General features: G+C 40.6%; 1 protein-coding gene, 1 long non-coding RNA gene and 1 pseudogene across 2 annotated transcripts; all 3 read right to left on the reverse strand.

Annotated features, from left to right (window-relative positions):
- Positions 1-10,355: 10,355 nt before the first annotated feature.
- On the reverse strand, positions 10,356-61,640 carry LOC148029753 (3-oxoacyl-[acyl-carrier-protein] synthase II, chloroplastic-like). The gene is made up of 13 exons (XM_087686066.1): positions 60,912-61,640; positions 60,507-60,712; positions 60,191-60,394; positions 59,964-60,074; positions 59,775-59,870; positions 59,605-59,650; positions 21,939-22,018; positions 21,748-21,816; positions 21,569-21,653; positions 21,251-21,405; positions 21,096-21,176; positions 10,740-10,799; positions 10,356-10,652 (listed from the first exon to the last, which is right to left on the reverse strand). Exons 1-13 carry the CDS (start codon positions 61,330-61,332, stop codon positions 10,533-10,535), a joined length of 1,734 nt encoding a protein of 577 aa, XP_087542192.1. The 5' UTR covers positions 61,333-61,640; the 3' UTR covers positions 10,356-10,532.
- A 14,535-nt stretch (positions 61,641-76,175) lies between these two features.
- On the reverse strand, positions 76,176-76,294 carry LOC148029754 (5S ribosomal RNA; annotated as a pseudogene).
- A 30,405-nt stretch (positions 76,295-106,699) lies between these two features.
- LOC148029755 (uncharacterized) lies at positions 106,700-126,265 on the reverse strand. Its single transcript, XR_015692095.1, has 3 exons — positions 124,821-126,265; positions 124,408-124,609; positions 106,700-108,086 (listed from the first exon to the last, which is right to left on the reverse strand). It is a non-coding gene; the product is annotated as an uncharacterized LOC148029755 (long non-coding RNA).
- Positions 126,266-144,179: the final 17,914 nt, after the last annotated feature.

Below are 144,179 nucleotides of genomic sequence, written 5' to 3' on the forward strand. Positions count from 1 at the left end.
AGATAAACAAGGTTACCAAATTCGACATACACTGACCTTGAATATACTTGTTCTGAGTGACTCTACTGACTACCATTCCACACTTGTTGATAGAAACACATATATACAAACTGCTCAAACTTAGTCTATACGCTCAATGAAACAATTTAAGATAAAATTAAAAAACACACCAAATGGTTAACTTCCTTGAAAGATAAATTGTGTTACATTACAATGAGGTGGAAAGTGTTGCTACATGGAAGATGCAAGTGACGAACCTTTGTAGTATACACATATTGAATGTTTACAATATCATTTTTAGTCATGTAACTTAAACACTAGAGTTTGTCCCTTCCATAGAAATCTTGCATTTTCTCTTTTTCATTTGTAATCTCGTGAGTACCTTTACAGAGGAAAGCATCGTTATGCAATCGTGGAGCTTATAGGCTATTGGATGCCATACATCATCCTCTCTTGTATTGTAGCATGTACACACCTCTATAAAGTTATATGGCCACCTAGAAGAAGCCATGGAAGAAGAATTTTGAGGTATTGATGAAGAGAAATGATTTTGGCATATAATAAAGGTAATGCAAAAATGAGTTTAGAGGAGATGAGGCACCAAAATAATGAGAACTCTGAGATGAATGTACACAAAAACAACATAAACTACAAAAACTTTTAAAATATCCCTTACTTTTGAGATCAGTTTTTATTTTTAGGTGACCTTAAAGGACTCCACTTTTCAAAACTCACATAAAGGCACTGAAAGCAATAAAAATAACAAAAAAATCATAATCAAGGACAAGTCCTTCGATTGGAATTGCCTCATGAGGATAAGTTTGGAGGCCCCTTTTCTCCTTTTTGCTAGTGTTAACAAAAAGTTTGGCTAAATTAATAGAGTCAAATGCTGCATTGGACCACACATGGCAGGGTCCCATTGGCATAATCATTAATATTGTCATTAGAAAACACTAAATAAATGGCCCATTTTCCCTCAAAATTGACCCTAATACTTGCGTACTTTATGATGTTCCAGTTCAAGACCTATACCACTCCCCTTGAACTTAAGACTAATACATTGTAGTGTTTTCATAGATAAGAGAGTGAGATGTATAACATGGAGGTTAAAGAATGGGATAGCTCCTGGTCATGATGGCTTAGTGGCACAACACTTTGCACATGCTTGTGATACCATGGCACAAGTATTGGATCATGTTCTTAATAGAGCAATTTGTGAGGGATTCCCTATTGGATCATCAAACCATACAATTATACCACCCTTTATTAAGAGGAAAGAACCTAGGATACCCAACAATAATAAGTCTGTTATGATCGGCTACATGCTAGCTAAGTTATATGGGTCTATTGTCGAGAAAGCCTTAAGTGAGTGGGATGAGATGCATGGCATGAGATTGGTGGGTGTAATTTCTCTCTATTTAAAACAAGTCCAATGTTTAGAAGTCAATTTGACCATCAAAACTTGTTACATATGCAAACATGAGGTACATGAGACAATGACATGACTTATGACTAAGGTGGCATGTACCAATGTGACTAACATGGCTTATGCAACTTGTGATTAGGGTGACTTATCTTACATGGAAAAAAATTAAGGTGGTAGTCTGGTACTTAGCAGCAATTAAGTTCAGATTTTGAACCATGTTTCATCATCCTTTGAAGCCTTTGCTACAAGTTAGTGAGTTTCCTAGAGTAGCCATATAGTACATCTAAAAGGAGGTTATCTAAGAGACTTGGAGTGCTGATAAATTGTTGCAAATATAGAGGAACTCCCCTACTACAATTTAAGTTTGTCCACAAGTTGTGATAGTTGAGAGAGGGTGGCAACAACTCCTAGAAAAGATACATCTTTAATGGTAGGACAATTTGGCCCTACTTTGGCTAGGGGATCCATCACATAAGTTTCAAATTTTTTGGAAACTCGTGAGGATGAGTCCTTGATGCTAAGAGCAAAAATGTCCACTTTCATAGAGGCAAAATATTTTTGTGTGTGAATTGGGGTGTGCATCCTATTTTAGGCTATCTGTAGAGATTGTATGGGATGAGTCTAAGAGTAGAGACCCACTAATATGTTTAGGAGGCTACTTCAATACATTTTTATCACCTAAATAAGGATATTTCACAAATCATTTCCCGATACTATTGTACAATGGCAACACTGGATTTTTGTACTAATAAAGTGGATTTGGCCACTTACTATACAATCATGTCCAAGAGTGATCATTTAGATATTTGTTCTTTCAATGACATTATTAACATTGTTCACATGTGTTAGAGGAGGATACCCCTAGAATATATCACTCTTATTTTCAAAATTCCTAATATATCCTTAAACTACACCCACAGAAATCCCCAAAACACCCCTTAACTTTCAACAAATTTCAATGTACCTCTAAAGTTTTCAAAATTCACAACATGTTCTTAAATTACATGAAGGAATTCTCAAAACATCAAATTTTGACAATTTTCCATGATGTTTGAGAGCATACAATTGAAATAATCTCACCAAGAGTCTTCCCATATGTGTGTGAAATCATCTTTTCAATTTTATCACAAAAATTGAAGGAAATAAGAAATCATAGAAAATTCAATTTGCAATAATAACAATTTTGCAATTGCATATTTTATGCCTTCACACTTCTTATTAAGTCCTCAATTGATCTGGCCTACAATGGAGTCATAAATCCCATTAGGAATTAAATAAGAAGGTTGTTGATGGATTCATATGACCTATAACACATTGACATCCTAGATATAGACTTCTTATTTGAATCAAAGACTAACTCCATTTTAGCTCATCTAGGACAAAATTACTAATAGTTGCAAGCTCCTACGTGGATTGAATTTGTATCTTTGGTGTGTTATGATTTGTTGCCTCCTTTATCTTATTTTTGCAATAAAATTGGTGAGTTTTGATTTTCATTTTGAAAGCAATACATTTTGGCAAGATTAAGTTAATTGTACAACCCTTGGGTATCCTAGGAATTTCTTGAAAATCCGAGGGTGCATTGGAATTTTATTCATCAACTTTAAGATACATAAAGAATTCCAAAAGTATCAAGGATATAGTAGGAAACTAGTTGAACTTTAAGTGCATTTTGAGGATATATTTATGTAGTTTAAGGGAATTTTGAGAATATACTTATTGTAGTTCAAGGATAGATTGTGAAAATCTCAGAATCCCATGGATATTTTGAAAATTTGGCCAAATCTTTGCTTGGTAATTTTCTCATTAGAAATTTATGATTAGCCACACGTAGGCCCCAAAAATTCTAACATGTCAACCTATGTGTGTGTGTGAAAGGAGAAGTCAATGATGTATGTTTTGTCACCAGCAAATAAATGTCCTACATGAACAATATAGCATAGAATCCTCTAAGATCCAATGAGAATAGCAAGCTAGAATAACTCCCAGAAATGTGCATCCTCTTAAGTTGACGAAAGACAAATAAAATCTTAATTTATAGCAAGGGTAAATATCATAGAAATCAATCAAAGTTCCATGAATAATGTTAGATGCTAGACAGACAATCGAGTAACCTTGGAAAGAAAAAATAGTGACAATGAGAGAAGCATAAAATACAGCTACCTTGGCCAAGATAGACATCATTACATAATGTTAGGAAGCAAGCTATGGATATACCAAAGCACAATGATAAATGTGGAGTTATGTGAGCACAAGTCTTGTGGGGATGATCTACAAAGGCCAATGCAACAAAAAGACAACTAGAGAATGAAGTGTGTGCAAAAACACAAGTAAACAAGGCAACCATGTGAACAAAGGGTAGCAAGAATCACAAAGACAAAATTGCTACAATGAATGAATAAGTACTAATCCTTTGCAACACTGTGCCACATCACTACCCATACCACTTCATCCATTGCCATATGCAAAGGAAAAAGTGCCTAGAGAAACACCTAACAATTATGACAACCAATTGAGGGACCAATGTACATGTGGTCAAAATGTAAATAGTCATACAATAATCACTCAACAATGAGTAGTCAAAAATTCAACTAGTAAAAAGGACCTCTTAACAATGACATGAGCCATTATGAAGGCAACCTCTAATTTCGCTAAAAAACCAAAGCCTAAGAACCATGTGGAGGGACATGCAATCATGAACATATCCTCAACATTGCTTAAACTACGTGAAAGAACAAGAAAAAAGCCAAATGTGTATCAACAACACAACCTATATGTCTCATACCATGCCAGACCTAAACAATGCAAAAGCAAAGGAACAAGACCAGTGAGCAAAGAGAAAAAACATCACCTTAAAAGCATAACCACAAAGAATACCAAATACATAAAACTGAAGTCATTATTATGCAACATGATAAGATACAATAGGCATCACCACAGTAAAGAGGAAATGATGGTAGCCTCCCATCCATGGCAATGACAATAACTCTCACATCCAAGTTCTCCACAACAATCCAAAAGTGCAAAGCAACCTAAGACACGTATATATAGGCAAAAACCTATATGGACACCCCCCACAAAAATCGAAAGTTGTCCAACTATTGTGAGGACATGAGGCACCAAAATAAACTCTTATGACACCAAAAGGGACCATCTATTTGCTAGTCCTTGAGGGGGCCATCCTAGTCCCACATTAGGCTCCCTCAATTTTGGCAAAGTATACTCTCACTACATTTTGTGGATTCCGATTATATCTTGTGTATGAACGACTACATCTTTCTAGAGGAGCTATTCAGATTCAAGAGTTTCAAATCAAAATCAACTCAAAACTTTAAATTCTAGGTCCCAAGGTCAATACCAAATTTCTTTGATACTTAGTTAGCATGGGCACATAAAGTTACCACATTGTTTGAGAAGGGATGCTTATTCTTTCTCTTCATGCTCTATTTTCTTGGAGCACTTCATGATAGCGCTTCAACAATTTGACGTAGAAGGCCACTTATTACCCCTCTTTCACTTTGTATTTGGAAATGTTTTCCTCCAACTTCAATTTGTTTTCCCATACTCCATTTTGTTTCCACAATGTCACTGGGAGGAGAAGTGAGATAGTGTCCAATTCAATTTTGGCACACCCTACTTTTGTCCCGCTTGCCATGGTACGCATGTTCGTGCATATTTAAAGCACCTTGAATGGCACCAATCATCCTCTAATTGTGCCACTTAGTTGCAAGTTGCACACAAGCACATAGATGCACTTCATTAATTGAGATGAGTTGAAACTTGATTGTGCATATTCATTTTTCTCTATCCTTGTGAGTTGAAAGTGAGTGTTCTTTGTAATGAATGACAAGCTAAGAACCACCATAACATGACACTAGTTGACCTTAATAGAACAAACTCCATGCAATGCAAGCACACCTTCCTGAACTAGAATCAAGATACTATCAGTATCTACAATTTCAATCAATTCAGAGGACAAGCTTTGATAACCTCTTTTACCCACTTGCATCATGTGGTGAATCCTCACTCACTCGATATATATGTTATTGATGCATTAAAGAATGTCCTGTGTGGGTAGGAATTTTAGAGTTACCTGCATACTTATGGAATTTATCGCTTGAAATTGCGAAAGGGCTGGGCAAGCCTTTGTACATTCCTCCATTGGCAAACCCATTCAGAAACAGAAGCTTCTTACTCTGGAACACTGAAGAAAGCCAGCCCGAGTTGTTGGATATGGATGTCCCGTATGCAGGTCATCTTAGACTCAAGCTGTCGTGGGGCAAGTTAGCAGGAACTTGCTATAGCTGCAGGATGTGGAGGTACGAGTTTAAGGAGTGCTCCAGGGCAACAAACGAGGATGGAGCTAGAAAAGTCGAAGAAAGGAAGGACTCCTGGGCGACAGTGGTCAAGGAACGGGATCAAGCGGAGGCAGAAACCAATGAGACACAGAAAGACCGTGCCGACCAAAATCATGATTTTGGCATATCAGAAAGGGGAAGGCATCCCAACCAACCAAAAGATGGCGATGCCCGAGAGCACCTGGGCAAATCCACCTCAGATGAAGGATTATCGGTAGAGAGCCTCCATACTTACCTACAGCAGGCGAAGAGAAAATTCATTCACCCAAATTAATAGGTTTTCAGTGGAGCACCTTGGCAATGAGCACCCCGGGATTGATGCGAAGTTACAAAAGTTGCTTCAGGGTTCAGAGGACCGAGTCTAGCGGGAATGGTAAGTCAAAGATGGCTCGTTGCACAAATCGGCTCTGAAAGAGTTGCAGGACTGATGTGAGGAAATATATAGCATTGGAATCCGGAGACAAAGGCTCTGAGAAGACTCGGCAACCTACAAACGATGGAGAAAATAAGGAGAGACCAACGTAAGTTTGCAACAATAGACGCAAAGGGGCTCGATGGCATTGTTAAAGAGAGCCTCGTATGGAGATGGATTGCCAAATGGGACCTGGATGTTGTCTTGGTCCAAGAGCACAAGCTGCATGATTGGAGTGGCAGGCATGGAGTTCCAATACTTGGAATTTACATGTATAGTAGGTGGAGAGAGCATGAATGAAGCGGGCTTCCTTACCATTGTGGAAACAAGCAGGAAACCAACTCTAGATTCAGTGGGCAGTAAGGAAGGATCCTAGTCATCTCAGTGGCATGGGAGGATGAGAGGATTGAACTTTGTCAATATATATGGGCATAATGACTGCAGGCAGGGGAAGGAGCTATTGTGTGAACTGGTAAGCTTGCGATTGATCAGGGCGTTGGTTGGAGGAGATTTTAACATGTGGTAGACAAGTGAGATGCCTCTACTTCGTCCTTTCTCTTGCAAAGGTGTGGAATCTCGCCTGTGAAAATCTTGATGGGATCGATTTTAAGGAATCCCTGCAATTGGATAATCTACAGCTAATATTAAGCTCCCTCAATCAACCTAGCTAGTAGGCACAATTGGACTGATGGTATTGCACTGAAAAAAAGGAAACTGGCTACCACTAATCGTCAAGGTGGTGACGGATTTTGATTGTGCATATTATCAGACCACATGCCGATAGTGCTGAAATAAAGTCGCAGGAGCCCAAAAGGATTAAAGGCATGATGCGTAAGTGGTTGGTAGCCAATCCAAGACGCCTCAAACAGATTACCTTTAACGATTTGGTCATGGGAGCTGTGTGTATAATGGGAGAGGAGATTAATCACATGGAAAAAGAGTATCATTAGGCTCATCCCCAAGCAGAGGCATTGTTTGAAGCTCAGCCAGTAGGCATCATATATAAGATATCCACAAAGGCATTGGCAAAACATACTACCTTCCATTTTGCAAAAATGCATAAATGAGCATCAATATGGCATCATTAGAGGCAGGTCATTGGTTGACAATGTACTAAATGCAATAGTGGGCATTTATTGGACTAAAGCTTCAATCAAAAACTTGTTTTCTTACAGCTAGACGTAGAAAAGGCATGTGACAGGGTCAAATTGAGTGTAGGTGAGGAAGGTCATGCTTAGGATGGGGTTTGATAATAATATTGCTGACTTACCATTTCTACTTACAACGAGGGTAGCTGCTCAAATCTCTCTATAAATGGAAGATCATAAGGCCCTTTTAAAGGACAAAGGGGAGTCAGACAGTGATGTCCCTGAGCCCATTTCTCTTTGTAATAACATCACATCCTGTCTTTGCTCTTTTCGATGCAATGGCAGAGAGCAGCAAACTGAATGGAATAAAACATAGAGGAATGCAATCGGTGGGTTAGGGGTTTGTTGATGACCTTCTAATGATAGCAATCATGGAGAATGAAGATATGGCAATGGTCTTGACAGGATTATGGGAAAGCAATGGGTTTCACTATTAACTCGCAGAAATCAACACTGATTAGCATAATTGAGGATGGCTTAGCATTCATCATCTATCCAACTCTAGCTTTTTATATGCCTATGATTGTATGGAATATTAGGTCCCAGAAGAAAGGAGACTCAACAATTAAAATTGTCAGAAAAAGCATACAAGTTTGCTTACATATTTCAGCGGGTAAATTTTGTGCCACTGCATTTAGTGCATGTTATATCCTCTCCCAGTTAACTACAGTCCTTTTCCTCCCATTTAATTTTTAAATTAATTCTAACATCTACTTTGACTCCAAACACTATATCCTCCCATTTAACTACAATCCTTTTTAACTCGAAAACTAGCCTAAATTTGGCCTCCCAAATGGCTTGACATGTAAGGAGCTTGACAACCTGAAAGCTGAGGTTACTTCTCCTGTTGCCCTGCTTTTACCAAAAAATGACTCTTGGTCAAATAGATGTTTTACAGCCTCCACATTTGCAATTAGTGTTGTCCATGTCTCTCTTTCTCATCTTCATTCCATACATTATAGCTCATCTCATGATTGTCCACAGAAACACTCTGAAATCCCTAAGCCCAATTTTGATCTAAGAGGAGAGTTAGCCTATCCTCCTCAACTGGAAGTCCTTGTGCGCCCTTTCTACTCACATTCTTCTAGTTGGTCTTAGCAACCTTATTCCCTTAGTACTCTAAAATCTCTGCCATGCCCTTCACTTTCCAAGCTTCCCTTTCCAAGCTCAAAAGGGTATTCTCTCATCTCCAGGTCTCATCATCAAACAGTTGGAACGTGCTACACTTGTGGCCTATGATCTCCCATCAGAGCAACTTAGTAAGGTCTCAATGAGCCTTGGCTTCCGCGAAGGTTGATAAAACATTTGGATGCTTAATCCATTGGTCTACTTATTAAAGCCCACTTTTTGCCACAAACATCCCTCTTTTGCCAAGAGTCTGAACAAGAGGGGGCTCAAAGGCTATTAATATTTTTATTTCCTCTATCCCATTTGCCATTTTAATTGACAGCTGCCCATGGCCTTAGATGGTTGGCTATTAATCCTTGCGCCTTAAGATATTCCATTGTTTGGGTATTCACTAGTCCCATCACATCTAATCTCCAATGCAAAACTTTTCCTTGGAGATCCAAAGGGTTTCAATGATCATGATTGAAAAAGGTATTATAATGTCAAACTTTGTGGGAGATACAATTTTCCCCAAGATCCCAATATGCAAGCTATCAAGCCTAAAAAGATCCATGTCTTCCATCCTTGGATGGGTCTTCCATCCTTGGGACCTCAAGCCCTCTTTCCACAATTTTGCCAAGAAGTTAAATAACTGCTCAGATGCACCCATTCATCACTATGCAATTACCTACAACTCCTAATAAAGCTTTTGCAAGAGACACCCACACCATATGAGGATGGCGTGCCACCCCTCTCCTTCGACATTATTGCCTGCATATCTATTCATGTCTAATATGGACCCTTAAATATCTTGGCCAAATCTCTTCAAAAGAGCTCACGGTTGTGTATTGGCAGCTCTCTCTACTCCTTGCTATGATACCTATTTCAATGTCTCATCACAGTGCTGTCCAAGAAAGGAATCAAACAATTGATATAGTGAAGCACAACATATTTGAGTGATACATCCGACAAGGTGTATGTCCTTTTCGACAAAAATATCACAAGCACTTTCTTACACTTTAAACCAATGAAGACAAATTAATTTGACACCTACCCTAGAATGTTTAGACTCTAGATCTCAGTGTCTCAATCTAGGGTGCTGATTATGGTATGCACCTTGATTACTTGTAATAAAGCTACTGGTGCTAGCTTGTTACAGTATGCATCGTTTAATATTGCCAAAACTGCTGTGTGTCTACATTGGAAGGTGATGGTCTCATGCATTTTGGCTATATTTTTAGATTTGCCTTCAACATCATCTTTCATACAATTAATTTTGACATTGGCTACACATGCTCCATTATTCTCATAATAAACAAGAACAAAAAATAGGACTAAGATTAGATCATTGCACTTTGGAACAACCACATGAAGTCACAATGAGAACACAGCATTCAAAAGCTACAATTCTTATTATGAGGTTGTCGAAAGATCGAAGAATATGGTGAAGCTGCCCCTTACCAGCATTAGGCTCAAGAAACAACCTATACTATGGAAGCAGCATCCAAAGTCAAAGAACTGGTTGGTACAACATTTGCTTTCCCAAGCAACATTCTTATGGTGAGGTTGCCCTTACCAGCACAACATGGAATTATTGGAAATCAGTCCAACTGTATACCAATAAAGTGAGCATTTTCAGGAGTGGGCTTTCATCAAAACTTCATAGCAGGCACATTTATGAACAAGTTACATTTTAGGCATTAAAACTTTTATGAATTTTAGCAGTCTCCTTCACACTTAATTGGATGTAAAACACCCATTTTCTCAGATAAGGTGTGCTTGCTTTGACAATGCACAGGCAAGAAACAGTCAGATATGGAGTCAGAACACAAGTGCATCATGCATCAAACACAGTAAAAGTGAAAAAGAAAAATATCAGACCTGAAGTGCATCATGGAGAAATACAGGAGGTAAAAATCATGAATTTTATTACTGCATGATGCAAAATGCACTGAATACAAGAGAGCTCCTTATACATTATGCACATTGTATGCAGTTTGATTCACGAGCTCTCGATAAACTATAAGGATTCAGTACGCAAAAGCATTGCAATTTTTTCGAAGCAGGTTGCTCGACTCCGACTAATCATGAAAAGGAGCAAGGACAATGGAGGAATTGTGGCCCCCAAAACCAAATGAATTGGACAATGCCACTTTGATATCCAGTTTTTGCTTCTTTCCACTGACAACAACATCCATGTCCTGATTTCAACACACATTTTCCCAGCATAAGGTCATCATTTGATCTGTTTCATTAAAAGGAGAAACAAAACTTAAGGAAAAACTTACTATCTCTTTTTCAGGATTTTCAAGATTGATGGTCGGATGAACCCACCCAGTTCTGATAGCCTGAAACATAAATCACAAAGGAGCACACATCAATATATATATATATATATATATAGAGAGAGAGAGAGAGAGAGAGAGTTGTAACTTGTAAGATAGGGGATAAAAGGTTTCAAACAAAGTCAGTCCAAACCAATTACATTGATGACCAATGACTCCACAAGCTTGAACACGACCATAGTTTTCTACCACGAAAGACCAAACTGGTGCTAGATTGCACCACAATTTGCACAAATACTTTAGTTGAGAGGGCTTCAACGTGAAATCAGATAAAAGATGAGATGCCGTGACACATAGGACATCCACATTGGACATTTGACATAAGCATAGTTGACAAGGGTTTCTGAAACCGGAGGTATGAAACGGGTAGGTTTCATAGGAGTCTCCTAAAACATTAGAAACAAGTTTCATTAGATATGGAAGAAAACTATCATGAGACTTTATACGTATAGAGTATGATACATAAAATGTCCTTCCAAAAAAGTCATAAAGATCTGTCATCACTACCTAGGGTTGCTTGTTACACCCCCAATCTTAAATCATAGAGATGTTGCAACAACAATGTTAAACCCTACACACTGGGCAAGATATTCATTACACGAATCTACACTATTGTTCCCAAATTGCCTTTTCATGTCACGGCCAACCCTAACCTTGTGTGGTAAAGAATAATTCCTCCGATATGGTGTAAGACCTACAAAGGATCTTGCATGTACAAGTATTTTACCTTGTGTCATGAAGAATAAATGCCTTAGAGAATGTGGTTGAAGACCTATAAAGTAAGATTGAAGTTTGAGCAGAAGTACATTACCTTGTATGTTGGACTAGGAGGTGGTACACTGCATTTAAGCCTCACATGAGGGTATTGATGAGGTGGAGCATGCTCCTAGTTTTGAGGATCTAATACCGCATGTGAATAGTGGTTACAATGACCATCAAGAAGAATGAACTTGTCATTAGAATTGGTCAATTCTATGGACTCTGCCCAATATTTAGTGTGTAGTGTGGACACAACTAAGTTGTGTTACTACTTTTAGAGTAAATTTAACTCTAGTTAAGTTAGGGATAGATCTAACTTACTTTAGACCTTTCGTACTTTCATCCTATCATTCTAGTACTTGCATCTTTTGAGTGTGGGACTGCTGCCCACTCTAGCTCACTATCCATGTCCATTCTCTTTGAATCCACCCTCTGTCCCAAGGAGGGAGGAGATTCGATAAACATCATAAATAGATCATATGGCACTTACTAGACCAAATGAGAAAAAAATGTAGATTTCAAAGCTGAATTACACTACTTTTGATATGTTAAATATGGGGCTGCTTCATTGTTTTTTGGGGATTCCATTCACCCAAATCCAGCATGGTATTGTTATGTCTTTATAAAGACACATATGTTCCAAAGTTGCTAGTCAGATTTAACATGCAAGCTTGTAAAACTATTGTTGGGAATAAAGGCTTATTGTGCCTTTTTCAATGTTCAAGTGTGAACACACCCTTACACTCTTGTACTTTACATACTATCTAAACCTAAAAAGTGGTGCATTCATCATTGTACCGTATACCCATTGTGTCATGCTTACACTCCTGTGACTTACTCTTTTCTACTGCTCCCTGCACAAAATTTGGGACTCAATCTCAACTCACTCAATCTCGATCCAGCAGCTCCACAACTCCAACAAATAGGTATCAGAGCAGGTGACTAGCATGAGGTTACTGGCCTGAGGTGACAGGCGACAGACTGGTGTGAGCAGCTGGACGTGTCAAGACAGGCTCCATGTTGTCACAGACCTGCAACAGTCAGGGCGAGTCGGGCAAAGACGTTGCAAGGACTACTGTCATCTTCTCACAAGAAACAAAAGCCAAACTCCAAAAGTATCAAAGCTTCCTTACAATCCTCAAATTGAAAACAGTGTGAAAGCTGTCTAATATACTTCAACCTGGCTCATCATAATGCCCCCTGAATGTGAACAATTGTACGCCAAGATAATAGTGCAACAGTCCCATATCTGTCATGGCAAGGGGTTCCAGCAAATCTGCCTTAAAATCAGTAATCTACTGAGTAGAACTGCCAGCTACAAGCATGTCATCCACATGTAGAACTAAGAGAGTAAATCTGCCCCATTCTAAAGAATATGAAACCCAATGTTGAGCAAACTAGCAAGTATCTTTGCATACATGCATGGAGTGTTAGAGAGTAACATTCCCTGGACAGGAGGCAATCCATGTGGCAGGAGTGCAGGCAGCAAGGCAGATGACACGTGGCAAGTCGGCCAGGCACAGGTGACACATAGCAGGCAGTCGAACAGCAGCAATCAGACAGCAGCCTGCATTACTTTTTGTGTTTTTCCCAGCCTATTTACAAGCCCTGATTTCAGTAGTCTCTATCAATTGTTTTCACAGATTTCAGGCTGCAGACCGTGGAGACTGCTCTCGGGGCTGACAAAGACTAAGACCTTCGAGGTGGAGACATATGCAGATATTCTCTCTGCACCTGTGTATATATCTGCATCTTTTTACAGCATTCTTCACTGCAAATTTTCCGTGTTTCACTCTCTCTCTCTCTCTCTCTCTCTCTCTCTCTCTCTCTCTCTCTCTCATTCGCTTCTGCATTGCTTCACTCTGACATGGTATCAGAGCATTGAAGGACTGGACCCATTTGAAGAGGAGATTTCAGTGCGACACAAGGCTGTCTTTTCAACATTCAAGTGTGAGCAAGCGGGCTGCACATCAAAACAAGGCTGAGGTGAGCATGGGCATGTGAGAAAGGAGAAGATTTGCTTAAGTTGCTGCTGGTTTTTGCTGTTAGAGAAGGAAGAAGGCTGCTATTTTGGGCCTTCAAGTGCAGATTTTGCCTTTTCATCACCTCCAATGGGTGAAGAAGGAGTGGGACGAGCGAATCAGAGCCCTAACACGCTGTATTCTCACAATCAAAGGAGGCTGCTTTTTGTGTTTTGTGCATGCATTGTAGGTGAAGATGTCTTTTGAGGCTGAGACAAAGTTTCAAGCGATCATGGACCGGAAGGTGCCCGTCTCACCGGCTCTTCTATCATATCAAAAGCTCGATGGCAAGAATTGCCGCATCCAATAGGTCATGATGCTTGCCAATCTGGAGCCCTATGATTTGGCAGAGCTTGTTACGGAGGCTATTCATCGTCCTTCTTCGTGAGACGAGCCCCGACTCACTTCCAGTAATAAGGTGGAGTTAGCAAAGGCTCAGGCACATTGGGATAAACTCAATGCTCGCATTCACCCGTTTTTATCTCTCTCATGTACTACAGCTGTTATCTCTCATATTGAGCACTTGACGGTGGCTCGGGAGATATGGCTAGAGCTTGATCAGATGTACAATCGAATGACTGTCATGAAGCGAGTTTCTTTGGAAGTGCAGATGCAAACCATGAGTGTCAACAAGTCATCTTCTATGCAAAAGCATATCAACAAGCTGAGACAACTTCAGATGCAGGTTCAAAACGTAGGGAAGGCAATCATTCTAAAGACATGGCGATAACTCTTCTTTCACAGTTACCACCCCACTTCAGCAGTTTTTATTCCACCTTGATTGCTTCATGACAGTCTAAGACTTTTCGGTGGGAAGAGTTAGTTCCTATGGTCTTGGACCAAGAGGAGCACCTGAAAGGAACCAATGCTTCAAAATCTAAGGCCTTGGTTGGTCAATCCTCTCAAAAGAAAGAGAATGACCAAAAGAAGAAAAAGGACGACAAATCTAAGGACAAAGAAAAGGAGTCTACTTGTCACATTTAAGGCAAACCAGGTCACAGAAGAAGGATTGCCCCAACAACGAGAAGAAAGAGAATGAGAATGAGAAATCTTTAAAGGATTCCAGAGCGGTGGGTGCTCCCTCATCAACTGCTTTCCTCCACTTGGAGGTGGTTGAGGATTTGCCTCTGACGGCTTCTAAGGCTACGTTGACAATCCCATACACTCAAGAATGGATTCTGGACAGTGGTGCCTCAAGGCACATGACTCCTTCAACATGTTGCTCATTTGCAGCCTTCACACAGCTAGATTCTCATCGGTGACAGTTTGTCTATTCCTATAGAGGGACGAGGAAACATGCATATTATTCCAAATGGATGTGGTGGTGCCCATACATCCGAGATACTTTATGTGCTAGCTTTGGGATACCATCTCCTTTCGGTGCACAAGATTTGTGCCCTCAACCTTCTTTTGGTCGAATTTGATGAGGATTCTTTTCAGATTCTTGATCATGGATCGAAACAGGTTCTTTCTTCAGGTTATGAGGAGAATGGAGTCAACAAGTTGTGGTCTTCTTCTACCTTGACTTCTCTTCTTCTTACCTCTCAAACTCAATCCGAGCTTTGGCATGCTTGGTTTGGCCACCTCAATTATGATCATCTTCGGAAGGCATCCAAGGGACAGTTTGTTCGAGGTTTGTCGGATATTGTGGTGAGCCAACAACCTTGTGTATCCTACATTCGTGGGAAATACACTCGTGACACTGTTCCCAACAAGGCTTCGAGGCGGTCTTTAGCACCCTTGGAGTTTGTCTCTACCGATCTTTGTGGACCGATGAGAACAAAGTCCCTTAGAGGGAGCTTGTATTTTATGCTAATTGTGGATGATTACAACAACATGACATGGGCTATTTCTTGAAGTTGAAGTCGGAGGCTTTCTCCAACTTTAAGGATTGGTTGTGGTTTGAGGAGAACCGATCGGGCCGGAAGCTGAAGACCTTACGATCGGACAAGGACAGAGAATTCGTTTCTAATGAGCTTGCTCGTTTTTGTGCAAATCATGGTATTCAGCAAGAGTTTGCAAATACAAACGCCCCTCAAGAAAATGGCATCTTGGAGCAGAAGAATCGCAATGTGATCGAGATGGCCCATACCATGATGGAGCACTGTCACACACCTCAGTGTCTATGGGATGAGGCTGTGGCTATCGCACTTCACATCCTTAATCGTTCCCCTACTTTTGCTATTGTTGATATGACTTCATATGAAGCGTACTTTGGGTCTAGGCCAAATGCTTCTTATTTCAGGGTTTTTAGGTGTAATGCCTATGTTCACATCCCGAAGACACAATGCGAAAATTTTGAAGCAAATTCCAAAAGACAAGTGTTTGGGGGCTATAGCTCGCAGTCTCAAGGCTACCAATTGTTGATCCTGTTAAGCGAGATGCCCATGCGAGCCGAGTTGTTAGGTTCGTGGAAGTTCCAACCTCAGAGGGATGTGAGGAACACCTTGTTCTTAGAGATCCCGATGATAGCTGAGCACTAGCGACTATTCCTCTGGAGCTTGTGCCTCTTGAGGACTCTTCTTCGAATGAGGAGCTTAGTTCTCAACCACCGGATTCACTGATTGCTTCCCCGCCGTCGATGAACCTTCCAAGAACTTTAGCAGATGGAGGGCGACAAGGGGAGATCCGACCTCCTCCTCGTTGGACTCGTGACACTATTCATAATGCAAGGATTAAGGGGATCCCTAAGGAGTGGCAGCCGTAGGCTGGCCCACGGCGTTCTCGGAGGAACCAAGCTTGTTTACACCAAGCTTGTTTACACTAATTATCATTTGATGACTCGTGTCATGCAAGATCGGGAGCCCACTTCCATGAAGGAGACTTTACAGCATGATCATTGGCGGAAAGATATTGAGCAAGAGCTCAAGTCGATTGAGAGGAATGGCACTTAGTATCTGGTCTATTGCAAGACAAAGGACAATCTTGCAAACTTGTTTACTAAAGAGCTTTCCCACGCTTTACTTCGACAGCACTCCAAATCCCTTAGCCTTGTGCTGTGTCCAAGATTTAAGAGGGGGTGTTACAGAGTGGCACTTCCTAGACAAGCAGGTGCAATTTTCACCTGGCAGTCCATGTGGCGAGAGTGCAAGTGGCAAGGCGGATGACACGTGGCAGGTGGGCCAGGCACGAGGGACATGTGGTAGGTGAGCCACGCGCAAGTGACACGTGGCAAGCAATCGAACAGCAATCATTTGCATTTAATGCAACCAACTTGCATTATTTTTTGTGTTTTTTCAGTCTACTTATAGGCCCCGATTTCAACAATCTCTATCAGTTGTTTTCACAAATGTCAGGTTGCAGACCGTGGAGACTACTCTCGGGACTAACGGAAACTGAGATCTACGAGGTGGAGACATACGCAAATATTCCCTCTGCACCCATGTGTATTTCTGCATCTATATACAACATTCTTCATTGCAGATTTTTTGTGTTTCATTGTCTCTTTCTCTCTCTCTCTCTGTTCACAACCAATCTTCTCTATCAATATGAGGAATCCATTGTGCAGCTCTATAACTCCATTTGCAACATGGTCCATTGTTGTTTTTCACCTGAATTTCATCAAAACAAGTTATTACAGCAAACTAGGTTGGGATCCACTCCTCCTTTAACATTGCAAGCCTTGTGTACTTTCTACACAACTTAGTCGCAAAGAAAGTAACTTTCTTATATTTTCATTGCAAGAAAATCCTCTATTTGTGAGAGGAACAACGTGGGATTGCATGAGGACTATGCAAGACAATTGTCAAAGCAAATGCTCCATGAAATTGGGCTCAAATGTTGACTATCATTTTTAGAGTTTCGCAAGCTTGAGTGTTAATGTGCATTTTTGAAGACCTTAAAGCTAGTGGGAGACCACATTGAAGGTGACAAGATCATTGAGCACCTTTGGATCAGTCAAGTCAAGTGAAATCGCTACAAATACAACCATTTGTAACTAATTTGGAGCATATAAAAGTGAGATTATATCTCATGTTGTAAGAAAGGCATTGAAAAATTAGAGAAATGCAAGTCAAGGCCTAACAGAATATATATTGCAAGGATCATGTCAAAGCTTCCCTCTGGTTTCATGCATGAATTGAATGCTAGTTTGGTGTGATAACGATGCAAGTCCAAATTTAATCAATCTAACTGTGAATTAGATGTGTTAAGGTTAGGGAAAAGTATTGGGATTGATGCATGAACAAAGCTGAGGCTTCATACAACAGATCAAATCAATTTGAAACTAAGATTTGCATGTATTGCACGTTACTTGCAGACTTGAAGTGCACAGCAATGTAGGACCAAGTTTGCACCTTCAATGTCACTTTTGCAAATTGGATTGAGAGTGTAAATGGACTGATTTGTTATGCATTTAGTCAAGGTTGATGAGAGTGACTAAGAACACCGTGCTAGAGACAAGCCTAAGCTGATTTAAGGGCAAGCACATCTCAATCATTGGCGTTGAGAGTGTTGGTTTGTGACAACAAGTTACTTGTGGCCCTCATCAGTTTGAGGCATATACAATTGAGCACAATAGTCAATTATAGATTGAAAAGTGTTTCCTCTTGAAGTACTTTGCACTCCCCAATTGTTGATCTAAATCTACAGCTGATTGAAGAAGGGCAAGAATGAATCAAAGACATCAAAGGCATCAATACACGGCTGTTTTTGATAGTCTATCCAAGGTGATGTTGCATACTTAGCAGTCGATGCATGGCTTAGGTATGGCATGGCCCCAATGGCATGTGCATGATGTGCTGAGTTAAAGGAGACACATAGGCATTGTCTATGGGACTATCCCGGAGCTTGAGAGGTACAAAGAAAATGTCTCAGGATACCCTTCACACCACAGCACAGACTATGGTTGCAACTTTGAGTATAGTAGCTTGGGTCATATACAAAGGTCCAAGGTCCAACATACAATTGTCAAGATCTTCAAGGGAGCCACACTTTTCTCATCATTGGCCAGCATTTGAGCAACTTCTCCCCTCCAAACTGAGTTGATGGACTACCAGTCCACCTATGCTATAGACCTCCAAGATGTTCCTACTACAAAGACTCTTTCAAGGATTTGGACAAAGATCATCCATACTCACCACAATAGATAGAAGAGGTTGTAGGGTGGTTCTAAGAGGAAGAGAGATGTTTTCGTGCAAACTTGGGACTCCAGTCTAGCACTATAGCCCACCAAGTCAGTCATTCACACAACCATTGTATTTAGGATGTACTTTGTGTTCTTTGTACTTCCTGTTTTACCTCAAGAGGGATTTCCTCTAAGGTTCTCTCTTAGAAAAAATGACAGTTCTTGTTCGAGTTCGATACCTATAGACTTCGCTTTGTGAAGTGTAGCCAATAAACATGTGTTTCATTGCCTTGTCCTGACTTATGTCTTGACTGAGAGAGTATATATGCATACACCAAAGAACCAAAGATCTGTATTGTCCAAAGCTCTAGCTTACAACCTATCCATCTCTATGAACCACGTGTAACTTACAGGATACACAACAACACTTTCATCCCAGGAATCCTCCCAGCAAGCAGCCCAGACAAAAATGTTTAGTCAAGTTGTTTTTGAAAAATCTGCCACTGTCATGTGAATGCGTTTGAACCAAGCTACCATAATTTATAGATGCCCCAATCTCCCATGCCAAAGGTGAGCATCAACAAAGAACCAAATCAGCCACTGTATTGGCTTCAATAGCACCAGCCCCTTTGTCATAATTTCTCATAAAAATCAAAAACTGCATAATATCATAGACCAAGCAACAATGACCATCAAAAGTAACTCTACAATCAGCTTTGGTAGTGGCGGTAACTGAAAGTAAATTCTGTTTAGTCCCTGGAACATAAAGGACATCCAAAAGAGGGACTGCATCAACTGAGACTGATGCAAGCCCAATCATGCCAATGCCTTGCATTGCATGTGAAGCATTGTGGGCACAAGAACAGCATTCCCCATTGGTGCATCACACAAGGAAACAACTAAAGGCATGATGTGATGTGCTTAGAAGCATTCAAGCACCACTAGTAAAGTACCATGAAGACATAGCATCAATAGCAAATGTAAGAGTGTCAAGCTTGGACGGGTCGTACTGAAATGCAACCAAATTAGCTGGCACACTACGAGATAAAATGTGGTAGAATGCATGCCAACTGCAGAAGAAGCTGGAACCAAGCTGAAGGCTCAAAGCAAAAGGTGGTAGCATCGCACACAAGGGTCAAGAACACTCGAGGAGGAGGTTCCAGCTCCATGACACACAGGGGTCAAGGACACTCAAAGAAGCAGCTCATGCTGTTGAAGGTAGGACGGGCTGAAGATGTTATGATTTGCTGGTTTAGTAGACTTTTAGTTTGATGGTGGTAAGCATTTCGAGTTGTATACTGACAATTGAATATGTGTAGAACATTGCAATAAAAAACCCACACACAACTGAAGGCACACATAATTGCCACTTTTGCCCCCAGTTTAACCTAATTTCCATACTAGGAAACATCTACAAACTGATCACTTAGTTGTAAAACTTACCCAATTTTTGTAAAATCTTGGATTCTTCAGCAAAAATTAAAAAGCTACAACCAATTTACAATGTCAATTTTCTACCTTGCCTGCATTGCTGGGCTCACTGTTTTTTTGAAGATCATTTCAACACTATAGACTCTTCCAATGGTTCATGAGGATCACAGGCCTTCAATGGGGCGTGGAACTTAAAATAGTAACGAGTAAGTACCAGCCAAAACAAAGCAAAAAGTTGAGGCCCTATAAATGTGATTGGCAGCCTATAGGACTCTGATCTGCAGTACTGAATCATTTAACATCAACACATGGATTTGGAGTAAATGGAGCATTCTTGTGCTCTCTTATAAGAGAAAGTTAAGATATCAGAAAAATCTTGTGTAGGTATTGATACATGTTGCATGGTATGTAAAGCACTTAAAGCACTGTACAGCCTCATGAAATGCAGCCTTACAGCATACATGCAAACAGACAAAGGAAAAATGGACAGTACTGCCAAACTGGTAGTAATCTAAAACCAGTCAGATCTGATGGAAGTGGTAGTCAGACACTCCAAAACACTTGAAAAACTTCAATCTATTCCATCAAGTCTGCTACAAGCAAAAGACATATCTGTGTTTATCTGACAGGACATGATCACTTGCTAATGACAATACTATTTTGCGGGCTTGTGAAATTTCAGCAATATCCAAGCAAACCGATCTGTGGAAGCTGAGACGAGATTTTTTAGCATCCACCTGGTTGCGTAGGAGCAGAAAAGCACTCTTAAGTAACTCAAGAAACACTTCGGTGAATAAGATCAATCACTTTGCTGCATCTTAAGTGACATGCTTGCTACATAGTGATATAACAGCACATTGCTGCTTAGTGAAATGCAAGCAAACATTTGCATATTAACTGAAAGCAAATGCTACATGGACAAAGATGCAGACAGTCATGACAAAATAGCTTAGGTGAATGGAGCACAAACCACTAATGATAGCTACATCTAAAGTAACTCAGGCTACTAAATCCAAAACATACCTGTACAGTTGCAATAGCTTCAACTGCACCAGAAGCTCCCAAAAGATGGCCAATCATCGACTTTGTGGAGTTCATTTTCAGCTACATGGAAAATACAGAGTTTTTAACTGTCAATTTGCATGTGGACAGCTAAATGCTAGAGAGAGGAAGTATACCTCTGGGTTTCTACCAAAAGTACGCATCAGAGCCCTATATTCCTGAAGATCACCAGCAAGAGTTGAAGTCGCATGGGCATTTACATAGTTAACATCCTCTTTACGAACTCCAGCCTGAGCCAAAGCCTTTTCTATACAAAGCATAACGCCAGTCCCTACAGGAAAGAAGAGTTCACTCAGTGAGAAAAACTCTCTCCCCCTCCTTCAGAGCATGAAGACTTTTGCGATCGATCCAGGACCTAAATCTGCAAACTGAAATTCTATGGCAATTAAACAACATTCTTCTACAAACCCCCCTCCCCCTTTCACATTAACTACCTTCAGGGTGAGGTTCAGTCATGTGATAGGCGTCGCAAGTAACACTACCGCCAAGGAACTCTGCATAAATAGTTGCTCCCCTTTTCTGCAGGAAGACATCTTCCTCATTGATTCAAGAACAAAAACAATTCCAAACCACCTGAAACAAGGTAGAACCAGATAATCTTATATGATCAAACCTTTGCATGCTCCAATTCTTCTAGAAGCAGAACACCTGCACCTTCTCCCATGACAAAACCATCTCGCTCCTGAGAAAATGAAGAGTGCACAGAACAGATTTAAACAAAATTCTGCCTGCCACAAAGTAAAACAATCTGAAAACACTGATGAAGTAGGAAACAAGAACCACCACACTGATAAGACTACTTACAATGTCCCAAGGCCTGGATGCCTTCTGTGGATTATCATTTCTCTGCGACAAAGCCCTACAAGCCACAAAACCTCCTAACCCTGCATTCAAAAGAGTGCGAGACTTAGACGTGCCTGTACAAACCAAGCACTTCCATAAGTACAGCAGTGCTGAGAACTACAAGCAAATGTCAGCACAAAACAGGATCCGAGTCAAGTTGCATGCCTTCTAACAAAGGAATGAGAAGTTCTTTAAAAGTCTCATTCAGATTGCATTCATAAAGCACATGTAAGCACAAAACAAGCCCTTTAGCGAAGGAATAAGAAATTCTATAAACATTCTTCATATTCCAATTTCATTCATAAAGCAGACGAAACATTGAACTTCTCCAAAGAGAGAAAAGTACAACAAATGGATAATGCTTAGGAGTTTGAAGCATGTCTACTCCAAATTTCTGAGGTTTATCATGCTCAGTCTACTGAATGTTGAAACCTTGTATTCTCTAAGTTCTCTCTATCAATCCAAGGCACACTTCCAATTCAATTTAGTTCCTCAATTTGCAAACCTTTCATTCACCCATGTCATTGTCATATCAAGCATTTCCCCCATACTAACCTCAATACTAAGCAATCTTGGGAGAATGTGCTTCCACTATCAACTTGCCCACTTTGGCATTTGTCTTGGCAGTTTCTCCCATGGTGGGAAAACTTTCCAAGTCATATACAAAACTAAACATTAGTTTGGACTGACACTTGAGCATGGTGACATTAATATGTGTTTTGTGCCCATGAGAATGCAATCAAATATGTCATGCTGGAAACTTTGGTTCCGTATTCGAAACCACCCTATGATTACAGGTTTACAGAAAATGTTCAACATCACAACCGAAATAACAACAACAAATCAAAAATCAAAAATCAAAAACATGAATTTCTAAGGTTTTTTTTTCTCTCTTGCGGATGTAACTTTGAAAAGTGCATATCCAACATTACAAAAATGTTCCTTTTTTTCCAAAAACATAAAGGCACAAACACTCATGCCTGATGTATTAAGGTTTTCTTTATCTACTATGGATGTAGCTGTGGAAAGTGCATGAGAAAATGCAGAATGTATCCTTCCAAGAAGAATGAAACCAAAGGAGCAGAAACTACAAGCCCTGAAAACAACAAAAGCGGACAAAGTGCGCTTGAGTGTGATTCCTTCACCGTAATATAAACGAGGGCAAACTCTTTCCTTCTGTTATGGTCCAATTTCACAAACCCGAAATAAATTCTTCAAATTATAAACTCACAAGTAAGTAAAACCAGCAATCAATGCACATACATAACATGCACTTTAGTGAACAGGTTCATAGCATTCAGACATTGTGTACAACTCAATCACATGTATCAATGATCCCATAGCCAGGTAAAGGCCTGACCAGTGAGCATACAAGCAGCTTGTGTTGCACATGCGAAGACCAGTATAACACTGCAAATAAAGACACCAGTGCAATGATAACAACAGTGAAAGGTATTTGCACACTGTGACAGGGGCATGGCATGGTTAAAACTCAAGCAATTGTAAGGAAAAAGGCATGTTGAGATGCTACAGCCAACAGCCAGCTCACCCTAACACCAACAGCCAACCTGACCCACTTTGGCTAGGCAGCTGAGTTCTCTTCATCTTTCCCTTTAAAGGGCTCCTATTTCCATCTAATTGGCCCTGTAACCTCTCTAATTTATTGTGGTTCCCATGCCTTCTCATTATTTCACAAACAACTAGTTTGTGTTGCCAAAGATATTTGAGGACCTTCCTACCATCCTACATAGTTAACCACTATCAAAGTGATTCCAACACATCTCTCTCTTGTACTCCTTTTATCACACACAATGTAATATTTTTTGTGCATTTCATTACCTAGACGCTCTAAATTTAGTATCACAATTCATACATACATTCTTTGCACTCTGGCTTACATGTCAAGCATGTCCTCTCTTTCAATGTCCAAAGATAATGTTCACTATGGATTGCACAAATAGGTTGAGAGGGCAAATTTTTCTCAATCCAAGGGGCACTGCAAAAATGACCTTGGATAACATTCAACAAGAAATGTTAAACAATGCCGTAAGAAACTGTGCATTCAGTGTCTCATGTAGCAACTACCAGTGTGAGCGACAATATTTGCCAATTTCATCCACTCCAAGTCTAAGGATTCATGAAATAGGTACACAACCCTAGCTTGGTCAAAGGGAGGCAATCTTCAATAGATGTTCAAAAACCTCTCCACGAGTGGAATTGTCCAAATCTCCTATGACACATGAACACAGCCAGTCGCATAGTCTTCCAAGTCTAACTTACAACGAAACAACCTCAACCCTTGGATGGAGCCTAAGGATTCCTAAATTTCTCCAAGTCATCCTAAGTACATCTAGCCTTTATGAACATTGTATCCTTACAATCAATTGGCATATCATGAAGACAACCACTTTGCACGAACTTACTCATCAAGAGGTCTCCAAATCTACCTCGCAACAACAAATTAAGTCCTCAACTGTTGGATTGAACATGTGAGTCCCTAAACTTCTCAAAGTCACCTAAGAGGAAGTAATAGTGGAATACACAGTCAATAGAATGAGAGAGTCAGAGGATGAGAGAGAGAGAGAGAGAGAGAGTGTGTGTGTGTGAGTGAGTGAGTGTGTGTGTGTGTGCGCGCGCGCGCGCGCACAAGAAGTTTTTGGGGTACTTGGTACTACACTTAAAAATTCATTAATCAATGATTAGCTCTTTAAAACAGCCCCAAAATAGTAAATTACCAAAAGTTTCATTAAATAAGAAGCGGTTCTACAGAGTTTCTATGTCCCACATGCAAAAACCCTAATTTGGGAGGATCCTTCCACATTTATAAATAGACAAGCTGCCCACCATTCACCCCTGTCCTTGTGTGCAAGTTTCTCACTCCCACATGCAGATTTCAACCATCAACCTTGCACTCAATCACTGTCCAACTTATTGCCACACCATCATCAGCCTCTCCACTTTCTAGCACCTTCATCCTTCTATCACCTTGCTGCGTGGGGAGTTCTACACTGTTGCATTTGGTGTTCACAACCATCATCCTGTGGCTGACTTCACCACCTGGGGACTGCTTCCTAGCCTACGTGTTGCAACTGGTGTGGCCCCCTACATCATCCTCCACCTCCTCTACTAACTATCACTTGGTTCTCCTGCCTTGGTGATCAACGTTTTGCAATTTCTCACACTCTTACATCCCCAACTAGTGGTTACAACACTAGGATCCGTCCCCGGTGGGTGTCGCACTCTTAACACTCTTCAGCTCTACCCTGGAGCATTCTGTACATTCATTTACAGCCCTAAGGTAAAATACCCAGTACCAAGAAACATTAGCATGGCAAGCAACAGGTGTTGAAGTACAACCCCCTCTTCATTGTGGATGAGAGGGCAAATTGCCCTCTTTTGATATGCTCAAGTTCCTAGATGGGAGGAGAATCGAGATTTGGGCCAGATTTCCCTTGGCCTTTGAGCACCAGAATTACTACACATTTGGAAATGTGGACATTACCTATTTCTTTAAACATTTTTCCAACCCACTTTCAATCTTGGAGGTAAGTTACTTTGCTCCTTACTATTGATTGGGTATTGTTCTTCTTCCCAACCCCTTGCTTCCCTTTTTAAGTGGTGAAAGTCAAGGGTCCCTTTGAAGATGGAGCATGGCATTCCTTGTGAACCTAATCAAAGAGCCTTGCAAAACGCAAAATTTAATATTCAAATTCATAGGAGGTCGGTAACTAGGGCTGCGAGATGATTTGTTACATAAAATTGAAATAATTAGATGCTAACGCAAAATTTAATATTCAAATTCATAGGAGGTCGGTAACTAGGGCTGCGAGATGATTTGTTACATAAAATTGAAATAATTAGATGCTAACTCATTCTCAAATAATGGAATTTGGTAAACCAATTGTGGCGAATTCAACAACTAAACACAGGTACTCATCCACCTTGACAATCAAGTCATCCTTCTTGGTGATTTTGAGGTCTTGGAATTCATGGTCAAGATTGATATGTCACGTACAATTGTGAGCCACATATAGCGTTCAACTAAATATGCTCAACACTTAAATACAAGGTCGAAATACTAAAGTTGTGAGTGAAATTCAAGCATGAGACCCTCCATGAGCTCCATAATATCTATGGTGTTTTTGCTCTTCCAAGAGCAGATTGTCTCATGTTAGGCTAAAAACAATGCATTATACATTAAACATTAATTAATTCATTTAACTAGTGCCAAACTCAATCTTCAATGCTTAAAAGGTTTTTGTGTCCCTTAGGCCATCTCCTAAGCTTTGATTGGTTCCTCATCTATAAATAGATGGTGTGCATAGTCATTTGCTGTCAGAGTGCAACAATAAACAAGCATATGCAAGGTTTGCTCTTAGATGTTGGACATGGAGAGCAAAGAGAGAGAAAGTAACAAGACAACGTTGAGAATGTTTTAACGTTGAAGGTGAGGGCAAAATAAGTATACAAGCCTATGCACGTTTGCTAATAGTTGAAACCTCACACAATTTGTGCACAAACTAACTAACCAACAGTGATCAACATTTTGAGTTTGAGGCTGCTCATACTAGTGTATATATTATGAACAAAATTGTAATAGTTGGTATGACCCCCGAAAAATGTTTTGCATGAAGAAAGCCCAATGTATCTCACTTAAAAGTGTTTCGTTGTATCGCATATGGTCACGTGCTTGATGAATTTCAAGAAAAAACTTGACCCAAAGGTTTAAAAATGTATTTTCATTGGATACTCTACAAAGCAGAAAGGATATCATTGTTATGACCCTTTCACTAATGAATTTAGAGTAAGAAAGGATATTATTTTTTATGAGACGAGCAGTTGGTATGCATCTAGTGGTGATGCATTGGATAATGATGGTCATCATGTTAGTCATGTACAAACATCACCTGGTAGTAACTTTGCAATCAATCTTGGGAGGCTAAGGAGTAGCCCCACATCTTTAGGTGCATCTAGTGGTGTTGGAAGTAATAAAAAAGGAAAAAAGAAAGTGTCAGATGATAAAGATACATCTACTAGTGATGCAATTCTTGATGGAAACTCTAATGGGTCAAAGTGTTTGGACGATAAGCTCAGTATTCCTACCATTAGGACACTAGGTGTACAAAAGGCACATAGTAATGAAAAGGCTTCATTGAGTGATCTAATGATACACAAGTCTAGCAAGGTGAGATACCTTGTTAAAAGATTCAATTTTCCAAATTATGTAGCTTATCGTTATGCTTACATGGTGAAGATAGTTAAGGATGCAAAGCTCACTTGCTTTGAGAAAGTTGTTGATCATGCACATTAGGATGCAGCAATGGATGAAGAGATGGCTACATCAAAGGCCAACAAAACTTGGGATTTAATACCACTACCTAGAGGTAAGAAAGCTATTGCATATAAGTAGATCTACAAATTTAAGCATAATACAAATGATTCAATTAGCAAGTCCAAAGCTAGGCTGATTGTGAAAGGCTGTGCTCAAACATATGACATAGACTATGAAGAGACATTCAATCCAATTGCTAAGATGGCGATTGTAAGATACATGATTGCTTTGGCAACAACCAAAGGATGAACTTTGCAACATATGGATATGAAGAATGCTTTTTTGCATGGTGATTTGTAAGAAGTATATATGAAACAACCAACATGTTCTTAAGATTTGGAGCATCCCACGTATGTGAAAAAGTTAAACAAGGCATTCTATGGACTAAAGCAAGTACCTAATACATGGTCTGACAAGATTGGAGAGTATCTTGTCAATGTTGGTTTCTATGTTTCTTATGTAGATCACTCACTTTATGTGAGGAAGAGTGATGCAGGTTTGGTCATCATAGTCATCTATGTGGATGACTTGATTATTACATGTAACAGTAATAGTGGGATTATTGATCAAAGGGCTTTTGAAGCAAGAATTTGAAATGAAAGATCTTAATCTTAATGAGTTGAGATACTTTCTTGGTATTGGGATGATCATTTATGTTGATGGTATTTAATTATCCCAAACATAATATAGCTTGGATATGTTGTCCAAGTATGCTATGACAATGTGTAACCCTCTTTCAATGCAATCAAAGGATAATGTAAAGTGTTGATGTTGGGGATGAGATAGAAGACCCTACTACATTCAAGTGGATAGTAGGGAGTTTGATTTATATAACCATTACAAGACTAGACTTGGATTACTTTATGCAACCATCTAGAAAGCCTCAGTTGGATGAAGTCAATCGTATATTGAGGTACTGAAGTCCACCTTCATAACTATTACAAGGCCAGACTTGAGTTTTGTAGTTAGGCTTGTGAGTTCATTTATGCAAGAACCTAGTAAGTGTTGTGTTAAGAAATGCACTTAGCCACTTAAACAGCCCCAAAACATGCTTATTTTAGGCTTATTTTAGCCAAAACCCTAAAACGGGGAGCAGATCGAGAAAGTTAAGTGGGAGAGGTTCTAGAACCCTAATTTCTATAAATTGGCAGCCAGCCCTCCACTCTTTTACAATCTCGTTTTTGCAGGTTTCAGGTGTTACCAGCTTGCTGCCCACACCCCGGTCACGAAGAACTGTTAGCCTGCTCTTATTCAGTCTCAGTCTGTCATCTCCTGGTTGTGAGCTCCTGTCAGAGTCTGACAGGAGACAGAGGAGCTCTGTCAGTGTGTTTTCAGGCTGCCTTAGTATGTATGCAGCCCTGGGCATTTTACAGCCCAGTTCTGGGCTGTTTTTGGGGTGACTGCCCATTATTTTGGGCAGTCGGACCAGATCTGGCCAGTCGGACCAGATCTGGCCAGGTCGGCCAGTTTAGCTGGTCGGCCAGTTTTCTGGCTGGGGGCTATTTATAGCTGCCCCCCCAGTCAGTCCAGCATTCATCTCTTTCATGCTCTGCAGGTTCAGCACTGCTCCCTCCGTCTCCGTCTCCGGCATTGGTGCTGCCTCTGCTTCCAGTCTGTTCTGGTTCCCTCACTGACGCTCCGGGCTGCGTGCAGGGACTGTTCTGTCCATTCCAGTGTATTCAGCATTCATCTCAGTCAGTGCAGATTTTCTTCCTTCATTCTCTGCTTCATCTCTCCTCTCCTCTGTGTTCGTGTTCTTCTTTCGCTGCGCACTCTCAAATGGTATCATCGCCTGATTGAGAGCACGGAGGGCGCGAGAAATACCTTACTGCTGCTGTTCACAGTCCCACAACAGCCAGGCGATTCCTTCAGGAGGCTGCCAACAGGTCTACACCAGCCAGGCGACTGCATCAGAAGGCTGTACAGCCTGCGTTTGCTGTACACAGGGGCTGCCACGTCATCCAGTGACGCAGCAACCTTGCGTTTGCTGCCAGGCGACCTCCTCTGCTGCAGGGCGACCCTCCTACAGCCTGCGTTTTGCTGTTTTGCAGGTCGCTTCTACCCTGGCTGCTCCTATCCTGCAGGCGACCTCTGTCTGGGCAAGTTCCCGGTGCTGGTGGTCTCGATTCTGGTGTTCGCCATCAGATCTATTTGCGTTTTGCAGATCCAGGTGGCTGTAGGCATTTTCTGCCTGCATCTTGGTGGTTGGTGACCACACTGTTGGTCCTATTTCGTCAGCGGCACAATTTTCTTTGGTATTTTGCAGATTGGAAGATGTCTTACCAGTTTTCAGGCTTTGAAGACTCAGAGGATGAGCTTCTTTCTCATCATTCCTCTGAGCGGAGGCGGGACTATCGTGAAGTTCGACAACGGGATGACCCTCCTCGCACTCGTCCTTCTTCAATCCATGCATCTCAGAGGGTTCCATCTACTGCGAAGGTTTCTTCAGTGAAGACTGCATCTACTGTGCGGATGCCTTCCTTGATTCCCTCTATCCAGGTGCCGATTCTCCCTTCCTTTCCGAAGGAAGACAAGTTGGATGGTTCCAACTATTCCCTATGGTCATGCAAGGTGGCTTGCATCCTTGATACCTTTGATCTGTGGGATCTTGTTTCTTCGCCCATCGACCGACCCCCCGTGGATTCGTCCGATGGCACCTCTATGGACCGTGCAGCCTTATGGGATCGGCTCAACTCTCGAGCCCGTTCCTTTCTTTTTATGAGTCTCCATGATTCTGTTCTTGTACATGTTCACAGGTTAAAGACCGCGGCGGAAGTCTGGACAAAGCTTGCATCTTTGTATCAGCACAAGACCTTTGCCCACAAGATTTCCCTGGAGAAGAAGTTGCGGATGCTCAGTCTTGATGGTTCTTCTTCCATGAAGGAGCACATCACGAAGATGGAGGATATGCGAGGCGAGCTTGCCTCTCTTGGTCGTCTGATATCGTCTGAGGATATGGCGATGATTCTGTTGACTCAGCTGCCATCACCCCGCTATGATGTCTTCTACACCAGCCTCATCACTACGAGAACCCGTGAGACTCTCCTATGGGAGGAGCTTTCCCCGCTTGTCTTGGAGCATGACGAGCGACTCAAAGAGGTGGGAGCCAGTGGCTCCACCAAGGCATTTACGGCTGCCACAGGTGGTGGCAAGAAGAAGAAACAAAAGAAGGAGAAGTCCAAGGACAAGAAGGAGGAAGATAAGAAGGATGCGAAGGAGAAGAAGCCCAAGTGTCCCCATTGTGGGAAGGGCACTCATCCCGAGGAGAAGTGTTGGCAGAAGTATCCCCATTTGAAGCCTAAGGAGAAGGACTCGAAGGCGGCCCCAGCCACAACAGAATCTGCGTTTGTGCATCTCTTTGTTGAGGAAGACACTGCCCTAGCTTCTACCACTCCGGAGAAGCCTTGGCTCGTCGACAGTGGCGCATCTTCACATATGACCTTCCGTCAGGATTGGCTTCAGGATCTTCGTTCCAGAGGGGGTACAGTCACCATTGGTGACAATTCTACAGTTCCTGTTCATGGAGTGGGGACTTTACCTATGTTTTCCGACAGGCGGTCTTCCTCCGCCAAAGTGCTCTATGTGCCTGATTTGGGTTTTAACCTATTATCTGTGCATGGTCTTACTCAGTTAGGTACCCGCGTTATTTTTACTCCGGATGCAGTCACAGTGGAGGATGCTTCTACAGGTGATGCCCTTTGGACAGGTACACAGGAGGGTGGGCTTTATACGCTCACAGCCTTGGCTGCGCGGACTTCCCATGAGCTTGGGCTACTCTGGCATGCTCGGTATGGTCATTTGAACCTTGATTCTCTTCGCCGGGCTTCTAGGAGGAAGATGGTGGAGGGACTTCCTGATTTCCCTCCTCTTCACACTGTGTGCCCTAGCTGCTTGAGGGGCAAGCAGCACAGGCAGCCTCACCCGCAGGTTGCTTCTAGGAGGGCTACTTCACCGCTTGAGTTGGTTCATACCGACCTTTGCGGACCTATGGGCACGGCCTCCCTTGGGAAGGCCAAGTATTTGATGCTGATTGTGGACGACTTTAGTCGTTATGTGTGGCCTTATTTCTTGGAGTACAAGAGCGAGGCGTACTCCCGTTTCTGTGAGTGGCAGGTGTTTGTGGAGACCCAAACAACTTCCAAAGTCCGTGGTGTTCGAGCTGATCACGGTGGAGAGTTCACTTCTCACCTTTTCTCTCAGTTTTGCAGGGAGCATGGTATTCGGGTGGAGTATTCCCATCCGAACACACCATCAGAGAATGGTGTGGTGGAGCGTGCAAATCGGACCATGATTGAGATGGCCCGATCTATGCTGGAGCATAGGAGTCTTCCTCATTTCCTTTGGGGTGAGGCGGTGGCTACAGCGGTGCATATACGCAACCGCTCTCCGACTTCGACGTTACAGGACATGACTCCATATGAGGCTTTCTTTGGAAAGAAGCCTTCCGTGTCCCATTTTCGCATCTTTGGGTGCGATGCTTTTGTCCATGTGGACAAGAAGAAGAGGAAGACGAAGTTCGACTCTAAGTCGAGAAAGCTTATCTTCGTTGGTTATAGTACGACCACGAAGGGATATCGGCTCTACGACCCGACGACGCGGCAGGTTGAGGTGAGCAGGGATGTGATCTTTGATGAGGCTTCGGCCTCTGAGGATTTGATTGATGGTTCTATTTCCGATGTTTCTTCGTCATCGACGGACCCCCCCCCCACCTTCTCTCCCTTCACTTCCTTCCAGGATCACCCTTAGCACCCCCCCTATTCCTCCTCCTCCTTCGGCTTCCCTTACCCCTTTGGTGGATGTGCCTTCGTCTTCTACGAGCTCTTCTACCGCCTCTTCGGGGTTTTCACGGGATACACAGCCTTCTTCAGATGCGGAGGATTTACCTTCACTCGGTGAGGGGGAGTCCCTCTCCGATTCGGGTGCTTTACAGGTTCCGGAGACCCCCCGGTCTCCCTCACAGAAGGAGTCTCTCAGGATTCCTTTATGGTATCGCCGGCTCATGCAGGATTCAGGTGTTACTCACTTTCCTGCTTCTTCTACAGGTCCTCGTCGATCAGCCCGTTTACAGGCCCAGCGGGACAGTTCACTATGTGTGAACTATGCTCTTATGTCACAGATTCTTCAGGATTCCGAGCCTTCCACTGTGGAGGAGGCTCTTGCACAGGATATTTGGAGACAGGCTATGCAGGCCGAGCTTGACTCCATCGAGCGAAACCATACGTGGGAGCTTGTTCCGCGTCCCGCGAAACGGAAGGTGATTGGTGTGAAATGGGTCTTTAAGACCAAATATCTTGCAGATGGCTCCTTGGACAAGCATAAAGCTAGGCTTGTTGCCAAGGGTTTGGCCCAGCGTGCAGGGTTGGATTACTTTGAGACTTTTGCTCCTACAGCTAGGATGTCCACCATCCGAGTGCTTTTGGCTCTTGCTGCACATCACCGTTGGCCTGTCTATCAGATGGACGTCAAGTCTGCTTTTCTGAATGGCGTTCTTGAGGAGGAGATTTATGTTTCACAGCCTCCTGGTTTTCTTGTGCAGGGGAAGGAGGATCATGTCTACAGGCTGCGGAAGGCTCTTTATGGCCTAAAGCAGGCTCCTCGTGCTTGGTACCAGCGGATTGACCGCTTCTTTCTACAGAGTGGCTTTGCGCGCTCCGCTTATGATCCCAACCTCTACTTACGGGTTGTGGATTCTCTTTCGGTGTTTCTCATCTTGTATGTGGATGATCTTATTATTACAGGGAGCGACACTCAGCAAGTGGAGCATACACGGTCCATTCTACAGCAGGAGTTTGACATGACGAATCTAGGGATCCTTCACTTCTTTCTAGGTCTGGAGATCTATCAGATGGCACAGGGCATTTTTATCTCGCAGCACAGGTACATCTCCGAGCTTCTTTCGGAGTTTGATATGGCTGAGTGTCGGCCTATCTCATGCCCTATGGACCCTGAGTCCAAGCTTTTGACAGCTGGAGTTCCTCTTACCGATCCCACCCGTTACAGGTGCCTTGTTGGCTCTCTTATCTGGCTACTTCACACTCGGCCGGATATCTCCTTTGTGGTGGCTTTATTGTCTTCCTTTATGCAGACTCCTACCCAGGATCACTGGCAGGCGGCCCTGCGGGTTCTTCGCTATTTGCAGGGGACTCGATCCTTTGGGATCATGTATGGAGATGGGATTACCCTTTCTGGATGGAGTGATTCTAATTGGGCAGGTGATGTGGATTCGCGACGATCCACTACAGGTTATGCTTTCACCCTTGGATCTGGTGCTGTCTCTTGGAGCAGCAAGAAGCAGCCTACTGTGGCACTTTCTTCTACAGAGGCTGAGTATCGGGCCTTATGTTCGACCGCTATGGAGGCAGTTTGGCTCCGTCGCTTACTCGCGGAGATTGGCTTTTCCCAGACCGGACCTACGGAGCTGCGCGTGGATAACCAGAGTGCTCTTGCTCTGGCCAAGAACCCGGTGTTTCATGCTCGTACGAAGCACATTGAGGTTCAGTATCACTATGTTCGAGAGCGGATCGTGGATTCGGAGCTGGTGGTGGTCTATTGTCCTACGGCGGCCAATGCAGCTGATCTCTTTACGAAGCCTTTGCCTCAGGCTTCTTTGCTTCATCACATGCGGTTCTTGGGTCTTCAGTCTCTCCCAGGAGTTGAGAGGGGGTGTTAGCCTGCTCTTATTCAGTCTCAGTCTGTCATCTCCTGGTTGTGAGCTCCTGTCAGAGTCTGACAGGAGACAGAGGAGCTCTGTCAGTGTGTTTTCAGGCTGCCTTAGTATGTATGCAGCCCTGGGCATTTTACAGCCCAGTTCTGGGCTGTTTTTGGGGTGACTGCCCATTATTTTGGGCAGTCGGACCAGATCTGGCCAGTCGGACCAGATCTGGCCAGGTCGGCCAGTTTAGCTGGTCGGCCAGTTTTCTGGCTGGGGGCTATTTATAGCTGCCCCCCCAGTCAGTCCAGCATTCATCTCTTTCATGCTCTGCAGGTTCAGCACTGCTCCCTCCGTCTCCGTCTCCGGCATTGGTGCTGCCTCTGCTTCCAGTCTGTCCTGGTTCCCTCACTGATGCTCCGGGCTGCGTGCAGGGACTGTTCTGTCCATTCCAGTGTATTCAGCATTCATCTCAGTCAGTGCAGATTTTCTTCCTTCATTCTCTGCTTCATCTCTCCTCTCCTCTGTGTTCGTGTTCTTCTTTCGCTGCGCACTCTCACAAGAACATCTCAGCCCTTGCTGTCCATCACTGTTCCCTACAGTCTAGCGCCTGTTTCCAACCCTCCACACGCTGATTGCTGCTGTTGCTACCTACGTTTTCAGTCTTTCTCTCTCCTGCAAGCTACCCTGCCTGTGTTTTTAGTATTTCTCTTTCCTGCTTGCGTTTTTGGTCTCTCTCTCTCTTGTAAGCTCCGTTTTCAATCTTTCTCTCCAAAGACTCTCTCCTGCAGGGTCCGTTTTTAATCTTTCTCTCTCCTACAAGCTGTCCTGCCTGCGTTTTTAGTCTTCCTCTCTCCTACAAGCTCCGTTTTTAGTCTTTCTCTCTCCTCACTGCTGTCTGCATCAGATCCAGCTTCTCACTGTTGCGTTTGCTGGTGTTTGACATCTGGAGGCTGCCTTACTGCGATTCGGTATCCGTTTGGAGTACGACATACTCTCCAGCTCATTACCCCTGCCCTGATCCTAGAGATACAGGAGTTCGAGGTTCAGTATTCATTCACTGCATAGTGTGTTTGCTGCACAAGCATCGTATTATTAGTAGTCATATCATTTCATTTATTCACTGGGTTCATTGTCTCTGAGTTGCTCTAACCCTAACCCTTACTGTGTTCTTTTTATCAGTCTGTCCTTTGTCGTACGGTTTTTGTTTATGTTTCTATGTAAGGGTATTTTTCTTTACATGGTATCAAAGCCTGGTACTCTCTGAGAAACCTAGGCCTTTGATCTAAAAGCTCTTCGCAAGAAGCAAGAACAACACTAGGTTCAAATGACTTCAAGCACATCAACACCGATTCAGTCTCCAAATCAGCCTATGCCGAGAACTGAGCGAGAGTGGGCCAATCAGCTTGCTCCACAAAGTTCCGACATGGTGGGAGAAACATCTGAGTACATGGAAGAAAAGATAGACAAGCAGACCTCTAAGGAATACAAACTGATCATAGCCTATCGACAAAAGAAGATTGAGGAGCTCGACCGAAGGATTGCCCTTCTAGAAAAGCTTCTAAATGAAGGCATGCATGGATTTCACTCTTCAGATGTTGCGCGTAAGTCAAATGATATTACAAGGCCGTCGAGACCTCCATCAGGGATGGGCCCCCCTCTTGGAGAGCAAGATCTAGAGTATGTTCCATTTTTTCAGACTCTTCCGTCTTCTCTGGTGCAAGGTACTTTTGATTCGTCTTTTGTGCTTTCTTCTTTTACATCTTCTATTTTACAATATACTGGTAGAGATCATGTGGAAGAAAGAGTCCAGTCTCTTGACTACGGAAAAGATCCTCTAGAGAACCAATTCTTGTATGTTAACACACGTCGTGAGGATTATAAGAAAAAGCTAGGTAACTCTTCGTCTATCCTTCCTTCTTTTCCGTCTACTTCACATAATCAGAATGAATTTGGTGTTCCTTTCACTTCATCACATGGTGTATCATCATCTTCACAGTTTCATTTTCAATCTTTAAATGATAAAAATGAACAAAAAGAATTTGCACCTCATACACCTCACTTTCAAAACCCAACCATCCCACCACATTCTTCCACTGCTTCACCACTTCCATTTACACCATTTACATTTTCATTTCAGACACCTCATGTCGCACCGCACATCACTCCGAGGGGTTATAGAAACATAGGTACATCCTTTAGGACCTCATCCTTCCCTCAGCCGAGTGGTGTTCCACCTACCTCATACACACTTTCAAGATCATTCCAGCCTGGGTATCCTACTCATCTCTCCCGAGTGAGGATCAATTGCCTCCACAGTTTGCCTCCATGGCATTGCCTAGTGGACCTTCTCGTCATAATGCTGTGTCCCAGCCTTACTTTGGACAAGGCTACTATGTCCCAGTGCCTCCACTTACACCGGCACCTTATGGAAACATTCATGTTCCAGTGCCTCCACATCAATCGGCACTCATTGGACACTCACAGCCTACTTCTGCCTACCCACCTCTTCCCCCTCCTTCTTACTCTTATCAGACACTCTCACCTCCACCATCTTTCCCACCATCATCTTACTCCACCCACCTGACACCTCATGATTCTAGCTCATTTTTTGTCAAGAATGCATTTAATGACAAGACTCGTTTTAACGGGTCAAACTTTACTACTTGGTCGAATTTGATGAGACATGTCTTTGATTCACAGAACCTATGGGATCTAGTGCAGGGGTTGGAACCCCAACCCGATCCCGCATTTGTTCCATACGAGGTCGTCCACTCATGGAAGGCTAGGAATGCCTCCAATATTGTCGAGCTGATGTAGGGCTTATTGCCAAAGTTTCATTCTCAGCTTCAGCATTTTGACTTAGCGTCGGAGCGATGGGCACACTTGACTGACCGCTATGCGGCTCGAGATAAGACCCGTCGTATTAATCTTGACCATAAGCTTCAGCTTTTTAAAATCACTGACCGAGATGGCTTGAAAGTCAAGTTGGCTGAGTTTCGGCGTCTCCTCACTGAATTCTCCACTACGGAGACTCCCAAGTTCTCTAACGATCAGGTCACATTGTTCCTAAATAAACTCCCCAAGAAATACTTCAATTTTTTTGGAAGGAATAGTTTCAAAGCCTACCATACCTACATTCTATGAATTTGAGTGTCACCTGTCGTGTTACGCACGGTTGTTTGATCAGTTTCATATGAATTCCTCTTCAAAGGGGGCTCTTCTTGCTCATTCTCAGAAAGGGCAACAAGGAAATGGCAAACCAAACCAAACCTTCACTCAAAATCAAAATCAAACTCAAAAGCTAAATCAATCTGGGGACTCTCAAGGAAACTCCAAGTCACAACTCAAACCTGCGTGGCAAAATGTACCTAAAAAGAATAGGTATTGTCAACATTGTCAAAAGGCTGGCCATTTTGACGACGAGTGTCGATCAAGGGCATGAGGCACAGCACCAAAACCTAAGTCTCAGACCCCCACCCCTCAGTTGGGCAACCCCAAACAAGGGAGGCAAGGTAATGGCAAGGGGCAGTTTAAAGATCAGACTCACACTGCCACTGCACAGTCATCTCAGTCCACAACGTTCTCAACTCCAGAGGGCTTGTCTAACTACAAAGGCCCATATTGTCTCCATAGAGACATCAAATGTGAGTCTCGTCTACATCTGTGAGTTGCCTTCCAACGAGGTTATTGCAAAGACCCACACATCACAGCCGAGCACTTCAGCTCTAGTTTGGATTGTGGAGAGTGGAGCTACACATCACATGACTCCTATAGAGGACATTTTTCGTACACCCGAGCCCTTGCAGCCGGCGGGCGGATCCATGTAGGAAACAACTCCTCAGTCAAGATTCAGGCTCAAGGTTGCGTCAGTTTTGCTGTTGAACAATGTATATCATGTCCCTCAGCTTGGGGTGAACTTGTTATCTGTTCAATAACTTTGCCGGTTGGGGCAAGCAGTTTTCTTTACAGCGACCACAATCGAGGCCCTTGACTCTCTGACTCGTTTAGTGATTGCTCGCGGTGAGACATAGCCTAATCGCCTATACCACATGATACACTTTCTGACCGAGCCAACCGCCAAAGGCTCCGTATTCCATAGCTTCCAGGCCTTAGCCACATCTCAGGAGCCTATGCACAATGAGCGTCTTTGGCATTTTCGCTTAGGGCATCTTGGTTATGACTCACTTTATGAGTTGTCACACCGTGAGCTGGTTGAGGGGCTTCCACACCTAAAGCTAGCGCAAGATGTCTGTAAAGCATGTTAGCTCGGGAAGCAGCACCGTACCCCATTTCCTCAGCAGTCTACACATAGAGCTGAGGAGCCTCTTAGATTGATTCATGTTGATCTTTGTGGGCCGACATCCACTGTTGCTTTGAACGGCGCGCTATACTTCTTTTTGATAGTAGATGATCATTCTCAATACATGTGAGTATACTTCCTCAAGCATAAGTCAAATACTTTCACATATTTTTCTGCTTGGGTGCTGCTGGTTCATAACCAGACTGGTCGTCATGTTGGGTGCATGAGAAGTGATAGCGGTGGTGAGTTTATCTCCCACGAGTTTTTCGAGTTTCTACAGAAGCATGGCATTTCTCGCTAGCTCACCTCTACCAACTCCCCCTCTTAGAATGGAGTTGTAGAGCGTAGAAACCGCAATCATGGAAATGGCACGCTCTATGTTGTTCGCAGCAAAGCTTCCTGAGCACCTTTAGGTCGAGGCTGTTAACACTTCGGTGTACATCCTCAGCCGGTACCCGACTACGGCTCTCCCTCAAAAGACCCAGTATGAGGCATTTTTTGGCTCTCGGCCTATTATTTCCCATTTCAGAATCTTCGAGTGTCGTGCGTACACACACACACACCTGATGACAAGATAGGAAAGCTTACTCCCCGAGCTGATCTCCTTATTTTTTGTGAAATATTCCTCTGAAGCGAAAGCCTATCGTTTGTTCGATCCTCGGACAAACAAGGTGATCGTTAGGTGGGATGTTATCTTTGACGAGAGGGATATTGTGCAGTCTTCTGCACCAAATTCCGATCCGCTTCCTTCTTCCACATCATCAGAGATCGTGCCTACTAAGCCTAGTCTACTTCCTGCTCTTGACATTCCCGCGGTTTCTTCACCTCCCAGGTCCCCCTTCGCGAGACCCGTTACCTCGCTGGTGCCAGCAGACCATGCGGGATTCGGGGATCCTACCACCAGATTCCACTCCGGAGGGACCTAGAAGATCTGCCCGGCTTGCTCCTCAAGCATCATTTGCATCGTTGTTTAGAGCTGATTACATAGCGCATTTTGAGCCGAATACCTGGCAAGAGGCTCTTCAACACCCTCAATGGCGAGAGGCCATGGAAAGGGAGCTAGAGAGTATTGACCGATATGGGACTTGGACATTGGTGGATCGTCCGAGGCACAAGAAGGCCATCGGGACAAAGTGGATTTTTCAGACAAAGCTAAAAGCTGATGGGACTTTAGACAAGTACAAGGCTCGCCTTGTAGTGCAAGGGTTTCGACAGAAGCACGGCATTGATTATGAAGAGATCTTTGCCCCTACTGCACGATTGACTTCCTTTTGGTTGCTACTCGCGCTCGCCGCTCACCGCGGCTAGCCGATACATCAGTTGGATGTCAAGAGTGCCTTCCTCAACGAATACTTAGAGGAGGAAATCTATGTGGAGCAGCCACCGAGCTTTCCCTTAGGGAACCCTAGGGATAGGGTATTCTGCTTGCAGAAATCTCTTTATGGGCTGAAGCAAGCGCCGCGGTCTTGCTTCAATAGAATGGATGAGTTCTTACAGACTCATGGATACCATTCTACCCCTTATGACCCGAACTTATATGTTCAATCCACTCCAGAGGGAGTTAGCTATATCCTACTATATGTTGATGACTTACTCATCACAAGTTCAGATTCTGCTGCCATAGCGGAAATTAAGGCTAAGCTTAAAGCTACATTTGAAATGACAGACCTTGGTTTGTTGTCTTATTTTTTGGGGATGGAGGTAGTTCGTTCTGGAGGATGTATTTTTGTGTCACAGCAGAAATACGCACTTCAGCTTGTGGAACAGTATACTTCGGATCAGACACGGCCAGTGGCCACACCTATTGATCCTACTATCCACTTGTCGAAGGATACCCTAGGACAGCCCTTTGATGCACATACCTATCGTTCTGTTGTAGGAAAACTTCTTTGGTTAATTCACACTAGGCCAGATTTAGCTTACTCCGTTAGTATACTCAATCAGTATTTCACAGCACCTAGGATGTCACATTGGATTGCATATCTTCGTGTGTTGCGTTATTTGCGGTGTACTTTTTCTTATGGCTTGACATATGGTTCTAGTTTATGTTTACAGGGGTGCACTGATTTTGATTGGGCAGGAGGTCCTAACACTCGACGTTCCATGGCGGCTACCTCCTTACCTTGGGCACGGCTCCCATTTCTTGGTCCAGCCGTAAGCAAGAGACGGTGGCGGCTTCCACCGCCGAGGCTGAGTACATGGCTCTCTTCAATGGCACCACCGAGGCCATCTATCTGAGGAGTTTACTGGCAGCGCTTCATTTTCCATGTGACTCTCCCAAAGTTGTCTACTGCGATAACCAGAGTGCCATTGCCCTTGCAGGCAATCCGATCATCACACCACAGACACGGCATGTGGAAGTCTACTTCCACTTTTCCAGAGAGCAAGTTGAGCTAGGCACTATTCGCCTAGAGTTTGTGCCTTCATCAAATAATTTTGCAAATATATTTACCAAAGCGGTCAACCGGCCAGTTTTTCAGTACCTCCTACCCAGGATCGGCTTGGGTACACCCTCCTCTACTTCTTTAGCTTGACGGAAAGAGGGTGCTTCCCTCTTGCTTTCCCTTCCAGTTTGAGAGGGGGTGGCTCCTACTCTTGATCGTAACAGTGATGATGCTTACAATTTTTTAGACATTACATTCACTTATTCTTTTGTATTGTATTATGGGCATATGTAACTTCATCCGTACTATCAGGATGACCTGATTATAAAAGGACACTTGGACAAGTGAACACTTCCCCTGCGAGGGCACTGTCCCAATGGCACCGTTGCATAGCATATTGCATAAGCATGACATCTTGCATCTCCCTTTGCATTACCCTATGCATTGGCATTCTGTTCATGTCAACATGCATATGTGCGCATTTATCTCTTTTCGGTCTTTTGGAGTGGTCGACTCTAGGATCCACCATATTCGTAGCATAACACATGACAGTTCTCCTAAAGGCAGTTTCTCTACCCTTGCTTGCTTTGCTTGTCTTGCTAAGCCCACCGTTTTTTTTTTTTTTTTTGCCTCTCATATATTCAACACATGATTGGCACATACACTCACTTTTATCATCCTTAGGCACTTATCCTCGTCAGTGCGAGGGATTGGCTTGCTAGTTTTGTGAATAACTTGGGTTTAAAACTCTCTTTATATTTTCCTATCTGTCGCTTAATCGGCCGCTGCCCCTATATTACTTATGTATTTTCAAAATACTTTTCAAAAAAAAAAAACAAAACAAAACAAAACAAAAAACAAAACAAAACAAAACAAACAAGTCCATTGTTGATTCCATCCACCATTGTAGGCCTTGGTAGGCCCTTGGGCAACCAACGAGCACCCTTAGTCCGATACCCTAACCTCTCTGGGGCGATCACTTGGGCTCCCTTGGTAAGATATTGGTAGGCCACTGGGCAGCCGACGTGCACTTTTTGTCCGATGCCCTGGCTGCTTTGGGGTGGGATGCCTTGGGATAAATCAAAATTTAGGCTGGCCTACTTTTCTTGCCCTATTTTGAGCCTGAGAGACGGTGTTGTGCTAAGAAATGCACTTAGCCACTTAAACAACCCCAAAACATGCTTATTTTAGGCTTCTTTTAGCCAAAACCCTAAAACGGGGAGCGGCTCGAGAAAGTTAAGTGTGGGAGAGGATCTAAAATCCTAATTTTCTATCAATTGGCAGCCAGCCCTTCACTCTTTTACAATCTCGTTTTTGCAGGTTTCAGGTGTTACCAACTTGCTGTTCACACCCAGTCACAAAGGACATCTCAACCCTTGCTGTCCATCACTGTTCCCTACAGTCTAGTGCCAATTTCCAGCCCTCCACATGCTGATTGCTGTTGTTCCTGCCTGCGTTTTCAGTCTTTCTCTCTCCTGCACGCTGTCCTACTTGCGTTTTCAATCTCTCTCTCTCCTGCAGGCTCCGTTTTTAGCCTTTCTCTCTCTTGCAAGCTCCGTTTTGTCTTTCTCTCTCCTGCAGACTGTCCTACCTGCGTTTTTAGTCTCTCTCTTTCCTGCAAGCTCCGTCTTTATTCTTTCTCTCTCCTCACTATTGTTTGCATCAGATCTGGCTTCTCACTGCTGCGTTTGCTAGTGTTTGACATCGGGAGGCTGCCTTGTTGCGATTCGGGATCCATTCGGAGTACGACACTCTCTCCAGCTCATTACCCCTGCCCTGATCCTGGAGATATAGAAGTTCGAGGTTCAGTATTCATTCACTGCATAGTGTGTTTGTTGCATGAGCATCGTATTATTAGTAGTCATATCATTTCATTTATTCACTCTGTTCATTGTCTCTGAGTTACTCTAACCCTAACCCTTACTATGTTCTTTTTATCAATCGTACGGTTTCTGTTTATGTTTCTGTGTTAGGGTATTTTTCTTTACCTTGGATTAAATCAAATATATATTAAGGTATATGAAGTCCACCTTGCATTATGGACTTTTTTATGAGGCAAGCAAGGATGTACAAGTGTTTCAATACATGGATGTATATTGGGCTAGTAGAATATTTGGTAGAAGATCTTCGAACGAATTCATATTCTCTTGATAGTGCGGAAATTACTTGGAGTAGCAAAAAGTAACCTACATTTGCTTTATCGAGTACATAGGCTGAGTACAAAGATCTTACTATACCAACATGCGAGGTGGTATGGCTGCAAAATTTATTAAGTAATTTAGATGTGCAAGTGGATGGTCCAATTGTCATTCATTGTGACAATATTAGCAATATACTTTGGCTAGGAACCTTATGTTCCATGCCATGACAAAGCACATTGAGGAGCATTACCACTTTGTAAGAGAGAAGATACTTGCATGTGAATGTTGAGAAACCCTTCACCCGTAGTTTGTATTTTTGCTTTCTACGTGTTGCGTTTAGGGTTTGCAGCCCCAAAAACGGACGCCATCCTAGACTGACTGTGCCTATTTATAGGCCACTCTCTCACTCGTTCTTCACGGCTGATTCATTCAGTCCATCACCTCTTCTCTCCAACCTCTCCACTACCCTCACACCCCTTCAGGAGAACATTGTGGTTCGTGGTTCGTGGCTGTCTTCATCATCTTCCTTGTGCTACGGCACCCTTGTTCCCTTGTATCACATTCACTCCATGATTTAGAACTTCATCATTCCATTCATCAAAGTTTTTTCTCTCTTCTCTTTTCTTCTCCATGTTTGCTGAGTTCACTCCATGTTCCTCCCCGCAAACCCTATTGTCTCGCTAGTACGTCATCTTTTGACATGGTATCAAAACTAGATCTACTCACCTAGCAGCGAGGATCCTCCACTCCAATGAAGGCAAAGACCGGTGGTGGATTCAGCATCCACTTCTCTTCTTCTTCTGCTGCATCAAAATCTCGTTTTTGAAGATTTCATGTGTTTCAGCTTGCTGCCCACACCCCATTCGCAGAGGGCATCTCAGCCGAAGCTGTCCATTGCTGTCTCCACCAGTTGGCGCCTGATTTCCAGTCCTCTTCACGCAATTTGGAGCTGATTCCAGCTAGGCGACTGCTGTTCCTGTGCAAACCTGCTACCATACAGCTTGCCACATCATCACAATCCTACTGCCTACGTTTTTAGTCTTTCTTTCTCCTATAGCCTACATTTTTAGTCTTTTCCTCCTACTGCCTGCGTTTTTAGTCTCTCTCTCTCCTACAAGCTGTCTTGCCTACGTTTTTAGTCTTTCTTTCTCCTCACTTGTGTTTTTCTACTAGTTGCAGTCTCTTACTGCTGGTCACATCCTCCTCCCACTGGCAGCTCACTTCCAGCCCTTCCACTACCCTCCCACCCCTTGAGGCGAACATTGCAGTTCGTGCTTCACACTGCTCTCACACCCTTGAGGCAGACCTTGCGGTTCGTGGTTCATGGTAGTTGACATGCGTCTTCCACCAGGCACTCCTTGTGCCACCTCTCCTTTTTGGGCCACAGAGATTGTTCTGCATCGGCTATCAGAGTATGTCTGCTCCTTCAAGAGACAGTGGATGCTCGACTCCTTCCTCTTCTTCGACTACCCAGTCTGCTCCACTGAGAGACAACGACTGTTGCCCACCTCTTGCTCATTCTGAGCCCTACCCTTCCCCACCCTTAACTACTCAGGTTCGAGAGGCTACCTCTGGGAGCTCTTCGGCACCCCAGATACCTTCTTCAGCACAACCGGCGGTACTTCCTTCGTCATCGGACATTTCGGAGTCTGTGATCCATGAGTTTTTGGATTCCCTATCTACTTCAGAGGGGAATTCAAAGAGGGATGTTATTTCTTTGCCCTCGGAGGGAGGCATCTACTTCTTCTTCGACTTCAACAAGGGCCCCTCCACCTCCCACCTCAGAGGGGAAACCTACTCCACATGAAGTTCTTCACCCATCCTCTACTTTCTTGGGGTGGTTATCTTCGACCAATCATCTCTTCTACTAATACCCATGATCTTCAAGTACCACCTAGATCGAGACCTCGAAGGTTTAGCCACGACTTGGCGATGAGGCCTTCGTATTCCTTCCAGCATGGATGCACAGAGCTAGTGGCTTCTCTCCCGAGGTTGCATTTCGGATTCTCCAATTCACTCTGTCTACTAGTCTTTATTGCATGTTCCCTTTCTGGTGGAAATCTTGGATCTTCGGGATCCCCTACATCTTCTTCCTCCTCTTCTCTTCTTGCCTTGGTCACTTGGTCAACATGGAGCCACCTCTCGAGATCTAGTACGGACATATCCTTATGGTTCTCGACACCACACAAAGTCCGACATTCCTCCTATGCATTGCATGTTTTCATCATCTTTGTATTGGGACACTTGGACAAGTGACGAAATTCCCCACGAGGGACACTGTCCAAGTGACACCTGCTGCATGAGCATTCTTCAGCATGTAGCATTGCATCTCCACCTCACTCTTCTCTTGTTCTCCTTTTTGGGCCTGAGAAGGGGTCTTGAAAAACCCTTCACCTGCAGTTTGCGTTTTTGGGTTTCTGCGTTTTACGTTTAGGGTTTGCAACGCCAAAAAGAGATGCCATCCTAGACTGATTGTGCCTATTTTTAGGCCACTCTCTCACTCATTCTTCACAGCTGATTCATTCAGTCCGTCGCCTCTACTCTCCAGCCTCTCCACTACCCTCACACCCCTTCAGGAGGACATTGTGGTTCGTGGTTCGTGGCTGTCTTCATCATCTTCCTTGTGCTACAGCACCCTTGTTCCCTTGTATCACATTCACTCCGTGATTCAGAACTTCATCATTCCATTCATCAGAGTTTCTTCTCTCTTCTCTTCTCTTCTCCATGTTTGCCGAGTTCACTCCATGTTCCTCCCTGCAAACCCTACTGTCTCACTGGTACGTCATCTTTTGACAATGAGATCAACTTAGTGTACATCCACACACAGATCGGACAGATGAGATTTTCAAGAAGGAATTGGATGCAGAGAAGCTTCAAAGATTTTGTAGCTGACTTGGAGTTACAAAAATGTAGTTGAGCTTAAGGAAAAGTGTTGAAATATTAAGCTCCACACACAAAAATATTGATGATGGACCGCCTAGTTAGATGGGTCTGCACGTCTACACTTAAGGTAGTCTCAAGCAAGTCCCCTCACCATGTAATCCGTGACAAAATTGCCATCACTTGTGATTGATATAGTCACATGGAATGGGACATGCGATGAAAAGAAGCTATCTTCCTTGCAATCCTCGAGTCCAAAAAATGATCAATAGATCCATAGAATACAGGGCAACATTGGTTGCTTCTTATTGCTCCATGAAATGCCATCTCCACCGAGTAGAAAGTATAAGCTTATCGTCGATCATCAAATTTTTGAGGCAACTATGGCATGCAAGGGAGAGGTTGTGGTTGTTTCTACAGCATCATGATAGTTTCTCTCTCTTCTTTGCAAGCATATATGCAAAAATAGGCTATATCTCCTCTAAGCATCATAGTGCATGGGATGGGTTTTGGAGACAAGGATGAAAACAAGGACAGGAATTGCAAGGACTCTAACATGGGGGTGGCACTAGAATGGTGCAAAGGACAAAATGGGACTAGGATGAGAAGCTAGAAAATGGCCATCCCATGTTACTATCCCAAGCATGGTCAATGCAAAACAACAATCTACAAGGCTAAAAAAGATGATGTTGTGCTAGTAGCAAATGTGGACTGCATTGGATAGCATAGACTTGTTGTCTAGGGTTACTACAAGCTATGTGCAGCTCTTTGTATTCTCGATGGGCACCAATATTGGTGTTGGTAGCCCTCTTGGACCGTGTGCAAGTGCTCTTTCTAGTTTCATGCAATTTGCTTTGTAAAACAAATTGCATTCTCTTTTTTGTAGGTAGGAGCAGCACGAGCAATCAGTGCAGATGACATGTGGCAGGTCGGATAGGAGCAGGTTACACATGGCAGCAGGTTGGGCAGGCTGGTCGGACAGCACTGCTGTCAGTCGGCTGCATTTAATGCAGCCAACCTGGTCTTTTTCACTATTTCCTGCTGGCCTATTTATTGGCCCTGATTTCAGCAGTCTTTCACAGTTGTTCTCACAGATTTCAAACTGCAAACCATGGAGACTGCCCTCAAGGCTGACAGAGACTGAGATCTTCGAGGTGGAGACATACACAATCATTCTCTTTACACCCATGTATATTTCTGCATCCTTAAACAGCACTCTACACTGCAAATTTTCTGCATTTCGCTCTCTCTCTCTCTCTGTGTCTCTCTCTCTCTCTGTGTGTGTTTTGGTCATTCGCTTCTGCATTGCTTCACTCTGACACGGTATTAGAGCATTGAAGGACTAGACCTACCTGAAGAGGAGATTTCAATGCAACACAAGGCTGTGTTTTCAACGTTCGAGGGGGAGCAAGAGGGCTGCACATCAAAACAAGGCTGAGATGAGCGTGGGCGTGAGAAAAAGGAGAAGATTTGCTGAAGCTGCTGCTGGTTTTTGCTGTTAGAGAAGGAAGAAGGCTGCCTTATGGGGCTTCAAGTGCAGATTTTACCTTTTCATCACCTCCGACAAGTGGAGGAGTGAGACGAGCAAGTATGAGCCCTAGCACGCTGTATTCACACAATCAAAGGGGGCTGCTTTTTGTGTTTTGTGTAGGCATTGTAGGTGAAGATGTCTTCTAAGGCCAAGATAAAGTTTCAAGCAATCATGGATCGGAAGGTGCCCGTCTTACCGGCTCTTCCATCAAATCAAAAGCTCGCTGACGAGGATTGCCACATCTAGCAAGTCATGATGCTTGCCATTCTAAAGTCCTATGATTTGGCAAAGCTTGTTACGGAGGCTATTCATCGTCCTTCTTCATGAGACAAGTCCCGACACACTTCCAGTGATAAGGTGGAGTTGGCAAAGGCTCAAGCACATTGGGATAAACTGAATGCTCGCATTCGCTTGTTTTTATTTCTCTCATGTGCTACAGCTATTATCTCTCATATTGAGCATTTGATGATGGCCCGGGAGATATGGTTGGAGCTTGATCAGATGTACAATCGAATGGCTGTCATGAAGCAAGTTTCTTTGGAAGTGCAAATGCTAACCATTAGTGTCAACAAGTCATCTTCTATGTGAAAGCATATCAACAAGCTGAGGCAACTCAAGGAAGGTAATCACTTCTGAAGACATGGCAATAACTCTTCTTTCACAATTACCGCCCCGTTTCAATGGTTTTTATTCTACCTTGATTACTTCAAGGTAGTCTAAGACTCTTCAATGGGAAGAGTTGGTTCCTATGGTCTTGGACCAACAGGAGCAATTAAAAGGGACCAATGCTTCTAAACCTAAGACCTTGGTTGGTCAATCCTCTCAAAAGAAGGGAAGGACCAAAAGAAGGAGGAGGATAAATCCAAGAAGGACAAAGAAAAGAGTCTACTTGTCACATTTGTGGCAAAATAGGTCACTAGAATAAGGATTGCCCCGACAAGAAGAAGGAGGAGAAGGAGAAGAAAAAGAAATCTTCAAAGGATTCCGAAGCAGTGGCTGCATCCTCATCAGTTGCTTTCCTCCACTTGAAGGTGGTTGAGGATTCGACCCTAACGCCTTCTGATGCTACGTTGACGGCCCCATACACTCGAGAGTAGATTGTTGACAATGGTGCCTCATGGCACATGACTCCTTCAGCAGGTGTTGCTCATTTGCAGCCTTCACATGGCCAGATTCTCATCGGTGACAGTTCGTCTATTTCTATACAAGGGTGGGGTGACATGCATCTTATTCCAGATGGACAAGGTGGTGCCCATACATCTCAGGTACTTTGTGTGCTGGCCCTAGGGTACCATTTGTTAGCAATCGTGATTGTCATGCCTTGTCATCTCCTACTTGTGAGCCTCAGTCTGAGTCAGATGAGGACTTTAGGAGCTTTGACCTATCTATCACTTGTTTTGACAAAGAAGATAGCTCAATCTAGAGCACTCAATTTATTGGATTTCAGTGCATTTTCTCCTCCGGAAAGGATTTTATGTGCATTTCCCATGGTAGTTTCTACATTCTTCAACCTACCTCACTTGCCAGACATTGTCCACCCTTTCCAAGATTTTTCTGAGCATTTTTGGCATTTTTACCAGCATTAAGTGCTAGTTGGCCAATTTTTTGGATTTTTGGCTATTTACAGTCATTTTCCACTTGGCAATCAAATAGATTATCATCTTCCCTCCTTCCTTGGCAAGTGCATACTCCGACTCTGTCATCTTCCTCCATCTTTGGTGTTGCCGTCATCATCAGCCTGATCCGGTGCCCTCACTAACACTATGGGCCACATGCAAGGACTGACCAATCCTCCTACATTCACCATTTGTTCCTTGTTCAATGTAGGTTTCTTTTCTTTTTCTTTTGCAGATTCTCTCTCTTCCTCTATTTTTTAGTTCCTTCTTTCGTTGCACGCTCTCACATGGTATCAAAGCATGGTATTTGAGAGCGACGCTGAGTTTGTGAGGCCATCCAACGACAACATTCACATCAGCGTTTTGATGGTGCTTTTGCATCCTTCATGAGCAGTCGACAATATTTACTCCCTCAGGCAAACCTTCTACATCAAGCTCTCCATATCCTTTAGCCAATTCCTCGTCTCGGGGCTGTCCATAGCCAAACACAACTTTTGTGGGTATATATATATATATATATATATGAAGATGTCTTATCACCAGTTCTTTGCTAACTCAGGATGAGATATTTGTTCTTTCCTCTGAAAGACGGAGAGATTTTCGTGCTAGTTCACACAACAATCGAAGGTCACCTAGCCCGTTTTGCTAACTCAAGATGAGATATTTGTTCCTTCCTCTGAAAGACGGAGAGATTTTCGTACTAGTTCACACAACAATCGGAGGTCACCTAGCCCATTTGTACAAGACCCCTCTCCTCCCGTTCTCTCCATGTTTCACACAAGGCTTGTTCTACTGGCCTTCATACACCTTCCGTGGCACCCTCTATACAGGTGCCCGTACTCCCTTCTTTACCCAAAAAAGACCAGCTTGATGGTTCCAACTACTTGCTCTGGTCGTGTAAGGTGGAGTGTATCCTTGATACCTTCAATTTTCGGAAGTTTGTTAACCACCCTATTCCCCGTCCAGTGGAGAATCCCACCATTGGATCATCGATGGATCATGAGGCCTTATGGGATAGACCCAACTCAAGAGCTTGATCTTTTCTCTTTATGAGCTTACAGGATTCTGTCCTAGTGCATGTGCACAGGTTGCGAAAAGCAGCAAAAGTGTGGACAAAGCTTGCTTCTTTGTACCATCATAAGACATTTGCCCATCGGATTACTCTCAAGAAGAAATTGCAGATGCTCATTGTTGTTGATTATTCTTCCATGAAGGATTATATCGACAGGTTTGAGGACATGAGGAATAAGCTTGCGTCCCTTGGCGGGATAATCTCTTCAGAGGAAATGGCCATGATTCTTTTGACTCGACTTCTACCATCTCCCTGGTTTGATGTCTTCTACACCAGCCTTCTTACATCGAGGACCCATGAGAAGCTTCTATGGGAGGAGCTTGCGTCCCTTGGTAGAAGCATGCCAAAGAGGTAGCTAGTGGATCCACCTCCACCAAAGCTGCAGATTTGGGAGAGGGGACATAGAAGAAAGGGAAGTCACAAGCTAAAAGACAAGAGATTTCTTCTGGTTCTGACTCCGACTTGGAGAAGCCTAAATGCCCATATTGTGGGAAGGGGACACATCTAGAGGAAAAGTGCTGGAAGTACCCTCACCTTCGTCTGGGAGTGAAGGATGGAGCTAAAACATCCGAGCCTTCTACCTCTACTCTAACGATTACCCATGAGTCAATGTTCCTTCATATTGTTGACTTGGAGGAGCCTTCTTCAATGGTTGCCTCACTTCACATAGGCCTTGGCTGGTTGATAGTGGAGCTTCTAGTCATATGACTCCACAAGGTGATTTGGTGCAAGATCTATGCCCTTTTGAGGGTTCAATCGTCGTTGATGACATCGTTTCAGTATCTATTTGCTGTGTTAGAACTTTGCCTTTATTTCTAGACCGTGCATCAAGCTCCCTTTCAGAGGCTCTTTATGTTCCAGACTTGGGATTTCCACTTCTCTCAGTTAATGGCCTTATAAGGCTTGGTACCTAGATTGTCTTCACCGAGCAAGCCGTTTGTATTGAGGATTCTTTAGTAGGGTCTGTTATCGTGACAGGTTGGCAAGAGAGTGGGCTTTACAGGCTCTGCTGTCCTTCTCTTATACAAGGCCCTCCGTGGCAGTTATCTATTGCTACTCCCATTCCTGCTTATGCACCCTCTTTTCCACAAGTTCCTTCCCATCCCCCACCCTCTCCCCTGGTGGTTCCCTCATACCCCCCCTTCCCTTTCAAAGGGGACAATCTTAGTAATGCACCTGTGGATTTTCTGGCCCCTAGGGTTTCGGAGGGGGTTTTTCAAGATCATGAGGAGCTTCTTCATCAACAACCTTCATCAACAGACTTCATCCACATTGGCATTTCTCTTGCCACCCCAGGATCCATTACTCCCTTGGCCTTCCACCACATCCAAAATCTCAGAGAGAGTGTTAGCAGTCATGTTTGTCATGCCTTGTCATCTCCCGCTTGTGAGCCTTAGTCTGAATCAGACAAGGACTTTAGGAGCTTTGAAATATCTATCACTCATTTTGATGGAGAAGGTAGCTCAATCTAGAGCTCTCAGCTTATTGCATTTTAGTGCATTTTCTCCTCCAGTTGGGATTTTATATGCATTTCCCGAAGCAATTTCTACATTCTTCAGCTTGCCTCACCTACCGGACATTGTCTACCCTTTCCACGAGTTTTCTAGGCATTTTTGGCATTTTTACCAATATTAAATGCTGGTCGCCCATATTTTTTGCCCCAAATTTCAGATTGGCAATTTTTGGGATTTTTGGCTATTTATAGCCATTTTCCACTAGGCAATCATGTTGAGATTCAGCAATCGCACTCATTGACAGCCTCTTCGTATGGAGCTTCAAGGCCAAGGACATGCAGGCTTACCTATCCCATATGCACAGTGGTGCCTACTGCAGTTTTCTACTTTCCTATAAAGCATTGTACTTACTTCCTTTTCTTAATGCAATGATAGTACTCTTTTCTTTTCAGTAAAAAGTGTAAGTGTCATTGTCCACATACACAAGATTGTATTTATGAGTCCAAGTCTCAATCTTGGAACCTAATTCACTTGTGTAACAAACAGTGTCTTTGTCTTCTCCATCAGGAGTCCACTCTTCTCCTTCCATCCACCATAACTCACTGCCATGTCCTAGATCCCGCATCTTTCACATGGTATCAGAGCACAGACGAGCATGGCACTACTCCTTCAGCTCCATTTCACTTTCATCTAGCTCAGCTTGAGCTCAGTCCAGCTCAAGACTTCATCTTCCACTCTTTTTTCTCACTACCCTGTTTGGCAGCCATAGCCAAACCTGCACCTACCTGCCTTTGAGCTCTTAAATCTCTTGAACCAGGCAATATCTCCCCAAGCTCTCTTTTGGAGAACCATTCCTTGACTCCCTGCGCTCTTTCTTGGCACATCACAAAGGCACATTGGCAACTGACAGCCCTGGCATTGCAAAAATTCGTCGTCGCTGTCCAGAACTGCGCCGTTGTTGATCGTACTGTCTGCGCCGCCAGCACGCGACGAATTCCAGGCTGCAACCATGGGGCTTTGAAAGGCCATGACATAAGCTTCCTATACATGTAAAAAGTTTTGAAAATGATCAAGTATTGAGGTCACAGCAGCTGAAAAACCAGGCCCCTGTCTCAGAAACCCTAATTCCACCATAGCCAAAATCTTCAAAGCTCATTTTTTCTCTCATTTTCTCACTCCTGCCACTAAACCAAGCTAAAGCCCACTCTGACCCACTGTCCCAGCACCAAATCAAGGAGGGGAAGGACCTGAGAAGATTGAAGAAGGACCGAACAACCCCGAACAAGAAGATTCAAGCTCAACATCAACACAGACATAGTGTGTTTTCACACTGTCATTACCTGTGTCTCTTGACACATTGTAGTCTGCTCTTCCACTGATAAAATCTCAGAATTCTGGAGTTGATTTGCTGCTGCAGCCATCCAACATGGGAAAAGACTCTCCAAATGCTCGGTTCAAGGGAGTCGGGTTTCACACCTGGCAAACCCGCATCAAGCTCATTCTGATGAAGAAGGGTCTTTGGGCCATTACCAATGGCAAAGAGAAGAAACCTCGGGATACGGACCTTGCAGTTACTTGGCAGAAGAATGATGACAAGGCACAAGCCATCATTAAACTGGAATTGGATGACAGCTACATCCATCATGTGGATGCCTGTGACACGTCCCATGACACTTGGGATAAATTGGATGCCTTATTTGGTGCACAGTCAAAGTCGTCTAAGTGTGGTCTATTAATTGAATTTTTCCGACTTGATATGACCCTAGCATCCCATCTGAACTACATGAAAAGCCTGCTTACTCAACTTGCAGGGATAAAGCTAAAAATGGATGAAGATGTTTGTATTGGTGTCCTATTAAAAAGTTTGCCTCCTGCTTATGATAATGTATCAACCACTCTAACCAATATGCCTGATCCTCAGCTTGTTGACATTAAAGCCTCTCTGCTAGAGGAAGAAAAGAAACTTAAAAGCAAAGAAGAGCCTAGCACTTCAAAGGATGAACAAATGTTATATGTAAACAACAGATACAAAGGTAAAAAGGAACCGCTCTTCTGTGACTTCTGCAAAAGGACCGGACACACTGAGAAGTTCTGTCATGCTAGAAAGAGGTCCCAAACGGCCTATCTTGCAGCTGTGAAAGAAGAAGAAGACCATGGACCAAAAGATGAAGATGAAGATGAAGATGAAGACCACTAGGATCGGAAGGACAAGCCTCATCAGTCCTTCTACTCTCATTACTCTGATAGACTGTTTTAAAAGCCTTGTACTTCCTAGCCCTAATGCTTCTTGTCATAAGCTTTGTAAACTCCTCATGTAACTTGGCATTACAGTCCATGTACACTTTGTGAGGCCCCTGTTACAGCCTGTGGATGTCCATCATGTTTTGGTGCCCACACTTGGCCTTTTCTGCGAAAGCCTCTGGTGTCTACCATGTTTGTGGTGTGCCCACACTTTGCAGGTGGTTCTCATTACAGCCTCTACACACTTTGTGCCTTTCTAGTTGTGATTGAGGAGGGGTGTTGAGATTCAGCAATCACACTCATTGACAGCCTCTGTGTATGGAGCTTCAAGGCCAAGGACATGCAGGCTTACCTATCCCATATGCACAGTGGTGCCTACTATAGTTTCCTACTTTCCTATAAAGCATTGTACTTGCTTCCTTTTCTTAATGCAATGATAGTACTCTTTTCTTTTCAATAAAGTGTCAGTGTCATTGTCCACATACACAAGATTGTGTTTATGAGTCCAAGTCTCAATCTTGGAACCTAATTCACTTGTGTAACAAACAGTGTCTTTGTCTTCTCCATCATGAGTCCACTCTTCTCCTTCCATCCACCATAACTCACTGCCATGTCCTAGATCCCGCATCTTTCACAAATCAAATAGATTATCATCTTCCCTCCTTCCTTGGCAAGTGCACACTCCGACTCAGTCATCTTCCTCCGCCTTTGGAGCTGCCGTCATCATCAACCTGATCTAATGACCTCACGGACACCGTGGGCTATATGTAGGGACTGATCAGTCCTCCTATATTCAACATTTGTTCCTTGTTCAGTGCAAGTTTCTTTTCTTCTTCTCTTGCAAATTCTCTCTCTCTTCCTTTGTGTTTGAGTTCCTTCTTCCGATGCGCACTCTCACACCATCTACTTTCCGTGCACAAGATTTGTGCCCTCAACCTTTTGGTCGAATTTGATGAGGATTCTTTTCAAATTCTTGATCGTGGATCGAAACAGGTTCTTTCTTCAGGTCATGAGGAGAATGGAGTCAACAAGTTGTGGTCTTCTTCTACCTTGACTTCTCTTCTTCTTACCTCTCAAACTCAATTCGAGCTTTGGCATGCTTGGTTTGGCCACCTCAATTATGATCATCTTCGGAAAGCGTCCAAGGGACAATTTGTTCGAGGTTTATCGGATATTATGGTGAGCCAACAACCTTGTGTATCCTACATTCGTGGGAAATACACTCGTGACACTGTTCCCAACAAAGCTTCGAGGCGGTCTTTAGCACCCTTGGAGCTTGTCTCTACCGATCTTTGTGGACCGATGAGGACGAAGTCCCTTAGAGGGAGCTTGTATTTTATGCTAATTGTGGATAATTACAACATGACATGGGCTTATTTCTTGAAGTTGAAGTGGGAGGCTTTCTCCAACTTTAAGGATTGGTTGTGGTTTGAGGAGAACCGATCGGGCCCAAAGCTGAAGACCTTACGATCGGACAAGGACAGAGAATTTGTTTCTACTGAGCTTGCTCATTTTTGTGCAAATAATGGTATTCGGCAAGAGTTTGCAAATACAAACACCCCTCAAGAAAATGGCATCTTGGGGCGAAAGAATCGCAATGTGATCGAGATGGCCCATACCATGATAGAGCACTGTCACACACCTCAATGTCTATGGGTTGAGGCTGTGGCTACCGCAGTTCACATCCTTAATCGTTCCCCTACTTCCGCTATTGTTGGTATGATTCCATATGAGTCGTACTTTGGGTCTAAGCCAAATGTTTCTTATTTCAAGGTTTTTGGGTGTGATGCCTATGTTCACATCCCAAAGACACGACGTGAAAATTTTGAAGCTTTTCGAAAAGACAGGTGTTTGGGGGCTATAGCTCACAGTCTCAAGGTACCAATTGTATAATCCCGTTAAGGAGATACCCATGCAAGCCGTGATGTTAGGTTTGTGGAAGTTCCAGTCTTAGAGGGGGGTGAGGAACACCCTGTTCTTAGAGATCTCGGTGATAGCTGGGCACTAACGACTATTGCTCCGAAGCCTGTGCCTCTTAAGGACCCTTCTTCGAATGAGGAGCTTAGTTCTCAACCACCAGATTTAAGCTCCTCAACCACCAAATTCACTGATTGCTTCTCCACAGTCGGTAGACCTTCCAAGAACTTCAATAGATGGAGAGCGACAAGGCGAGATCCGACCTACTCCTCGTTGGGCTCGTGACACTCTTCGTAATGCAAGGATTGAGGGGATCCCTAAGGAGTGGCAGTCGCAGGTTGGCCCACGGCGTTCTTAGAGAAACCAAGCACACCACATTGAGCTTGTTTACACTAATTACTATTTGCCGACTCATGTCATGCAAGATCGGGAGCCCACTTCCGTGAAGGAGGCTTTATAGTATGATCATTGGCAAAAAGCAATGGAGCAAGAGCTAGATTTGATTGAGAGGAATGGCACTTGGTATCTTGTGCCAAAGCCTCCTCATAAGAGGATCATTAGCGTCAAATGGTCTTCAAGACCAAGAATCACAGTGATGGCACGTTGGACAAGCACAAGGCCCACCTTGTTACTAAAGGCTTTGTAAAACGCCCAAGCATTGATTTCCATGATACTTTCACCCCTATCACTTAGATGGCTACTATTCACATTGTTCTTGCCTTGGCTAGCCATGGGAGATGGCCAGTCTATCGGCTAGATGTGAAGTCTGTCTTCTTGAATGGGGAGTTGGAGGAGATCTGTGTTGAGCAACATCCCGGCTTCGATTATTCTAATGGTAAGGTGTACAAGTTGAGAAAGGCTCTCTATGGCCTTAAGCAAGCTCCCCATGCTTGAAATGAGAAGATTGACTTGTTCCTCCAAGAGAAATTGGGGTATCGACATTCCAAAGCTGACCTCCTGCTGTATGTACACCCCTCAGGTTGATTTATTTAAAAGTGAGAACATTACAAAAGTGGAAGAAAATGAGATAGAGTTGAGTGGAGAGATTGAAATGGGTCTTCTTGAATGTGTCCCAACATTTCCTAGTTAGCTAAAAGAAACTTTCTAGCCTTCGCTCCTCCAAAGCAAGTCTTTTTTGGCAAGTTGCCATTTTTTCATGATGTGTTCTCATCACCAAAAAGAGATATGTATTGCTAGATGATATTCAACATCTTTTTTATCTTAGAGAAGATTACTGCTTGGCAATCCTTGCAGCATGGGGTCAAAATGATAAAAATTTTATAGGTTATGAAGAGGAATTACTACTCAAATGGTCAAGCAGACAAAGACAGCACGTCATGAGAAGTTTGAGATGACGGATACGAGTCTTCTGCAGTTCTTTCTAGGTCATGACATCTATCAAACTCTGCGGGGATCTTTATTTCCCAACAACGGTATGTACAGGAGCTCTTGGCTACATGTGAAATGGAGGAATGTAAGTCTCTTACAACTCTTATGGACCTAAATTAGAAGCCTACAGCTCATTCTGATTCTCCTTTGATGGATGCTACCCGTTATATGCGGTTCACTAGCTCCTTGATCTTGCTTCTTAATACCCATTTTAACTTATGTTATGTTGTAAGTGTGTTGGCCGGTTCATGAGTGAACCCAAGACGGTGCATTGGCAAACTGGTCAAAGGATTTTACGATTCCTACAAGGGACTCTTGATCTTGGAATCTATTATTCCACTGGTAGAGATGCTATGGACTTGGTACTTACAAGATGGAGTGATTCAAATCAGGTTGGTGATGTGGATCATCGGAGGTCCACACAACAGGTTATTGCTTTGCCTTGGGTGTTGGTGTTGTTTCGTGGAGCAACAAGAAGCAACCCATGGTTGCCCTCTCTCTGAGCGAGAGAGATTATCGGGCAGTGTCTTCTACTATATGTGAGACAGTATGGCTTTGCAGGCTCTTGGAGGAGCTTGGCTGCCCGCAAACAAGACCTACTATTCTACAGTGCGACAATGAGAATTGCAATGCTTTGGCCATGAATTTTGTGTTTCATGCTTAGAAAAAGCATATTGAGATCTAGTAGCATTTCATTCGAAAGAAGATTCTTGATGAGACCATTTCCCTAGTCTACTGCAAGACAAAGAACAATCTTGCAGATTTGTTTACCAAGGCGCTTCCCCATGCTTTACTTCAACAATACTCCAGATCCCTAAGCCTTCTACCGTGTCCAGGATCTGAGAGGGGGTGTTAGAGCTAGATAGTTGGCAAGCCGGAGCAGTAGGAGAAGAAGAAGCAATCAATGCACATGACACGTGTGGCAGGTCGAACAGGAGCAGGTTACATGTGGCAACAGGTTGGACAGGCCAGTCAAATAGCACTGTTGTCAATTGGCTGCATTAAATGCAGCCGACCTGGCCTTTTTCACTATTTCCTGTTGACCTACTTAATGGCCCTGATTTCAGTACTCTTTCACAATTGTCCTCACAGATTTCAAACTGCAAATTGTGGAGACTACCCTCGAGGGTTGACAAAGACTGAGATCTTCAAGGTGGAGACATACACAAACATTCTCTCTGCACCCATGTATATTTCTACATCCTTACACAGCATTCTAAACTGCAAATTTTGTGTTTCACTCTCTCTCTCTCCTCTCTCCGTTCACTCTTTGTCTTGGTCATTCGCTTCCACATTGCTTCACTCGGACAATGTATAGCACTTTTTCTCATGCGAACATGGTTTTTTTTAATGCTTGGCCTTGGCATTATTAAGTCTTGCACATGTGAGGTGCAAGTGTGAAGTTCAAGTCAGTTAAGTCACATGGTGTTTCTTTCAATTGGCCAAGTTTTGGCTAACTGGTCCAACCAACATTTACAATCGGACCAAGTTCTCCATTTATGGTAGCTGCTTGTTGGGCATTCTCAATCATTAAGTCACATGCATCCTCAAAATTTCCTCATCCTCTTTCCGCCAACATATGCACTCATCTTGTTGCCCTGTCCTATGCCCTTGTCTTGTCTATCCAACATTCATGCAAGGGCTCCATCCATTGTTTGCAGGCTCTCTCTACTTCTCCCTTTCTCTCATTTGAGTTAAACTTCCACATGTGCACTCACATTGCCTTCCACAAAATGCAAAAATCACAGTAAGCTCGTGAAAATCAATAAGAGCTGAGCCTTCTCTTCACCTATCTATAACAAAACCATGTGGTAGCCTATGTTTAGCCACCATTATATTGCATCCTACACAACCCTATGCCATGGCTCTATGGTTGCCCATACGTGTAGCTGAGTAACTATCTCTACCTCGAAATGCACCATCTGAAAAAATATTTCACACCTAACCCAATTTTTCTCTACATTACATACCCTTACATAAGAGCTTATTATTGCTAGGCCAACTTACTTTCAGTGAAAATAAAAGAGAGTGGAAAGCACACATGGAACTTTTTTCCCATTGGGCACTCAATACACCAACACCAATGTCTAACCTCCATTTTGTCATAGCTTATCCCCCTATGCAATTGTACACAGTTGGCTGTAGGCCACAATCCAACTCTTCTAGCTACCCGTTGCTACAAGGAAGGTTTTGCCCCTATAGATTGCATCTCAACATTTTTGCACATCTATCTAAGTGTATCCATTAAATACATATGAACCAAAGCATCGATAGTTGTCAGCTACACTTTATTTGCCTTGACTCAAGTATTGTATATTACAACTAGCCCACCTTGACTTTGGACTACACAGGTCTATCCCCCCCCCCCCCCCCCCTCCTATGGCCATATCAAATCTAACAAGCTTATAGATTAGTTCTATGTGTTAGCCTAAGACTAGTGAGGTAGTCCTACTTGAGAGAGAAGTACAATAAGATGAGGTCCCATGCCCAATAACAATGATGTCCTACAAAGACCCCTCTCCTAAGTCCTACGGTAAATATTCTAAATGATCCCACTTCTATTCAAATGGCACATCTCCACTATGCATTATTGCACTATAAACCACACCACCTTAGCAAAAAAGTGCTTCTCTATGCTTGCATAGAGAGATATTAAAAATCGCATTCTCATTAGCTTTTGTCTCTTATAAATCACAATAGGAAATCAAATTTTCTTACCGATTGGAATGATAGCTGCATCTGAACCACCACATAACATAACATCCTGATGAACAGTATGCCAACCAAAAGATATGCCTCACAGTCAACATACAATGTCCCAAAATTTATATCTTTTCTTTAAGCATTGGATCTGTTATGGAGATTTCAAACTAAGCATTGCCACTTACAGCTTCACCACGAAGGATATGATTAGCTGCACTCAAGATGCAAAAGTTGCTTGTGGCACACGCTGTTGATATGGAGTAATTTGGACCCATCCAACCCTGGCATGGACAAATGAATACCAGCATTAGTTACTTTAACTCTTATCCTGATAAGACTTTGACTCTGACTTTGCCTCCCATCCGCCAGCATACCAGGTCCATCGCCAGCATTGCTGAACCCATGTTTGTTGTTGCGAAGGGAACACAAAAAGGATTCATTTTTCTATATGAGACTCTCAAAGCCTCAATTGCATCATTAAAAACCTGATTGTACCAAGGACAAACAAGTCCAAAGAGAAATTCAGTGGGTGACCTCAAAGTTCAAGCTGATCATAGAAAGAGAAAATCAATACACAAATCCTGCATCATAAAAGACACACCTGCAGTCCACCCAAAGCAGATCCTATGAGGATGCCACATTTTGCTTTGTCCAACTCTTTCATCTGTTCAGGTGATATTCCACCATCTTCCAAAGCTTTCTTCCCAGCTATTAGCATGTAAAGCATAAACTTATCCATGCGCCTGGAGAATTTCGGCGCAACCCAACCATCAGTTGAGAAAGACTTTATCTCAGCAGCTATTCTCTGTAGCCGGAAAAGAGAAACTCATCAATTCAAACACAGAATCAAAACCAAGTGATTACAAGCTTCACCACACACAAATCCAGGGTTACAACGCATGTAAGTAACAACTCACAGTTGGGAAGTCTTTGCAGTCAAAGCTCCCTATCTCAGTGACACCACTTTTACCAGCCAAAAGATTCCGGTAGAAGGTATCTGGATCATGCCCAAGACAAGACACGACACCCATGCCAGTGACTACTACCCTTCTTGGCTTGGTTTTCACCTTTTTTTTCTCTACAGTCTCTCTCACTGGCTGAATTGCAATGGCCCATGCTTTCCCTGAAAATCACATCAAACGAATCTATCTCCTAGTAACTCAGGAGCATAATGCATTTGTTGAAAATGCCTGGGAGGGATGGGGAGAACGATGCATGCAGACATTTGAATGGCACATTGTATCGCAGCAGTTAGGAGAATCAAACAAAGCTTGCATGGCCCACTATTTATGATTTAGCAAACGTGAAGGGAGACAAATCACCTGCCCCTGCAGCTTTTGGATGTCGCCGAGCAGCTCTGATGGGCCGGGATCCGAAACCGAGCACACCCTCGAGCATTCCTTCCCCGAACAGGGGTGACTGCTTGGAGCTGTAGTACTCCGGGCATGCTTCAAATGACAAGCAGGAGCCGAGGCCTTGGAGGCTGGAAGCGCACAGGGCTGCGAGACTCCCCCCTTGGAGGAACGAATCCTGATCCTTTCTGCAAACCAGAGAAGTTGAGTAGTCCCCCAATGGGGCGCCGCCGGTCTTCTGCAGCCGTGCAAACCTGCGTCGAGCGCGACGGCCGCCGGGAGCCCGAGAGGAATCGCCGATGCCGGAGTCGGCGCCAGGGGCGGAGCCGTAGGAGTAGGCAGCGGCAGCGACGAGCCAGGTGTAGAGGGGGGCGACGGCAGCCATGGCCATGGCAAGGGGGCGATGCGGGGAGGTGCGTAAGAGATGGAAGCTGCCTCCGACAGGCAGGGTCTGAATCCGAAGGAAGAGACACGGGGGGGAGGGAGGGGACTCAGGAGGAGGAAGAAGAAGAGAGGGCACAAAAGGGCACAAGAGCTACAGAAGGAGAGGGCATGAAGCAGATCATCTTCATCATCACCATCACCACAGGCTACAGCAGTGAACTCGCGGTTAAGTGACAACAAAAGAACAACAACAGCACGAGAGAATCAATGGTAGAGATTTCTTTGATTTTTATTCCCTCCCTTCGCTGATATTTTTCTTACTGTTGCGTTAATTGAGACCCCGTGGCAGTCGGGAATCCTGATTTGTCCGTAGCATTTTCTCCATTTTCTTGCCGTCATTAGGACAAGAAGGCATTTTTTCCTAGGAATCTTTTTGGGAGGATGCCGAGAATAAACACATCCATTCATAATCATACTTTCATTAGTGAGTTTTCTTTAATGCGGACATTTTCAAGTTTGTCTTATTATTGGGCTTCCTTCCAAGTCCCAAGTGACCAGGAAGCCTAGGCCCAATCTCAATCCTCTTCATCCCAAAGCATCACAAACTTGCTAAGCCATAGGTTTCCAAGCACTTGCCCACTACTCACACACCCATCCTACCAACAGAGATGCCTCTTGTTTCTTTTCGTTAGCAAGTTACCAATGGGTTTCTAGAAGGCATTTTCTGACATATCTCGTATCGAGTTCCACCCCCCCCTTCCTATCTTCTCGGTGTTTTAGTTGACACATTGCTCGTCTATACCTTAATAACAAGTGCGCAATAGGTTACAATTGAGCATTGCCCTATACTCCCACTCAAGTTTCACAAATGTTGCATGTGTAAGAGAAAGCTTACAATTCTAGCCTCTTCAAGAGTTTAGATATTGAGGATCTCTGGCTTGGGTTTTTGGGGGGTGGGGGGGGGGGGGGGGTGGCGGCGATGAGTAGGCAAGCGGGGCACACAGAGTGCACCCATCACATGCATAAGCCCACCTCTCCTTTGTAGTTGGTACTTAATGGTTTGTGAGACTTTGTAGATTGTGCTAGAAAATGGAAGGCATATCTTGCATCCAAGCACTTGTACTGTATATGCTTTCATGTGTTTAAAATGGATACAAATGTAAAATATATTTATACACCATCCCACGCTTACAAAAGAAAATTTGCATATCATAAGTGGAATCATAAACTTTCGCTAAACAAATTTGAAGCCATCCTAAATAGAAGGCAAAGTGCTATGAATGTATTTGTTTATTTAATTCAAAAATATTTCCATTGACTTGATCCCTTTTGTGTGTGTGTGTGTGTGTGTGTGTTCGAGAGAGAGTAGAGTAAAGTGGTTTATTATCGTCCACGGAAGACCAAATTATGACCCATGGGACCTTTCCAAATATACAATGATTCTCCTCCCCCATGGTAGGAAAGGGTAGCTACGGTGAAAGAACGATCTATGCAGCATGGTTCTCTCAAAAGCGTAACATGCAGGTGATGAGAGCCCCTGGGGGGGCGATGAGTAGGCAAGCGGGGCACACAAAGTACACCCATCACATGCATAAGCCCACCTCTCCTTTGTAGTTGGTACTTAATGGTTTGTGAGACTTTGTAGATTGTGCTAGAAAATGGAAAGCGTATCTTGCATCCAAGCACTTGTACTGTATATGCTTTCATGTGTTTAAAATGGATACAAATGTAAAATATGTTTATACACCATCCCACGCTTACAAAAGAAAATTTGCATATCATACGTGGAATCATAAACTTTCGCTAAACAAATTTGAAGCCATCCTAAATAGAAGGCAAAGTACTATGAATGTATTTGTTTATTTAATTCAAAAATGTTTCCATTGACTTGATCCCTTGTGTGTGTGTGTGTGTGTGTGTGTGTGTGTGTGTGTGTGTGTGTGTGTGTGTGTTCGAGAGAGAGTAGAGTAAAGTGGTTTATTATCGTCCACGGAAGACCAAATTATGACCCATGGGACCTTTCCAAATATACAATGATTCTCCTCCCCCATGGTAGGAAAGGGTAGCTACGGTGAAAGAACGATCTATGCAGCATGGTTCTCTCAAAAGATATTATATCCAGATATCTATCCACTCCCCACCCTTTAAACCATTTTTGCATATCTAACACCCATCCTGTTGAAAGCACTTTACTTTTCCACGTTTTCTATAGGCATGTGCTAGCATCCCATGCTCATTTGGGGAGCCTATTATCATCCATTTGATGTACTCGGGTGGCATATCTCAGTACTCGAATCATAGCATGTACCTCAATTGGTCAACGAGACCAATTTCCAAAAGCATAAGTACATATGGTGTGGTGCTTTTGATTCCCAAATGTCTACGAATAAAAGCTTTTTGCAACTTCTCAATGTCGTTCCATGCAAATGAGAAGATGCTCCCCCCCCCCCCCCCCCACACTTCTACTCCATATAATATCGTTTGTAGAACATATGCATCAAAAATCATACAACGTATTTTCCAACATTTAGTATCTCTACGACTACAGTCGTTTTCAAAGTGATAGTATTTACTTTTCCCTGTTACTAATCGCCGCTCCACACATGTATGCTAGATGTGGTCTACAGGTGTCTCAATCCCCAAGTATTTGAAAGTAGATACTACCCCTATAGACTGTCCTGCATAATGTACTTTTGGTGGGGTCTCTGATTGCTTGGTGTGCACAACCATTAGCGTTGTTTTTTATACATTCGCCGTCAAACCACTATCTTGACAAAACCGTTCAAGAATCCCCATGGACTATTACATACGTTCCCCAGCATATGTAAAGAAGACCACATCATCTGCATAAAGCAACAGCAAGATGGCAAACATACCAATATGTGGGCTTTTGGCTTCCTCTTCATTCATAGCCGTGAGAAGTATTTCCTCTACCTTATCAATACATAAACCAAATAATGTAGGGGATAGCAGGCAACCTTGTTTGACTCCCATATTACTCTCAAATACTTTTGATAGCTCGTTGCGACCTCTAAGGCGGCACACCACTCATTGATATATCTTCTAAATTCCCATGCATAGATCATTTGGGACCCCTAATTCTTGCATTCATTGCCATAAGCCAACCCTTGGTATGGTGTCAAAAGCCTTCTTAAGGTCCACAAAACACCAATATAAGGTTGCTCCCTCAAGCCAATTCTCATCCATAGGCACACGTAAAGTAGCTAAATGGTCAATGGTGTTATGACCAGGGCGAAAACCAGATTGTCCCCATAAGCTCGTTTGTTATTACTTTTTTCCCATTTACTCAATTGTATTTCCAAGATAGTGATGAATAGCTTTGCCATGGCTGAACTGACCATAATCGTGTGGTAGTTTATGAGCAAATTGCGATATCCTCCCTTATACAATGGTTGTATCCAATTCTCTTGCTATTCTTGGGGAAAACCATATGCAAAAGCATGATGTATCACATGCAACATGAACAACATTGTCTCCTCTATTGTCCATTTCAACATCTCTGCTTTCAATTGTAAAGTATCACATGCTTTTCCATTAGCCATCGTGTCGAGGGCTGCCTCCAATGTTTCTAAAGTGAATAGAGCACTAAAAGGCTGCATATGTATGTACATCACATTTGATGGGTTGTACCCCTTTATGCGTGTCAAGTTCTGTAACATATGATAGCATGTCAACATTTGTAAAATTCCCCATAACATTTGACCATTTGGTTTGCAATTTTCTCCATGCTTGCCTTGGACATTTCTCAAACTCCCTAACATCTTCACTTTCTCTAGCCACTACATATCATTGTCGCTTTTTATGTGTGAGAGCATTATATTGTTTTTCTACCTCACTTCATTCTTGTCCCTTAGGGAGGATTTTCAGCTTTCTACATGCAACCTTACATTCATCATCAAACCAGTTCTTGCATGGCAATCCTTTGACATTTTTGTGACTGCTCTTTGGTTTCCCAAAAACCTCTATAGCCGTATTTAACATTGCATCTCTCATATCAGCTCATGTGCTCCTAGTAAGGTTGCTCATAAGACTATCCATGTGACCGGCATATGCTTGTTTCTTGTCTACATCAATACAGAATGTACTAGTACCTATTGTGTCCCCTACATGTCCTACATAGTAGCAAATATCAAGTGTCAAGCCCAAAGCTATATGATCCAATTCTGGATGTTTTTCACCTAACTAGAACTCTCTGATCATGCATAAATATTTCATGTGTGCCATTGCATAGTCTACCACACTAGAACCTCCACTAGCTGAGTAGCACGTGTATCCTTCGGTATTGGGGAAACAATTCATACCATTCAATATCGACATGTGCAAACCATTAACCATATCCATGAGAGAGAGAGAGAGAGAGAGAGAGAGGGAGGGAGGGAGGGAGAGTTGAAAAATACAAATTGAGATAAGAGAGATCGAGAATGGAGAAGAGAGGTTTGGATGAGAGACATGCCCAAAGAGAGGTAGAGATATGTGGATATCATATATGTGTATGAAAGGAGACCTTAGACACACGCACACACACACACACACACACATGAGAATAATAGAAATTGTTATGTGGTATGAACAATCCAAGATGCCTCAAGGCATATCCCAGAATGCCAAGTACTACACATAGGAGGAGAAGAACAACATCAACAACAATAGTTTTTACATGGCAGGAATAATTTCAAGATGCCTTTAGGCATATCCCACGATTATAGGTTGAGAGAGAGAGAGAGAGAGAGAGAGAGGTGGGGGTGGATGATGGAGAAATTTGAAAAGACAAACACACAGAGTCACTAAAGGTACATAGAGAGATATATCAAAATCAAAATAAGGGTCATGCATACATGTACATATGTACACACATATGCACATATAGCGAGGAGAGAGAGAGAGAGAGAGAGAGAGAGAGAGATGAAAATGAAATGATATATTAACTACGAAAGGCCAAAATGGTGTATGAGACCATAAGTTACAATCATATGTATGATGATACAACTATTTGAAAGAAACAATAAATGTAAATGCATACAAACAATAGAAGCTAAAAGCTAATGCTAAAAAGAGAACTCTATTTGGTAAAGAAAGCTCTAGCTAATACAATCTCATGGGGTGATATAAGGCCTAGCTCTAGCTCGAGCAATAATCTCATGTATCTACATATGGATATGCCTCCAAAGTTTGTATCATGTTCTAAGATGTCTAGACCGACTAACATCGATAGCTTGATCAACCAAAATCCCTTGTATATGTGTAGGCTATGGCAGTGTCAGAGTCCCCTCGATGATCCTTCCCTTTGTGGACTAAGATTCTTACTGCTCTAAGGCCTTTTGAGTCTCCCTTGTGAAGAAATTTGTAAGACACCTCTAGATAGGGCCTTTGTGTCCTGGAGCTTTACTCTCAAGGAGCATCTCATGAACTAGTCGTATCTCAAGGAAGAACAAGCCAAGGTATCACCATGGTTAGTAAAATTCATGACCCTAGATAGTGGTCCAACCCATCTTTGAAGAGATAATGGAAGTGGCCTTGAATCTCATAGTATGGTGGGCAATGACAAATGTAGTGCTCCTTTGTCATTGGCTCTAGTTGACAGATCTAACATGTGTGCTCCTCTACTAGTATGGATCTATGTCTACTAGTATCAATCTCTAATTGATGTGAAGATGCGTGCACATGGCCAATAGCATACCTAATCTCATGTGAAAGGTGGGTGTCCATCTATCTCGAGTGGACAATAAATCCATCATTTGTAGTACGGAGAAGATACTCTTTGTATAAAGCCATCTTTGTCCTCCCTGGCTCTTGTATAGGTGCCAACCATGTCCTCCTGATGTCTAGCTAGGTGAGATCCATGTTGATGACCCCACCAATCATTGAGTAGCTCAAAGTGAGAGATGGTGCATCGAGGGAGTATTGAAAGGGGGTAGTTTACCCATGCTAAAGCCATGTAGCTCAAATTGAGGTGACATCTGTGCATACCAACATGATGTATCACCCTCTCTAGCAAGGTATTGGAAAGACTCAAGAGCCATTTGTGCATACCTATGTCTAGGGAGATCCCATAAGTAGTGTATCTATGTGATAGATTGGGTGAGGGCCTCTATTGTGGTCGGTAACTCAACTCTAATGATCTCATTTGGAAGTAAAACGTTACATCTGATTATCCTAGAGATCGTGGATACAAGGGGTCTCTCCATGGACCTTCATAACATAATCAATTGTGGTGATCAATATTGGGTCCCCACATCTACATTTCATAGTGCATAATAGAAATATAATGCGAAGAAGAGAAGAGGTGATTGTAGTGATGTATTACTCAAGATGACAAAGCATTACGTTTATAATGCAATTGCAACCCTTCCTACTTCCCATACATGCCTACCCACATTTTTCTAAGGTTTACACTAGGCATCCATGAAGAACTTGAACCCACAATTGGCCCTTGAATATCAAAAGTGAATTACAATGCAACCACTTTGGCACATGCAAACTGTTGAGACAGGTAGCATCTTGAACATGGGAATGCAAACAATCTACCATGCACTGGCATAATTAGAATTGATGGACAAGTTGCTAACTGAGGTTGCTTCCCTTCAGTTCTTTTGAACCTTGCATCTCCCCATACACACTTTGCTTCCATCAAATCTTCAAACATTGGCCTCATAGAAACTTATGACACCTTAGGCTTGACATCATGACCACAACTAGTGGATAATGCCAAGAGGGTGAAGTGGAAAAGGGTCCATCGATGTTGCACCATGGAAATGTGGGGAATTGGAGAGGAACTATGGGAGCATATGCATGGTAGATTATGTCAAAAAGAAATCATAGAAATGGGTTTTTGGTTGGTGGGTAAAGTTCGATATAAGTGTTGATAAGGGAAAAGTGCACACGAACATAGTGTAAGGAAGTAATGAAGTGTAGAGAGAATATGAATAGTAACAATTTGGAGGTTGGATTGCCCGTGTTGTTGCAGATCCTTCTAACTCCTCATGAGGGAAACCTCCACGAAGTTGTGGAGGTGACCAATTTGTATCATAGCTCAAACAATAGTTGCACATGCCCGTGCTGGCCTCTAGCATCACAGTAGGCAACCGAAACCGATCAGCGTCATAGTAGGCAACCGAAACCGATCAAACATCTGGTTGGATATAGCACATTGGAGCCAAATTGGTGTTGCAACAATCAAATAGGAAGTGTACATGGCAAGTCAGAAGCTAGTGTTGGAGAGAGGAGACCTTGTTATGTACCTTCCAATCCACCTGTCCAAATAGGTATATGATAATACATTGCTTCTTATTCCACACTTTTATGCTTCCCACTCATGCCTACAAAAATTTACACATTTTGGTCAAATGTTCATCCAGATACTAAAACAAATAGGTATAAAAGACATCACTTCTTATTTCACCTTTCCATGCTTCCACCCACATAAATCTAATAAATTGTGCATTTTTGTCAAAAATTAACTTGGACACTACAAAATAAAGGTTTTCGCAATATTTTACCCTATTTTTTGAACTCTTCGTCTTTAACCAATGAAACATTCACCCACCTATTTACAAATAAGGAATCATGGGAGTCCTTTATTTTTCACCCTACCTACAACTTCACTTTTTGGTCCTTCCCCATGTAAATACACTTTTACTAATCTATTATTCTTGTAGAATGAATGCCATGGTATGTCATGCATTAAAATAATGATGTAATGCAAAAATTTATATGTACAAAATCATAATATCTACATGAGATGGCATGCAACTTGCACATTTGAATGTTGATACATGGGCGAAACTTTGAATTGAAATGTAGCAAAAAGTTCTTGTGCAATTCTTGCTTGCCTTAAATATTTAGTGGAAGGTGTGGTGATGTAAATACATTCTAGTTTTAGTTATAAGATTATTATGTAAAGCCCTAATCCATTGATTTGTGAAATTAATGCTCATGTAGTTAGAAAAGATAAAGTACACTTCAAAGAGATCAAGATTATTCATGAGGCTTTTTGAGTCATTGCACAATAATCTCAAACAATGGAATAGTGGCAAAAAAGGCCAAAATTTAATAGCAAAAGTCAAAGGAAAATCAAAATAAGCTCAGAGACAATGTTGGGAATCATTTTGAGAAATATATTAATTTTAAAGCTTCACCAAATTATGTCGAGGCACTTGTAATAGTTTGATATTGTTGTATTACTTGTGAGAGTCGAGCTCGCTCCTATGTATAATGTTTGTTTTTTTGCAAACTCTTCAAGCTATAAAGGATATAAGGGTTGCAATGAGGTGACGTATTTAATTTTGTTAGTAGCAATCATGCACACTCACAAATCCTAGATCCCACTTCTATATACACAACCCACCACTTAGACACTCATACACATCACTTAAACCACACACAGATTAGGTCACTTGTGCACATAGCATAGGGCAAGCATTCGCACAAAGTATCCACTTCCACACATACATACCCATCCTAGGCACACTTGGCCTTAAATCACAAGCACTCAATAATCCATATTACCATCCATTGTAACGCACACAAATACATAGAGGGGGTTCACCCCAAAGGGTCATAGGACATGCACATACTCTTAGGTCCCATACATTGCAACTCATGTACACAATTCCACATTCAACTCACTTGTACCATAGGTCACACTCACATCCATGGGAGCACACTCTCACCTAGGTGATCACTTTGGATTACCTCTTAGCCTAGGACACCTTCATGCCTCACACTTTTGCTTAGGAACTTCTTGTACATAGTAGGCTTAAGGCACATAAGTAGAGAACCCCACACACACCTATGAACTTATTGCCTCCTAGGGTTAGGAGTAGGTGCTAGGGCACATGATTGTCTAGATCAACATTCACAATCCCTTAGGATTAATTAATGGGGTCACAGACACCATCTACGTGTACAAAAATCTCATGTATTTCCCAATTGCACTAGAAATAATATTCCCTTGCATTAGGAACTTCACATCACAAGCTAGATTAAGGTTAAGAAATCCTAGGGCAAGTGTTGTGAGTAAACTCTTGATGGCACATTGGAAACCATTTTGGCACAACACATCTTGTTTAGAAAGGAAAAAGCCTATTTGAGCACGAGAACACAATTAGAGTTCAATTAACTTGTTGATTGAAAGTGCTAAATTGCTTGAAACTTTGAAAACATAAGTAAAGAACATAACCAATCAAGGGGAGTCCAAAAGAGAACTTGAATATTAAGACCCACAATAAGAATGAGTGAAATTGATAATTGAAAATCAAGGAGAACGCCAAAAGGGGAACATGTCACATGAGTACATCAAGTCAATAAGGACCAAGCTACATGCACTTGCAAGGTAGACAATGAGTTGTTGCTCTTGTTGATGGCTAGCCATCTATACCTCATTCTCAATGAAGTAGAAATTAGTTAGATGCCAATACCTCTCCTGATACATAAGGTTATCCAACTCATAGAATAAGAGAAGTAGAGATATGCAATAGTCAATACGGAGAAGGTACTACTCTTGCAATATATGCCTAAGAAATTGAACAAATTCTTGGGTAAGTCTTCATGCTAGAAATGGGCAAGTCCCTACTAACCAAGCTAGACCCAATACAATAGTACAAAGAGTTGGTTAATTAAAGCAAGAATACACTTGATGGCTATTGCTAAATATTGGGCTTGTAGGATCTTTGAATGACTTGCTCACAAACCTTGTGTAAAAAAAAGTTGCTTGACAACTCCAACGCCTTGTAGATCAAGACCATGTGGCCAAATGTTAAGGCCTAAATGTCATGTCTAGAACCAAGGAGTAAAATGATCATATTAGGCAAATAACTTCACTTTGGATCAAACAAGGCACAAGCCTTCAAGGCATGCCTTGATGACAAGAGAAGAATGTGGTCCACTAGGTTGGATTTGATAGAGAAATCCCAAATCTCTATTCTTGAGGAGTTCATCATGCCATTTGAATAAATTGGATATGGGGATAACCTCATCGTATGACTCACGAACCCAATGCAACAGGAGGGAGAGAATACGTGAGACTACATCTCCAAGCTTTGAAGCCTACATAAAAGAATTCTCACTCTCAAGGGAATGCCAAGACCATTGTGAAGGCTTTGGTGAAGAACAAATCAATGGCCATCAATTCTATGTTGGATAGGTCCAACATCAATGAAGTCCTTGATGAGGTCATGCACATTGATGACCTACATCGAGAGAAAAATAGAGACAAGAGAGGAATGACATGACATAACATGCAACCACAAGGAGTAGTTCAGGACTTAGCATAACCCAAGTTCTACTTGTGGTTTTCAAGTACAAATGACTACGGATATCCAAGCTTGTGGATACTACAAGCAAATGAGTCAACAGAGTGGAGAAGAACTCACTACATATATGGTCAACAAACTTGTGATATCATCCTCATGATGAATCTTGAATCATATCGATGTAGAGCTAAGGGGTTCAATGTTCCTATCGATCATCTCAAACTCTATAAAATATAATCAATGCCCGTGGTCTCTCTCTAAGAGCTATTTGATTACTACAATAACCTCATAGTGTCCTTAATGGAACTAAAAGATTGAGAGGACAATGCATATGATGAATATGGGGACTTGTCCAAGGTTGAAAGTGCAACAAAAATTGATAATGAATCTATAGGCTAGGATTCTAATGAAACAATCCTAGCAAACCCCAAACCACAAGAGACTAAAGGGTAGCTAATCAATGCTATTGTAACAATAGTTAATGGCTAGAGCACTCAAAAGTCTTAGATAATGAACAATTAGGGTACAAGCTAGTGGACCTTATCCCGACTCTCAAAATCCTTGTGATAGAGGGGACATGGGACATTAAAAAGGACTCCACTCAAGAGTTACAAGCAACAAGTTCAAAGTTGGACAGTAGCATTGACATTGATATTAAGATCCCTTAACCTATAAAGAATATAAATGCATGATGTGTTTAGAAAACTACACAAGAGACATGCTCGTCAAGAATAATTATGTTTTTTCCAATGCTTTGTATTCATTGATAGAGGAAGAGTGTCTCTACACACACAATTCCATAGAAACTCACCTCTCATCCACCAAATGCACTTAATTAGGGGAACCTACCTAAAAACCACTAGCTAAAAGTTAGTTACCCAAACCACTACCCCGATTTACCGAATTGGCAAAGAGTGATAAGTCATGCCTTGATACTTACATGATAAATAAGATTCCACATGGAAGCCTATCTTTGATATTCCAAGAATATCCCACACAGAAGCCCATCTTTAATATTTCATAGACATGTGATAAAGAAAATCCCATATGAAAGCCTATCTTTGATATTTTATTGGAGCATATTCATATTTGTTTGTTACATGCTTTTGTTAGGATAGTGAATAAAATTTTGTATGAATATATTTGCTTTCCTTATAAAATATAATTTGAGAAAGAATCCATTGCAATGTATTAGATTGTCAAGTGAGTGCTATTAGAGATTTGGCTACATAAGCATCAAGGAACATCTAAAAAGAAAATAGATTAGGAAAATCTGGTAACTTGCCAAATAAACCTTGCTTTGAAGGAATCCAGGCTTGCAAGTTGCTATTAGAACCTATCGACGAGGAAGGGTAGGCTGTAGTTTACAAGCTACAAGACTATGATGGGTGGAAAAATTTGCATAATGTGGTTTTTGATCAAAGCAAGGGAGGAAAAACAAGGTTGGAAAAAGCCAAGTGGTTTGGATTAGTCTCAATAAATTGTCTCCTAACTTAGAAAGGTGGTGTTTAATGAATATAAGAAAGAGTTGATTGATATTATAGATCATTTCTATAAAAACAAGGTACTATGCATGCGGTAAAGTTCTATCACACACTACATGGTATGCAATAGGTCAATATTTTAAAAGTATAATGGTTATATAAGTTTCTTTAGATATATTTATTCATCTGTGATATGTATCTTTGTAGTATATCTCGAGATGCATAGGCCATACTTTGTAAAATAGGAAAGCATTGGAAATTTCACATTGGATAGAGTGACACACATACCAAAGAAAAATAATCATGGTGGAGGTGTGAATGGTAGCAATTCAATAATCCAATTACTATCTTGGTGGTACAGGATCATTTGTTGATACATTTTCAAACATGAGCACCAAAACAATCCTTTTGGAAAACATAGTAATGCATATTATTATCATAATTACAACTACATTGAAGAGGAGACCAACCCAAAAACTAGGTTCCTACCCTGCCCTATTCTTCTTGGGCCTTTCAACACTAACTACATTAGGCACGTATCGGTTTCCTTTCTTATCTTAGGACTGGGATATAGATTATAATCTTAGACCAGAGCCCTATTGGTTCTTGCTCATCATAAGGAAGAACCTTCCTATATGGATAGCCATACATACATAAGTAGTGGGGCTAGCCACCTTAAGCAATTTAAATACAACTCTGGGTGAAGAGTATCCTAGACATGACCTTGGGGATGGCAACATGCCTCGATTCCATTTGGCTATCGAAGGCATATATGCCATTAGAATTTTTTAATAATTTAATGCAATCGAAATCAATCAAACAACTAGTCATTTCTTGATAAGGATCAAAATAAATTTTCAAATGAAAATTTCAATACTTTTTATTTAACCAATAAAAATCCACCTCATAATTTGACTTTAACTTTGTTTGTGTGAACACACATTAACGGAACTAAGATATCTTGATTAGTTTTGATAAATCGAAAAGTATGAAAAGAACACTATTAATTTTCATAAGCCTTTTAATGATATTGCTAACAAAAACTATTTAAGAGTCTAATCAACTCAAAAAGTATGAAAAGAACACTATTAATTTTCATAGGCCTTTTAATGATACTGCTAACAAAAAATCTATTTAAGAGTCTAATCATCTTCAAAATGGATTTCTAAAAAATTTTAGAGAATGTATAAGCTTTAAAAATATTTTTATTATTTTTAAAGATATTTCTAAATAATTTAACTAATTTCTTAACAAAATTAAGTCTTTAACTACTAATCTAAAATTTTGTATAATATAATTAATTTAAGTGATTTTTTAAAAATTTACTTAATTAAAAATCATTTTATATTAATTATATTAGTTAAATTATACTTTTAACACTAAATTATTACTATTAGTAAATTTTAATATAATTTTTACTATATTTTTTAATTTAAACATTTAATTATAATTTATAAAATAATAAAAACAATATTAGTTATAATTTTAATTTATGAGAATTTCTATTATTAAAATAATGACAATGTAAATTATTTAAGAATATTTAGAAATAAAATAGTAAACTTCTATTGTATTCATGTTCATATTCTCGATGTGTTGGCTGGTTGATAGTCTTGCCACATCAACATGCTTGCATGGGCCAATGGTATGAGAAAGGGTGTTCGAGAGAAGGGATTCATAAGCAAGGTGTTGATATGCAAATATGTGCTATCTCCTTGTTGCAAAAATTATATCGTGTCTCATTAATCTCATTCTTTTATTCTTGTGTTGACTCTCACTCTCACTCTCAAAGAGTGGTTTCCTCTGTCAGCTGTTGCGAGATAAATTGTGAAGGGGGGGGGGGGGGGGATTTCATGTTATGTTGAGGAAAGGGGGAGGAGGGGGCGCGGCGCATCGTGTCGTGTTGTGTTTGTGGGGGGTGGGGGGGAGGATGTCACATTATGTTGGGGAAAGGGGGAGGGGGACACCCCCTCCCCAAAAAACCCTGCTCCACCCCCCCTCCCCCCCCCCCTCACAACATGGCACACCCCCCTGCTCCTCCCAACCCCCCCACGACATGGCATACCCTTCCTCTTCAAAAAACCCTGCTCCACCCAACCCCCCCACGACATGGCACACACCCCGCTCCACCCAAACCATGGCACCCCTCCCCAAAAAACCCTGCTCCCCCATGACATGGCACCCCCCACTTCACCCAGGCCGTGGCATCCCCTCCCCAAAAAACACTCGCTCCACTCACCCCACCTCCCCCCACGATGACATGGCACCCCCCACGACATGGCACACCCTCCCTCCTAAAAAAAACCCCGTTCCACCCAACCCCCCCACGACACGACAGACCCCCCCTGCTCCACCCAGATCGTGGGACCCCCTCCCAAAAAAACCCCGCTCCACTCCCCCCCCACCCAAACCCTCCCACAACATGGCACCCCCCTGCTTCACCCAAACTATGGCACCCCCCCTCTCCAGAAAACCCCACTCCCCAGTGACATGGCACATCCCCTTGCTCCACCCAACCCCTTCCCTCCTTAGAAAACCTTGCTCCACCCAACCCCCCCATGACATGGCACACCCCTCCGCTCCACCCAACCCTCCCACGACATGGCACACCCTCTCTCCTCAAAAAATCATGCTCCACCCAACCCCCTCTAACATGGCACACTCCCCCCACTGTCTCTCTCCCCTCCCCTCAGAAAACCCCGCTCCACCCGGCCACCCCACCACATGGCACACTCCTGCCTCCCCTACCCTGAAAACCCTGCTCCACCCAAACCCCCCATGACATGGCACACCCCCTCAAAAAACCTTGCTCCACCCAACTCCCCTGTGGCATGGCACACTCCCCCCCTTAGAAAACCCGGTCCACCCAACTCCCCCATGGCATCGCATCATGGGGAGGGGGTATCATGTCATGGCGAGGCAAAGGGAGGGAGGGAGGGATTGTGCGCATGACGTATGCAATGACAATCGTGACGAGGAGATGAGATGCCATGTCATGGTGAGGCGAGGGGGTTCCCTACCATGATGTTTGCGTGGAGAGACAAGACATGATTCTAGGGGGTTGCCATGCCATGGTCTCGAAACAAGCATGTAAAAGGGTGTAGCACCAAGACTTCTCGAGAGGTCACCCATCCTAGTACTATTTTAGCCCAAGCGCGCTTAACTTCGGAGTTTTGATGGGATCCAGTGTATTAGCATCGGTATGACCGTACCATGAACACAATGGAATTCCAAAGAGCTCTTATATACAGACAAAGTGGGATGAGAGAGCTTAAGAGCGAGGCATGACAGCATGCCATGCCATTCATGCCACGGAGGATACGTCTCAACACGAACCCTAAACCTTGCGCACATAAAGGCAACATACAAAAGATTGAATGTTGTCGGGTGCCATTTATGACATGGAGGGCGAGTATCCACGTGGAGAGCGCCTCGTGCACATAGAGGCGACGACGTAGAAAAGATCAAGTCACAGAATACATGCCATGGAGGACATGTGTCCATAGCATGCCATAAGGTGGTGGGGGGCATGCCACAACATGCCATTCATACCATGGAGGATGTGTGTCCACACGAGTACTAAACCTTGCACACAAAAGGTTAAGTCATAGAATCCGTGCCATGGACGAAGGACTTGGAAAGCCATCGGGTGTCCTTTATGACATGGAGGGTGAGCATCCACGTGAAGAGAACCCTGCACACATAGAGGCAGAGATGTACAAAAGATTAAGTCATAGAATCCACGCCATGGAGGGTGCATGTCCAGATGAAGAGAACCCCATGCACATGGAGGTGACACACAAAAGATTTGAGTTGTAGAATCCATGCCACGAGCGGGGACTTGAAATGTCATGGGTGCCAATAAGGCAAGACAAGCACGAAAACTGCACTAACCCATGTGAGCCAAGGTAGGGAATGTGAAGAGAAGGTGATTAAATCACCCACATGAGCTAGGTTGGATTGGGTGCATGGTGTGTGGGAGAACTTAGGGGCGTGCCATGACACACAAGGGCCGAGGCCAAGAAAACCCCATTGAACTGAGCAAAAGGGGGACAAATTGGTGCGACAACGAGCTGAATCTTAGTGGATCATAGTAGCAAGGCTACTTTGCCACTTACAGCACTCGGCCACATATTTAAGTCATCTGCAAAGGATTCAACTCCCTGATCGTTCGAAATTTCCATTCAGAGTCCTCGAGGCAACCACTTTTGACTCCTCGAGGGAGACTCTTGACATCATCCTTTAAATAGTTTTTTTAGGGGAAAGAAAGGGCCGGGGGGGGGGGAGGAGGGATTCTCTTTATTTGTTTGATTAGTCAAATGCTTTTTTTCTTTGTTACACAAGGGGGAATTTTTGTTTTTATATTGAGGTTTAGAAAGAAGAAAAGTATTTTAAATTAATGTTTTTTTTGCTTTTTTTTCTCTTATAAAATTAGAGGGCCCCCCAGTCTTTGCATGACTAAGGGGGACTCCGCTCTTAGGTTCGCCTTTAAGCCTTACCTTAAGGCTTTTGTTTTTTAAACTTTTTTTTCTTCTTTTTTTCTTTTCACCCCCCATGTTATACATACATTCAATCTCCTTGATATTTTAAAGAATATTTAGATATTAAAAAAGTTATAAAGTGTCAAGGAGAGGACTGGGGAGAGAGAAAGAGGAGAGAGAAGATTGTGAAAGAGAGAGAAGAGAAGCAAAAGAGAGAGAAAGAGAGTGACGAGGAGAGAGAAAGACTAGAAGAAGAAAGAGAAATACAAAAAAGAAAGAAAGGAAGTCATGAAAGCTGGAGAGAGGGAGAGAAGATAAAGGAGACTTGTTATTATAATCTGATGGGAAAAAATGTCAAGTCCCTTACATCTTATATACCCGCCAGTGTAGCAAGCATTTCCATTATTTTATTCCTGTATTCCCCCCCTGTATTCCTCATCTCTTACATTCCATCCCCACCCAAAGGTTCTCGCCCTAAAAAACAAAATGGGCACTTATTATAAAACAAGGCATGGCAATCCAGAGTACTATGTTGCATGACTACAAGGGATTATTCAATAAATCATGTGGGGGTTATGTATGTATGTTGGGTCATGGATACAATATGATGTATGGGCATTAATTAATGGGAAGGTGGTTCTTTTAGCGTGTACATGTGACCGATCTTCTTGCTCTTTTCCCTTCAGTTGAATCTCCAACCACTTAGAGAAATTGGCATTAAGTGTGTCCATGGTGGCTCTCATTTGACGCATTTCCTTCATCATCTCAGCATGATTGTCTATGTTTGTTGCTATGCCTACAAGTATAGCCTCCTGTCTTTCCAAAATAGCCTCATGTCTTTGATTATGCCTTGTCTCATGCTTGCATAGAGTATCATTAAGAGCATTGAGGCTTCCAATGTCATGAGGATACTCCTCATTATCCGTTTTAGGGTTGTTCTCAGTCCTTGGTTCTCGTGCATCCTTGATTTGTTGTTGAACATCTTCATTGGCCTTGGTTTTTCCCTTATTCCCTGCCATGGTTAGGTGTAGTCCCGTTAGACCACCTATCACTTTTTTCCCAATAACTTGAGCTAGGAAGCTCTAATTGACCTATCTTTTGGTTCAAATGGAAGCCAAGGATGCCCTCTTTGAATGAGTATAAGCATGCGCTCCTAGGTTTTATACAGAAAATTTTGTAATAGGAAAAGTACTACTATACTGTGCAATCTAGCACCCTGTCTACACTTGTAGGAGGCCTCTTTTGACCTATAGGTATCTTGTAGAGTCCAAATAGAGCTCCCAAACTGATCAAGGCCCTTAGTAAGACATGTGGCCACTCTATAAGACCTGCACCTCAGCTCATGGGAGTAGGTATACCTTTGTAAATGCAAGCAAATTGCTTATAGCACCCTTTGGGAGTTAAGAAAGTGGTTGCAAGGGATCAACTTGTCAATACATGACTAAAGGGTATCCTCCATGGAAGCTTGGCAGAAGCTTGAGAATGAAGAGAGAGAAGACTCTTCCTGAAAAGTAACCAAGACTTTACCCTCTTCTACTCCATTTACCATAGTTTTAGGAAAATACCTTCAAAATTGGCCAAAAATGACCCATGAGCTACTAAATCTGGTCTTCTAGCCTCCAAACTTGGTCCATGCCACCATTAATGCTCTTGACCTACAGTCCTTGTGGTCTAGAGATCCTTGGTAACTCCACTACTTGTGCATGTGGCTCTTAAATATGTGTGATTGAAAAATGATAACTGAATGGAATGTTGGCCAACTAGATCAAGAACCTATGGCTTTGATACCAATTGTGAAGGAGAGGACTGGGGAGAGAGAAAACTATAAGAAGAGAGAGAAAAAGAGAAGCAGAAGAGAGAGAAAGAGAGTGATGAGGAGAGAGAAATACTAGAAGAAGTGAGAGAAAGACAAAAAGGAAGGAAGGAAGCCATAAAAGCTGGAGAGAGGGAAAGAAAATGAAGGAGACTTGTTATTATAATTTGATGGAAAAAAATGTCAAGTCCCTTACATCTTATATGCTCATCGGTGTAGTAGGTGTTTTCCTCCATTATTTTATTCCCGTATTCCCCCCATATTCCCTATCTCTTACATAAAGCTTTATACAAATAAACAAAGATTTAATAAATATTTTTTATTAATAAATTAAAATAAGTAAAAAAAGTATCAATAATTTAAAATAGATTAAGAAATATATAATTTAGAAAAAATTATACATGACTATAATAAAGTATAAAATTTGATAATAAACTATAATAAATAAAATAAAATAATTTAATTTATAGAATTGTAATTAAATAATAATAAAATATTTATGCTATTTAAATAAATAATCAATTAATTTGAGCTTTAGTAAGAGTATATAAACATGAAAGCTCATTGGCAAGCACATGAGGGTGTGAAAATAGAGGTGGTCACTTGTAGTTGATTAAAAGAATTGGGCATATTATAGAGTCTTAAAGTATAAACACTATATATTAAGGTTACACTCTCTATTTTATTCACTAATTTTTCAAATCTCTTAATGTGTAGGTAAGATGGCTACATCTAAGGTAGTTGCAAAGAAACTTCTACTAAGAGCCCCATATCATGTTTATCTCAATGAAGCATCTACTATCCTAGATGCAATCTTTGACAATCTCTCTTCTTAGACTACAAAATGAATAGTGAGTCACCCCCTTCTCAATTTGACCCAATTGCCTCAAGCTACCCTCAAAGGGATCCTCCTCAGCATCCCCACAAGAAATATGAGTGGAGACTAGGTACAATGGTTCTTAGAGAAATCAAGAAGTATTAACGCAAGTAGAGGCCATGTACAATGGTTCTCTTGAGGCTTGTTCACAAGATTTTGCAAGACCTCTATTAAAAAAAAGCAAGAGGTGGTTTCTACCACAAGGTTAAGATATACTCGATCACTTTCCAAAAAAATTATCTCCATACTTTGCAAGGACTATAGAGGCTTTTTTGGTAAACTTAATGAATGTGCTCAATGTTACACGATACGTAGATACCGTGTTACTATAACCGCCATTGGACTTTCAACTTGTAAGGAATCTTCAAGTAGTAAAGGATGCATTTGTTCTAATGGAATGAATGCTATTTATAATGTTATCTCTTTAAATAAGTGTCATCCATGTGCATAGGACACATGACTTTGTTCGACTGCAAAATTGTTGTACCACCTTAAATGTATGAATGAAGTTTTGTCTCTTAGGATTCACTCTCAACTTTAATGTGCATCTTTTGCTACTTAATAGCAATATTTGTTATAATGGTCAATTTCAACAATAAAAACATGCAAAAAGTTATCTTTTTTTTGTTGCACACTTTACTTTTGATGCCTTTGTAGAGTATACGTGGAGTGAAATTTCTAAGGATTAGTAATTGTAACATTAATTCCTTGATTATTGGTACATCCATAATTTTGAATAAGATAATTTGATAAGTTCCTAACTTTATCAGAATGCAACAAAGCTTCATATATGTACTCATTAGATGGCTAAGAGTACATCGATGTTTTCTTGGTCCAAAAATTTTGAGGAGGGGCTTAGTCTAAAGTCTAGCATGTGGAGCCATTTTCCTAAAATTAGTGTACTCTTGGCTACCTATATAGATACATGTGTGAAGTTTCATTGCATTCTGGCAAAAGATTATGCCTTTATGAGCACAGAATGATCCATATGTGTGAAGTCGCATTTACTTGGTTTAATGGGTTAAATTTAATGGGTTAAAAGTTCAATCTTCTTCTCATTTTCACATCTTGCTTTCGTTCATTCTTCCATTCTAATATTTCTAACTTTTGTCTCTTCTCCATCCCACCCTCTTTGAGCTTGCACGGCATGTATCAAGCAAGCTACTCACCATTGCTCAACAAAGACCACACATATGGTCCTACCTAGAGCACAAGGTGGAGCTTCCTGTAGGATAACAGATGCTCTCCCTAGGGCATGAAGACCACCATAGGAGAAGAGATGGAGACATGGCATTGCTACCTTATGTGAAATTAAGCAGATTTAGCATGGCTATGAGCTACTTATACTGAAAGCATCATTCCAAAAGTCAATATCTTTTGTACATTCTTTGTGTGCGTGTGCGTGCGCGCAATCACGTAATCTAAATCAATTACTTTAATGTGTAATGCTTGTATGGGTGATAATATAATCCATATCTATACAATACACGTATAGTATATCAGGCACGATACATGTACCTATTACTAATTGTAGTGAATGTGTGCAATATAGTATATCACGCATGATACATGTACCTATTAATAATTGTAGTACCTATTACCACCATTTGATCTTCCTCTTCAACATTGATTAACTCTTCGCTTGGCTCTTCTCCCGTCTAGGTGATATCAACAACCATTGGAGTTGCACCTTCATCACTCTCTTTCTCTATGGTTATACCCAATGCAAGAAGGTAGATCATTAATGTACGATGGTGTTCTACGAGCTCCAAAGATGCTATACTTGGTATGTTGCCCATGGGAAAAATACATGCTCTATGCTAAGAAGCCATGTGGGCCAAATAGTTCACCACTTTTTTGTGGTTCTTGGTGTCTTGAAGATCTATGAACTATTCCAAAGAGACATTGGGATCCCTTGATGGAGTAGATGCGAGTGGTGAAGGTATGCATAAACTCCTTCAGAACAACCTAGAGGTGGAGATTCAATGGTGAGAGTGCATGTTCTAGGTTGAAGACCATTGAGAACACCTCAAAGATCTCATCAACCTAGCTAGCAAAGCTTGTGTTATGGAGAGAGTATGTGAAATGAAACAATGAAATAAAAACCAATAAATGTACTAGTTGTGCCTTTTTGTAATTCCTTTATGCATGACACACCCACCATATCAAGTAATATTTGGAGTTCTCTCTCTCTCTCTCTCTCTCTCTCTCTCTCTCTCTCTCTCTCTCTCTCTCTCTCTCCATCTCCAACCACATGGTTATACATATGTTTGTGCATCATATCTCCCAAAAAAAAAAATCTATACATATTTTAAAAATTCACTATAAAGTACAAGAAGACACATATATCTATGAACGAATTTTGGAGGGGAGGCACCTCTCCCCCCTCCCTGGTGAATGTTTGGGTGTATACATCTTATCTCTGGTAAAAAAATACATATATATACATATTCAAAAAAATTAGAATCAATGGAGGTGTCTCATTTTCTTGGTGGGTATCTGGGTACATGTGTCTTTTCTAAAGAATTAAAATGTATGTATACACATTCAAATAATTTTGAGTAAAGTGCATGAATATATGACAAGTAAAAAAATAATAAAAACTTAGAAGATTACAAGCATAATATATTGCAAAGTATTTATATTCTATTATCTAAATTTTCAAAAATTACAATTATTGGTATTACAACTTGTGGACTTGAGATATTTAAGGAGACTCAATTTCTAAGATCTGCAAAGCCATATTCTTCTCATTACTAATTGTACTTTTAGCTTGCCTTCAAATCTTTGTACCATTTTCTACTACCATTGTGATTTCATGATGTATTATGCTCAAGGGCCAATCATCCTCCACCGACAACACTTGGGACTTAGGACCTTCACAAAAGACAATAACATCCATGATCACATCTCGCTTGGTCAAGGCACAACCATTCACCCTTAAGTGTTCTCTATTTACAATATTTGAATACCAAGCATAAAGTTTGTTAAATGGCAAAGTACATGTACTTGGGAAAAAAAGTTAGCCAAGAAACCAAAAAATAAGAATGTATTGAGTTTAGAGGGTAGAATTTTACTTGAAACTCCATGTCTCTTGTTGTGCCTTGATATTTATTGTGTCAAGAGTGTGAGTGATATTTGATCTATTTTGCTTAGAATTCTTGTTAAATAATCATCTAATATACTTTTTACTACATATGTGCTCATGGTACATCTCAAAGCCTCACATTCCTTGGACTTACACAAAAGTTACAATTGGTATAAACCAATTTAGGTGTAAATTCTTTGAGCTAGTGCTTGGCTTTAGGGAATTTAATATGTTTGTTGAGATTTTTCTGTATATGTGCAAAATCTCATCACTGTTGCATAATGGCCATTCCATGCTGTTGAGGTCTTATACATGCATACACTCAAGGGTTCCATATTCTTGATCACCCTTAGGCAATGCATACTTAGAATCATAGGAAAAGTCAAGGTCCTTTGTAAGCTGCTTAGGTGCATGACCCTCAAAAAGCAAGCAATCGATTGATTGTGATGTGATAGCACTTGAAAGCACCTTTAAAGCTCTTGACACTTTGCCACTCGTAGCAATCTGAAGGGTGTACTTCTATAGACACAAGAAAATTAATCAAGTAAATATTATCAATTTTTCTCATCTTCAATGTACTATGAAGATTTACTATTTGCAATCGTTTGTTGAATGCTTATTATGGATACAACATATATTTCTTTGTGCATGAATACATGTTGCACCAATGCGTTTGTCATAAGGTGAGAATCAACCTTCCTTTGTCTAAGAGTTGAAAATTTACACTTTCAATGCTTTGATATATCTCTAATTGTAGATGCTTTTACCTTGAAAACTCTCTTTATACTTGGATGCATGTGCACCCAATATGAGCAATGATATGTATCTATAATCTAGTCCCCCTCCTTATCTTTCCTATCATGAACTTTTGTTGAGAGGATGCTTGATTTTCTCTCTCGAATTATGACCTAGGCAATGCATGTAAATAATTATACATTGAACCCTAAATTATATGCATTTTAATATTGGTCAACATCCATAAATATAATGTGTAAATTGGCTGTGGTATGAAAAGGCGTTAGTCCTTTTGCAATTAGACCCAAACATCAAAATCAAAACACATATGTATATTCACACTATGCAAATGTGGATTGAATTTGAAATCACCACATCCGATCATCATGTTTACATGAAACACAATGGAATGAACAACACACGAATACTCAAAAATATAATTTTGTAGAAAGAAAATTCATAATATTGATGAATAGATTCTATTTTAAGTTAATACATTGCATAAATACATTGGTAGTACATACTAGTGATTAAAAGGATGAAGCCAAAAGGCATGCAAATTTGAATGATCACTTTTGAGAGATACATGAGGCATTCTACAAGGGATTGATACTACAGAGGAATTTTGAACCTTGACTTCTAGTACATCCATATTGTCCAACATAAAGGAAGAATCTACCACAAGTAAAGGAGATCAAGAGTTACCTATTTCACCTAAACCTTGTGTTGCATTTGCATGTTGATAATACATAATACTTCAATAAAGACCAAAAAAACACAATGCAGTCACATGAATTATGGCAATGGAAAATCTAGTTATAAGCAAATTTGTAGAAGAGAAGATGGAATCTTTGCACTATCTTGTGTTGATTGTTGCAAGAACACTAGATTGTAAACTTATGACCATCAAAACCCATTGGAAATGATAGATATAAGAAAATATCGAATTCTCTTAGCCATAACTAATTAATCACTTGAATTTTAGCAATAAAAAAGAGAAAATTTTTACATGTAAGGTGATTTACGAACTAGAAGATAGAATCTTTGCGTTGCCCTATGTTGATTTGTTGTAAAAAAATTGATTCTAAAGTTACTATCGACATCAAATCCTACTATAAAAATATCAAAAAAGAGAAAACAAATGCACAAAGAGAGAGAGAGAGAGAGAGAGAGAGAGAGAGAGAGAGAGAGATATATATATATATATATATATATATATATATATATATATATATATATATATATAGTAATAGCCCCATTAAAGTATATATTTCCTTTCTTTCCCCTAGTGCACTATCCATACAGTTCTTATCTCGAGCACATCAAATGACCTTCCCCAATTGCATATAATTGCTCGAGCTCATCAAATTTCCTTTCCCCAGAACTCACACGATTTTTGTAGCTCCTCTTGGCTATGCACAAATTTCCTTCTCCTTAATGTGTGCGAATGAGGAAGATGAGGGAAAAAAAAGTTTAAGGTTTAAAACTTTAAGGAAGAAAGAGAGGAGGAAATAGAAGAAAGGGAGAAGGGGGGAGGGGTGAGGAGCTTGACAGGCTATCACTAAATGGCACCCCTCTTTAAATATATAATAACTTCATTGAAAGGTATCCCTTGAATCCTTTTTAACAAGTCACCATCCATTCAACACCCCCCCCCCCCCCCCCCCCCCCCCCACACACACACACACACAAAGAAAACCCCTACATTTTAAAAAAAGAGAGCTTGAACATGCCCTCTGCTTCTCTTCTTTTCAAACAAACAACTTACATTTTTTTTGGTACTCTCCTCTCCCTTGATTGTCATGTCAATCCCCTTTTCCAAATTTTGTGAATAAGAAATTTGAAAATCCAAATGACTCTTCCTTCTCTCCCCTCCCATGGGATTAAAAAAATAAAATCCCCTAATTGCCAACATGCTCCCATCCCCTAAAATATCTATGATAATTAATACCACTTGGGATTTCCTGATTAATACAACTAGAAATTTTCTAGAAAGTTGACATATCAACTTGTCCCAAAACCCCCAACCCCCCCGCCGCCCCTTTGCCACCACAAGACACCTCAATATCCCATGACACAGGTAGGAGACCCCCCTTCCCCTCCCCCTTTCAACTATAAATAGAGGGCAAAATGTGAAGAGTAGAGCATGAGAGATAGGTAATGGAAGAACCATGCTAGTTAGAGAGGAGTGAATAAAATAATAAATGGGTATGTGAGAGCATGAGCGTGAAGAGGGCAAATATGATAACTCTCTCAACCTAGCACATCCCTAAGATGAATGACCATGACCCTCTTCTAGCCCATTCTCTTTTGTTTATCCAACCCCATTGTTTTTCTCAACCCATGATGCCCCCATGAAAGAAGCTCCACATGGCAGGATTGTCCAATGAAGCGGACCTTCAAATATGGCAATTTCATTGAATGAAGTAGGGCATTCCCATGTGGCTGATCCATTTTCAACGACTCTTAACTTGGGGACAAACACGACCAAGGGTACTAATGCCTCAAGTTCTCCCATTACTAGGTATTTCCCTTCATTATCTAATAGATACATTCTCAATTAAGAAAAGGGAAATGAATATACTTAAGTTCTTTAAAATAATACGCGAAAAGATAGCTATATCTTGAGATTTTAGATTATCTTTTGGAATTATTTTTTCATAGATATAATATAAAAATTTTGTGAACCTTAGAATCGATAAAAGCCATAGGATCTACTCATCTTTAAGTTGCTTATCCAATTACTCATTAAAAAATAACATAATGAATAGAGAATAGAATAAATCTTAGTTCTTGATTTTTATTGATTTATGAACTAATATATATAAGTGATTTCAATTACTCCTCGATTGTTACAAACCAAAGAAAAGCAAGCCATAGAGACAGTATCATTAAATTTCCATTATAAGTTGACTAGCTCCCATATGAGACTTTGATTCAATCAATCATAAGGAAACATATAATGTTTTTAAAAACAAGTATTGCCTACCTTACTTCAAATATATATAACTCTTGAATCTTCCCTAAGATAATGTTTTTAAAACTAACAAACACATCAAATTATAGAAAATTAATGAGAATTTTTTATTCCATTTTTAAAGCTTATTCACACATATAATCATACCATTGATTAATGGTGGTATTCTAAACCCATAACCTCTCTCGTATAGTTTAAAGCCTTATGGAAGCTATAATTCTACATTATAAATGTAATGACCATTTTAACTAGAACCATCATAGATCTTTAATATACCTAGCAAAAAGCACAAAAGAGCTGTGTCTATCCATAAGTTGAAAGAAAATGAGGCATAAACATCCTACAATTATAATCAAACCCTTACAATAGGCTTCACCAACAAAAAGTTTGGATTATTCACACATGACATGGTTCTTATAATGGTAAAAACATGTAATTCTACCCAATTGGATATAGTAATTTTATCAAAGAATTGAGTAGTGAAATTTCTACTCGGCTTACTGAGATGGCTGAATTAGAAAAGTGGAGTCTCACAAAAGGTATAAATATCCTTGATCATTAGACAAATGAAATACTATTTGAAAAGGATAGATTGGTTTCTCTCTTATGTTTGAAATTTGATTGTGGAATACATCCAAAAATTTATTTAAACTTTCACTTATGCCAAAATGATGCTGAGGATCGAGAAGTTTACACTCCCCCAAGGGTAATTGTTGGGGCTCAACTTTGGTTTTGTTACACCCAAAAGTGCCTAGACTGGAAGGTCCCATATAGAAGGTTCCCTCCTATGGCAACACGAAACTAGGGGGCTTTACTCAAAAGTGGTAATTGCATGGTCGAAGAAGAAATATGTATGTATATAATGTAGTGAGCATCAAGAGCCCATAAAGTATGGATTAGATATTGCTCTTTTGAAGAAGAGAGTAGACTTTTGTGCTTGGCTTTATGAGTAGAGATCCAATGTAAAAATTTCAAATATTAATAGAAATATTTTGAAAGGATTGTCTTCGTTGTTTTCATGTTGTACTCTAAGAAGATGTAAAACAAACCCAATGATAATGAATAATTAAGGAAGCTACTTTTGAATATAAAACAATATATTAGTATATCATGTTTAGAAAACTAAAGAAAACCATGTTTGAATGGAAAGTGCACGATCATCCTTTCCCACTAGAAAATAGTCGATGGAAAGGTGGACCCAATAAGTTGAGTGCTTTTCGAATATGGAAAATTTAAAACAAGAGCTACTTGTTGCCAACTTTACCTAGGGTCTGATCTTAAAACCTAGTCATATGCCATCGTAGGGAAATGAAGATGAGATTTGGCCTTATGGGGAGAGGGATAGAGTTCAACTCCTTGTCATCTCTCACTCAATATGAATCGTGTGTGGTGATTGATCCACTCTTAGTCTTGATTGAGTACAAAGTGATCTTGTCGACTAAGTGCTAGAATGTTATTAGAGACTATTAAGTCTTAGAAACCCTGTGGTCGTGATCCTTATGGATTGAGGCCAAGCGCTTTATTGCAAGGTAGACCTTAAGTCGCTAAGTCTGTTTGACTATTCCTACGGAGTATGGACGGTGGTATAGTTGGGATAATGGCTTTGATGGAAACACTGATGCCATGACAAGGGTCTCTTCTTACACCATAGAAGTACATGCCCCACATATCTGTGAGTTAGAAAATACTTTTTTCAAGGCTTGAATCCAGCTCTCGATGGTCAATTAAAAGTAAGGAGGCCCATTAATTTGGAAGATGCCGTGATAAGGGCACAACCATTGGTGGCTACTCTTCCCAATAAATACAATAGGTTCATCAGGTTTCCTTATGCCAAAAGAGCTTGAGTAAATTACTAGCTCGAAAACTATAATTAGGGCCATGCTAGTCTTGTCAATACTCCCTTGAACTACAACAATAATAACAATAAGGATAAGACTTGGAATAATGAGTTGTGTTGCCTCAAGTGCAACTAACTAGGCCACTTCCATGCTCAATGATCCAATAGGGGAATGAATGCCTATGTTAATGCTTCTTGTAATCCTCCAAGAGAGGGAAACTTCAATGATCGAGGACATGGATGTGGAGCAAGGCATGGAGCTAGGCCAAGAATTGGATAGGGAGTAGGGCAAGGAGTAAGACACTGAGCTGGAGCTTGTGTCTATGTTTTTGTGACCAATGAATTAGATCAATATTTGAAAAAGTAAGTTGAAAGAGGGTCTATTCATGCATTAGTAAAAAACTAGGGTATTAAATGATAGTTTTTGGTCATCCAAATTCCAATAGAATATCAATGCATTTTTTTCCCCAATTCTCGATTGATTGTGAAGCTACTCATTCATTTATTTTCCCTAAGTGTACAAAAAAATTGAAGTTAAACCCTAACCCTCTAGGAAACTCATTAGAGAACTAGCAAATGGGAGAGAAAAAATGTCAACCCAATCCATTTGCAATGCCTAGTTTCAATTAGGGGTAGAGATACTACACTAAATTTTTGAATCATGCCACTAGGAATGTATGATTGCTTATTGGTAATGGATTAGTTAGCACCCCCAACCAAGGAAATATAAAAAGATACACTATAGGGAAGGTCAAACCACATTAACAAATCTATTTGAAAAAATAGTTTAATCACAAGGAAAAGTAGGCAAACCTAAGATTCAAATAGCCAAAGCTAGTTGGATCATCCTGAAGGGATTAAGGAAAAGCCTTTTGTCTACCTAGTCAGACTAAACAAGATCGAGGATACCAAGGTTGAGGACGTTCATGGTTAAGTGAGTATATGGATGTCTTTCCAAAGGAATAAATGGAATTACCTCCTAAAAGGGATGCAGATCATGAGATCAAGCTGATCCTCGGTGTTGGATTAGTCAATAAGAAGACCCTACAAAATGTCCATCCTTGAGGCAATCTAATTGAAGGAACAGTTAAAGCAACCACTAGACCAAGGGTTTATTTGTCCTAGTAACTCTCCTTGGGGTGCCCATGTTCTATTCCAAAAGAAAAAGGATAGGACCCTTTGATTGTGTGTCCATTATACGAGATTAAATCAAGTCATCATCAAGGATAAATATCCCATTCCTTGAATTGATGAGTTGCTGGATTGATTGCAAGGATTAGTGATATTTTCTAGGATTGATCTAAGGTTTGAATATTATCAAATTCAAATAAAGGAGGAAGACATACCAAAGACGTCCTTTAACACCATGTATGGCCATTACAAATTCATTGTAGTGTCTTTTGGAGTAACCAAAACTCTTACTACTTTTCAATGGGTTGTGGTCCAAGATATTTCCTAGCTATAACTAGATGATTTTGTCCTCACATTTTTAATGATATTTTCACTTATTCCAAGGTAGAGGAAGATTATTTAGGTCGTTTGCAGGTTGTTCTGGAGATTCTTTCAAAAAACAAGCTTTTTGTCAAAAAGAGAAAGTGTGCATTCTTTAAGATATAGAATATATTGGATACATCTTGTCTTGAAAAAAGGCATATTGGTGGACCCTATCAAGGTCAAGGATGTGCAAGATTGGTTGCCACTCCACAGTATCAAAGAAATTTGAGGATTTCTAGGTCTCATAGGGTGGTACAAGATTTTTATCAAAGATTACTCCTTGATAGCATCGCCTCTCACTAAATTGCTAAAAAAGCAAAGCAAAAATCACATGGATGAGTTGAGAGCAAGGAAGCTTTCATAAGTTGAAGAAATGTCTCATTATTGCTCCCATCATGAAGCTACTAGATTTTGTAAAGGAATTTGAGTTTATTATAGATGCTAGCATCATGGCTCTTAGATGTGTTCTTACTCAAGAAGGGCATTATGTGGTGTATTATTCTTGCAAGCTTAAACCCTACAAAAAGAATTATGCTATGTATAACCTTGAGTTTCTAGTAGTCATTCATGCCTTGAAATTATGGTGTCACTACTTGTTTGGAAGAAGATTAATTCTTGTGACAAACCAAAAAATTCTTAAGTGGATTTTTGCTCAATATAATCTCAATATGTGATAGAGGAGATGGATTGAAGTCCTTTAGGACTTTGACTTTGAACTAAAGTTTTGTCCTAGGAAGGACAATGTGATATCTAATGCTCTACGGAGGAAATCTTTCCTAAATTTCCTACTTTTGGAAGGTCGGTCAGTGAAGGATTTATTGCAAGTTTGATTTCCATGCCTAGCAATCCTATTTTAGAGGGTATAGCTATTGAAATTCATAAGGACCTCAACTACCTTGAGTTAAAGAGATCCACCCAAACTAGGGGAGATGGCCAAAATACAAATTCCAAATTCAAGCATGATCATATTTAGGGTGAGATTTTGTACTATCAACATAGATTGTGTGTGCCTAATAGTCGGGACTCAAGAAGAATATTCTATGGGACACCCATGATAGTCCAATAGTAGCTAGACATCCAGGCTATGCAAATACTATAAACATAGTGAGAAAAAGTTATCATTGGCTAGGAATGAGAGCTGATGTACTAAGATATGTAACTCAATGCTCGAATTGTTAGTAAATTAAGGCTGAAAGGGTCAAGCTGCCAGGAGAGTTGCACCCACTGGACATATCACAGATGAAGTTAGAGTGTATCAATATGGATTTTGTAATAGGTCTTACAATAGTACAAGGTGGATATGACTCAATTCTAGTAGTCATTGATATGTCGATGAAGGTCACTCATATCATTTTTGTGAAGAGTAGCATTAAAGCATTCGACAATGCTAAGTTATTTGGTAAGAAAATTTCCAAGTTGCATGGGTTGGTAAAAAGGATTTCAGTAAAGGGATTCATTATTCACTTCTAAGTTTTGGACATGTCTCTTTCAAGCCATTGGCACATAACTCTGTTTCATTACTACCTTTCATCATCAAACTAATGGATAGATTGAAAGAGTTAACCTAGTGTTGGAAGATATTTTAAGAGGAGGAGCTAAGGGGATTGAAATCACCACTTCTGAAAGCTCAGACCACCCCGTTGCAAGAGGTCGCTCTGTGGGGATATGTAGGAGGAGCTAAGGGTGCCAAGGGGGACTCTCGCTAGTAAAGTCCTTAACTCCTAGGATGTGCCTAACCCCTACGTGACCTAGAGTGGTCTTTCTAGAGGCCTTAATACTAGTTGATGGGGCAGAATCTTAGAGAGGATACCAAACCTTTGGGTTGATGTTACTTCCATATGGGCGAAAGGGAAATTGTGATAAGAAACCTTGAAAATAATAAAAGAGTTGTTTGTCAATGGTTGTTTGATCTTGTTTTTGTGTTGTGCCCTAAGTTATGTGAATGAACCATATGTTATAAAATGCTAATTAATGAAGTTGATTTTAAGTGTCCAAATATAATTGTTGTATGCAAAGAGATAACTAAAAATGCCTATCGAGGGAAGTAGGAGGATGTGATCCCTGACGGGTTTGTCTTATGGTAGGATGGTGCCAATCAGCTAGGAGCTTCTTTCAAGAGTTTGCTAGCTAGGAAATTATGTTGATCCAAGTAGAAATTGAATAGAAACCCTAACTCTATGTCATTTCAAGGGCCTAAAGTGAGACTATGCCTTATGGATAGAGGGGTCAATGTGCTGTACTCCTTATTTTGCACTCTATGACATGAGCCTGCTTTGATTTGGGTGGTCTTATGCCAAGCAGACACTCCAATGCTAGTAATCTTTGGGTGATCTCAATTGATCTAAGAACTTGGATTCAAGTCCTAGTGGGTTTAGTCAAAACATTTCCACCACGATGTTGTGGACTTAGGAAAACCTAAGGATTAACTCCATGCCATTCGAAGGAGTGCAGGGCACCACTTAGAATTGCATCTTAATGGGCCACAACATCAGGCTCTAAAAGCAATTTCAGGTGGCACATCACACATAGTATCAGAGCGTAAATGGTGTTATGATTGTGTGAAAAAAACTTATGGAGCAATTGTTAACCTAAGTTAAGGATTCTAAAAGTTTTCTTGTACTAATGTGGGTGTAACCTTGGTAGAGTATGGAAGCTTAGGATCATTTTCTAGTATTCCAAACCATGTACACATCGACAATGCTCTCCTCTAATTATGGATAGAGAAGAGAAGTGATGTGCATCCTAGACCGACGGTAGGATTCATCCCCATTGTAATGAGAAATAAGATGGGTTTGGGATGGGCGTTACTGCTACATAGATGCCAATTGTTTCCACTACATCCAAACAAACTTAAAGAGAGTCCAATGGATGGAGAATCTAAAGCTTGTAACTACTTTCATATTCTCCCCATCTAGGAGAAATCTCACTTTGTACACTTGTGGTCAAGCAATTTGCTTGGATTGCTATGTTTATGATGAAGTGATAAGAGTAATCCCGATTGCCAGAGTGTCAATACAAGGCCATTCTTGTCATTGTAGGCTCCATATAGAGGGTCTTGTCGACTCTTCTCCATAATACGGGCTTTTGGATATCCACCACAAACCACCTTGCTATTACCCCATTAATCTAGCTAATAATCATCCTTAGGGTTCTACCCCAAAGTTGTAATGCCCTATGATATAAATAAAAGAGTTTATCTTTTCTTATCCATATAGAAATTTCCTACTCAATGTAAATCTTGGCTTATGCCACTTATAATGAAATGAATCTCCATTTACTTTCATGATCTGTGTACTCATTGTATTGAATTTTGGTTTCCAAGAAGCGAGAAGCGTAGTTCTAAGTATTTTGAGCATGAAAATTAATCATGCCTACCTTGAGTCCTACTAAGGCTCAATATAAGAAATTCCTTCTCAAGCAAGTCAAACCACCTCATTTTGATGGCAAAGGAAAGGATGTTAAGGACGCAGAGATATGGATCGAGTCCATGGAAGGTTGCTTCACCACTATTGGAATTGCGTCCTCAAATCAAGCAATCATCACCAATTTGAAACTAATGGGTGAAGCTCATTTGTCGTGGAAGCGATGGTTTAAAGACCAGAGCATCTCAAAAATAGTTGTCACTCCGGAAAAGATAAAGAAAGTTGTGTGAGGGAGATAGCTCCCATTGGCTTACCGCACCCTAAAAATGAATAAGTTTTTCATGTTGAAGCTATTAGAGATGAGCTTGGAAACATATTATTCAAAATTTGTATCGCTTCTAAAATATGCACCTCCCACATAGATATTTCATAGTAGGTGTCCAAGTTTTGCCATGGTTTGAATGCTCCTTTGGATACATGCCTTGGGGTGATGCGTCCATCTCATCTCCAAGATACCCTAATTTGAGCAAGATCCATTATCCAAGAGCTACGGTCAAAGCCAAAGAGTGGCATGTTCTAGGGCCAAAATTACCATAAAGGTGGACCTTGGGGCTCTTCCCCACTAAGAGAGCCCAAGGACAACACCAAATTGGCTAGGAAAAGACGACCAAAACTAATGCACTCAAAAAACTCGTACCTATAGGGGCCAACAAGGAAGCTCCTAGGTATTTCCATTGCAACGAGTGAGGCCACTTCAAGAGGCAATGTCCAAAGCTTAGCTAGAACTTATGCCAAGGATAGTACCATGGTTAGAATCAACCAATGGTGGCCAAGGGGAGAGATACTAGTGTGATCCTCAAAGAAATAGATGAGGGTGAAGACCCAACCGTAGAGGCAGATATGGAGAGGGCAACAATACATGCTACCCTCCATAAGAAAGTACCGAATCACTAGTTTTTGGTGATTCAATCGCAAGCAATATACCAAGGTAAACCTTTTAAGATTTTGATTGACTGTGGAAGCAGCCACTCATTCATCTCACCAAAGTGCACTAGAAGGTTAGGAATAGACATTGTGGCTGCATCAAAGTTGCTTGTGGAATTGGTGAATGGAAAAGAAGCCCTTTCTACTCAACAAACTAGCAAAGTGGAATTTAGCCAAGGAAGCAATATTTCCAACATGGGTTTCAGAGTAATGAACTTAGGAGTCTATGAGTGCTTGTTGGGAATGGACTGGTCGATCTCTAGTTGATCCCCAATGATACTCATATCCATTGTGGGAAGGGCCAAGTCACATTCCAATATAAAAAGAGCAAACAAGTAACTACTTAGGGTAAAGCAGGGAAGCCAAGGGTCTAGCTGCTGGCAAAAGCTTCTTGCATAATGAAAGGATTAAGAAAAGGACTATCTGTCTATTTAATCAAACTTAATAAAGTTGAAAAGGTTAGTGAGACCATCCTGGCTAAAGAAATGTATGGATGTGTTCCCAGAATAGTTGATTGAACTTCCACCTCAGAGGGAAGTTGAACATGAAATCAAGCTTGTGCAAGGAGCCACTTTGATTGCCAAGAGATGCTACTGAATGTCTATCCTAGAAGCTATCGAGTTGAAGGAGCAACTCAAATAGATATTGGATTTGGTTTACATTAGGCCAAATAATTCCTCGTAGGGAGCCCTAGTGCTATTTCAAATGAAGAAGGATGTAACTCTCCATCTTTGCATTGATTATCATGGACTTAGATATTCTCCAAGATTGATCTTAGATAATGTTATTACTAGGTAAGGATCAAGGATGAATACATTCCAAAGATTGCTTTCAACATAAGATATGGAAATTTTGAGTTCATTTAATGTCTTTTGGATTGAGCAAAGCTTCTGTCAACTTCAATAGGCTAATGCAAGATATTTTCCAACCCTATCTTGATTATTTTGTCATTTGTCTTCTTTGATGACATTTTGACATACTCCAAGACCATAAGCCGCAACTTCACATCATCCTTGAAACCATGAGGATGCATAAGCTCTATGCGAAGAAGTAAAAATGAGCCTTCTTCGAGAGATGATTGAGTACCTTGGATTCATAGTATTCACATAGGAAATATCAGTGGATTCAACCAAAGTCAGGGATGTTCAAGAATGGCCACCTCCAACATTAGTTTTAAAGAGGTGCAAAGCCTTTTAAGGCTAATTGGATAGTATATGATATTTATTAAGGATTATGTCTTGTTTATTGCACCCCTCACTAATTTTCTCAAGAATTTTATTACTATTGTGTGGGCTCCCATTGAGCAAGCCAACTTCAAGAAGCTCAAACAAAGATTGGTGATACCTACCCAACATAAGTAAAGAATTTGATGTTGTAACAGATACAAGCTCTCTTGCATTCAGCGCACGCTTATGCGAGAAGGTCATCCTATAGCTTATTCTTCAAGGAAGTTAAAGACTCATGAGAAGAATTATGCTACTCATGATCTAGAGCAATTAGTTGTGATTCATGCCCTCAAGTTGTGGAGTGCTTGGAAATAAGTTTTCTCTAGTCACTAACCGCAAAAGCCTCAAATGGATTTTTAATAAGTTAGAACTTAATATAAGCCAATGTAAGAGAGGATTGAGATCTTACAAGAATTTAACTTTGAGATCAAGTATAGATCGAGAAAGGAGAATATCATCGTGTGGATGCTTTAAGTTGCAAAGTGTTTCTCAATGCCTCATCCTAGAGGAAACCTTTACAATAGAATCTCTAGCTGCCATGGTATCAATGCTTGGAAACCAATCATTAAGGTAGCTAGGGAAGTGGCAAGAAAGGATTGAAAATACCAATAGATACTCAAGGAAATCCTAGTCAAAGAGACAGACCCTAAACTCAAGGTCAAGTATTAGCACTTCTCTATTGATGAAGGACTCATCTATTTAAGAATGAGGCTATGTATTCCTATGAGTCAAGTACTCAAGAAGAAGATAGTATGGAGGTTCATGACTCTGAAGGGGATGCAATGGCAGTGGAGAAGAGCACACACAATGTAGGTGCTATTAAGAATGATATATGACAGCCTTATTGCACTATCTCATATATATGAATAAAGAATATGGGCAGTCAATGTACACGGGCAGGCCCAAGGGTCTTTTACCCCAACAACCTCCCACTAAAAGGCCAATGGACCAGGGAGTGAAAAAACAAACAAAAAAGAAAAAGAGACAAGGTGAGGAATCATGACATCTCACCCAAAGCCCAATCAGAAAGTGAGCTATGTAATAAGCGGGAACCTCTTTGAAAGAAGAGTCAAGCATCCCAGGGTCCATGACATCTAGGAGATAAGTGATCTTGCAGCTCCATACAGTGGAGCAATCCAAGAATGCTTCTCATGAAGCAAACACAACTCATGAGTGCAAGGCTGTAATGCATAAGCATCAGAGTAGCGCATAGCATCAATGTGGTGCAAAGGAGACAACTAAGAGCACATAGACTCTCCAAAGTCAATCATAGAAGAAGGGCTAGCATCCCAGAGATGGGGTCTTAAGATAGTATGTGACCTCAACGAAGCGGAAGACTGACATACGGCTATAGAATCAACCATAAAGTGCACTGAATGCGTGTTAAGAGGCTTGAGAGATGTCTGCTTCTCATAAAAGACAGCATAACATTTGTGTATAATCTGTTGGGCATCAAAATTCCATAACGTGTAAGCTTGAATGTCACCATCTCCATAACCAAGGAGGATACATCTGCGTGACATAAGCATATCTGGCATACATACAAATGCCTGGCAGCCAAACATCCTCAAGTAATCATAGGAGGGTCTCATGCCACTCCATGTCTCATGTGGTGTAATACCATCCAAAGCCAGACATGAAGTCCTATTAAGCAAGTAGATTGTCGTCATAAGGGCCTCAGCCCAAAAGTCGTAAGATAACCCAGTTGTGGTAAGCATAGAAGCAACCTTTGCTTGTAGAGTCAGGCACATGCCATGAGCAATCCCATAATACCGTGGGCATAGGAAATCAATGCTAGACTATTGACAATAGGAGTGAAAGCTAGGGAGATAGCATGACTCTCATAATCCATCTGCAAGCACTTAAGCATGCAACCAACAACATCCATAAACCTATCAGGCATAATTGTGGCATCCTCAATCCAAACCAAGGGAAAAGCCCAAACAGAGTGGGTAGCTTAATCCACAAAGGTCATAAAGTACGATGCTCCACCAAGTGACTGGGAAGGCCTATATAGGTCCATATACTACACAATGGACAAGATCTAGAGGATCATGCCTCTCGCGATCGCCATGAGCCAAAGGGGATCTACAAGGACCATAAGTACAATCAGGGCAAGCATCAAGATCTACATGTGACAAAGAAGGCAGCAAGGAGTCTAAACGAGACAAGATCTCCATCTTTCTGTGGTGCATATGGCCTACGCAATAATGCCATAACAATGTATGTGGTATCTGGATAACTGCAACCATAGAATCTCCCACATGAGAGACATGCACTAGGTAATGAGAACCAACTCTAGAACCTCTGGCCAAAACCAAGCAACCACGATAGATCTTCCATGACCTATCCTAAAGAGAAACAGAGTAACCTGCATCATGTAATTGACAGATAGACATCAAGCTCTTACTAAGCATAGAAACATGTCATACATCATGGAGCACAAGAGAAGTCCCATCAGAAAAATCTAGGTGTATGTCCCTTGTACCAAGAATAGCATAAGCCTGCTCAAGGCCCAAAGAAATGCATCCATCAAACTCCCTATAAGTAGAGAACCATGCTCTATGAGGAGTAACATGACAAGATGCCATAGAATCCAATAGCCAATCTAAGGCATAGGCCATATCACTGAGCAAGAAAGTTGTAGGGAAACTAGATGACAGGAGTACATGCTCAATTGCATCATAATCGGTGACAACATGTACCTCACCACTAGTAACAATGGCAACACCTACTGCTACATCTCCTGTATCTCTAACTCTCTACTCATGTTGAGTCCGTCTCTGTCTCTACTGCTCTCTAATCCATTTGAAACATTTTCTTTTAACATGCCCAAGCTTCCCACAATGGAAGCATACATTTGTAGAGGAAGAAGAAGACGAAGCATCTGAAGCCTCATCAAGAGGGTTTGAAGATCTCAAGGAGTGTAGGGCTATCCCAACAAAGGGAACTTGCTCATCAAGGCAATAGTTTGCAAGTACATCAATGGTAGAAGCATGTTGCTGTAAGGACTCATCCATCCGTAACGGAAAAGGGAACATAGAGGTATCAAGCAAAGATGTAGAATCTCCCACATGAACAAACCTCATAGGTAACTGCATGACATAGCCAACCACAATAGCATAAAGAAAAAGATATCTATCATAAGAGCATATGGATTTCAGCCATAAAATCAGCCCATAACCATATGCATAAGCATAGCTTTGTAGTACATAATGCCATCTGGGAAAAGCGAAGTCAAGCCAAGACCAGCAAGAGGTAAAAAATCTTGTAAGAGTCAAGCTCCAGGAAAAGTCCAAGTATCTGTATAACAACATCCAAATAAGTGGCTCTGTAAAGTACATGACAGTAGAGACAAAGTGCATAGCCGGGTAAGCATCAATAGCAACTGCTCTGTGACTTGTATGGGCAAAAGCAACCCAACTAGCATAGAAGCTAGGCAACACAGAAGCAACAAAGCCATAACTGCTCAACCCAAGCATTGTCAAGAAGTCCACTGATCAAGGAGTAACCTGCAAAGAACCAAGCATCAACGAGCAATGAAAGCTCAATAACTAGCTGCCAAGACATCCATAATCATGACATTAAGGGCCAAATAGCATCCAAGCTGCATAAGTGAATAGACGACCAAATGCAAATTGCTCCACAAAATTATCAAATGCAAGTCGATTCAAGCCTAAACATCTACCATACTACAACCCAAAAGCATCCACATTAGACATTAGTCCCATAATGGGTAGCACGGGGCATAAACCTTGTCAAGTGAAATGCCGGCTGCAAAGAAAATGATAGTGAACCAAGAATTGAGCTCTACTCTTTGCTCAAGAAGTATCCGGGAGCATAAACATCAAAGTGGCATCATCCAAATATATCAGCATATCATCTTGAGTAGTCGGGAGTACCCGTAGACCATAGGCATGACCAAACTGGAGGTAAAATAACCAATCAACCAAGGTAGCATAAATCCCAACCACCAACAAAGTTTCTGCATCCAAATCAAAGCTCAATAGCTCTCAAAAAGCATATCTGGGCATAAACTATGATGACCAAGCATCAATACATCCAACATGACACCCGAATGTCAACAAAGAGCATTATGCATAAGCCGTCCCTGATAAAACCTTGCTGTCCAAACAATGTACATCATTACATTTTTTCTCATATCTTGGGTATTCGGAACCCGATTTCGGCAAGGTAAGAGTCTAACTTGGGGTTTTGGCACACTCCTGACGCAATGCCAATGTCAGATCTGCCAAATTCTGATCACACAATGTTCTGCAACAGATCTGAGTTTGATTTACAGCAAGAAAATGTCATGCTCTTAGCTTATGTGATGCTCCCAAGGCTTGGTATTTGATGCCCAGATGCTTTGGGGATGTTTGCCCAATGTTTTGAGATGCTTTGGGACTTGGTTTGAGCTTCCATAGCTTCTTGATGCTATTTCCATGATGGGTTGCACTGAACTTAGAAATATGGGATCAACGGCTATAGTCCTAATCGATTGGACGATATATAAGAGCTCGAGTGGAATTGTAATGGGCTACCTAGTTTTCTACCAAAAAAATGGGGTGTGAAAATCCCATAAGGGGCACCTCTAGCCTACCATGACTTTAGTAAGTTCTATATTGCTTGCTGTCTTAACTATTTCTTTATGATATACATGCTCCACATAAGGCTTAAAACATACCTCAGTATTCATAGTGCACCTTATAAGCTACAAGTGTTGTTTCTTAGCTATGGATATATTTCTCCTTATCCAAGGAACATCATTTAGATATTCCTTGGAGGACACTTGACTAGTGCGGATAAGGGTCAAGGGTTGTGAAGGCTAAAAGTTTTAATCTCTTTGACATAAGCAATGTATATTCTTAGATATGGTGAAAGGGATGGAAACTAGGTTGTGCCCTTGACACCTACACCATAGGTTTGTTTGCATTAGTGCTTATAATCTTCTTCCTAGCCAGTCTGCAAGTACCAAGTGCAACCCCTTCATATATTTTTTTATATATCATGTTTTGTCAACAACTAAGCAATCATGTGGTTTCTTAGTCATGACCTTGTGTAATTGCATTGTAATGCTCAATATCAAATGATGTGATATTACAAGCATGACCCTCATTTGTATTACAATTATCTTGCAAGGATTTGTTTCTCTTTGTTCTCTATTACTTTGCACGCACGCACACACACACACACACACACACACACACACACACACGCACGCACGCACGCACGCACGCACGCACAATGATTATATATAGCTATGTTTGACAATGATTATACATAGCCACGTTTGTAAGTACATACTTAAATAAACATGCATCTATACATATATACACATATCATTGGTACATAACATTATATGGATATAGAGATATGTACTTGTTTGTAAAGAGATTATCACCAAGGACATTATTTGATATACACACCACCACCACTTGCAAGTGTGTGGACACAATTGAACTCATGGAGGAAAGTTTCAATCCCATGGTCAAACTATCTACTAATAATGTAGCTCAATGGAGTAGATTCTCAAGGCCTTAATATATGGGCTACAATTAACATTTAAAAAACACATTTAGTATTAGTAAATTGAATCATTATGTTTATTCTAATGAGACTTAAGTTTGAAACTCTACCCCAAATTTTATGGAATTTTAACTTTGTGCTTTGGGATTTGTCCATTGTTCTCTCTGTCTCAACCTTCCCCCTCCCTCTCTTCAAACCTTACTGCATGACTACACCTTTCTTGCAACATTGCATGTATGTAGGATTTTGTGATTACATCATCTTTACAACAATAGTTTGGCTTGGACTAGAGACAAAACTTTATTGAATGTTTAAGTTGCACCAATGAATTGCCAATATATAGGCCAAAGAGGTGTCCATGTTGGCTCTTAATCTACATGCTCAAAGACCTTATCGTTGGTCCTGTTTGATGGACTCAACATTAACCCCTTTTGTTCTCATAGGAAATTATATTCTTTAACTTATAATATTAAAATTCCCATTATGCCTTCAAGTTTAAAGTTTGTAGATCTTGAGTCTCAATCTACAAGAAATGGGAAAAGAGGCAATCCATGCTGACTCTCAATCTACAAGTCAAAAGACCTTGCAACTCCTTGATGGTCGCCATATCATTAGGTCACCTTTTGTTCTTACTACAGTCCATTTTGAAAATCTACCTCAAATACTATGGTATTTTTGTAAATCTTAAAATTCCCATTACACCTTAAACTATAAAGCAAGGGATTTGTTTCATTGATTTTGTGCTTCTTATATCACATTGTTAAAAATATACCATCACTACTCCTTTCTTGCAACATTACACATAGGGAAAAGCTTATGACTTCACTACATTTTCTTAGATAGTTTGGTCTAAAGTGAAGTAAATATTTATTGAACATCTAAGTGGCACCAATGAATTATCAAGGTATAGGCAGAGAAGCATTCTTGTTGGCTCTCAATCTATAAGTCAAAAAACCGTGTCATTGGGCCTCTTTGGTGGACTCCTTAACATTGGCCACCTTTGAGGGATTTCTTGTACCTATAAGGCATTGTCTAATAATAATAGCACAAAATTTTGAGGGGCAATGTCAAAAGTCCCATCATATGGGTGAAACAATCAAATAGCCAACATGAGGGACACTTAACGATTTCATTGGAGATTCATTTGAAATTTCCACCTTTCTTTCTTGTGCATTAATTGACCCATTTCCTTGGTGAAATGTACATTGTTTTGAATCTTTGAAGTTAAAAATTGGTGAACTTCAAACAACTCAGAGGATTTTCAATGTTAGGGAACACCTGTTAGACTAGCACAAACATTTCCATAGTAGAGGAACATCCTCATTTGACAATCATGTCCATAAACCCCCACGTATTTGAAAGCATCAATGTTGGAGCCTAAACGTTAGTGAGACTAAATAGAAACAAAGAACACAAATAATAATACAAAAATAAAGTTTATGGATTTTGAAATAGAAGCAAAGTAATAAATCTTCAAAATGGAAGCAAAAAAAATCAAACCCTAAGGTAAAGAGGCAAGAGAGATATTCAAATGTATTATGCCTTCCATTGAGAAACACAACAAGGTTTCTCCACATTGTTGGAAAAGGAGATTTGGTTGAAGACAATTCTCCACATTGTTGGAAAATGAGATTTGGTTGAAGACAATTCTATACTTGGGACCTATCAAGTATGAAATTAGCTTTGTTTCAAATGCCAATACCAATATGTATGCAAGAAGACATTTTGATCATACTTGGTTGATAACCATATGCTGAAAGAAGAAGGGAAATTATTTAGACTCTTGTGTTTACTGAGCTCAAGCACAAAATAGTAGTTGGGGCCCCTAGATTCAATAACTAGTTGAGGCACTCAATTATATACATTTTGATTAAAAAATCATCCAATTTGAATGGAAAATTGGGCCCAAAGGCCAAAACAATATAGATAGATTCCAACAAAGTTATCAATATCTAGATATTATGAACCCCTCCTACCCTTGAACAATCAAGATATATAATATATTTTGGAGTTCATGTGGAGTGCGTACATAGTTTACAGTGGGAAATTGACTACTTGCATCCTCCTGCCGTTGCATGCAAAGAAAATGTGTAGGAGGGGTAGGGCAAGAGCTTGTTTATGAAATGCAAACAAAGATCTTGAGATACACTTTATGACAAGTTAATGAAATTTGAAACCTATGTGGTTTAGATTAAGAAAATGTAGAAAAATCCATAAAGCGAGTATTTCCTTACTGCTTGAACCTTTGTACAAGAGATATTTTGATTTTGTAATGTTTGATATCTTCATGTTCATCATGGACTAAATATTCTCTAAAGAGGAATTCCCAAGATGGTTCCATAAGATCTTCAAGCTTGAACTCTCTTAACCATTACAAGTTTAGTGGTAGAGAATTTGTTCAAGTTGTGGTAGGTTTGGATGGTGAAAGAGATGGGGTTTTGGGTTGCTCTATGTGTTACAATAACAATCTAATACATTGCATGCCCTATTTTGTAGTGAAGTCCTCCTCTTAAAGTGTCCATTGTGGGTTAGCATTCCTTGGTTTTGTTTCATTGTTGAAAGTTGAGGTTTAGATCATTACAAGCTTTCCCCTTTTCTTGATGCCTACTATAAGTGCAAGCAACCATGACATTTTGTTAGATGTTAACCACAAAAGGAGGTAAAACAAGAGATGTGTCAATAAAGTAATGAAGATCAAAGGAAGATTGCATCTCAACCAAAGTACCAATGGTGAATCTTCAATCAAGGGAAATAAATTGTCAAGCCAATGTAAGTTGCTTGTGTACATCCTCCTCCCTTCCATGCAAAGCAAGTGTGTAGGAGGGATAGGGCCCAAGAGCTCGTTAATGAAATGCAAACAATGATGTGAGATACACTTGATGACAAGTTACTGAAATTTGAAACCTATGTGGCTTAGATTAGGCAAACCTAGAAAAGTCCATAAAGCAAGTATTTCCTTACTGCTGGAACCTTTGTGCAAGAGATATGTTTATCTTGTAATGTTTGATATCTTCATGTTCATCATGGACTAGATCCCCTCTAGAGAGGAATCCTCAAGATGGTTCCATGACATTTTCAAGCTTGAACTATCTCAACCATTTCAAGTTTAGTGTTAGAGAGTTTTTTGAAGTTGTGGTAGGTTTGAATAGTGAAAAGGATTGGGTTTTAGGTTGTTGTATGTGTTGCAATGACAATCTAATACATTACATGTCCTATTTTGTAGTGAAGTCCTCTTAAAGTGTGGAGTGTGGGTTAGCATACCTTGGTTTCATCATTGTTGGAAGTTGAGGTTCAAACCATTACAAGTTCCCAAGGGCCTTAAGTCCTTTGTGTCCCTCTCCTCCTTGTCAATCCTAGAGGAGATAAGAGTGCATGTATCATTTGAGGTAGGAGGGCCTTCAGTCCTTTGTGTCCCTCTCCTACTTGTCAATCCTAGAGGAGATAAGAGAGCCTGTATCATTTGAGACAGGAGGGTGGAACACAAAGAAGTATTGAGCTACAAGATGCTCATGGATTTGAGGTTGCGTGTGAAAAAGCTTTCCCCTATTCTTGATGCCTACTATAAGTGTAAGCAAACGTGCCATTTCTTCACATATTGAGCACGAAAGGAGCTAAAATAGGAGATGTACCAATAAAGCAATGAAGATCAAAAGAAGATTGAATCTCAACCAAATTCCAATGGTGAATCTTCGATAAAGGGAAATAAACTGTCAAGCCAAGATACGTCTCTTTTGTAGAAGACTTGGGTTAACAATGAGTTATGTTAGCATACAAAGAAGAAAAATTTCAATATTGAACACTCGTTCAATTCCTCTTGATATCCCCTACATATATTCAAATCTCAAAAAAACTACAAAATGTGAAATCTCCCAAAAAATATATCTTTTTTCTTAGGTGTTCTATAGTTGCCCCCCTTACCCTACCATCTCCCAATGAGCATAAGGCTTATAGGCAAGGCAATCATTTGGTCCTTCTTTGGGGCACCTTACCCATAGCCATGGGTAGGCTCATAGGTGGGTGGCCAGTTAGGTTCATGCACTGTGTGTTGCTGCTATACCCAAGCCCATAGGCTGCATGCTCTACTATCAACTCAGCTGATGCCTCCTCATACTCCCTCCTTATGCTTAGATGCTTTGATAGCTTCTTTTCCTTGAGAGGAACTATGGGCATAATCAGCACATCATACTGAGATAGTGCTGCCTCATAGGACTACAGGCATTGCATACCCTCGCTAGGTGCACTTGGGGGGTGAAGGTTGCTAACTCGAGGTGGAAAAGGAGCTTTTTCCCCTTGTTTTTCACTATGTGTTCAACATCACAATCTTCTGCTTGGGAGGCACCATACACCTAGCCTTAAGTGCGGTTGGGGGCTACGAGCCCTAGGTCGGGGCCGACAGCCCCTAGTCCGAACCACACCTAACTAGGTATGCAATCCCTCCCATGCATGTCATAACTCACAAGGTGGGAATTATCATGCGAACTTGTCTGAAATTCTTGTGCCACTGATGGCAAGTCTATGACTGCATTTATTGTCAATACATGTGCAGCTTTGGTTAGTTCTAGTCCTCATAAGGTTGCTCAATAGAGGAGCCTAAGAGCCTTGGTTTGAAGCATGGCACATAGCACTAGCTTTGACAATCTAATGCAGACCTGATGGCAATGTTATGAGGTATTTGGGTATAGCTCAATGCTAAAGAAACAAGAAAATGCCCGAATTAGCAATCCTAAAAATTGCTCCTACCCTCATGCAAAACAAGCAATCCTAAATATTACTCCCGCCATCATGCAAAACAAGCACTCTCTTCTCCCATTGTATCTTCTTATTAACTTAGTCTTCATTGCTTGTTTAGTCATGCCTTTTGAAAACAGTTGCATATTCATCCTTTGCTCACCTTGCTACATTTGCCAAGAGTTGTTGCCGCAAGAACGTTGCTCAGTTGTAAATTTTACCTTGTTCATCCACTCCTATTAAGCTAGATTGATTTGAGTGGAAAAGACCATCCACAAGTGTTGCAAGGACAAACCATGTCCATATCACTGCCCCTTTGAGATGCAATGGAATAGATGTAGTCTCAACTATGGCACCAAGATCCTCTAAGTGCTTGCTAACATCCCGACAAGCTTGTTGCACAACATCTTCTAGTGTAGGCCATAGGAAGGCTTCCCTCCCCAGTCCTATATGGGTCCCCTTTGCCCCTTCATTCAAAAGAGCACAATAGTCAACTTTCTTCATCTCCTTAATGAAAGAGCTTGCCCTTTCATCTACACCATCCCATCCAACTAGCACATTCAACAATAAAGCATTGTCTTCAACATTTCCAGTGATGGGACCAGCATGATCAATGGGAGAAAGAAGCCATCTGAAAGGGTGTAAGGGATTGGGCAAAATGGGCTTACATGCTATCACGCCATCGACGGGGCTTGGGATGCGAACAAAGCCAACTTGATCAGAGCCGATGGAGAGGTTAACCTCTCCAATTTTTGTGGAGGTAGTGCTGATAAACTCGTGGTCACGCGGTTCACAAGTCATTGTCATGGATTGCAAACTTTGATCCTATTGTAGTGTTCAGGTTCATTGTTCCAAAAATGTGAATAAAAGTCATGACATGGAGGTTTGAAACTCTAGATACTTGTAGATTCTTTGGGATTTGGAGGCTTTCTACTTCATTACTTTTAGAGGGTTATCTTCTCTTTTCTTTCCTTTATTTGAATGCCATATTTTCTTCTTTCCCTTAAATCAAATTATTAATGGTTTTATATATGTTATAAATATTTGTAATTCTCTTATTGAACTCACATAAAATGATATAAAGCTTGTACCATATTGATACTAATATATTTGTATAGCTTCTTTTGCCTCTTAAAAAAATAATATTCAAAAAGTAATTCTCAGACATATGGTTGGAAAAGTCATCGTATATATAGCTCCATATTTCATACGAGATTCCATATTGCACATCAACTTCACATTCCTTACTACTTCTTCACATACTATATTTCACTTTGCTCATTGTCTCTCCTCACTTCTTCCCCCAAATATTGTATTTCACTTTCCTTAACTTTGCACGACTCCTCCCCCTCGCTCTCTCTTTTAGGATTAGGGTCTTGAAAGCAATGTGATCAAGAATAATATTCATACCATAGCGAGGGAGGGGGGCTATAAGCACATGCTCTCTCTCTCTCTCTCTCTCAATCAAATATAATTAATTTTGTACACAATCAATTCTTCAAAAGCTATCATTAAAGCATTATAGTTTTTAATTCTCTTCTCTTTGTTTTTGGTTTTCTCTTTGTTTTTGTTTCTCTCTCTCTCTATGTGTCCCCTTTTTTATTCTCTCTCCTCTTCATTTATTTCTCTTTGTTTCCTTCTCTCTCTACATTTGAGATCTCAATGTAAACATGATAACTTGAATGTACCCTACATGTGAGATCTCAACAAATAGGAGAAACATAATGCCTATGTTGAGATCAAACTCCACATGCTCTATGACTCTAGCTAGAGTCCTTCTTATGGTAGCATGGTTAATAACAGTCCCCGCAAAGTACACTGTAGATGCTTCTAATACTCTGAAGTTGGACAATAGCCATAACTTGGAATAGTCATCTACAAAAGTTGAGCAAAAACTTAAGAAAAAAAGTAATTCAAAATCAAAAGAACATTTTCAAACACTTTATTAAGAAATATCTAAAAAAACGCGTGAGGGAAGTGATTGTAAGTAATTATCAATGAAATAAATAAACCTCGTTGAAAAGGCATTTCATATCAATGTACTTCTTGAAGTACATCCTTTTCGATGATGCTAGCAGTGACATTTGTAACATCTACAGTTTCTTTCAATAAGAATTTCACACTAGATGATGATTTTACCCTAAAAAATGCTATAGACCATTGGCCATGAGTGAAGAATGGTGCTTTTAAATAAAGACAAATAACAAACAAAGTTTGTTCTTGCGACTTATTGATTGTCATAGCAAATGTTAGTCATATAGAAAATTACCTTCATTTCATAGTAAATGAAAAATATAAATTACTAGGAATGAATGTGATTCTTGGAATAAAAACATTTTCATCTATATTTTTCCCTAAAATTAGCTCTACATATATCAACTTTATGTTAAAAGCCCTACATATCAATCTCATACCATTACATAATCTCTATCTTAGATTCTAGTTTTTAAGGAGGATTATAGATGCATTAATTTTTAATAACAAATGATAAGGAGGGAATGCATCTACCAGATCTAGAGTATTCAAGTACTCTACAAAGTACAAAAATGAATTTTCATCAGTCTCTGTAATTGAATCAATGCTATAATATTGGGCAACTTCTCCTCGCATTAACTGCAATGCATAATGATTTAAGGTGCCAACCTCTGTATTGCATGATGCAAGAATTATACACTCTCTAAAATATGTTCCAAAATCAGTCACACTTAGCACTTCATGATATACACTATTAACCAAGGCTTTGATAGATTGTGTTTTCAATACCATGCTAGATGGACTCTATAACTTCTCACAATCATTTGTAGTGCCCATCCCATCTTTTATACCTTGAATCCAATCATTGTAAGCATAATCATTCACACCACCATTGACAGATACACATATATTCTTGATAGTCTTAATACCCAACATATTGCTATAGATGAGAGTAGCATAGAGTCGCATTAACAATATCCTCACAAGAGCCCTTGATTACAATTGGCAAGATCTACCTAAAATCTCCTCCAAATAAAGTAACCTTTCCACTTAATGATGTATCACATCTTATAATATCCCTCAAAGTCCTATCAACTACCTCAAAGGCATACCAATGCATCATAGAAGCCTCATCCCACAAAATTAGGCTTTACTATCTTAGTAAGTGAGTAAGGTCACTTTGAACATGAATAGTAAAGAAGGATTGACTATCTAGTTCCAATGGGATCTTGAAGCTAGAGTGAACAGTACAACCACTAGGTAAAAGTAAGGCAACAATGTCAAATGATGCTGTTGCCAATGCTGCACATAGATTACTTTATAATTGAGCCAATAAATACATATAAAGAAATGTCTTTTTAGACCCACAAGGACCGCCCAAAAAGAATATATCCCCAAAATTAGGTTTTAAGGCATACATAATTGCAGAGCATGTAACTCTTTGTCCAACATTTAGCATTGCATCCATAGATATGTAAGCTCTTTGTAACAAGGCTCTATTAGTGGCCTCTTGTTGTAGAACATCATGGGAAGCATGTGTTAGAGATCAGATCACTGTGCAGCAGTCGGACTGCCACGTGGCAGTCCGACCTGTACAGTCAGTCGGCTGCATTTAATGCAGCCAACAGGGTATTTTCTGGCGCCCCAGTTCAGGCAGTTTTTCGACTATTTATAGTCGATTTTTTACAGCAGTCTGGTCACTCTTCTCTGTCGTAGATTACAGATCGGTGCCGTGCAGATTTCTATCTCTGTTCACAGATTTCAGATAGCAGACAGTGCAGACTGCAGCAGACTTTGAGGTGGACAGTAGGTCGCATCGTCGAGGTGGAGACACGCAGTCCAGCGCACTGCGCCCGTGTATATCTTTGTATTCAGCATTCTATATATAGCAGATCTTCATCGTCCACTGTCTCTTTCTCTCCCTTCTCTCTTTGCGTTCTCTCTATCTCTTAGTCCTACGCTTCCGCACCGCTGCACTCTGACATGGTATTAGAGCAGTGTTTGAGGGCTGACTGAGCGCAGAATCAACCTGAAGTGGAGTTTCCATCGCGACACAAATTTGCGTTTTTTGCATTTAAGGGCAGGCAGGAGGGCTGCGCCTTGGAACAAGGCTGAAACGAGTGTGGGCGCACAGGAAAGGAGTACAGGTGGTGGATTTGCTGTTGTTTACTGCTTTTTGACGTGGAGGAAGTTTGAGTTTTCAACCTAAAAGTGCAGGTTTTGCTTTTTCATCGCCTCCGGCGGGTGAAGAAGCTTCGAGACGCGGAAGAGCCTTAGCAGGCTGAGTTTACCCAGTCAGAGGGGGTTGCTTTTGCGTTTGAGAAGGCATTGCAGGTGAAGATGTCTACAGAGATGGACTTGGAGTTCCAGGCGATTATGGACCGGAAGGTGCCTGTCTTACCGGCTCTTCCTTCAGATCAGAAGCTCGACGGCGACAACTACCGCATTTGGCTCGTAATGATGTTGGCCATCCTTGAGTCCTATGATTTGGCGGAGTTGGTACAGGAGGATATTGACCGGCCTTCGGTAAGAGATGAGTCCAAACTCTCTTCCGATGCTCGTACGGAGTTGGCCAGGGCCCAGTCTCATTGGGACAAACTGAATGCCAGGATACGATCCTTTCTCTTTCTATCATGCACTACAGCCGTGATCGCTCACATCGAGCACTTGACGGTGGCTCGTGAGATATGGCTAGAGCTTGATCAAATGTACAATCGGATGACCCTGATGAAGAGGGTTTCTTTGGAGGTACAGATGCGGACCTTGTTCGTCAATAAGTCTTCTTCGCTAAGGGAACACATTAACAAGCTAAGGCAGCTACAGATGCAGGTTCAGAATGCGGGGAAGCCGATTTCCTCCGAAGACATGGCGATCACACTATTGTCCCAGTTGCCGCCACGATTCGGTACATTTTACTCTGCCCTTATTGCTTCGGGCGAGAGTCTACTCTTCGCTGGGAAGAGTTGGTTCCTATGGTCTTGGACCAAGAGGAACAGTTAAAGGGACAGAATGCTTCCAAGACGGAGGCGTTGATAGGTCAAGCCTCTCAGAAGAAGGGGAAGGACCAAAAGAAGAAGAAGGGGGATAACAAGTCCAAGAAGGACAAGGAGAAGGAGAAGGACAAAGACTCCACATGTCATATTTGTGGAAAGACTGGCCATTGGAAGAAGGATTGCCCTGACAAAGACACGAAGGACATCAAGAAGAGGGATACCAAGGATTCTGGAGCGGTGGCTGCACCCTCATCAGCTGCATTTCTACATCTAGTTGTCATTGAGGACGCTTCACCAAATGCTTCTGATGCTGTGATGACGGCTCCCCAAGCTCGAGAGTGGATTGTTGATAGTGGTGCCTCACGGCACATGACTCGTTCATCAGATGGTGTTGCCCAGCTGCGACCTTCGCGTGGGCAGGTTCTCATTGGCGACAGCTCTTCAGTTTCTGTTGCAGGTCGGGGTAAGATGTAGCTTATTCTGGATGGACGAGGTGGCACCCATACCTAAGAGGTTTTGCATGTACCAGGATTAGGGTACCATCTCCTTTCAGTTCATAAGCTTTGCTCCCTTGGTCTTTTGGTGGAGTTTGACAGTTCTACTGTGCGAGTCCTTGATCGTGAATCGAGGAAGGTTCTATCATCTGGATATGAGGAGAACGGCATTTACAAACTGAAGTCTTCCATTGCCCTCTCTACTCTTCTTCTTACCTCACAGTCACAGTCTGAGATATGGCATGCTCGGTTTGGTCACCTGAACTATGACTATCTTCGGAGGGCGTCACGTGGACAGCTTGTTCGAGGGTTGCCGAATATAGTGGTGAGCCAGCAGCCATGTGTCTCCTGCATACGGGGGAAGCAGCATAGGGATGCCATTCCCCACACAGCTTCGCGGCGGTCTACTTCACCGATGGAGGTAGTCTCTACGGATCTATGTGGCCCTATGAGGAATGAGTCCCTGCGTGGGAGCTCGTACTTCATGCTGATCGTGGATGACTATAGCAGGATGACATGGGCCTATTTTTTGGCACTAAAGTCAGAAGCTTTCTCGCACTTCAAGGATTGGCTTCTCTTTGAGGAGAACCGATCAGGCCGGAAGTTGAAGACCTTGCGATCCGACAAGGGAGGTGAATTTGTGTCTAATGAATTTGCTCGGTTTTGTGCAGATAGAGGAATTCACCAGGAGTTTGCCAATACCAATACTCCTCAAGAAAATGGTATTCTAGAACGGAAGAACCGCAGTGTGATCGAGATGGCGCGCACCATGATGGAGCACCGATAGACCCCTCAGGTTCTGTGGGCCGAGGCTGTGGCTACTGCAGTCCACATTCTTAATCGATCCCCTACTTCGGCCGTGGAAGGGATGACTCCATTTGAGGCTTATTTTGGGACGAAGCCAGATGTTTCTTACTTTCGAGTCTTTGGGTGTGATGCCTATGTTCACATTCCCAAGGCTCACAGTGATAAGTTTGAAGCGGCTTCTCGAAAACAGGTATTTGTTGGCTACAACTCCCAGTCCCAAGGCTACCGACTGTATGATCCCGTCAAGCGGGATGTGTACACTAGCCGTGATGTGCGGTTTGTGGAGGTTCCGGCTACTTCAACGGGTGCGGAGCATCCCGTTCTTGGAGATCCAGGGGAGAGTTGGGCTCCTTCTACAGTTCCACTGGAGCCCTTGCCTTTTGATTATGATTTTGTTTCTGACACAGAGTCTACTGTTCCACCGGACACCTCTGAGGAGTTACCACCGGTGGATATTCCAGAGTCTTCTGCTGATGGAGAACGACAAGGGGAGGTTCGGCCTCCTCCTCGCTGGGCCCGTGACACACTCCGTGATTCAGGGATCGAAGGGGTTCCTGAGGAGTGGGGACCGCCGGATGGTCCGCGGCGGTCACGGAGGCACCAGGCGCATTCTTCGGAGCTTGTTTGCTCCAATTATTGTTTGATGTCCCGTGTTATGCAGGACCGAGAGCCCACCTCCGTGAAGGAGGCTTTACAGTCCGCCCCATGGAAGAAAGCTATGGAGGCCAAGTTGGAGGCTATTGAGAGGAATGGCACTTGGTCACTTGTGCCACGCCCCCCGAAGAAGAAGGTGATTGGGGTCAAGTGGGTCTTCAAGACCAAATATCTCAGTGATGGTACTTTGGATAAGCACAAGGCTCGCCTTGTTGCTAAGGGTTTTACTCAGCGCCCAGGGATTGACTGTCATGACACCTTTGCCCCCACAGCTCGTATGGCAACCATTAGAGCTGTTCTTGCTTTGGCTGGCCATAGGAGGTGGCCTGTTTATCAGTTGGATGTGAAGTCGGCCTTCCTGAATGGTGATTTGAAGGAGGAGATCTACGTTGCGCAGCCTCCTGGCTTTGGTTCTTCAGATGGGAAAGTCTACAGGTTGAAGAAGGCCCTGTATGGCCTCAAGCAGGCCCCGCGAGCTTGGAACGAGAAGATTGATTCATTCCTCCAGTCTCAGTTGGGATATCGGCGGTCCAAGGCCGATCCGCAGCTGTATGTTCACACTTCCGAGGATGGTTGTGTGCTGTTTGTATTATATGTTGATGATTTGATTGTCACAGGTGATGATGCACAAAAGGTCCAGGAGACAAAGTCAGCTTTATATCAGACGTTCGAGATGACGGATTTGGGGCTACTCCATTTCTTTTTAGGCCATGAGATTTATCAGTCTCAGAGGGGGATTTTTCTCTCCCAACAGAGATATGTACAGGAGCTCTTGGTGTCTTTTGAGATGGAAGATTGTCAGGCCCTCTCTACTCCTATGGATCCGAACTGGAAGGCCACTTCCCATTCAGCTTCTCCTTTGGCGGATGCGTCCCGCTATCGACAGTTGATAGGGTCCTTGATTTGGCTTCTCAACACCAGGGTTGATCTATGTTTTGCTGTTGGGCTCTTGGTAGGGTTCATGAGTGAACCTAAGATGGTGCATTGGCAGGCTGCTCAGAGGATACTTCGGTATCTAAGGGGGACGTCTGATTTGGGGATTCATTACCCCGCAGGGACAGATGGGTCAGATCTTGTACTTGCAGGTTGGAGCGACTCAGATTGGGCCGGTGACGTGGACCACAGACGGTCTACAACAGGTTACTGCTTTACTTTGGGTGCAGGTGTTATTTCATGGAGTAGCAAGAAGCAGCCCACGGTAGCCCTTTCGTCTACTGAGGCGGAGTATTGGGCCGCGTCTTCCACCACATGCGAGGTTGTGTGGCTTCGGAGATTGTTGGAGGAGCTTGGGTGCCCCCAGACTCGTCCTACATTGCTGCGATGTGACAATGAGAGTTGCATTGCCTTGGCAAGGAACCCTGTTTTTCATGCCCGGACGAAGCACATTGAGATCCAGTACCACTTCATCCGAGAAAAGCTTCTGGATGAGACCATCACTGTGGAGTATTGCAAGACGGAGGACAATCTTGCGGATTTGTTTACGAAGGCGCTTCCTCAGGCTCTACTTCGGCAACATTCCAGATCCCTCAGGCTTCTGCCCTGCCCAGGCTCTGAGAGGGGGTGTTAGAGATCAGATCACTGTGCAACAGTCGGACTGCACAGTTGGATTGCCACGTGGCAGTCCGATCTGTACAGTCAGTCGGCTGCATTTAATGCAGCCGACAGGGTATTTTCTGGCGCCCCAGTTCAGGCAGTTTTTCGACTATTTATAGTCGATTTTTTTCAGCAGTCTGGTCACTCTTCTCTGTCGCAGATTACAGACCGATGCCGTGTAGATTTCTGTCTTTGTTCACAGATTTCAGACAGCAGACAGTGCAGACTGCAGCAGACTTCGAGGTGGACAGCAGGTCGCATCGTCAAGGTGGAGACACGCAGTCCAGCGCACTGTGCCCGTGTATATCTTTGTATTCAGCATTCTATATACAGCAGATCTTCATCGTCCACTGTCTCTTTCTCTCCCTTCTCTCTCTGCATTCTCTCTATCTCTTAGTCCTACGCTTCCGCACCGCTGCACTCTGACAGCATGCCCATGTTCTTGTCACAACTTATATAAAATATTATATGTCATTTGTTAACCCTCAAACAAACATCTGGAAAATATAAAGCAGAAGACAAGGCCAAGGCAAAAGCGAAATGGAAGACGAAGGCATGCCAAGAAAAATATGGAAATAGAAGAAGTGCAGAAAAGTCCTAAATCAAGGAGAAATGTGCACAAGAAAAAACTCAAGTCAATACTCTTGTAAAAGAGTGCAAGACGCACCATGATTTATTTTAAGAGTGCTAGGCTCTCACTCGTGAGATTTGTAAAGGTAGATGGGCGGTAGGAAGGAAGCTAAGAAGATAGGATGACAATGGGAAAAAGGGCCTTCTAGGCCATGACCGATGGCCATGTACAAAAGGGGATAAGGGGATGACCGCCCTAAAGGGATTTGGGGTTTTGTATATAAAGTTGAAAAGTGAATAAGAAGCTCATTCTTGTGTGTGGCCAAAAGTGGCTCTCCTCCTCTTCTTCTTTTTCTTATTCTTGCTTGCTTAAGCTTATACTTGAGAGAGAGAGTGTGAGAGTGTGAGGGTGAGGACCGGGGTGGAGAAGCTCTCCGTCTTATCCTCTCTTTTTCTCTTCTCTTCTCTTCTCTTGTCTTGCTCACGACAATGGAGCTTGGAGCGTGGAGCTTGAAGATGGAGCTCACTTGAAGCTTGCACTTGGATCGTGGAGCTTGAGGATGGAGCTCGCTTGAAGCTTGCACTTGGATCGTGGAGCTACCCGAGTGCTCAGGAGAGGAGGTAACTCAATCAGGCATGGAGGTAAGCTCACTACACCCGTAGGAATGGATAGCGCGTCGGCTATGTGAGAGGTAGCCATTAGTGCTCGGCTTGAAACTCTTGAAGCAATAAGTGGTTCGTGGGTTTTGGCGGTTGATCACCTCTACATTTTGGTTTCAGACCAACATATTCAAGCCTTGAGCGCTTGTGCGCTTCGAATCAAGCATTGAAGTAGGGTTTTCCCTGAACTGGTGCTTGAGGTAGATAGATAGGAAGCAAGGGAGTCTGAAGAGGTATTCGATCTCCTTAGCAAGTAGCTTTTTGGGTTTTTGGATTTGGAAAAGCATGTTGGAGTAGTGTAGATATTTCTTTTGTGATTTGGATGCATTAGGGTAGGAAAAAACAAAGAAAAAAGAAGAAAAACAAGCATTAGGGTTTCTGTTGTCATAACAGGGCAAGAGGGTTTGATTCGTTTGCTAATTTGCATTTTGGAGTTTATTTGCTATTCCAAGTATATACAACTCTTCCCCTCCATCCATAGCTTTGATCTGGAGGTGCGTGCGATAGACCGTGACCTAAATTATGTGATTTGAGTGATTTTTTATTGTGTCAGCCAAAATTGGTCGTGTTCGGCCTGCCATCCGAGTGACGACGATTTTGGGCTGAGTCCCAGAATCGGCCCTCGGTCCATTATCACTCGGATGCCCACTGCTCGACCTGTTCGAATCAACCATTCAGACCAACTTGATATTCGGCCCTCGAACGCCCACCACTTGGCCTATCCGAATTGACCATTCGGACCAACTTGGCATTTGGCCCACCTGATTCGGCCCTCGATCCTGTTGACTCGGCCCAACCCCATTCGGACTAGTTACATTCGGCCCTTGGCCATTTGGACGGGCCAAGTCAGACATTCGGCCCCTGCAATTGAGACATGCTGGGCCGAATTTGGATTTTTTCAAAATTTTTAACCTGTAGATTCTAAAACCGACATAGAGAACATGTAGAGCTGAAAGCACATCATAGATCTATCACTAGGTTGAAATCTACAGTAAGTAGTTAAAAAATTGGTTACGAACGGTCCTTCAAATTGCGCATGGTGTTTACTGTAATGGCCTTGCGGGCGGGGGGGGGGGGGGAACTGCCGTCCCTAGACCCTCACAGAGGGGGCTCTAGACCCTCTGCACAGTAGCTACTCAATTCCAATCTCTATCTCCATCTAAGCTTCCAAATGTCCAAGGAGTGGGACATGACACCACCCTTAGCTCTCAACCTAAGGATATCCTTGCTGTGCAATCCATTGTGACTAGCTCAACTGATGCTCGTCGATCTGCATAAGTGAATGCGCAAAGGGCAACAAAAGACACGACCACTTCTGATCCGCTTAAGGACTTTACACCGTAGTCTACCAATAGTGGCCAGTCCATTGAACTAGCTGCTACTACTTCCAATCATGAATCACAACAGTCACAACCTTTGGCCGTGACAATGCCCCTTGTGGAATGTGTCCTTAGCAATTCACATGCAGAAGAGGTGTCACAACCAACATCATCGACACCTCCAGCACTTCCAAAGCACCTAAAACCTAGGCTTGAAAAGAAATCTATCGAAGATTTGGTCAAGGAGATGGCGCATCTGACCAATGAACCAAAAATGAAGTGCATAATGAAACTTGATCACAAGCTAACAGCCATCACATGTGCGTACGTCCATGTGGACATGGGAAGGCCAACACCAGAGTACATGAAGCTCATAGCCGAACCCCTAACTTGGGATGAGCAACAACATGTTTGCTCCCGCTATGAAGCTATTGTTGAGGAAGTCATAAAGGACATCCCAAAGGCCACATCTAGAGAATTGTGCTTGATACCCTCATGTTATACTGCTCAATGTGAGACAAAGAAGGAAAAGCTTGAAGCAATTAAATGAAAAGGAAAAGGACAAGGTAACTTTGTGCAGAAATGGTACTCCAATCAAAGTTTGGTAGCCAAAATTGGCCACTGACTAATGACACTCGCTGAGCAAAGGAAAGCCCTTTGGACATCAATACATGATCCCACGTACGTTGCCCCAACCTCACTACGAGTGTTGGCAATGGTCCATGAGGTCCAGATTTATGCCATTGTCCAAAAGTATCCCTTGTTCGATAAATTGCTTCTAGAAGAAGATCTACATGTAGCTAGTAGGCTAGGAGTAGGAAGCATGGTTCTTAATGTTAGCGCATATGTCTTTTGCCTCACTCAAGACCCTGCAATCCTAGATCTCTATGCTTCCTATCAATACAACCCTGACTTCTTCAGCTGGTTCCGTCCAAGCCTACATGACAAGAACCCTAAACTGTCTCTTGGTTCTACACTAGAGTCACCCAAAACTCCTGAGCAAGAGAAAAACAACTCTAAACACAACACCTGCATTGATAAGAAGCAATGGAGGCATGTTTCAACAATGGGTAAGGACAAGAGCCTAGAGTAAATGCCCCCGACCAGGAGTAACTGCCAATGCAATCGGATGAGGGGCTAAATGAAAGAGAATCGGCTAAAGAGCTAAACTCTCCACAAAGAGAGACAGTTGTACCCTTAGAACCTAGTGAGGCTGTTCAACAGGCCACATCTATGTCCCATGAGGACACACTAGAGAAAGAGAAGGCAGAGGTCCCCAACCAAGCACATTAACTGCTGACCTAGTTCAGGGTTTCAAGTCTTTAAAGGATACACCTACATTGCCCAAGAAAAAGAGGAGAAAACAACAAAAACAACGACAATTACAAGTGGTTGTAGCACGAAGAAGATTGAGACCAAGAGCACTGAAGAGCTTGGGAATAAAGTTGTGAGTCAATCGGATGAGGGGCTAAATGAAAGAGAATTGGCTAAAGAGTTAAACTCTCCACAAAGAGAGTCAGTTGTATCCTCAGAACCTAGTGAGGCTGTTCAACAGGCCCCATCTATGTCCCATGAGGACACACTAGAGAAAGAGAAGGCTTAGGCCCAACCAAGCACATCAATGACCGACCTGGTTCAGGGTCCCGAGCCTTTAAAGGATACACCTTCATTGCCCGATAAAAAGAGGAGAAAAAAACAAAAACAACAGCAGTTACAAGTGGTTGTAGACACTAAGAAGATTGAGACCAGGAGCACTGAAGAGCTTGGGAATAAAGCTTTGAGTCCACCTATGAATGAACCCATCACCATCTCTCCTAATAATGGTGAAATCTCAGACACATCCGTGTGTTCTGATAAGTCAAAGCAACCATTACCATCAACGGTTTCTTGAAACACTCAATCCATTGATAATCGAACTTACATCGACCAATCAAGAGTGGATACAACACTGTCAGAACAGGTTGACAAAACTATACCAGTCACATCCGAGGAGAACCATGACACAATTGTAGCAAAGCCTCATAAGAAATATGAAAAACCTGAAAGCACGGGCAATCCTAGCAGTGACCAATCCTGCTCATCTAGACATGAGCCCCCAGCTATAATAAAGCCTAGGGAAACTCCCAGAACCTTGCATGAGATAGCAACCGAGTAAGTCCTCATTGAACATAGAAGTGTCATAGAGTGCTTGATTGAGTGGGATGCTAAACTCAAATTATTCGCATGTGTCTGCGTCCTTGTAGACATAGGCACACTCCCTAGGGAGTAGCTTCAAGAATACTTGCCATATCCGCTACCTTGGGAAGAGCAAGAATATCTTAACGAGCACTATGACAAGCTCCTACATGAACGCATGCAACTAATCTCTGACAGGGAGGCCGACGAACTACGCTTAACTGTGATATGCAATGAAGTGCTTTACCAACCAAATCTCTTAGAGATAGAGCAACTAAAGCAATAATCAGAGGGTCAAAGTCAATTTGAAAAATGTTGGTTTGAAAACTGTGCTACAATGGCCGAACTTGGAGCCCGGATTATGACAGAGGAGCGACTCGCCAAATGGCAGTCTCAAAGAGACCCAACGTATGTAGCACAAACTTTCCTTCGAGTACTGATTGCTATTTGGGGTAGGGACTTCGCTGGAACTAGCCAATAAAACTCTCTGATTGATAAAATTCTCATTGAGGAGGAGCTACATGTTGCGAGTAGACTCGGACAAGGTACCATGCTACTCGATGTTGCAAAATATCTGTTATTATTGAGTAGGCTACCACGAGTATGAGATGCATGTGCCACACTCCGGTACAACCTTGAGTTCTACAATTGGTTTTTATCCTCATGAAGTGACATGGGTTTATAAACATGTATATAAATAAACAATGTGTTTTGTGACTGTGTATAAGTAATACCAAAAGAAGCAAAGCTAGCACATACACAAGCAATGATAATCAAGCGTAGGCAATATGCATCGAAGTCAACATTGTGGGATTCAGATAAGTGATGTCTTTTTGAGTTGCACCTATTCATTATGGTCGAAGTATATGACTTGGACGTACTCTCATGAGTTGCCAAGTGAATGCATGACAACATAGATCCCTGTACAAAAGCGTTCAATGTCCAAATCACCACAAGACCACTAACCCCACAAGAACCATTATGGAGAAAGCGACAGAAATACCAAGAAATAAAGAGCCGTGATGGAAGCCCCACTAGAAGAGAAAATCACCCATGCAAAAAGCACACATTGCATTTGAGCACGGCCCAAAGCATAGTCATTGGCTACTCTCCCTAGGGGTCACGATCACAGCACAGCACCTAGGGGTCCTTAAATTAGGTATGTATAGTGACCTTGGTCAGCTGGCTTTGTCCCTAGTCTCCTAGCCCTTTACACATCCCCCATAATTGTTCAGGGCATATCAAGGGCAGGACATACCTAGGGAGCTTGTCTTGCCACATGTCACCCTGAACCATTTGCACAATTCTTTTTTGCACTCCATCTCAGTGCCCTTGCAATAAACAGTGGTAAAAGCAAGGCATGGAAGACCGTGGAAAGTACATTGTACTCTTCAACCCACTATAAGTAGCCACTAGTTACCAAATCTAAGGCATCAATGAGCTCAATTATACTACATCGTGTTGTCAAAATCACAAATGATGTTTTACGAAGCCTTCAAGTGTACTTCTCCTCAACATCGACAATTTTTTCCACCCCATCGAACCCTTGCTTCATCCACCCATTGCTACGAGGAACCAGACCAACGGTCTTCTAACTACGTAATATATAAGTATGCACGTGCACTCACATAATATCTGCACCACAATATATACACAGTTTGAGTCCTCAAGTGCAAGACAATAATCTCATCTTGCTTAAAGTTCGACCTGTCTTCCAAACTAATCAAACTACGTCTTGTGCACGGTAAGAAGATTAGCACTACCCCCAGGGAGAGACCACAAATAAAGATTTTCAATTGCAGGTATTGTAGACTTCAACGAAAGTACTGTCAACTCTTCATCAACCCTTAACTCTGAATTCTTATCCTTTATCATTCTGCAAGCCCACCAAAGAATCGTCACCTGCCCCAGCATCCCCAGAACATCAATACATGTGCCAACCCATGAGTGCAACTCCCAACAAAAACCGGCCCTATCACCAACTTCAACAACCCTATCATCAACCAATCAGGCTAACAAAGTGCCACCAGCCACCTTCTTCTACACCACCACCAAAACTCCAAAGTTGCAATCGCAATAGTCCCTTTCAACCACGTCTTCGATTGCATGCCAAAGGCTGTTACCTACGATGAAGAGTGCCATGGGATTGGCACTCGTCTAGGAGGGGGGTAATGTTAACTCTCAAACAAACAAGGTGAAAAATTCAAAAAATCTGAAGCAGAAGACAAGGCCAAGGCAAAAGCGAAATGGAAGATGAAGGCATGCCAATAAAAAATGGAAACACAAGAAGTGCATAAAAGTTCTAAATTAAGAAGAAAGACGCATAAGAAAAAGTGCAAGTCAATACTCTTGTAAAAGAGCACAAGGCGCCATGATTTATTTTAAGAGTGTCGGGCTCTCACCCGTGTAATTTATAAAGGTAGACAAGCGGTAGGAAGGAAGCTAGGAAGATAGGAGGACAATGGAAAAAAGGGTCTTCTAGGCCATGGTCGACAGCCATGTAAAAAAGAGGATAAGGGGATGACTGTCCAAATGGGATTTAGGGTTTTGTATATAAAGTTGAAAAGTGAATGAGAAGCTCATTCTTGTGTGTGGCCAAAAGTAGCTCTCCTCTTCTTCTTCTTCTTCTTGTTCTTGCTTGCTTGAGCTTATGCTTGAGAGAGAGAGTGTGAGAGTGTGAGGGAGTGAGGGAGTGAGTGTGTAAGGGTGAGGGACCGGGGTGGAGAAGCTCTCCATCTTATCCTCTCTTCTTCTCTTCTCTTCTCTCGCTCGTGGCAATGGAGCTTGGAGCTTGAGGATGGAGCTCGCTTGAAGCTTGCACTTGGATCGTGGAGCTACCGGAGTGCTCGGGAGAGGAGTAACTCGATCAGGCATGGATGTAAGCTCACTACACCGGTAGGGATGGATAGCGCGTTGGCTATGTGAGAGGTAGCCATTAGTGCTCGGCTTGGAACGCTTGAAGCAATAAGCTGTCCATGGGTCTTGGCGGTTGATCGCCTCTACATCATTGGTAACACAAATCCTTCCCATAACTAGGCAAGTCGGGCAAGCTCACAAAAAACTAGAATAACAGAAATAACACTCAAACTTGAATACTAGCTTTGTATAGATGTAGCTTCTTTTAAGAAAAGTCCACTCATTCTCACTTGTAAGCATTCCTTTGGCAATGCAAGCTTCCTTAAAAGTATTGTATACCACATTGCAAATAGTACACAACTCCTCAAAGGAAGTACATTCCCTAAATATTGTCATGTATTATGCTACCGTATACATAAGGCTGCCTAGATGGTTGTCCATGCTTATGACCATAATGCAAGGCATAAGAATGTGCATAGTTATCAGTTGCATGCCATTGCTCATAATATGCACAATCATTATATGCATGCTGACCATAAGTAAGCACATGCTACTGCCTTTGTCCATCGGAACCATGGTCACGGTATTCATAATTTCCATGAGAATACCCATGCTATTGCTCATAATCATGCTCATCTATTCTTTTAATTGTAGCCATTCGAGCAACTGCAATTGTAAGGGCTGCAAGTTTGCCACTGTTTGTTTGGGCTTGAGTGTTGGTGGTGGCTGAGATGGATGAGATCTATTGGTCCATCTTAAACATTAATTTACTATGTGTCTCCATTAATTCATTGTGTCTGTCAGCCCTAACAACTTTTTATTACCCTAGCGTAGCATCTAGTGCATTCGGTTTTTGGGATGCCAAGAGTGAGAAAAGGAGCTGGAGTTGTGAGCCATAACATACATTTCTTTTTGCCTACACTGTTGCATTGAGTGTTTACTACCTACAACAAGGCATTGACAAATTGAGACTGCCATGATGAGCCAAAATCTTTGTGTTATGCTTCCAGCATGCACTTCTTCTAGAAGTGTACAACCTTAATTTGCATGCAACAGTTTTGCAACTTTTCATAGCTCTATCTATCTTGTGCGCCTTTGCAATCTTGAATGCTTCACTTGGAGATTTGGGAGGGGCACATGTCATCAAACTGAGACTGCACCGGAAGCATGTAGTTGCCACCACAAACTCCACTATCGCACACACACACCATTAGCGATGGCACAACCACCTCATGCATATTCACAACCTGTAAGTCTAACAATTTCTCCATATGCAACCAACATATTTGGATACCACTTTGTCCCATCTCGTTATGCATAGATACATACTCCATACCAGTAGCATCTCTCACAAATTAAATATCTAGCATTCCATCTCTTTACCCAATCCTCCAGGATGTGAGTATAGCCTTGCAATGTGTAGACTTACAATCACTATTGCATTCACCATTACATTATGTGTTTGCTACTTGTAGCAAAGAGCCTGGAACATCATGTGTTGCTGAAAGCCTTTGGAGTTGAGCTTGTTCTAACAGACCCTGGACTCTTACATGCTCCAACAAGTTGAAAATCCTACCAACCCACCTTTTGCCCATGATTTAAAAGAGTGCCTATTAATTCTGATAGGTCAAGTTAAGATAGCTCAAATGATGAGAGCAATGAAACTAAAGTGCTAAAATGAATTCCCAAATTGGATTTACAATCTGATAAGCTGATTATGGATATTTCTAGTCATGACTCAGCATATTAACACACACACACACACACACACACACACACCCTTTTCAGGTTACTAAAGTATCATATATTACCACTTAGAAATACCATGTCTAAGTCTCATGATGATGCGCGACATGTTTTATGAAAGCCTGGCATGGACTACAACAACATCTATGCATGTGCCAACGATTGCGTGCTGTTTTGAGGAGAGTACGAGACAATGGAGACATGTCCAAAGTGTAGTGCTCACAAGTATTGGCAGGACTCACACACCCTTTCTTGGATATTGGACCAATTTCCTAAGTGGCTACCAATCAATCGTGAAACTTACCTGGATGATAGGATGTCTTTAACATTTTAGAAAGAAGGAAACACCTCTAACCTGGCTGTAGTGGAGGTGTTTGTCAGTACTATGAACCCGATGAAGGAGCCTCCAATTGTTATTGCCAACACAATGTTGTCCATCCTATTTGTTGACTATCTTGTTGATAAGGTCTCTTGCTATGTGTCAGATGATGGGGTAGCCATGTTGGCATTTGAGGCCCTCTATAGCAACTGGACAATATGGGCCTGTTTGTCCATCACTAAACAAAGTACAACAAATCAAGGGGCTAAAAATATCATGATATTCCCAAAATCTCAACACAATTAGTCAGGCATTGTAGTCTGCAAATGTTCTAATGGTTCAACACCAGTCTTAACCAATCCATCCTTATCCAACTCAACCACTGGAATTGCATCTAACTCTGTGTACAAATGTCTTGAGCTATCCCTATATGCCTCAGTACTACATACCTGCAGACCCCTGTTGTAGACCTGCCTCCGTCAATGGTATAAGCTGTTCAGGACCTTGACATAGTGGAAGAAACAATGGCTTTGATGCTGCACATCATTCAGGGCACAAGCTACTCTCCGAAGAGCGAGAGTTCTCTCTATAGTGGATATATGGATTACCAGCCGTCATCCATTGGTGTAGCCATTGTCAGTGTTCCTGCCAACCACTGATTCTTCCTTGCGAGCCGCTACTTCCGCTTATGTGAAGCCTTATGTCATAGTGAAAAGGAATGGAGGAGCTGCAGCATTTGCAAAGGTGAGTTTAGCACTTCGACAAAGATCACCTAGCGGGTTTGTCAAGTGAGAAAATGGTTGCTAATTATCTGGTGTCTCAGAGGCAAAAGATAGTAGATTCTGTCAAGCAAAATCTAGTTATTGCACAGATTTTCAAGCTCGAGGGTTTGAAGTACTCAGATGAAGAATCGAAAAAGGAATAGAGAAGCTGCAACATTGGCAGCCACTGCGGGGGGAGGGGGAGCTTTGTCTAACACAATATCAGCACTAGTGCGCTGTGTCATAGCAGAATTCAGCTGACGGAAAGATCTGAAAGACTCCATCGCAGCCAGAGACGCCTCAAATGCAGAGAGGGAGAGAGATGAGAAAATCCTTTTGAGAGACTAACAGCAGCACCAAAGCAGACATTATGATTCAGATGCGAGTGAAGATGCCAGATCTCTGGAGCAAATGGGATAATTGGAGAGAGTTCTATTTTTGGAAGTAGACTTTGATGGTCAGTGTCAGAAGACCAAGATCAAGCTGCGAGACCTGAATCTCCTGTGTGGAATGAGATGGTGGCATTCTTTGGCAGCAACTGTGCGGCCCTCAAGCACGAGTATGTGCAAGCGAATAGAAGCGGATTCATCAATTTGTTACAAGGGCTGATGATACTTTGAGCAGAAAGTAGCTATAGATAGCCTGCACTCAACCTCCAAGGGTAGTTGCCGTGTCCCTTTCTCCCCTACATCTTCACAGCATGACTTCTGTGTCTTTCATGAGCCTTTGCGCACCACTGCTTGGCCTTCTTCAAGCCTCCTTGAATTTAGGTCTCTTGTCTCCTTTTTGCCGCAGCACCTCTTGAGGACAAGAAGGAAATGAAGACAGTGCAAACAGACTAACCATGTCGTGTTGTCTCAATCTCCTGTTGACCTCCTGTAGCACTTGATGAGGCTCCTTAAAATGCTCTAGGATAGCTGAGGAAGGCTCCTGCAGAGTTCTTAGTCTAGGGAAGTGAAGAAGAAGAAGAGAGATGGAGGTTTCTTCCTAAGAATCCATGGGAGCTATCAAGAATGAAGTAGAACAACCCTCTTTTGAAAAAGTAGTTGTAGTTAAAACTCTCCCCAAGTCCAGGGAGCCTTCTTCAACCAAGAACCCCTAAAACTTTACCTCAAAGTTGAAAAAGAGCTCCTAAATTTGACTTGAGTACCTCCAACTTGGCCATGGCTCCTTTGAGATATCTAATAAAGGTTGGTGTAAAATATAATTAGGTATGAGGAAAAAGAAAGAAGAAGGGACCAAAGATCGAGGGTTTGATACCAACTATAATGAAGGAGACGTAGGAAGAGAGAATGAGAAAAGGGAGAGATTGTAGAGAGGAGAGAGAAAGAGAGAAGATGAGAGAAGAGGAGAAGATGAGAGAAGAAAAGAGAGAGAGTATCAAAAGAGAGAGAAAGACAGGAAAAGAGAGAGGACGAGAAAGAAAGCCATGAAAGCTAGAAGGGTAAAAAGAGACTTTATTATTGATAATTGACCCCTAATTTGGTCTCTCAACTCCTTCGGTACCCCATTAGTGTAACTGGGTATTCCGATGCTAACCCTGCGTCTTACCCATCTATCCCCAACCTTTTACATATAGATAAAATACATAAAGTTACATTTGAGTGATACAATCCTCATTGAGTAATTTTTATATATTTATTGGAACACTAATATTATAATAAGGTACTTTTGTATACCAACCATCATCACCTTTGGAAAAAGAAGGATATATAACATTGGCATATAAGCGCTATGCAAGTTTGAAATAGCAACACAACAACCATCTTAAGTGTAAACATGAATGTCTCAACAACCGAGAGTATCCTCATCACCTTGACCTAGCATTTTAGCAGCCATGTCAATTCCCAATGGAGTTGAATATTGTCTATTACTCTATTGAACTCCAAAAATAGTCAACCTCAATTCCATTAGAGAATTGTGTTGCAATTGCCTACCCACAAATCTAGAAGCTTTTGCATACACATTGTGGTGATGCATCATAGATTGAAGCTCTCTAAGTAAGTTTGTTAAGAGATCTAGCATAACCCTTGGTCAACTAGACAACTTGTGCTCAATATCATAAACATAAAGTTGTGAAAATCTTGGTCTTTCTTGACATTGCATATTAGGCAAAGAGAACCTATATGGTGATAAAATGAGCCATGTGCTCTAAATGTATAAGCATCACGAGGACCACATAAAATCTCATCAACATTTGTACCAAGCGACACTAATGCAAGATCACTATTATAAGTTCGTGCATTATTTTTAAACTCTCTACTCATAAGATGCATTGGAATGATTGTGGTGGACATTACAATCGCACCAACATCAATTTTCCTTTTCGATAGCAATGTTTACTAAATTGAACTGAATGCTACATTTGCGTTTCACATCTTCATAAATTGGCCAAACATCTCTCACATATCTCAAGGAGATCCCAATTGAATGCATATCCGGATCTTGTAATAGCAATATTATACTTGTAAGATAAACGTCCATTGTGGGTAGTATATATAGAATGGAGCAAAATCTACCTATATGGGGATTTTCCTTAGGCTATCGAGGAGATAGGAGCACAGAACACACACACACACACACACACACACACACACACACACACTCTCTCTCTCTCTCTCTCTCTCTCTCTCTCTCTCTCTCTCTCTCTCTCTCTCTCTCTCTCTCTCTCTCTCTCTCTCTCTCTCTCTCTCTCTCTCTCTCTCTCTCTCTCAATGACATTAGTATAAATGAAGTGGTGCAAGAAAGATTGAATTTTTTTTTGAAGATATGTACAAAAAATTAAAAATGTATATTTGTGTTTTACATCTTCATTGTTCTTGGAAAACACATCCTAATTTTCAAAAAACATAACATAAAGTAATCTATTTGAAAATGCAATAATGTTAATAATTATAAGCATTGAAATCTCATCAGACTATGTGTGTGTGTGTGTGTGTGTGTGGACTTTAGAATCTCTCAAACCATAAATCCTAAAAGTTTAGGGTCCTCTCTCTCTCTCTCTCTCTCTCTCTCTCTCTCTCTCTCATCCTAGAAGGCATAGGGTTATCCATGTCTCACACATGGCAATGCTTTTTGAAAACCTTATATTCCCATCCAATGGTACAATTTGTGATAGGGTTACAAATTACTCTCACATAAGTATGCATAGACAACCTTCTCATGAGTTAAATCTAAAAGACTTGGGTTAAAATATAATCCCTTTTGTGTTTTGTAATGTATAACTCCATTTTGTGCATTAAAAACATGCATGAGGATTTGCCTTAGGGGTTTTAGCCAATAATGTTAATAATTATAGACATTGAAGACCAAGGCTGAAACATCTCATTTGTCCAAGTGGTTATAGCTATAAGACATATACAAAATTTAAATGATAGTGCTATGTGTGTGTGTGTGTGTGTGTGTGTGTAAAAGGGGACTTTAGATTTCCATGATTACGACTAGGAGAAAAACATCTCAATACTTCAAGTGTTTATAGCTTGTGCAAGGATAAGACATCGCATTAGTTTAAGTTCAAAAATTATTTATAGCCATTAAAGAGCAAAAGTAAACCATCACATTAATCCAAGTGCTTGTAGATGATATAGAAAAAAAGGTTGGAATTATAATGCTTCTTATCATATCAAAGGTGTTTCTTGTCACATCATTGCCAAAGGTATTGCTTGCTATATCAAAGAAGATAAGTATATCACATCAAAATAGACCAGCCCAAATGCACAAAGCTACAACATATGGAAATGAACTTAGGTTGTTCAAATAAATTGTTTTTCTCAATTGCAATAACTCAGATGACGATGCATTTGTTGCAGTAAAGCATGAAATCTGGCACAACACTCATTTTGAATGAGTGCACTTCCTGTTGTGGTGAGCAAACTTACTCTAACATTTGGAAGAAAGGAAGTTAACAATCTTTGTTGCAAATCATAGGTTGTTGCTCATCTCCATGCCCCCAAAACATAATCCACATACTATTTACTAGCACATTGGTTAGTCTATTTCTATCACAAACAACTCTAGAAAGAGTCCTCACTTCAACTCTTAATTTGATTGAGACCTGTTGAAGTACATTTTGGTGTGCTTTGTTTCATGAACAACTTCATGCAAACCTTTGGCTTGTTCATTCAATTATGTTGAAAACATCCCAAGTGCACCACCAATACATGCATACAAACTTGTCTACATCTCGAACAACTCTTTTAAACTTGCTTTCAAGGGATTTAAAGTTAGCAGAACTTGGAATTGGATTAGCTTTCCTCCCATTTTGTATAAATCTTGCACGTTTTTCAAGAAAATTTTTTGTCTCCTTGCTGCTTAAGTATTACTTCAAAAAGATCTAGCATAGCATTTGCAGTACTAGCTTCACCTCACTCCATTAATATATAAGCTTTTGCATCGAAAGAGAAAAGTTCATCAATTACATAAAGAATATGCAAATAGCATTTGTAGACTAAAAGGAACTTAGTGTTTCTTACATAGGATACATTAGTGAATAGCAAATAGGACCCTAGAAACCACTTGAAAATACTACAAGGGGGAACAGGGTATAATGACGGGCATTTCCAATGCAAATTAGCAGCATTGCTATTTGCGTCGCATTTGCAACGCAAACGGCGACTGTACATTAAGAAAAAAAAAGTGGATCAAACCAGAGCGCGATATTTTGCCACAAAGAGTTTGAGAGAGAGAGAGAAAGAGATTGTGGCTTTGGGAGGGAGAGGGAGAAGAAGAGAGAAAGAGAGAGAAGGAGAGCTTCTCATCGTTGTTGCTGCTGCCGTTTGCGAAGAAGAGAAGGAAGTGCATGAAGGAAGAAGAGGGGCCATCCGAAGAGGAGACGAAGAAGCCATCCTTAGGCCTTTGCGGTGAGTACATTGCCTCCTCTTGGTTTGCTCTTGTTCTTTGTTCTTTGTTCTTTTCTTTTGTTTGTTTTTCTTGAGAATGAGGTGCATTGAGGGAGAAGGAGAGGAAATGAGAGAGAGAGAGAAGAAGAGATGAAAAGGGAGAGAGAGAGAGAGAGAGAGAGAGAGAGAGAGAGAGAGAGAGAGAGAGAGAGAGAGAGAGAGAGAGAGAGAGAATAAACACGAAAGATAACAAAGAAAGAGAGAAAGAGAGAGAGAAAGGGGGCAGAGAGAAGAATGAGTGAGAAAACACGAGGGAGTGGAAAGAGAGAGAGAGAGAGAGAGAGAGAGAGAGAGAGAGAGAGAGAGAGAGAGAGAGAGAAGAGGCATAGAACATGAAACGAAGAATACAGAGAGAGGTGGATAAATTGTGTTAGGTTAGTTAGAAAACTAAAGCTACTCTTCGAGGGAGAGGGGTGTTTAAATTGCCCATGAATTTTTTATACAGCAAAGTGGTCTTGGGTAGCCAAGAGAATTCCATTAAAAATCTGAAATGCTAGATTAGATCAACAAGTTAGAAATGATCGAATGTCAACTATCTTGGTATGTCATCCTAAATCCAAATCAATGTTATTTTAGGGGGCCTAAGTTGAGACTATACCTTATTAATAAAGTGGTTGATATATATTACTTCCCCTCATTTCTCACTCTCTTTAAACCAATACAATGTTGTACTAAGTTTGAGAGATGATAGCAAAGTAGTTATCTTAAGCTAATGTTAGATAACCATGACAGGAGACTATAGTCACGATTAAGGCTTGCTTTAGGTTGATCCTTGTGGGGTTGAGATGGAGCTTTCCCTACAAGGTAGACTTAAGTAGTCAGAGGTAATGCAGTTTGATTATTATAAGGAAGTTTTGAGCGGGGATTCGATGGATAGACATGTTACAAATATAGATATGCACCTAAATATGACTATAGTCTCTAGATTTGCAAGGCCATGCACTCTCTAGAATTTTGATGAAAAGGGATCAATTTGTGCACACCTTAGATTGACTTTATGATCTTTCTACTTTATGAAAGGTTTTGGATATGGAATAAAATGAATTGCTTTATCAATGCCAATCATCTTCCCTATATTAGAACCAACCTTAAGTAGATATAGTAGATGGAAAATCTAAAAGTTGTTTAATGTTTATTTTGAAGGAATCTATGATTAACCATACTATCAATGTATCTAATTTCCATGGGTAAATCTTTATAATAGGATTTTTATCATGATGTAATGTCTCTTAGCTATTGGAAAAACTTAAATAAAAGATGACTCTTTGCCTTGAACTACTTGTGTAAGCTCAATAGCTCCTAAAAATTTATGTTAAAATATAAGAAGGTTTATATGGAATCTTTATAATGTATATTAAACTAGTTTGTTTATGTGTTGTAAACCAAGACGTTTCAGTTGACATTAAATCTATTGAGTTATAAGAGAAGAAATCCATTCTTAAATAAATTAAAAAAGAAAAAGAGAATAAGAATAAAAACCAGTTGTTTATCATAACGTAGACAAACTGGAAAACGATGATGGTCGTGATGTTCAAGATTGTGAGGCATATCTTAATCAGGGTGTCTTGTGTCCTTGCTTTATGATGCAAGCTAGCAATCAAACGGAAGCGTTGCTTGTCTATAGAACATGTATGAAGCTTCGATGAGTTCCAATCATAGATCATTGATCACACGATCTCAGACTTTGAGCAAACGGTAAGAAAAGTGTGAAGGAATCTATGATTAACCATACTATCAATGTATCTAATTTCCATGGGTAAATCTTTATAATAGGATTTTTATCATGATGTAATGTCTCTTAGCTATTGGAAAAACTTAAATAAAAGATGACTCTTTGCCTTGAACTACTTGTGTAAGCTCAATAGCTCCTAAAAATTTATGTTAAAATATAAGAAGGTTTATATGGAATCTTTATAATGTATATTAAACTAGTTTGTTTATGTGTTGTAAACCAAGACGTTTCAGTTGACATTAAATCTATTGAGTTATAAGAGAAGAAATCCATTCTTAAATAAATTAAAAAAGAAAAAGAGAATAAGAATAAAAACCAGTTGTTTATCATAACGTCGACAAACTGGAAAACGATGATGGTCGTGATGTTCAAGATTGTGAGGCATATCTTAATCAGGGTGTCTTGTGTCCTTGCTCAATGATGCAAGCTAGCAATCAAACGGAAGCGTTGCTTGTCTATAGAACATGTATGAAGCTTCGATGAGTTCCAATCATAGATCATTGATCACACGATCTCAGACTTTGAGCAAACGGTAAGAAAAGTGTGAAGGAATCTATGACTAACCATACTATCAATGTATTTAATTTCCATGGGTAAATCTTTATAATAGGATTTTTATCATGATGTAATGTCTCTTAGCTATTGGAAAAACTTAAATAAAAGATGACTCTTTGCCTTGAACTACTTGTGTAAGCTCAATAGCTCCTAAAAATTTATGTTAAAATATAAGAAGGTTTATATGGAATCTTTATAATGTATATTAAACTAGTTTGTTTATGTGTTGTAAACCAAGACGTTTCAGTTGACATTAAATCTATTGAGTTATAAGAGAAGAAATCCATTCTTAAATAAATTAAAAAAGAAAAAGAGAATAAGAATAAAAACCAGTTGTTTATCATAACGTAGACAAACTGGAAAACGATGATGGTCGTGATGTTCAAGATTGTGAGGCATATCTTAATCAGGGTGTCTTGTGTCCTTGCTCAATGATGCAAGCTAGCAATCAAACGGAAGCGTTGCTTGTCTATAGAACATGTATGAAGCTTCGATGAGTTCCAATCATAGATCATTGATCACACGATCTCAGACTTTGAGCAAACGGTAAGAAAAGTGTGAAGGAATCTATGATTAACCATACTATCAATGTATCTAATTTCCATGGGTAAATCTTTATAATAGGATTTTTATCATGATGTAATGTCTCTTAGCTATTGGAAAAACTTAAATAAAAGATGACTCTTTGCCTTGAACTACTTGTGTAAGCTCAATAGCTCCTAAAAATTTATGTTAAAATATAAGAAGGTTTATATGGAATCTTTATAATGTATATTAAACTAGTTTGTTTATGTGTTGTAAACCAAGACGTTTCAGTTGACATTAAATCTATTGAGTTATAAGAGAAGAAATCCATTCTTAAATAAATTAAAAAAGAAAAAGAGAATAAGAATAAAAACCAGTTGTTTATCATAACGTCGACAAACTGGAAAACGATGATGGTCGTGATGTTCAAGATTGTGAGGCATATCTTAATCAGGGTGTCTTGTGTCCTTGCTCTATGATGCAAGCTAGCAATCAAACGGAAGCGTTGCTTGTCTATAGAACATGTATGAAGCTTCGATGAGTTCCAATCATAGATCATTGATCACACGATCTCAGACTTTGAGCAAACGGTAAGAAAAGTGTGAAGGAATCTATGACTAACCATACTATCAATGTATTTAATTTCCATGGGTAAATCTTTATAATAGGATTTTTATCATGATGTAATGTCTCTTAGCTATTGGAAAAACTTAAATAAAAGATGACTCTTTGCCTTGAACTACTTGTGTAAGCTCAATAGCTCCTAAAAATTTATGTTAAAATATAAGAAGGTTTATATGGAATCTTTATAATGTATATTAAACTAGTTTGTTTATGTGTTGTAAACCAAGACGTTTCAGTTGACATTAAATCTATTGAGTTATAAGAGAAGAAATCCATTCTTAAATAAATTAAAAAAGAAAAAGAGAATAAGAATAAAAACCAGTTGTTTATCATAACGTAGACAAACTGGAAAACGATGATGGTCGTGATGTTCAAGATTGTGAGGCATATCTTAATCAGGGTGTCTTGTGTCCTTGCTTTATGATGCAAGCTAGCAATCAAACGGAAGCGTTGCTTGTCTATAGAACATGTATGAAGCTTCGATGAGTTCCAATCATAGATCATTGATCACACGATCTCAGACTTTGAGCAAACGGTAAGAAAAGTGTGAAGGAATCTATGATTAACCATACTATCAATGTATCTAATTTCCATGGGTAAATCTTTATAATAGGATTTTTATCATGATGTAATGTCTCTTAGCTATTGGAAAAACTTAAATAAAAGATGACTCTTTGCCTTGAACTACTTGTGTAAGCTCAATAGCTCCTAAAAATTTATGTTAAAATATAAGAAGGTTTATATGGAATCTTTATAATGTATATTAAACTAGTTTGTTTATGTGTTGTAAACCAAGACGTTTCAGTTGACATTAAATCTATTGAGTTATAAGAGAAGAAATCCATTCTTAAATAAATTAAAAAAGAAAAAGAGAATAAGAATAAAAACCAGTTGTTTATCATAACGTCGACAAACTGGAAAACGATGATGGTCGTGATGTTCAAGATTGTGAGGCATATCTTAATCAGGGTGTCTTGTGTCCTTGCTCTATGATGCAAGCTAGCAATCAAACGGAAGCGTTGCTTGTCTATAGAACATGTATGAAGCTTCGATGAGTTCCAATCATAGATCATTGATCACACGATCTCAGACTTTGAGCAAACGGTAAGAAAAGTGTGAAGGAATCTATGATTAACCATACTATCAATGTATCTAATTTCCATGGGTAAATCTTTATAATAGGATTTTTATCATGATGTAATGTCTCTTAGCTATTGGAAAAACTTAAATAAAAGATGACTCTTTGCCTTGAACTACTTGTGTAAGCTCAATAGCTCCTAAAAATTTATGTTAAAATATAAGAAGGTTTATATGGAATCTTTATAATGTATATTAAACTAGTTTGTTTATGTGTTGTAAACCAAGACGTTTCAGTTGACATTAAATCTATTGAGTTATAAGAGAAGAAATCCATTCTTAAATAAATTAAAAAAGAAAAAGAGAATAAGAATAAAAACCAGTTGTTTATCATAACGTAGACAAACTGGAAAACGATGATGGTCGTGATGTTCAAGATTGTGAGGCATATCTTAATCAGGGTGTCTTGTGTCCTTGCTTTATGATGCAAGCTAGCAATCAAACGGAAGCGTTGCTTGTCTATAGAACATGTATGAAGCTTCGATGAGTTCCAATCATAGATCATTGATCACACGATCTCAGACTTTGAGCAAACGGTAAGAAAAGTGTGAAGGAATCTATGATTAACCATACTATCAATGTATCTAATTTCCATGGGTAAATCTTTATAATAGGATTTTTATCATGATGTAATGTCTCTTAGCTATTGGAAAAACTTAAATAAAAGATGACTCTTTGCCTTGAACTACTTGTGTAAGCTCAATAGCTCCTAAAAATTTATGTTAAAATATAAGAAGGTTTATATGGAATCTTTATAATGTATATTAAACTAGTTTGTTTATGTGTTGTAAACCAAGACGTTTCAGTTGACATTAAATCTATTGAGTTATAAGAGAAGAAATCCATTCTTAAATAAATTAAAAAAGAAAAAGAGAATAAGAATAAAAACCAGTTGTTTATCATAACGTCGACAAACTGGAAAACGATGATGGTCGTGATGTTCAAGATTGTGAGGCATATCTTAATCAGGGTGTCTTGTGTCCTTGCTCAATGATGCAAGCTAGCAATCAAACGGAAGCGTTGCTTGTCTATAGAACATGTATGAAGCTTCGATGAGTTCCAATCATAGATCATTGATCACACGATCTCAGACTTTGAGCAAACGGTAAGAAAAGTGTGAAGGAATCTATGACTAACCATACTATCAATGTATTTAATTTCCATGGGTAAATCTTTATAATAGGATTTTTATCATGATGTAATGTCTCTTAGCTATTGGAAAAACTTAAATAAAAGATGACTCTTTGCCTTGAACTACTTGTGTAAGCTCAATAGCTCCTAAAAATTTATGTTAAAATATAAGAAGGTTTATATGGAATCTTTATAATGTATATTAAACTAGTTTGTTTATGTGTTGTAAACCAAGACGTTTCAGTTGACATTAAATCTATTGAGTTATAAGAGAAGAAATCCATTCTTAAATAAATTAAAAAAGAAAAAGAGAATAAGAATAAAAACCAGTTGTTTATCATAACGTAGACAAACTGGAAAACGATGATGGTCGTGATGTTCAAGATTGTGAGGCATATCTTAATCAGGGTGTCTTGTGTCCTTGCTCAATGATGCAAGCTAGCAATCAAACGGAAGCGTTGCTTGTCTATAGAACATGTATGAAGCTTCGATGAGTTCCAATCATAGATCATTGATCACACGATCTCAGACTTTGAGCAAACGGTAAGAAAAGTGTGAAGGAATCTATGATTAACCATACTATCAATGTATCTAATTTCCATGGGTAAATCTTTATAATAGGATTTTTATCATGATGTAATGTCTCTTAGCTATTGGAAAAACTTAAATAAAAGATGACTCTTTGCCTTGAACTACTTGTGTAAGCTCAATAGCTCCTAAAAATTTATGTTAAAATATAAGAAGGTTTATATGGAATCTTTATAATGTATATTAAACTAGTTTGTTTATGTGTTGTAAACCAAGACGTTTCAGTTGACATTAAATCTATTGAGTTATAAGAGAAGAAATCCATTCTTAAATAAATTAAAAAAGAAAAAGAGAATAAGAATAAAAACCAGTTGTTTATCATAACGTCGACAAACTGGAAAACGATGATGGTCGTGATGTTCAAGATTGTGAGACATATCTTAATCAGGGTGTCTTGTGTCCTTGCTCTATGATGCAAGCTAGCAATCAAACGGAAGCGTTGCTTGTCTATAGAACATGTATGAAGCTTCGATGAGTTCCAATCATAGATCATTGATCACACGATCTCAGACTTTGAGCAAACGGTAAGAAAAGTGTGAAGGAATCTATGACTAACCATACTATCAATGTATCTAATTTCCATGGGTAAATCTTTATAATAGGATTTTTATCATGATGTAATGTCTCTTAGCTATTGGAAAAACTTAAATAAAAGATGACTCTTTGCCTTGAACTACTTGTGTAAGCTCAATAGCTCCTAAAAATTTATGTTAAAATATAAGAAGGTTTATATGGAATCTTTATAATGTATATTAAACTAGTTTGTTTATGTGTTGTAAACCAAGACGTTTCAGTTGACATTAAATCTATTGAGTTATAAGAGAAGAAATCCATTCTTAAATAAATTAAAAAAGAAAAAGAGAATAAGAATAAAAACCAGTTGTTTATCATAACGTAGACAAACTGGAAAACGATGATGGTCGTGATGTTCAAGATTGTGAGGCATATCTTAATCAGGGTGTCTTGTGTCCTTGCTTTATGATGCAAGCTAGCAATCAAACGGAAGCGTTGCTTGTCTATAGAACATGTATGAAGCTTCGATGAGTTCCAATCATAGATCATTGATCACACGATCTCAGACTTTGAGCAAACGGTAAGAAAAGTGTGAAGGAATCTATGATTAACCATACTATCAATGTATCTAATTTCCATGGGTAAATCTTTATAATAGGATTTTTATCATGATGTAATGTCTCTTAGCTATTGGAAAAACTTAAATAAAAGATGACTCTTTGCCTTGAACTACTTGTGTAAGCTCAATAGCTCCTAAAAATTTATGTTAAAATATAAGAAGGTTTATATGGAATCTTTATAATGTATATTAAACTAGTTTGTTTATGTGTTGTAAACCAAGACGTTTCAGTTGACATTAAATCTATTGAGTTATAAGAGAAGAAATCCATTCTTAAATAAATTAAAAAAGAAAAAGAGAATAAGAATAAAAACCAGTTGTTTATCATAACGTAGACAAACTGGAAAACGATGATGGTCGTGATGTTCAAGATTGTGAGGCATATCTTAATCAGGGTGTCTTGTGTCCTTGCTCAATGATGCAAGCTAGCAATCAAACGGAAGCGTTGCTTGTCTATAGAACATGTATGAAGCTTCGATGAGTTCCAATCATAGATCATTGATCACACGATCTCAGACTTTGAGCAAACGGTAAGAAAAGTGTGAAGGAATCTATGATTAACCATACTATCAATGTATCTAATTTCCATGGGTAAATCTTTATAATAGGATTTTTATCATGATGTAATGTCTCTTAGCTATTGGAAAAACTTAAATAAAAGATGACTCTTTGCCTTGAACTACTTGTGTAAGCTCAATAGCTCCTAAAAATTTATGTTAAAATATAAGAAGGTTTATATGGAATCTTTATAATGTATATTAAACTAGTTTGTTTATGTGTTGTAAACCAAGACGTTTCAGTTGACATTAAATCTATTGAGTTATAAGAGAAGAAATCCATTCTTAAATAAATTAAAAAAGAAAAAGAGAATAAGAATAAAAACCAGTTGTTTATCATAACGTCGACAAACTGGAAAACGATGATGGTCGTGATGTTCAAGATTGTGAGGCATATCTTAATCAGGGTGTCTTGTGTCCTTGCTCTATGATGCAAGCTAGCAATCAAACGGAAGCGTTGCTTGTCTATAGAACATGTATGAAGCTTCGATGAGTTCCAATCATAGATCATTGATCACACGATCTCAGACTTTGAGCAAACGGTAAGAAAAGTGTGAAGGAATCTATGACTAACCATACTATCAATGTATTTAATTTCCATGGGTAAATCTTTATAATAGGATTTTTATCATGATGTAATGTCTCTTAGCTATTGGAAAAACTTAAATAAAAGATGACTCTTTGCCTTGAACTACTTGTGTAAGCTCAATAGCTCCTAAAAATTTATGTTAAAATATAAGAAGGTTTATATGGAATCTTTATAATGTATATTAAACTAGTTTGTTTATGTGTTGTAAACCAAGACGTTTCAGTTGACATTAAATCTATTGAGTTATAAGAGAAGAAATCCATTCTTAAATAAATTAAAAAAGAAAAAGAGAATAAGAATAAAAACCAGTTGTTTATCATAACGTAGACAAACTGGAAAACGATGATGGTCGTGATGTTCAAGATTGTGAGGCATATCTTAATCAGGGTGTCTTGTGTCCTTGCTTTATGATGCAAGCTAGCAATCAAACGGAAGCGTTGCTTGTCTATAGAACATGTATGAAGCTTCGATGAGTTCCAATCATAGATCATTGATCACACGATCTCAGACTTTGAGCAAACGGTAAGAAAAGTGTGAAGGAATCTATGATTAACCATACTATCAATGTATCTAATTTCCATGGGTAAATCTTTATAATAGGATTTTTATCATGATGTAATGTCTCTTAGCTATTGGAAAAACTTAAATAAAAGATGACTCTTTGCCTTGAACTACTTGTGTAAGCTCAATAGCTCCTAAAAATTTATGTTAAAATATAAGAAGGTTTATATGGAATCTTTATAATGTATATTAAACTAGTTTGTTTATGTGTTGTAAACCAAGACGTTTCAGTTGACATTAAATCTATTGAGTTATAAGAGAAGAAATCCATTCTTAAATAAATTAAAAAAGAAAAAGAGAATAAGAATAAAAACCAGTTGTTTATCATAACGTCGACAAACTGGAAAACGATGATGGTCGTGATGTTCAAGATTGTGAGGCATATCTTAATCAGGGTGTCTTGTGTCCTTGCTCTATGATGCAAGCTAGCAATCAAACGGAAGCGTTGCTTGTCTATAGAACATGTATGAAGCTTCGATGAGTTCCAATCATAGATCATTGATCACACGATCTCAGACTTTGAGCAAACGGTAAGAAAAGTGTGAAGGAATCTATGATTAACCATACTATCAATGTATCTAATTTCCATGGGTAAATCTTTATAATAGGATTTTTATCATGATGTAATGTCTCTTAGCTATTGGAAAAACTTAAATAAAAGATGACTCTTTGCCTTGAACTACTTGTGTAAGCTCAATAGCTCCTAAAAATTTATGTTAAAATATAAGAAGGTTTATATGGAATCTTTATAATGTATATTAAACTAGTTTGTTTATGTGTTGTAAACCAAGACGTTTCAGTTGACATTAAATCTATTGAGTTATAAGAGAAGAAATCCATTCTTAAATAAATTAAAAAAGAAAAAGAGAATAAGAATAAAAACCAGTTGTTTATCATAACGTAGACAAACTGGAAAACGATGATGGTCGTGATGTTCAAGATTGTGAGGCATATCTTAATCAGGGTGTCTTGTGTCCTTGCTTTATGATGCAAGCTAGCAATCAAACGGAAGCGTTGCTTGTCTATAGAACATGTATGAAGCTTCGATGAGTTCCAATCATAGATCATTGATCACACGATCTCAGACTTTGAGCAAACGGTAAGAAAAGTGTGAAGGAATCTATGATTAACCATACTATCAATGTATCTAATTTCCATGGGTAAATCTTTATAATAGGATTTTTATCATGATGTAATGTCTCTTAGCTATTGGAAAAACTTAAATAAAAGATGACTCTTTGCCTTGAACTACTTGTGTAAGCTCAATAGCTCCTAAAAATTTATGTTAAAATATAAGAAGGTTTATATGGAATCTTTATAATGTATATTAAACTAGTTTGTTTATGTGTTGTAAACCAAGACGTTTCAGTTGACATTAAATCTATTGAGTTATAAGAGAAGAAATCCATTCTTAAATAAATTAAAAAAGAAAAAGAGAATAAGAATAAAAACCAGTTGTTTATCATAACGTCGACAAACTGGAAAACGATGATGGTCGTGATGTTCAAGATTGTGAGGCATATCTTAATCAGGGTGTCTTGTGTCCTTGCTCTATGATGCAAGCTAGCAATCAAACGGAAGCGTTGCTTGTCTATAGAACATGTATGAAGCTTCGATGAGTTCCAATCATAGATCATTGATCACACGATCTCAGACTTTGAGCAAACGGTAAGAAAAGTGTGAAGGAATCTATGATTAACCATACTATCAATGTATCTAATTTCCATGGGTAAATCTTTATAATAGGATTTTTATCATGATGTAATGTCTCTTAGCTATTGGAAAAACTTAAATAAAAGATGACTCTTTGCCTTGAACTACTTGTGTAAGCTCAATAGCTCCTAAAAATTTATGTTAAAATATAAGAAGGTTTATATGGAATCTTTATAATGTATATTAAACTAGTTTGTTTATGTGTTGTAAACCAAGACGTTTCAGTTGACATTAAATCTATTGAGTTATAAGAGAAGAAATCCATTCTTAAATAAATTAAAAAAGAAAAAGAGAATAAGAATAAAAACCAGTTGTTTATCATAACGTAGACAAACTGGAAAACGATGATGGTCGTGATGTTCAAGATTGTGAGGCATATCTTAATCAGGGTGTCTTGTGTCCTTGCTTTATGATGCAAGCTAGCAATCAAACGGAAGCGTTGCTTGTCTATAGAACATGTATGAAGCTTCGATGAGTTCCAATCATAGATCATTGATCACACGATCTCAGACTTTGAGCAAACGGTAAGAAAAGTGTGAAGGAATCTATGATTAACCATACTATCAATGTATCTAATTTCCATGGGTAAATCTTTATAATAGGATTTTTATCATGATGTAATGTCTCTTAGCTATTGGAAAAACTTAAATAAAAGATGACTCTTTGCCTTGAACTACTTGTGTAAGCTCAATAGCTCCTAAAAATTTATGTTAAAATATAAGAAGGTTTATATGGAATCTTTATAATGTATATTAAACTAGTTTGTTTATGTGTTGTAAACCAAGACGTTTCAGTTGACATTAAATCTATTGAGTTATAAGAGAAGAAATCCATTCTTAAATAAATTAAAAAAGAAAAAGAGAATAAGAATAAAAACCAGTTGTTTATCATAACGTCGACAAACTGGAAAACGATGATGGTCGTGATGTTCAAGATTGTGAGGCATATCTTAATCAGGGTGTCTTGTGTCCTTGCTCAATGATGCAAGCTAGCAATCAAACGGAAGCGTTGCTTGTCTATAGAACATGTATGAAGCTTCGATGAGTTCCAATCATAGATCATTGATCACACGATCTCAGACTTTGAGCAAACGGTAAGAAAAGTGTGAAGGAATCTATGACTAACCATACTATCAATGTATTTAATTTCCATGGGTAAATCTTTATAATAGGATTTTTATCATGATGTAATGTCTCTTAGCTATTGGAAAAACTTAAATAAAAGATGACTCTTTGCCTTGAACTACTTGTGTAAGCTCAATAGCTCCTAAAAATTTATGTTAAAATATAAGAAGGTTTATATGGAATCTTTATAATGTATATTAAACTAGTTTGTTTATGTGTTGTAAACCAAGACGTTTCAGTTGACATTAAATCTATTGAGTTATAAGAGAAGAAATCCATTCTTAAATAAATTAAAAAAGAAAAAGAGAATAAGAATAAAAACCAGTTGTTTATCATAACGTAGACAAACTGGAAAACGATGATGGTCGTGATGTTCAAGATTGTGAGGCATATCTTAATCAGGGTGTCTTGTGTCCTTGCTCAATGATGCAAGCTAGCAATCAAACGGAAGCGTTGCTTGTCTATAGAACATGTATGAAGCTTCGATGAGTTCCAATCATAGATCATTGATCACACGATCTCAGACTTTGAGCAAACGGTAAGAAAAGTGTGAAGGAATCTATGATTAACCATACTATCAATGTATCTAATTTCCATGGGTAAATCTTTATAATAGGATTTTTATCATGATGTAATGTCTCTTAGCTATTGGAAAAACTTAAATAAAAGATGACTCTTTGCCTTGAACTACTTGTGTAAGCTCAATAGCTCCTAAAAATTTATGTTAAAATATAAGAAGGTTTATATGGAATCTTTATAATGTATATTAAACTAGTTTGTTTATGTGTTGTAAACCAAGACGTTTCAGTTGACATTAAATCTATTGAGTTATAAGAGAAGAAATCCATTCTTAAATAAATTAAAAAAGAAAAAGAGAATAAGAATAAAAACCAGTTGTTTATCATAACGTCGACAAACTGGAAAACGATGATGGTCGTGATGTTCAAGATTGTGAGACATATCTTAATCAGGGTGTCTTGTGTCCTTGCTCTATGATGCAAGCTAGCAATCAAACGGAAGCGTTGCTTGTCTATAGAACATGTATGAAGCTTCGATGAGTTCCAATCATAGATCATTGATCACACGATCTCAGACTTTGAGCAAACGGTAAGAAAAGTGTGAAGGAATCTATGACTAACCATACTATCAATGTATTTAATTTCCATGGGTAAATCTTTATAATAGGATTTTTATCATGATGTAATGTCTCTTAGCTATTGGAAAAACTTAAATAAAAGATGACTCTTTGCCTTGAACTACTTGTGTAAGCTCAATAGCTCCTAAAAATTTATGTTAAAATATAAGAAGGTTTATATGGAATCTTTATAATGTATATTAAACTAGTTTGTTTATGTGTTGTAAACCAAGACGTTTCAGTTGACATTAAATCTATTGAGTTATAAGAGAAGAAATCCATTCTTAAATAAATTAAAAAAGAAAAAGAGAATAAGAATAAAAACCAGTTGTTTATCATAACGTAGACAAACTGGAAAACGATGATGGTCGTGATGTTCAAGATTGTGAGGCATATCTTAATCAGGGTGTCTTGTGTCCTTGCTTTATGATGCAAGCTAGCAATCAAACGGAAGCGTTGCTTGTCTATAGAACATGTATGAAGCTTCGATGAGTTCCAATCATAGATCATTGATCACACGATCTCAGACTTTGAGCAAACGGTAAGAAAAGTGTGAAGGAATCTATGATTAACCATACTATCAATGTATCTAATTTCCATGGGTAAATCTTTATAATAGGATTTTTATCATGATGTAATGTCTCTTAGCTATTGGAAAAACTTAAATAAAAGATGACTCTTTGCCTTGAACTACTTGTGTAAGCTCAATAGCTCCTAAAAATTTATGTTAAAATATAAGAAGGTTTATATGGAATCTTTATAATGTATATTAAACTAGTTTGTTTATGTGTTGTAAACCAAGACGTTTCAGTTGACATTAAATCTATTGAGTTATAAGAGAAGAAATCCATTCTTAAATAAATTAAAAAAGAAAAAGAGAATAAGAATAAAAACCAGTTGTTTATCATAACGTCGACAAACTGGAAAACGATGATGGTCGTGATGTTCAAGATTGTGAGGCATATCTTAATCAGGGTGTCTTGTGTCCTTGCTCTATGATGCAAGCTAGCAATCAAACGGAAGCGTTGCTTGTCTATAGAACATGT

This window comes from Lygodium microphyllum, chromosome 10 (assembly GCF_053477565.2).
Source record: "Lygodium microphyllum isolate KBCC chromosome 10, Lygodium_microphyllum_v1.1.10, whole genome shotgun sequence".
In the NCBI taxonomy this organism is placed as follows: domain Eukaryota; kingdom Viridiplantae; phylum Streptophyta; class Polypodiopsida; order Schizaeales; family Lygodiaceae; genus Lygodium; species Lygodium microphyllum.

Excerpts from the sequence above, each read along its gene's own strand:
- LOC148029753 (XM_087686066.1), bottom strand. The coding sequence starts at position 61,332 with ATGGCCATGGCTGCCGTCGCCCCCCTCTACACCTGGCTCGTCGCTGCC. Across the intron at positions 60,713-60,911 it reads TCCAAAAGCTGCAGGGGCAG|GGAAAGCATGGGCCATTGCA; the intron begins GTGATTTGTCTC and ends TGTGATTTTCAG. Across the intron at positions 21,177-21,250 it reads CTTTTGGTAGAAACCCAGAG|CTGAAAATGAACTCCACAAA; the intron begins GTATACTTCCTC and ends TTTTCCATGTAG.